Here is a 109,018-nt window from a genome sequence, read left to right as displayed (position 1 = left end):
TCAAGTACATATAAAAGATAAGATAATTTTATTTTGACTGTGCTATGGGTTCACCAGGATGCTGAAACCTGCAGAAACTTGTTTTATCTGAGTTTATATTAAATGTCTATAGTAACATGACGAAGCTCCAGCGCATCTTGGTCTTTATTCTTTTCAATTTGTCTGACTTCTAATAAGAATGGCAAAAGTTGTAGGTATGTTTTTGATTTATATTAAGTATCAAGGCCATTAAGTATTAAGGCCATCTCTTCATCTCCTACATGAATCATTCAGTCATAAGACTCCTTTTCTGATGACTGAAGTCAACCTGTTGTTTCCTTCCACAAATTCACCCAGAATTTCTAACAATCCTCTAACAGTTCAAACAGGTAAGTCAATCAGGTTTGTTATTTTATTCTGATTCCTAAAATCTGACCCTGACTACATTACAGCCTAAGTCAGCCACTGACCCTGAGTTAAATTGTCTTAGCCAGTGTTTGCAAACATGAATCTGGCTGTGATACAGCAAACAGAGTGGCTGTTACTAGTAAATATGGTCAGGAGACAAAACAACTCACAGTACACTGCACTTAGTACTGTTTTTACGCTTATTTGTAATTCTACTTTAGACAGTGATGTCCTCATCTACGACACAAACAAGAAAGAGCAGCTACTCACAGTAGACTATTAATGCAGATATTTTGAGCTTCACAAACTTGAGGTCACTCACATTACCACTAGTCCTTACTTAATTGCCCCTTAGGGATAAATAATTATTTTATTTTATTTTTTTCTGATTCTGATTCTGATTCTCCAAAGCAAATGTGAAGCTTGCAGACTCCCTCTTGGAGAAGGCAAAGCCATTTACAGGGACCCCTAACTGAGTCTCCGTGAGCTGATCATGTCTACTCATGTGTGCTTCTAATACTTCTTGTTAAAATGTCTTTTATCTATCAAATGTCACTGGTTTCCTTTTGTTCTTTTGTCATGGAAAAATTCAACAAGTGAGGGTTGTTGAGAAGTCAGTAATGATTCAGACTCAGTGATCACTTTTGTTATTTGTTGTTTGGTTTATTTGCAAATATTCTGCACAGAAGGAGACACACGCACAGAGTAAAACCCAGAGAGTATGTCACCCCGAATATTGGGTGACAACAAGTTTTATAGTCCACGCTCACGTTCATTCCACATGGATCTGGTGCAAGTGTACTTTCCATTTCTTGAGTCTTATTCAAGAAGACAACTAGACAGTCTGCACATCTACACATAGAAAATGTAACGCAATGCTATTATGAACTTTTCGGTGAACTTCGGTGAACTTCTGCTGAACTTATTTTCACTTGTTATGAACTCAGCAAATACAGACAGTATATATAAGAGAAGTAAATATAAAACCTTTCCATCATATGTTCTTGTTCTCTTTCTTGTCACTGAATAATAGGCAAAGTAAACAATGAATCAAACTTCAGTCTTACCAAACCTAAAGTGACAATAGTAGTTAATTAAAACTTTTAATTAATAATTAAAATTAATATTTCAGAGGAATTTTGATGTATTGTAACAATTGAAATCTCTGCTTCAGGCCTCAGTGTCGTGACAAAATTAAGGGAACCTTCAGGACCAAGACCACTTCCTTCTTGGTTCCTGCTACAACTCAACCTAAAGTGCCCTCATAATCTCATCTCATCTTCTACTACTGCTTATCCTCACTGGGGTCACGGGGAGTTGCTGGAGCTTATCTCTTTAAGGGGGCGAGAGGCGGGGTACACCCTGGACAAATTACCGGTATATCCCAGTCCAGCAAACAACCATTCACACTCAGTGTCAATTTAGGGTCACCAGTTAACCTAACGAGCGTGTCTTTGGAGGTACCCGGAGAAAACTCACGCAGACACAGGGAGAACATGTAAACTCCACCCAGAATGGCCAGAGACAGACTCGAACCCAGACATTCTCGCTTTGAGGCATCAGTGCTGAGCCTGTCCTTACATTTTTTTTTTTGTTAATTATTTACTTTGTTTTCTGTTGCAGTTATCTGTGCAGTCACCTTGTGAGTTTGGAAAAAAGAGGTCAAGCACACCTTTTGTTTGACTTTATGCGTGGAAATGATAGGTTCAAAGCAGAGAACTGGTCCATTGAACATAGTCCAGATATTTAATCCTATAATACTGTTGAAATGTGACAATGTGTTGAAGCGTGTAAAACGTATATTTGTTTTTCAAGTACTAAGTGTTAAACCAATATAACCTATGACTTTATATGTTTTCTACCAGGAACTGCTCCTCAGTCCGAGGGTGTGTTGGGAGAGTGGACAATTCAAAACTGAAAACCTAGTCAAATGAGATTCCTTCATGTTTTTTTTTCTGCTGGTGAAATGTATGTCAACTTCCTCATTTCCCTCAACACTGCATTTGCAAAAACCCAAATAAAACATACGGACACATCCCGTTTGCACAGTTTGTATATTGTTTTGATGCATTTTGAAGATGATACCTTGTCTGCAGGATTTCAAACATTTAATGCTTGTGAGGGCAGCCCAGCTGTCAGATGCAATCAAGTGAAGATCTTTAGTTTATCTTTATAATGCTTTTCTATATTCTTTTCAGGAGTGGTACCAGCAAACCCCTGTTCAGATGTTTCCATACAACCTCCCCTTAATTCTGCTCACGTTTTATTTATACCCCGGTAAGCATCGAAAATGGCGACGGGGAGGGGAGGGGGGGGGGGCATGTCACTCACGTGACTTACAGAGACCGATTTGAATCACAAGGCGTCCTCGGGTAGAACTAGTCCTCTCGTGCGAATACGGCTTTAGCGATATGTTGTCACTCGTCCGAGGTTGATCGTGTGACAGTGACACCGTGTTTGACTATTGTTTTTTTTTTTGTTTGTTTTGTTTTATTTTTGCTACCGGTCTTAGTTGTTGGTTGCTCCACGATGAGCCTGAACGTCCCAGGACTGGTGGTGATGGTGATCTTTTACCTGATGGTGCTGGGCACCGGGATGTGGGCGTCCATGAAGTCCAAGCGGCTGGCGGACAGCAGCCAGGCAGACCGGACAGAGGTCACTCTGCTGGGCAACAGAGGGATCAGCGTGGTGGTGGGAGTCTTCACCATGACAGGTCTGTGTGAAACCCTCAGGTAGCCTCGGTTGGATGCGAGTCCGTTTCACGGGTTGTTGCGTGGTGTGAAATTCTTGTTGCATGCTTTTAAAAAGCCGGGTTTAGGGTGCGACTCCTTGTTTTAATCAGCGTTATCAGCAAGTGTCGGCTTATGAAAATACAACTTCAGCCCACTTTGTTGCAGCATGTCCTAATGTCTTCTAATTGTGGCATAGCTTTGACTAGGTGCCAGTCTCCACATGTTGCTTAGCTGCGCCAGTTTGTTAAAATTTGGTTTTATTACTTGTTATATATATATATGTATATACACACACACACACACACACACACACACACACTGAGTGAGTCAACACTGGAGCGACTTGATTCATATTTTCATCTTTGCCGGGACGGCTCTTCCTCGATAAATGTATCCGGCTCGACCACTACACACCACTGTCTTATTATCTGTTCTGAATAAATGTCTTTTGGTGTATTTTTATAACAGCTCTTATCGTCTGCCTGGTTTTACTCGCTGCTCTAATTTTATTTTAGCCTAAAAAGCAAAAGTCACTGCATCCATTCCTCTTGTCCGGGAGTCACTTTAACCCAGCATCGCTATGAAAGTGGACCTACAGCAACATGCCAAACCACTGCCTCCTGGGCCCACCTCTAAAAGTACTGTGTATGTGCTGTGCTTCTTGCAGCTACGTTTGTTGGAGGGGGATTCATCGTTGGGTTGACTGAGGCTGTGTACACTCCAACCATGGGACTGGCCTGGGCAGTCATGCCACTAACAGCAGCCCTTTCCTTCATCATTGGTTAGACAGGTTTACAATCCTTATAATTAAAATATGTGTAACTATTTATTTGATGTGGGGAGTGCCTGCCCGGGCATGTTTCATACTTGCACTGCTATACATGCAGCGTTGCGTAACATTTGGAAGACAAAATGAAAGTCTACATATTGCTTTGCTCCAAACACTAAAAAACGTAATATTTCCCCCATTTGTGTGATTTTAATAAAAAGGTGGACTTTGCTTTGCCAAGACGATGAGAGACAGAAAGTACGTGACAATGATGGACCCATTCCAGATTAAGTATGGAAACTCAATAAGTGGAGTCTTATCTGTGGCGCTTCTAATATCTGACATAATCTGGGTGACAGGGACTCTTATTGGCTTAGGTAAGTGTCAGTCTTTTTTCTTTTTTTCTTTCTTTTTTTTATATAAATGTTTTCGTTATTTTTGATGTTTGTGCTACCTACCAGTTCTACCACTTCTATTATTATGCACCGCAGCCATTTCCTGGAGATAGCAAGCAGGAGAGATGTCATTCCTACTATTCAGTGCCATCACTTCATCAAAAAAAGTAAAACATTTTGCATGTTTTTGTATTTTATCTGAAGTAGGACTTATTAACTTAGAAGTAAACTATGTCGGTCCAGCTCAGGATATTAATAACTTAACGATTTTGACAAAATTCTTTGAATGTGACAGAGACAAAATGTCCACCCTGTTACGGGACATTCTCATCTCTGTTAATATATGTTTTGAATGCACACATAATAATTACATTTTCTGAGGACAATGGCCTTTAATTTACCTTTTGAAATGTCAATTTTAACAAATATTCACAAACAAGTGTATTCACAAAAAGTCTTGCTCTATTTTAAGGATTTAAATTAAAGGGAATTTCAGTGGAATTTTCTTTTATTTTGAAGTGAGTTCAATTTGGCAAATCATACACTGCAAGTAAGCACAATGAAATGCATAATATTTGTAATTTGTATTTAATTATTATCAAAAAACACACAAGTAACAGGGCGGACAGAAGAGTAACGGTGGACATGACGTAACAGGATGTACCTCATATCAGTGAAGAACATATTTCATTAATGAAAGTAAAGAGGGCGGATAAGGCATAGCAGCATGGACCTCATATCAGGGAAAAACACATTTCGTTGTTTAAAGTCATTTTTTTCAACATTAACATGAACATTAAAATAATAAACATTAATTCCAATAATAAAATAAAAAATAATCATTAATTACCATTTAACCCAGTCCCATCCAACCACCCACCCCCACACACAAGCAGTAACAGTTCTCATAAAGGGAATTCATTCAGCATTTGCCATTAAAAAAACTTCAATAACAAACATATATCTGTAGTATCAGCAGTAATGAAAAATGTAGAATTTATACAATTTCTGTTACTTATATTTGTAACTTTAGTTGAGAAAACCTGATTTGGGACATGGCAGTTTAGCCTGTTTACATAAAATTAGAGTAATTATTTTAAATTGAACTAACCCTGCATGCATTCTATGGTAGAGGGCAATCTTTTACAAATAAGTATTAGCCCATTTTACCCAAAATATGCCATACTATGTCATGGGACTCAAATGGCACCGAATAGTAGGAATAGTAGGAATGACCCACAGTCTATTATACTATACTGACTAAATAAATCTATCATCCGTGCAAAGGCTGAAACATTTTTAATACATGCAGTGACACACTGAACAAAAATATTAAAAACAGATATGGTAAGTGAGGGAAGATTTTACGATGGTAGTTTTCCATAAGTCAGTTCATCTTTATCCTAACTCTGAAGGGTTTGATTTTGCAGAAAATTATATGTTCAGGTCTTTTACATGTCAGTTATGGACATTGTATGTGCACTGTATCTGATTATAAATATGAATGCAATTGTATTATTTGTAGGAGCAACAATAAGTGTTATCCTGGATTTGTCCTACACTCTCTGCATTTGGATCTCTGCTGCAGTAGCAATTATATACACGTTAATGGGAGGCCTCTACTCTGTAGCCTACACAGACATCATACAGCTAACACTCATATTCTTCAGCCTGGTAAGTTATGCACTTAAAATTTTATCAAAGGCGTAACGTAAAGCATTAATGGAGAAAACTATTTATTGGTATCCTGCCAAGTTGTTCAAATGATATTTGTAATTGCAGCCTAACTGTGTGGATCAGCAATAAAATATAAATAATGTTGAATAATTACATCACTGATTTCTTGTCCTGCAGTGGCTCTGTGTCCCCTTCATCCTGATGAGTCCCCAATCGGCTGACATTACCAAGACTGCTTTCAACTTCACCTATCAGGCACCGTGGCTCGGTTCTGTGGATAAAGAGATGGCGTGGAAGTGGATTGATAACTTCTTATTGTTGGTAAGCACAAAAATCAGACAGTTTTTTGAATCACACGGTACTGTGTACAGTTGGAGCAGTGGGCTGCAACCTCAAGTAGACTGTGCCCTGCGAGTAAATTGAGGGTTAGGTGCCTGCTCAAGGCACCACAGCCATGATTATTGGGGGAGGAGAACCTGGAACCCTTCTGCCTCAAGCTGCACCTCTAACCTGTACTCCACAGCTAAAGTGCACATGTGATCATGGGAATAGCTGGCCTGGAATTGCCTTTTCTGTTATGTCAGTGTCTGGGTGCATGTTTACATGGTTCAGTTCACTGTTCCACATATGACTAGGGCGCTTAATGGAATAGGCTTCATACTGTGACAAGTCACAATGTCGTAAAGGTCTTTTGACACTGGTCAGCTGCTGTATTTATGAGATGTTACTATGAGGAAAGAATCCAAAAGGGCAACTGGACTTGTAGAATTTTTTTGAAGACGTTTCGTCTGTTTGTTACTCGACCTGTGCCTTACCACCACATATTTTCAGTTTAATGGAGGTTTCTACAGGCAGAAACACGAGTGCGATGGGGTCACCTGTGTCACCGATCATGGCCAATCTCTATGTGGAGGAAGTAGAGACCAGAGCCCTGACCACCTTTGCAGGTTCCAACCCCACCCACTGGTACAGATGTGTGGATGACACCTGGGTTAAAATCAAGACAGAAGAGGGGGAATCCTTTACACAACACATCAATGCAGTAGACAGCAATATCAAGTTCACCCAGAGGACATCATCGGGGATAGTTTGGCCTTTTTGAACTGTTTGGTGCATATTGAAGAAGATCGAAGCCTCAACATTGAAGCATATAGAAAACCCACCCACACTTAACCAGCATTTATTATTGGATTCCCACGACCCTCTGGAACACAAACTTGGAGTCATCAGAACCCTCCAGCACCGAGCACAGACTGTACCCACAAGACAGGATGGGAAGGAGAAGGAGGGGAAACACAATAAGAAGTTTCAACACCATTCACACCTTGAGCCTCCAGGCTCCCACTGACAATAGCTTCAGTAGAGCACCATTCCCCCCACGGCGAATTTCAAGAGGAGTTAGTCTAGTTTAGAAACAAGTTGGATGGCATTGTCTGTAATTTAGAAAATAACAAGAAAATGAGGAGGCCAGTAATGCATCCGCCACATTCCTCAGCCAGCTTCCGCCTGGGATGGGCTGCAGCATTGAATATTCAACTGGTCTGGCTGCTCCGCCATCTTGCCCACCACAAGTGCAATGTTTATCAAAAACCCGCTCACGCCTGAAGTGGTAGGCGGGGCCTTCTGCCATGTCATTTCGCCTAGTCGAAACTCTAATTCAAGATATCTGTAATTACATTCTGACTAGGCGGAATGAAAGTTACAGATATTTACACCGTCATTTCGTCTAGTCAAAACTTAATTTAAGATATCTGAAAAGGAACATGTAGATATCTTTAACTGAGGTGAATTAAAAATATCTTGAATTATGACTAGTCAGAATCAAATTGTGGATATCTCAAACTGCAATTACTACTAGTTGTAATTCAGTTACAGATATCCGCAATTCACATCGTGGATATTCACTCTTAACAATAGGTAAGTATGCACCCATTGAAAGTAGTGACATCTTGACGTCTTCAAGAAACATTCTACAAGTCCAGTTGCCCTTATTACTGTACTTGGTGTCATAACTTATTGAACAGAACACACTCAATGTTAAGACTACAGTTATATAATAAATGTTTTTTACTGTGTGATATGTTTTTTTTTTCCCACTGTTGTTTAACAAAGTCCGCGGAGTCTCGTGACGTTGTCATTAAACGTGTAGCCACACGTCGACTAATACTCACGACACCGGCCCAAGAGTTTAAGACATTGTGTCCCTAGATATGAGCAATGGCAAGTACGGGTAGAAAGAGTAGTTTCTTTTTGTTTAAGGCCCTTGGCAACCTGGGGTATCAGGACTTTCACCAGAGGACACTGTCAGCCGACTCGTCGACTACAGCCAGGATAACCTGCTTCATTGCAGCCCCGCTCATCTTCATACTTGGAATCCCATCTGTGTTAATTGGAGCAGTTGCCGCATCAACAGGTACAGTACCCGAGTGGAATAGATGTGTGAAAATATCCAAATGTATTTGACCGTCTCATGTTTTGGTATCAGACTGGAACATGACTTTATATGGCTCCCCGTCCCCATTTGAGCGCGGAGAGGCTGGTCAGGTTCTGCCGATAGCTCTGCAATACCTCACTCCAAACTACATCTCCATCATTGGCATTGGAGCCATAGCTGCTGCTGTGATGTCGTCAACAGACTCTGCTCTGTTGTCTGCTGCCTCCATCTTCACATCCAATATATATAAGAACATCCTGAGGACCAACGTAAGATGAAAAACTCAGTAAGAACAGATATGTATTGCCTTTCTGTTTCAGCTGCCAGATATATATTTTTTTTACCTTGCAGGCATCAGACAGGGAGCTCCAGTGGGTCATCCGTGTCACTGTGGTGTTGGTGGGCTTGGCTGGCACAGCTCTCACCTTCATGCACAACAGCATTATGGTTTTCTGGATCCTGGGCTCAGACATTACCTATACCATTATGTTCCCTCAACTAGTCTGCGTCCTTTTTTTCAACATATCTAATGGCTACGGTTCCATCACGGGCTTGCTAGTTGGGTTATTGTTGAGGTTACTGAGTGGCGAGCCATCTATAGGTTTGCCTGTTGTCCTCCATTTACCAGGTTGCACTCTTGAGAACGGTGTGTATGTCCAGCGCTCACCCGTCAGGACTATCTGCGTGTTATCCACCATGTTTACCACCTTGTCGTTTTCCTTCCTGACTTCACTGCTCTTTAACAAAGGACTGATTCCTGAGAGGTGGGACATATTCAAAGTGAAAATCATCAAATCACCACTGAAAGGAATATCAATGAACAGTATCACCTTAGAAACAAGCGACAAGGAGACCGCTAAGGTTCAGAATGAAACCGAGTTAATGTTAAAGACAGATCAGCTGGGCTGACTGATTATTTAAATGGGTGCGAAGTCTTTGGTGTGTAGCTGCTACATTATCATGATTATATATTTTTTTTACCACTTTGACCACAGGTTGGTGTAAGAAATCATCACATGCAACAAATATTATATTGGTGTGTTGATTTCAATTATATTTGGGGAATGATGAACTGATGTATTACATTTCTGGCGACCTTCTGCCACTTTTTCAGGTGCATTAAAAAATGTGTGGGGTTTAAAGTCTGTTTAAGTATGGGTTAGTAAACAATATTAATGTTAAATGGTGTCTGTGTGTATATATATATGTGTATATATATGTGTATATGTATATGTATATATGTGTATATAATATATACATATACATATGTGTATATGTATATACATATACACATGTGTGTATGTATATATATATTTGTATATGTATATATATATGTGTATATATATATGTGTGTATATGTATATATAGTGGTCTTCTACCTATTGGTATACAAAGAGTTTTACAGTCACAATGGCACATTTACCCTTTCATTCATGCACACACATATATCAGTGCTAGGCACTGCAAGCAACTCAGGGTTCAGTGTAAAACTTTAATATGTTTCAGGCAGTGCCTACCTTTTATTTCAGAAATCTCATGGGGAAATAATGTGCAATGTTTTTTTTTTTATTATTATAATTATTATTATTATGTTATGACATTCTTCTGATTTGGTGTGGGTTAAATGTTTTCCACCCAACCTGTTTAATTCACTTTAAGCACTAGGACTGAGTATTTTCCTTGGTCACTGCTTATTTTTTCTTTCACTAACACCATAGTATATTATGATTAAATAAATACAAAATATATCTTAATGTTTTTATGTGTCGTGGTAATTCCTGGTTCGGCCTTGTGGTGGCAGTAACGCTCCTTGCAGTTGGTAGTTTTTACTTCTTTATCAGACAACAAGGAAGCGCCCGTGGTGGAACTAAGATGTTTGTCAGATGTTAACAAGTAGCTGTCCATTGATTCGCTGTTCGCTGGAGTAAGGTGAGATGATGCACAGCACGGTATCTTGTCACATGTTGATATACCAAGTCGCTACAATGTGTCGATCTATTGAAATGAGCTGCATGAAAGTTATTTAGCGTGGAGGAGGAGAAGTTAAAACTGCTAGCTGGGTTAGCTGTAACACACCGTGAACGTGAAAGTATTTGGAATAAAAGCGACTTTGATTGACTTCTTGTTAACACTTGGCGGTATTAACATCCACACTACAGAAGGCTAATTCAGTCCTCTCATGTTTACGGAACTCACCTCTAAAACCACGATTAGATATTTCTTTAACATTTTTGATCGTATGGTTGTGATGTTACGTTTCATGCGTCGCTCTGTGACGTTGCAGCAGTTAGTTACTTAGCAACGTGGAAACACTCGTGGAAAAACTTGTTCCCACGAAGCCCAGGATGAGGCTCAGACAACCGCTCCCTGGCTTGGTTTACCCATTTTAGAGCAGTGAGTCGCAGAGCAGACCTCCTACACTTGTTTGCGAGGTATAAACTCTTACTATGCATAAATGAAGATGATCAAATCATTAGGCTTAATTGCTATGGATGATCTGATGATCTGCACCAATTTTATAATGATGTTGACTAAGATATGCACCACTCAGCCATTACATTATGACCTAATATTGCATAGGTCCCCCACCTCTGGATGTGCGGTGTGTGCGCTTGTTTGTCCAACACATCCCACAGATTATCAAATGGATTGAGTTCTGGGAAATCAAACCATTCCTAAACAGTTTTTGGTTTGTGTCAGGGATCATTATACTGCTGTTAGATAACAGTGGCATCGGAGAATACTGTTTTCATGAAAGGGTGTACAGAGCCTATAATGGGTATTTATCGGTGTCAAACTGAAGCCAACTTTCTTCCACAACAATCTTGTTGGTGGAGGAAGTGGGGCTGGCCTGCAGGCCACCATCTTCCACATCTCCCATCGACTTAATAAGTAGTATAGATCATATGCCTGGCTCTCTGTTGAGAATACCCAAGTTATGTGACTTCTTGACACACTAATGTACACATATTTTTAACATGTTAACAGCAAATTAGCAGGACTCCAGAAATGGAGGCTGCAGGGGCAAAGGACAGTCTGGAGGCACAGGGGGCGGCGGCGGCAGCAGGACCTAGCATTTCTGGACGACGACAGACCCCTGCAAAGCCAGTTTGGGCTTTGTTAGAGGAAGCAACCCAGATGAAAACAGAAGGGAATGCCTTCTACAGGGAGAAGAATATTCGCTCGGCCATCGGGCGTTATCACCGCGCTCTGCTGGTCCTTAGGAGCCTCGACTCTGAAGTGATGGCATCGGTGAAAGGGTTTGGACCGGAAGCACCAGCACTCACTTCTGAACAGGAGGCTTTGCTGAGAACCACACAAGTGGACTGCTACAACAATCTAGCAGGTACATAAAACCCTGTCAGTGTAAATAGTATTAGAAATATCTAATGAGTAGAAATACTGTAAATACATATCATGGTAGGTTAAAACTATTCAAATGGTAGCTCTAGACGGATTCAATAGTGCCATCATTTAAATATGAGGAACGTATTTTACATTTGAGGGACACTCATTTTGTTAATAACAAATCTCTTTCAGCCTGTTTGCTGCAGAGACAAAATGTCGATTACGCTCGTGTTCTCGAGTACAGTTTGCGGGTGCTACAATGGCAACCGGAAAATGTCAAAGCACTGTACAGGGCTGGAGTAGCCACTCTGGAGACCGGAGATGCACAGACAGCCAAGCAGTACCTCACTCAGGCATCCAGAGAGCAGCCTAATGGTAAGAACAGAGCGAGCACATCCACATCCACAGCCGCTTCAGCCAAACCTCTGACTGAGTAGTCATTTGTTAAATGTTGGAAGGAAGGAAGAAAAGAAGTGGAAGCACCACTTAGAGCCCATCATAAGTGCAGTATTGTTACGCATTACAGGGGCGTCATTCTTAATCTCTACACCTGACACACATGACCAAAGATTTCATCTGAGAAATATGTTGCGAGCTGTGATGTATTCACATATTCAGTAGTTTTTTAATAAGTATTTAGTCTCTAACCTTTATTCGTGAAATGTCATCTCCTTCCCAAAATATTATTACATGTTTCAACTATTTTGTTTCATGTTTAAGATCAACCTAATATTGTAAAATAGCATCACATTTAAATTTGGTATGATGCTAATCTATCACTTGTTAAACTAAAACCAGTTAGCTTTGCATAAAGGTTCTACATGGGGAAACTAATCCATCTTCATTCAAATGTAGCACAGCTACCCACAAGACCCTCAAAAAACAAATAGCGATTTGTGTCCCTATTTCATGGACCAATTCATCAGTTAAATCATTTTCGGTTCACTTTTACAAGGCTACGGTGTGGTTTGCAGCGTTTTCTTTTTTTTTTTTTTATCTTTGCAGATTTTACTCAAGGACATGACTGTCACAGAATTACATGCACTATATTCTAGCAGGAATTCTCAGGAGGAGAATAATTCTCTTCTAACCATCTCCTACACAGTTGACAGCCTGTGGAATAAAGAACAAAACTCTGTAACCTTTCTGTTTCAGATGCCAAAGTGAGGAAGCACCTGCAGAGGGCTGAGGAAAAGATAAATCGTGATTTACAGAAAGAGAAAGCCATGTATCGAGGCATGTTTTCCTCCGGCGTGAAGGACAGCTCCGGAGAAGGGATTAACCAAACCAATGGAGCTGGTGATGGAGTGTAGTCTGCCAATACATCCTGCCAAATACAGTCTAAAGCTGAGAGAGACTTTCCAACCTTAACTTACCAACTGTCTTGAATGTCTTGAATCACAAATGCTATGGTCTCTCCTTAATGTGTTTGAGGTGCACATTGGAAAGTAAGGATGACATGTTATACACAAGAAACCCGACTGTAGGAGGGAGAGTAAAGATATGCTGTTGAAAATAGAAAGATGATGACAGAAAAGTTAGTTTCCTAGCAACACAGAAACGAAAATAAAGTTCAGTATAGTTCACAGAAATACGGGAATTTCAAGGAAATTCACTACACAAATGCCTCAGTGATTACAGTCACCCGGTCTGTGATGTGAATGCGACTTTTCAAGTAAAATATTTTTTTAAATAATAATGCCCAGTTGTAAACATCTTCTTTTTTTTTTTTAAGCATGTGAGCAGGTATTTCCACCACAATACAAGTTTAGTCAGTTTCTTTTATTAGTTACACACCATGTGAAGCCACAAACTGATCTCAGATAATTCATCAACATTTTAATCATTCAATATTTATTTAAAGATCCTGAGCAAAATAGCAAGTTAAAGAGTATTTGCTTGGTGGTTTTGGTCATAATCTGGCCAATATGATTGTACTCCAGAGGCAGTATTGCCCATGATGAAAGAAGAATATCACATTCTCACAATAGCTACAATCACTGAACAAGTCACGGAGCAGCATGCAGAAAGGGAGTGTGCACATAGGCATTCATACTCATGTTTACAGGTGGGTAAGACCAATATGCAAAGAAGCTTCGTAAAGCAAATGGGGTCATATTCAGCATTTTTTTTAAAATCAGGATACTTTCCAGAAAAAGAAAGGACTAGTGTTCCTGCCGAGGTGTCAGGTCCTTTGAAACAACTTACGGTTATTTGCAGCTCATATTCACTCATAAATTAACTGGTTTCACTTACATTTATCTGTGAGCTTCGCCACATTCTACCGACCCCTAGTTTGCCAGTGTACAGTGCACCGTTAACCACACAAGGTTTTTCCAATAAAAAGTCTCTTGGGCTACTAAGCACTATTATTGTGCTGCAGAACATGCTGGAAGTAATTTGATAAGAAATTAGTATTTTGGGAGGTTATAAAAAAGTGTATGTCTTTTTAAAAATTTACAAAAATGTTACCAGAATGAATGACACGGGCCATAAACAAGGTTTTAAACACTTCATGTGCCTGAGAGGAATTTCCATCATGTTGGTGGTGAATGCAAGCACTGGCATAGTACATATCTTACGGCCAGTGTATTCAACTGATCATAAAACCTTGAAGAATGAACATCAAAAATGATGGCACTCTTTTTTTTTTTACAACAAATATAATACTAAGCATCACTGGTTTACTGGTGTATGTAACATGTGGAAGATGCATCTACTGAGAAGTTCTATTATTGTAGAAGTGTCACTTCTTGGATGGTTTCCGTTTGAGACTCAAGGACCTCATGGAGCCGAATACTTTCCTCCCCAAATCCCTCAGTGATCGGGAGCGCTGGAGGGGCATCCGCGGAGGAGGGGAAGGAGAGAACGAAGGAGAGGAGAGGGGGGAAAGGGAATGACAGCTGCCTTCTAGGCTCTGAGAACGAGAGAGGTTAAAGAGGCTGGCCGTGGAAGACAGCCGCTTGTCTTCCTCCTTTGCCCTTAGCAACCTAACTCCTTCATCTCTGCTGACCCCCATGCCACCTTGCCCCACGTCTAAGGAGGAGACCCAGTGTTGTCTCTTTTTAGGCTCCTCGCTGTAGTTACGAGGTACCAGCAAGCCCTGGGACTCACTCCTGAACAGAGCCCTCCTAGAAAGCCTGAGACTGGAACTGCGCCTCTCGCCGTCTTCCTTCCCCCTCTTCTTTGAGTAGACGGGAGAGTTGTCTACTTTTGGCCTCTTGTCACCGCTGCTGGACGAAGCCTTCATCCGTCTGTGCTCTCTCCTCCAGCTCCCGACGCTGTTCCTCCTCCAGCCGTAGCCATACTCGGCTCTGTCCATTTCCTCCCTTTCACTTTCAGACTCTTTTCCCCAGAGACGTCCTTCAAAGCCTTTCCAGAGTTTGTTGGCGGACTTCCGTGATGTCTGCGCCTCCTCCTCAACCCAAACCGAGCTGTAGTCATCTCTCTTGGAATAGCTGCTAACTGTGGCTGCCCTAATCAACTTATGCGAGGCATGCTTGCCTCTGTAGAGCCCTTCTCCCTCCCCTCTTTTCCACTTGCTCCCACCCCCACTTCCTCCCCCACTTTGTCGAAGTGATCCACCTCTTGGTTGGATGCCACCGTGCTCCAAAGGAGAGTTCCGGGTATTGGTTCGGGGGAGGGAGCACTGAAAGGGCGCATCCCGTCGGAAAACTGAGAGGGGAGTGGCACCGAGGGGGGATGGCTGGAGGGGGCGTGGAGGGGAGCGACCCCTTGGGGTGGGGCGAGAAGCCGGGGAGGAGGCAGTGGAGGAGGGAAGGTCAGACGGGGAAGGCATTTGTTGGTAGTGGCAGTGTGACGAGTAGAGGGAAGAGGGAATGTGGATGGACTGGTAAGGGTGTATGGGGCTGTTGGAGTGTGAAAGAGGAGGGGTGAGGCTGGACTGAGACTGTGGAGAATGGGTGACGCTGAGAGAGAGCTGGATTGGTCTCTGTGGGCTGAGGTCGGTCAGCCTACTATAGTCATGTGACTGATCTGGCTGGGCCGTCAGGTGAGTTTTACTGTGACCCCTCACCTCGCCTGCAGAATCAGTTTGGAAGCAGTCAATATCCAGCTCCACGCCTTGTTCCATCAGCCCTATAACAACAGCCCTAGACAGACCAGAGAGGCGGGAGATCTCCTCCACCATGGAGGAGTCTTCGCTTAGCTTGGGACTTGAACTGGACTCTTGGATCAAGCTGCTCCGCTGAGACCCAGGAGCTGATCCAGGGTTCGCACCATACACATAGTGTCCAGTCTCAGGTGGCGCACCACTGCTCCAGTCCAACGAGCGGCAGAAGCCTGATGACGCAAACCCAGAATTGGCCCCGGACCCTGAGGGTACTTCCAGCGAGCTGCGGTGGCTCAGGCTGCTCGGACAAGTTGAAATGCGAGGGCGGGATCTCATTGCTGGGGTGGGTACAGCAGAAGAAAGTGATGATGGAGGCGCTGTGGGTGTTGCGGTAAAGTCAGCCCTCAAAGCTCCACAAGTTCCATTTTTGGAATTGTCCGCTAGCCCGCGGCCAGAATTTAAACCAGGGTTCAGGTTCAAGTTGAGGTTGAGATGCAGGTTTATGCTCAAGTCCTCTCCAGTGGCCGAAGGAAGGTTACCCAGGTTGATTGAATTCCTGGTGCCTTTTTTTGCGGTTGTACTGAGACTGACTCTGGCCGAGTTCCCCAGCAGCGACTTACAGGGCGTGATGTTGCCACCTGGTAAGGTGGAGGGTGTACTGCGGTTCTCATAGGCAGAAAGCGATTGGGTGGAGCCATGACTTTTGCCTGGGGTACAAAGGCCTCTGTGTGTCATTCGACATGGGGTGGAAGCTGAAGTGAGATCGGAGGTGGAGGAGGTTACCCGGCTGTGATACTGGCGAGCGAGCCGAGAGATGTACTGCTCCAGCTGGGTGAAGGATGCCAGTGTGGGGCTCTGTTCAGGCTGGAGTGTCAGAGGTGCGTCAGCGTTTGACTCTTTTGGTTCATCAGGCTGTGGTCCTTCGGGGCTTGCAGAGGCTGATTGCTCCTGCGTCTGGGAGATGAAGAGGGGGCTCTGGAGGGCAACCGCATGCAGTGGGCTTGGGTAGGAGTACACCTCTTTGGTTCGACGAGACACCAGGTCTGTACAAAAGCGGGCGTCCAGCTGGGGTTTGAAATCGAAGGAAGAGGTGGAGGGGGAGAGCGAAGCAGTGTTGAGGAGCGGGAGGAGGGAAGACATTAGGGAGTCACCGAGTCCAGAGCAAAGGTCAGACAGAAAGCTCAGACCAGTAGCTTCAAGGTCACTTGGAACTGTAAGAGACAGAAGAATCTTAGACAAACCTTTATTTTTTAGGTGATCATTTACTAAATATTTATACATGTCTTTTTCTGGATGACTTTTACTGATCTTCATAGTCAAAACAATGCTTCGATCTATCTACACGGGTGAATTCACAAAACATTTATTGACCGTATCACCTCACCTGAGACTGGAGTCTCTTCTGTTGCTTCTTGGGTCCCGTCTGTTGCTTCCTGCATCTCTTCTGTTGGTTCTTGCGGCCCCTTTGTGGGTTCTTGCATCTCTTTTGTCAGTTTTTGGGTCTCTTCTGTCAGTTCTTGCGTCTCTTCTGTCAGTTCTTGCGACTCTTCTGTCAGTTCTCGCGACTCTTCTGTCAGTTCTCGCGACTCTTCTGTCAGTTCTTGCGTCTCTTCTGTCAGTTCTTGCGTCTCTTCTGTCAGTTCTTGTATACCTTTAGTTGGTTCTCGGGCCCCCTCTCTTGGTTCTTGGGTCCCCTCTGTTGGGTCACATTCTTCCTGGCTGCTCTGGAGTAAAGTCTGATGGAGTTGCCCTGCACCTTCGGGCCACAAGATGTCAGTGTTCTCTGCAGACAGAGGAACCTGCTCCCACAGCTGCAGGGGTCGGGCAGGTGGAACCAGTCCGCCGAGAGCAGCATCGCTTGAGACGGAGTAGGAAGAGTCGGACAGAGAGCTCCCACTCACCGAATAGAAACCTTGACGAAAAGAAAATAAATGATGCATGGTTTGGATGTGCAATGAGTGACTCCATAATTCTCAAGGTAATAATGCTATATACCAGGAAATAAAACTCTTCTGAATAAAGGATCGTACTCAACAGCTCCATAGCATCTCCCAATACCACTACATTATCCTTAAAAATAAGAATATTATTGGATGTTATCAACATATTTTTTCAAGCTCTCTGGAACAGCTGGTGTAAGACATTTAAAAGAAAAGCAAAGGAGCAAACATTACTTGTTTCTACAGCTCTATCCTAAGAATAGTTTGGAGGTCTCTATGGAGAAATAGGTGAGTAAGGTCAGTAAAACTAGCTAAACAAAGACAAGACATCACCTACAGAAACTCAAACTTCATTAAAATTCCAGGAGAAGGACGTCATGGTACTGGATCTACTGTTTGACAAGTAGGCAGTGCAAAACTACATCAGCCGTGAACACTCTGAGTGCTACAAAGAAATGACTATTCAGAGTTTTCAGAAAAGAAAGTAAATGGTAGTTTTGAAATAAAAAAACAAAAAACGAAATGTGAAATACAATGATTTCAGGGGAGCAGGGAGCAGAGTTGCAGAGATTGGATAAGAGTTTGACAAGCAAGTCTAAAGAGTTGACAGCGAGAACCTGAATGTGTCACTGCCAAGTCACGGAGAGTGCAAGTAAACACAGGTAAAAAGAGAACGGGGTTAATGTTTAATGGGAGACTGAGCCACAGCTTTATCAGGAGGTGACGAGCTGTTGGTCATCGTGCAGGTCAGTGTTGTAATCACAATTTCTGGCATTTAGGTGTGTGTTTACCTGAACTAGGTCTGGAGTCGCAGTCCGGGTGGACCATACTGCTGAGGTCTGGGGTCGGGGGAGAGAGAAGGTCCGAGGGGGCGTCCCAGGACAGGGTCGACCAGCGGGAGTTACTGCCCCTGCCAGAGGAGAGGTTGACTGTCCCGTCCCCTGAATTACTGCCACAGTCCTCCGGGCTGCTCTGACAAGGAAATACCATCGTATCTGAAGGAGAGGGAGCCTGAAATAAAAATAAACAAAACAACCAAATTATGTGATTAAATAGAGCTTAATAAAATACAAAAGACAGGCCAATAGGATTTAAATAATATACACAATCACGTATAAGAGTAATCAAAATAACCGAGGAGAAGTCAGCGGGCAGCTGGGAGAAAATAACATGACTGACCAGAGACAGCGTGTATCATTATGACTAAAATAAACTATGTTGGCCACATCATAACTAAACCATCTCCATGACAACAGAGGAACCCAGTCCTGTGAAGGTGGCCACAGGATGCGTCTGAAAGCTTCAGAAACGCCGTGTAAAATCTCTGTGCGTCGAGGAATTTTTCCATAAACTGTTGTTTATGTCGTTACAAATGAGTCTAGTCGCTGAGGTGGGTATCGTGTAGCAACAGTGTTCAGCGCCGCTTGTGTAAATGTCAACCACGAACAATGAGCCACGATAAAAACTCTCTGCATGCACTGCAAATTATCTGCTTCTTACCAAGACAAAAAACAACTTAGATTTAGAAGTGTAGGATAATTTGTCTTGTTTTAAATAATTTCTTATTTCAAGTGTTTAACTTGCTTATTTCTAGATTTAACAATCTTAATTTAAGAAATGAAATTATCTTGCTGCACGGACAGATGATTTCACTTGTTTCTAGTACCTCTACCCTCAGATTTAGTGTTTCAATCTTGTTTTTTTTTTTTTTTTTTGCAGTGTGTGTTTGCAGTGCACAGACATAATTAAACCCATGTGAAAAGACATGTAGGGTTGGACATCCATGATGTCATTCAGCAGACAACAGGCTCCGATGACGTCATGCCGCTCTTACCGGAAAAGTCAGGAGTGAGGCCCCACAACAACAAGAATAACAAACACCCCATCAAGTTAGCAAAGTGCCTCCATTTCCCAGATTAGTAAAGGCCTAACAGAGTAAACCCCCCCGTCTCCAATTATCCTCCAAATCCCCTACCCATCCCTCCAGGACAGCCGCCAAGAGCCCCTGCATTAGTCTGATCGAGGCCAGACAACAGGAACACTGTGAGTGGCGCTGATCAATCCTCTTGTTACTGGGGGAACAATACAGGTAGTGACTCACTGCTGGGGTGACAGGAGAGGAGGGGGCTTCAGAAGATAATGGGAGAAGACAGATGACGTAACAAAGAGCAGCCGGAGCGGCAGAAGGGAAGGGAAGGGGTGGGGGGGTGAACTGTGGAGGAAAGAGGGAAGGAAAAAGTGAGGTGCGGACTTTGACCACTCTCGTTTCCTGGGCTCCGGGAGATTCTGTCCCCTGGTTTCCCCCCTTACATTGAGTCGTGGCTGAGTGGGTGACTAAAGCCAGTAAGAGGGACAAAAAAAAAAGAGACAGAGAAATAAGAGTGTGAGTCACTGAGCGAGTGGAGGGAGAGGGAGGGTGAGGTGAGGAGGGGGTGAGCGGTTGCCGGGTGAGAGAGAAGGGCATCTTGAAGGACCCCCTCCTCCCCCACACTCCCCTTGACAAATAATCCCCCCCCTCCCCGTTTCTATAATATCCTCCGAGCCTGCCGCCCCCTACTCACCATAGCTACAGCTGCTCGCTCTCTAACTCTCGCTCGCTTCTCCTCCCACACAGACCCACAACAGCACAACAGGCCTGGCGAAATATTTAACTCATCCTCGGTCCAATCTTGACTTTGGCTCGCAGATTGTCATAATAGAAGCTTCACATTTTTGCATTTCTGGGGAGGTTTAACTGGAGTTTGCTAATATTTTCTTTTAAAGTCGCTTAAATGTGAAGATGTCTGCAATGAAAATAATTTTTTAAAAAAAATCCATCTCCATACTATCCCTAAGCAACATAATGCATTGCCCGTAATAGGATATAATGTTTCATAGTGCCCAGTGATTAATCAAATCATAGGAGGCTCCCAGACAAAGTGTGTGGGGGTCTGCTCAGAGCTCCTGTAACATGATATTCCTTCATATGAGGAGGAGTGCAGCCCCACTGGAACGTGTAGAAAATGTATGGGTCGATTGGATAACAGCGCTACGGCGATCGCAGCTGCACAAGCAGCACGCCTCCTCCTAATAGGTGCATTATGTCATCGGCAAGGCAAATTGCAGCCATGTTGAGGCAGAATAATTTGGTGGAGGACGGGGCGAGTGTTTGGCGAGAAGTGCTCGCTGTTACGCCACGCAGCATTTATTGTTTCATGCATTATTAATGCGGTATTGAAATCATAAGGCAGGCCTCACTGAGAATGTTCATCTTCACCAGCAAGCAGAGTGACGGGCACCGGCTTTTCCGAAACATTCACAGGGATCTTTTAAAAAAAAAAAAAGTATCAATGTTACAGACTTTTTCTGTGAGACCAGAAAGATCCTGAGGCTAAAAAAAAATAGGAGACAAAAGCTGTCTCACTCCACAAGTCAGGGTAATGGCTCTCCCCCTGTAAGGTGATGCTTTCACATACTAAACCCAATTTCCAGACAGGCTGCCTTCAGTCTCAGCACTGTGGACACTACTTATTAGGGCTGTGTGTGACAATTAACAAGATTACTGATCCATTGTCTCATTTCATTGATTAGTTGTTTGGGTCTATAAAACATTCAGTCATAAAACATGAAGTCAGTCAAAAATCAGTATCTGTTTTTCGTCAGGTGTTACCAGCTGCATAAAACTCAAACTGATTGTGACATTTTAGGAAGAAATTATGTCTAAATCGGTGGACTAAACTTTCTTTTGTAAATGCATATTAAGGGAAACCATGCACCACATTCTCTGCTTGTCCCTCCCCTTTTCCGGACATGTTCTCTCTTCAGGAGACTTGTATATGTATCCGAACACTGAATGGAATCAATAAGAATTACTCTGACTCGGCTTTGACCTCTATTTTTAAAGCAAGGAGAACTGCCTTCAAAGTTCTCTTCTACTTTGTGCAACATACGCAGAATAATTACAAAACTTATGTGAACGAATCGCTAAGTCAAAGCTGGTTCTATTTATGAAAACTGAATTATTTATAATAGTAATGCAAATTACGTGCGCTTTCCTCCCAAAAACAATATTGAAGAAGCATTGTTTCTGAAAATGAATCTCATGGTTCATTTTAAACTGCATGGTTTTCTTTTTTTTTCATCTCTCTCCAAAGATGAAACCATACGACCACAGTCCTGACCTAACAAAGTATAGATTTGTTTAGTGCCATCTTCTGCGCTCTCTCTGCTGTTCATTCACATTTAAAGAGTTTAATAATAATAAAGCAAAGCAGGGGATAAAGTAGAGTGCATTATAATATGAGTCACAAAATCCTCCGCTCACTGAATTACAGTGATGTTTTTAAAAGCTGAACAATGTTTTATGTTTTTCAAAGTGAAAGAACAGGTAAACTGAACATAATCGCCGTGAGCGTTGTAAATAAAACAGCAGGAGTCCCTACTACTCTCCCTCCCTCTCCATCTCTTTAAACTAGATACAGTTTCCATTCCTTTAAATGTCATGTCTTAGTGTGTGTGTGTGTGTGCGCTGGTGATGGTTGGCCTGGCAAAGGGCTGCGTGCCAGCTTGTTCTGCTACACCGGCAGCTCCCTTCAGAGGTGAGAATGAGCAATGCCGCTCGGCCTCTCCGCACGATCTCTCAGCGCAGCGGGGGGAACTACAGAGGAGATGTTGGTAGGTGGGCGGTGAGGAAGGCAGCACATTATGAGACACACTTCCATGCAGATGCCCTGCTCAGATGGGACTGCAATTTTCTGTCCCTGCGCTGATAAAAACGTTATCTATTTCAGCTCCGTGCCGCGGGCCTGTCCAGGGACGAGATTTCGAATCCCGCTCTCCAGTAAATACACCAGATGTGACCTCCCTCCGCCTGGTTTAGACTGAGCGAGTATTAAACAGCTGCAGGTTGCTGACTAACTCGGCTCACTGATATCGAGAACAAATATGCACGGTGTAACCACGCACTGTGAAAAGAGTATGTGATTGGGAATTTGTTACTTTCTCAGAGTAACAGTGTCAGGGATGGCTTCTTCCATATCTGGATCAAAACTGCCAGCAGACCTTGGACGCAACGTGAACATTTAACGTTTCTGGTTTGTGACATGTGGAAATGATCTTTCCAGCCCTTCTGTAAATGTGGTTTCAGGGAAGCCCTGCAGCCTATTTCCTGGTCGTCCCACCCATATTCTCTCTGTGTTATTGTCTGCGGGGAGAATTTTATTCTTGAGCAGGATTACATTGACTTTATCTGCATTTTGGAGCCAAGAAGGGTCACCTTCATGGGTTTCTTCTTTTTTTTTTGTAGAAAATATGCAGAATAATTTGGAAGTTTGAAATATTCCATCAATAATGCGGTGGAGATGAGTATCAAAGAAAAACAACCTGCACACACTGTATAGTATTTATAGTAATGGCTTGGTTTTCTGCAATAAAAATCACTGCTGCAACTTTGTGTGCGATTGGGTCTTTTCATAAACTCGATGCTGACATCCCTAGAGACACAACCACTGATGCCAGGTATATTGAAAATAATAATAATAATAACAGAAACATCGTGGGTTACAGTTCTTAAAGATAAAACTAACAATAATTGTCTATTTGTTTCTATTATTAACTGGATTAAAATGTCCTTACTGAAGAAGTTGGAACGTAATATTTCAGCCCTGTCTTGTTGATCCTCTAAATCGACAGTTTTCTTCAGCTAGTCGTCAAAATTCAGTATTTTATTGCCAATATCCGTTTCAAACTTGAAAGTCCCGTGGGTGCACCCACAGATGCCCTTTTGCTCTCATATGCAGTAGAGTTTGCATGCTGATTAAGGGTTCAAATTTAGTTCATGTTCACAAATACTGGGCCAGACCAGCTGCAGCCTCCATGCCCAGGCCTCAGGAAGGGACCTGTTCACATCCTGTATTACATGTCAACCCATATTCTCAACACAATAAGGTCTGACTATCCGATTCGGGGCGAGTGTGGGGAATCTGACATTATGTATTCTTGCCTCATGCACCCTAGCCTTCAAGATTTTCACAATAAAAGATCAAAACTGCACTTTTTAAACTGACAGTGATGGAGCATGCCTCTACATTGTGACCGGAGTAATCTGAATGCACACTGGGTGCCAAAGTGACCTTTAGGACCTAAAGGCCCGTGCCAAAAATGCAGCAGTGTCTGGTTGCTGGCTTATTAATACTGCACCTGATTTTAGCGTCCATTTCCCACTACATCCTCCCTTATAACCTTGAGGCAGGGCACAGAGCCAGCCGGACAAGAGCTGGTCCTGGCTACCTGACCTCAATGACATTTGCTCCAAGTGACCGTCACAAACATAATGATCGGGCCGAATGCCTGGATGGTCCCTGGCACCATCTGAATCACTTTGGTATTCAGCTCTCGACGCAGCCGTGCGCCGCCAGGCAGAGATAAAAATCTGGCTACTGAGCCGCAGAGGGACATGCTTGTTGGCAGATCACCACAAACCCCGCATCCATATTTAATAATCTCGTCATGTAGAGATCCGGGCTACTGGCTGACAGACGCACTGACTGACCTGTTGCCTGGGGGATGTCGCAGAGCCATGCGCGCTATCTGAGGGGGTGCTCTCCGGGGTTCCGCTCCCTTCCTCCGGCGGTGGCTCCTCTCCGTCGGGGGCAGCCGAGGATCGGTCCTCCAGAGCGGCGTCCACCATCTCCAGGTGTTTGCACCTGAGCACCTCCAGCTCCAGCACCCCGGCCAGGGTGGCTTTGAGGCGCTCTCCGATGCGGACGCGCTCGGTGCCCGACCAGAGCGAGTTCACGCAGCTGCGGCGGGCGGCCATCCTCGTTTGGATGCCGGCAGGCGGACCGGGGGCGCACTGCTGACCACGGCTCAGTTACCGACGCGTGAGAGGAGTGAATTGTTAAGGTTCAGCACCAGACAGAGCGACGCGGACTCGACTGAGCGACAGTATCATAGCAGCAGCTCGATTTAACGCAACATTAAGGAGATTATCCCGTCCATCTGGAAGGTGCCATGCAGCCTGCAGCTTCACGCAGCCCCGCGGACTGGCACGAGACTAGCATTAATGAATCCAGCGGCAGACTGAAGAGACATCACCGACCCATGCCTCATATTAACCCCGGCTTCGTTTCCTGTTGACATCGTCCCTTTTTTTTCTTGTCACTTGTTTGCCGTCTCGGTGGAGTTACCACGGCGCCGCGCTCCGTGCGATGCGTCCCCGGTGAGACAATGCCTGAGACAGCCAGAGGGTGGGTGGTGATAACGTTACATGTGGGAGCAAGCGGCGGAGAGGAGGAGGAGCCACTGCACCGGAGCCGCGCGTGGATTGGACGGTCAAGTTTTTCGAATGGACGCAGAAAAATCCCCCGAGTGTCCAACTTCAGAGTACAGAGTGTCAAAGGACAAATACCTCTCCGCGCATCTCTGTAACGACAGACAGACACAGATATGATATATATGCATCTACGCACACAAGAGGGGAAAACAAAATACGTTTTACTCCACCCTCACAGAGGTGTTTGTAATTGCTTCTCACAATCACACCTGTCAGGTGTAAATGAGGTGGAGCTACAGTGGAAATTATGTCGCTATTTCATCTAACTCTCTGAACTAAAATAACACCAGGTTAAATGAGAGGAAACACCTGCATTCACATACAAATGAAGCGGAAAATGGACCATGCTTCAACATACTTAAAAAGTAAAACCAGTAAGAAATGCATCAGTGTTTCATGCAACCAGCTGTATGAGGATGAGACTAGACTTCATTGAAAACATTGCAATACACCTTTGTACATAAAGAGTTAGAAATATCAGAAAAAATTCACATGAATAAGTTGAGGAAAGTGGTAAAAAAAATCATTGCACGTCATGTTTACAGTCAATATCACAATTAAAATGTGTCTGCATCAATAAACACTGACGGATCAACTCTGAACTTTAACCACTTTTAATATAACTGAAAATACACTCAGACTTATGCAGGACTTTGTGAATTTTAGACAATATTATTTTAGCTTGGGGTGTTGATATTCTCCATAAGAAGCACCACTGTAAGGTAAAGTTACTACAGGGTGTTGTCGTGTTGCTGTGAAACCTCTGGGCAACTTTCTGAATGAGACCGAGTTACCAGCCAAACAAAAGCAGGCAACTGTTCTGCGCCCCCAGGCCCACAGGGGCCACACGAGTTTGACCTTGTGTGGGGAAAATTCCCAATAAACCTCCCAACTTTTGTTAAGGAAAAAAGGATATGTTTTTCCAAACTCCTTCCAGCTGCTTCACTTTTAGAGGCGGTCTCAGTGGCACGACTTACAGATCCACTAGCAGTGTAGTCAGAAATCTACAGTGACATTAAATGGTCTTAAAAACGCATTTATGTAGCAGCAAAATCTATAAACTCTGCATAACACATAGTAAATACTGAGCATGTGTTGCATTACTGGAAAAAAGGGCAACTTGAATTAGAAAATATTCTTTTACTGTAAACCTATGTATACAATTGTCAAACTAGAAAAAACAAACAAAAGGTAAATCGTTTTTATGTGTAATTCAGACTGCATTGCTCCACCGCGAGGATGGATAAAAAAAATGTCAGATTAATGGAGCAAATCATTTCTTGTTTCCATCTTTCTACCAGCAGAGGGTGATCTTCACCAACGGCAGAGCATCTGTCTCTGATTATTGTTTCCACAGGCTGATGGCTTGTGAAACTGCAACCTGACCACAGGGCCTCCTTAAAGAGAGGCACACTGTCACCCTCTGAGATCAAATCTGTATATAATCTTTACTGCCAGTGTATTTGCAATGGAGAGAACAAAGTATTAGAAACAGCATTTTATATGATTCGACAGCAGCGTGCAGGGCCTCCAAAGAGACCATAAAACTGCAGCAACATCTTTTTCTTTTAAATGGTTTAAAACGTTACAGCCTCCATTAAGATGAAATGTATTGCATTAAACTACGTTAGTCTAAACTTTACTTACGCTCCAACTACAACTACTAACACATACACTACGTCATATAACAAACTTTTTTAAGCACACAAGCTTAATGAGTCAGTCAAGCCCATGCTTTTATAACCCACTCCGGAGCTTCTGATCTGACCCCATGGTCCCGATCGGCAGATGGGACTTTGATCAGCGCCTATCTGATTTTAAGTGCTGGCATTGAGCTCATAAACCTGGAAACCTGAACGGGACAACATGACAACGCTATGACAACTCATGTGAAAATCACGTGGTACACTTGAAAGCTGCTAGAACAGCCACTAAATAGACCTTCAAAGTACACCAATAAGCCACAACATTAAAACCACTGACAGGAGAAGTGAAGAACATTGAACATCTCGTGACAATACAGTGTTGTGCTGGGAAACATTTAGGCCTGTCATTCATGTGGATGTTACTAAGACATGTACAACCCGACTCCATAGCAGTGACACTCCTTGATGGCAGCAGACCCCCAAACTGATCAAGTATCCGTGGGATGATCCACAGAGGCCTCTTCCCTCAACCGATAGGACACAAAGGCCCCCACTAACAACATCCTGTTACCAGACACCACAGGACACCCTCACAAGACCCACGTCCATTCTATGATGAGTCTCAACTGATTTGGAGGCACAAAGGAGACATACACGGTATTAGGAAGGTGGTCATAATGTTATGCCTGATCTGTGTAAGTTTACCAAAGCAGGAAAGGCTCAGCTGATACTAAATTCATTCATATTGTTCCTGTTGTGTTCAAGTGTCCGAGTAAATTGTCACTCGGCCTGTGATAATACCCAACACACAGCCTCATTTATTGTGCTTGGATATCCGTTTTTATTTCTGTTGCCTGTTAAATTGTTGAGAAAGGAAGAGGCCACAAAAATAAAAAAAATCTTCTTCTTCTTCTTTTTCTTTTTTTTAACAGCAACAATGAAAAACAGCATGCATCATTTGGAGACACATTTGATCCTGATCCCTGTCAGTCATTGCCAAAGGAGGAATGTAGCACGGGGAATATGTTGACCACTTGTCCAGTGCGGCTATCAGACTGTGAGGTCAATTGATGAAAGATCTGATCTAATAACCAGATGTGCGAGTGTGAGAGTCTGGGCTATTTGGCCTCCTTAGGAGCTTGTCATGTGTTGTTTGTGCTCCTGGCTGCCCTCATTACACTTTTCCATGCTCGTGCTGCTCTGTGTACGTGACAGCAGCTCCACTATCACAAGCAGATGTGAGAATGCTCGCTGAGATAACCAGTATGTGTGAATCTGGTCCGGACCAGCGGACATGCATCCCTGCATCCACCAGCCGCGCACCAGGATGAGGAGTGTGTCTTTGTTTGTTGGTGTCACATGACGACTCCTCCCAGCTGCTCCCTCCTATAAAACCCCGGCGGTCACGGCAGCTCACCGGGGTTTGCCTTACTTCCACCCGAGGGGACTTCACCGTCAGCCTGGGCGAGACCGGCCTCACCGCCTCCATCACCACTGGTCTCTGCAAACCGCCCCGAGCAACAAGCAAACATGGCTCCTTTTGAGAAATCCATGGAGATGATGCCCTTCAAGCAGAGGAAATGCCTCGGTAAGACCAGCTGGATTGAATGTCCGGCCTCACTGTGCGTGGATGGACGTGTAAATAAAACACTGTGCGCCATTTCTCTTTAGAAACAAGGAAAGATGAAGTGTGCAGTATTCGGTCTAAATTCCCCAACAAGTTGCCTGTGAGTTAGTTTAAAATGTTATTGCAACTTTAATGCATCTAATCCCATTTTTTATTGTGTGTTTCTCAAACTACTAGCTGATGTGTATTTGTGTTCAGGTGATTGTTGAACGTTACATCCGTGAAAAGACTCTCCCTCTGTTGGACAAAACAAAGTTTCTGGTTCCCTTCGAGCTCACCCTGGGTCAGTTCCTGTGTCTGCTCAGGTAAATGATCAGTGACTCAGAGCTCTTCTCTCTACAGTAAATGAACTTGTTTTTTGATTTCTCAAACCCTTGGAATTAGTCCAACCCCGTCTGTAGCTGTCATCATTCTCTCCTCTCTTCTTCCTTCCTCATAATCTTCTTCCTTTACCCATTTTCCACCCTCAGTCTGACACTCCCGCTCTCTTCCTTTCCAGGAACAAGATCGCCCTGGACACCACCCAGGCTCTGTTCCTCCTGGTAGCGGAGAGGAGCATGTCCAGCATGTCCTCCAGCATGGGTGAGGTGTATTCTCGCTACAGGGACGCCGACGGCTTCCTCTACATCACCTACGCCTCGCAGGACATGTTCGGAGCTCCTCGGCTTGCAGCCAGGCCTCCGCGCTGAGGCTCAAAACGAGATCACACGAACTGAGTCCCGACCAACAATGGTGACGCCACTGGAGGAAAAGGGACAAACTGAGCCAAACAGAGACAGTGTGTTCCAGTTTTACGTCCCCAAACTGCACATCTGCCTACCTCATCGAACCTTTCTGGACTCCTGTTTTTTTTCTTTCTTTTTTTTTAACTTTTGTTCTTAAGCGAGTCAAAAAGGGTGGACAAGGCTCACCCTGATGAAGACTTTAGTTTGACTGACTGATCATATGATTGACATATTCATTCATTTCTGAGAAAAAGTAATACACACACACACAGAAAAGTTGATTTCGAGAAGATGCAAGACTGCTGTGATCAACCTCTGATCCTTCTGCGGGCCCCAAAAAGAACACGTTTGAATCATAGCCTTTGTTTTTGACATGTTTTCCCTCCTCTTGAGCTTCACTGCACATAAACCTCCTTCTAGTGGAGCCGCCACCACCCCGACAGACGCAGGGTAAATATCACAGCCGATGATAATCAGGCCCCTTCTTAGCACTTATCCCCCTCCTCACCTCTTTATTTTAGATCGCCTCCTCATCCTCATCTTCCCACAAGAATGTGAAACCGATTCATCGTATCAGGAACTACCACGGATGTCATTTTATGTTGCTCTGATTCTTTATTCAGTACACCAGAAACTAAATAAACAATCATCATTATATTTCATTGAGTTTGTGTGATATTTTTCTTGTTTTTATGCAACAGGGTTTGTGCTGAAATGTTCAAGAAATTAAGCGTCTAGTAATATAACAGGTTAAGATTAAGATACCGAAAGCATCAAGTTTTGACTGCTTGCATTGATTATTAATCAGCTGCATTCAATGCGGACGCATGGCTGAGCTGACAGTTACACCAGAAGTTTGATTTGTGCTCACACATACAGGTGATTCATTCCTCACCTGCCTCTCAGAGGAGGCGCTCCCTCCTCACGAATGTGTTATATAAACCCCGGCCCAGTCAACTCTCTGCAGGGGTCAGTGTGTCAGAGGGGCGGCGGGAAGTATTTTTAGACACGGACGGGACGAGCGTGGCCCAAAACACCGAGCAGGGACGAGGCGCAAGGAACGGGGGCGGTCAGGGGAGTGACAGGAATGCAGACGTGAAAAAAACAAAGAAAGGCCCGAGCAGAGAAGTCCGCTCTCGGTAAACAGTGGAAGAAAGGGAAGGAAGAGGGGAAGAAGAGACGAGGGAGGAAGACGCTGACGTCCTCGCAGGGGAAGGAGGAAACAATGTAAAGGGGAGATATACAGTGGAGGAGGCAGACAGCTAACCAAACACACAGCGTTCAGAGACAGAGATGAAGAGCCTCTGACTTCACACCAGCGTGGGCATTCCAGCAGCTCTCTGTCAGCCCTGCAGCTACGGCGGCTGTGAATTATTAATTAAAGTTTTCAGTCTCATTAAAAGAGTAACTACTTCAAACCAACTCCCAATAATAAACATAGATAACGGCCTATGTTGACACAGTAAATGTCACATTCCTATAAGGCACAAACTGTCCGTCAGTGAATATTTATTGTCGTGTTGTCAGTTTAACTTCATCCGTCTAATCATATCTGTTTTAGGGCATCTTGATATTACATTATATAATGTTAGAATTAATTAGACGTCACCCACCCCAAACATTTTCTGTCTACACTATACTGTTCTCAGGCTGGAGGTACAGAAGTGATAAATGCAAGACTTCCAAACAAACTCTTCCTTCAGGCTCCCAAACAGCTGACAAGAGTTTATTGCCTTGGGTGTGTATTTTTATTTATTTTATACTTTGACTTCATATTGTTTGACATTCATTATGAGCAGCAAAAGAACAGGGAAACACGTTTCTTTACTGCTCACATGACAATAAACACTTTGAACCTGGACTTTCTTAATGTTAACTATTTCTTACATACTTTACATCCCACTGTGGGGGGAAATCCTCTGCTTTTAACTCATGCATTCCTGTTTGGAAAAGTCAAGGGGCTGGACTTACTCAGAGGCACAGCAGCCACGGATGCACAAAAGGGACAAATCAAAGATTTATCTTATCTTAAAGTCCCAAGGCTGCCTCTCTAACCACTAACCCACAAGCAACACCCTGTTTGTTTCTTATCTGCTTGGTTTAAATGGCATCAATAAAATTTCTCCAGAAAAAAAAAATTAACTGTGTTCTCAGAAAATCTATGTAAGCCACAAAAAACAAACAAACAAAAATCTTAGCACTGATAGAAGTTATGGGGCAGCTTAAATCCGTATTACTAGGTGTGACGCTAAATGTGACACCCCTGTAATAACTTACCCGGACACAAGAGAGCGCCTGCGGACTTGATCACGGACGGAGCGTCAGCGTGATAATCTGGTGAGTCACTGCGCAGTATCTCAGTGAGTCTTTTGTGCACAGTCCAGCTGAGACAGAAGTGCATGACCGTGAGTGACAACTGAAAATGAAACACAGAGCTGTGTTCCGAGGACGTGAACTTGATTAAGACGGTTTCCGCGGCGAGCCAGATAGACACGGCAGAGCGTAAATATGTAAACAAACTTGAGCCGACATGACGTGAAAGACACTGTATATGCGGATCTGTTTGCAGCAATTATTGGCCTTGCATCCATCACCTGACTTCTTTTCCCATAACAAACACGGTTCACACGGGAAAACACCTGATAAATACCGAGGGCGATTTACATATCGGTTCCTTAAATCTGCATCCTAATTTGAATGAGGCAGACTGTCTTCAGATTCAGACCTCTTCAGGTTAGATAAGAAGACAGTTTTATAAGGTGGACATGAAGTTATATACACTCAGACTCGTTTATTAGAGAGCTTCCTGTCTTTCTGTTTAGAATTTACGCTCGTCTTCCTGAGCCTGGGCTGAATCTTCGTAAATTGTCTCCATGTGTCCTCAGGGAACTCCAGAGAATGTCACAAGTGTCTGCCTTCACTGTTTTCAATTTGCCCTCAAAGATATGTAGTCATAAGCGAGTCGTTTCATGGGCGGATTGCCTTATAAGTCCTCCCGAGGATTCTGGTGTGACTCGTTAAACCTTTGACCAGCCTACAGGGGGCAGTGGACATCGCTGAAACTATTGAATGAATGAGTGCATTTTGAAGAAAATGTCTCCGGTGACCTCTGGGTAACACAGTCCTTGATATGATCTTCAATAACGAAACGAAAATAAAAGCACAAAAGTATGAACTGTTTAGTGACGCTATGACTCACCTCACAAATGTGGTGTGTCACACATTTAAAAATACACGCGACCACATTTTGGATGTTAGAGTATTCCTTTTTATTTATTCTCTGGTAAAATAATAAAAAGGGGAAGCATTTGGAAAGAGTCAAAGTTAACAGTCAGGAAATACAAAAATATAGATAAAGTAATTCTAACAGCTGTTTTGATTTCCTTTTTCTCTGTCCAAATGGAAAAAAAAACTATATTTCTTTGGATCAACATAAAATAATATTGACTGTGAACTTTAAGACATCTTTTACACGGATGCAGAAATCCAGGTACTCATCAGTTCATGATGCAGTAATGTCCTTTCACGGCCCTCCTCCCCAATTTATTTCACATAGATGCCCTAATGCACTAAGATGGACCCCCCCTCCCTCCCTCCCTCCCTCCCTCCCAACGAAACCCTCCAGTCTCTCTCTGGTGGAAAAGATCACAGCAATATGTCCCCCTGGTGTGTTGAGAAGTCTGGAGACTCACAGCTTGATGGAGGATGATGCAGAGCGATGACGTTACTCGTTGCCAGGCTGCCCCCGGTCTTTTCTGGACATCTAAGCCTCCACCATTCCGCGCTTGGACGGGGGCACCAGGTGCTCGGGCAGCGTGGGCGGCAGCTCGTGGCCCTCCAGCTTCACCTTGATCAAGTGGTTGGCCAGGGCGAACTCCTCGTCGTCGAGGAGGCCGTCTTTATCCACGTCGGCCAGTTTCCAGATCTTTCCCAGGACCGTGTTGGGCAGCTTGGACTTCAGCATCTCCTTCTTGGCCGCGGCGCCCGACACTTTGCCGTTGATGGGAGAGAGGGTGTAGAAGATCTCGTCGTACGTGGGCTTGTCGCGGCCCACCACCCACTCCAGCTCGTCGATGCCCTCGCTGGCGCCCTCGCCGTACCCGTGGCCGAAGGGACCGGTCATGGTGCCCTCGAAGGCTCCGCCCTTGACGACCTGGCTGGGCATGGCGGCCTCCTCCTGACGTACCATGGCCATGAGACGGGCGATGTCGTTGGCGAGCATGTCCTCCACTGCCTCCAGCAGTTTGGGCTTCAGCGCGACAAACTTTGTGAAGTCCTGGCCATTCAGCAGCTCCTGGAGGGATGAGGAGGGGGGTGAGAGAAAACAGGAATTGGTGATAGAAATAGATCAGTCTTCAATGACTACCAATGGGAGTAGCATACAAGAAGCAGGATTTCCTGACAAACCAGGAAAAATAAATCTCATCCCCGTCCTGGCCCATCCTGGAGGGCAAGAGCAGGAAAGAGGGGCAAAGACGTGTAAAAGTGTAAAGGTGGGAACTAAGAGAGGTCATTGTACTCTGAACAAGTTAAACACAACATCAACTCTTTTTTGTAGTCTCACCTGCATCTTGGCAAGGTTGGGGAAGTCTCCAGGAGAGATCTGGTGCTCCTTCTCTATTTTGGTGTAGATCTCTCCCAAGTTGGCAATCAGCTCCTTCTTCTTGGAGTCCTTTCCAAAGACACTGGGCATCTCCTTTTTCAGAGAGCTGATAATGTAAGCTTGCACCTGGAAGTCGTTAAAGAAACACGATCAACTCTCGCAGTGATTATTTAAAAAAAGTAAAATGGGTCAACTGAATAGAGTCTGTTTTTCATTTGGAAAGAAGGCGAAACAACAATTTTGAAAACTAGTTCATCAAATGAATCATGAAAAACCCACAATTTCTGTGTCTGAAAACTGGCCTGGAAGGGGTTTCTGAAGTTAGGAAATAGCAAATAATCCCTCTACTATTCTTGGCATTACGCTGCAAAATTACTGGTTTCAAAAGTGCTATCATTTTCAGATATACTGTGGTGCTTCACTGACAAAAGTTGCGTAAACCAGGGTGTTTTTGTGTAACCTTGTAATGATGGATGGAGCGGAAAGGGTAGTGGTAAGAGGTTACAGAAAGACAAGAGTGAAAATTAGATAATTAGGCAAAAAATAAATTGTTTTTCTTTAAAAAAAAAGAAGAAGAAAATGAATTAAGCAAGTGTGGCTCTAGGAGTCGCAACATGGATCTGTCCCATACTTTGGTTTTGATGGAAATGAAGCAATTCTTAGATGGCTTTTCATCATATTCTGGTACAGACAGCCATGTTTCACTGAGAATGAATCCAATAGACGTTCATGATCTCTTATCTTCTAGATCAACCACGAAGCAAATATTTGTGGCTCTGAGTGAGATGTGTTGACATATATCAAATTGATTGCCATGAAATGTGGTTCACATATCGATGTTCCCTTGATTAATGTGTTCCTTACTTTGTTTTTGACAACACACCTCAAATATTACATTTATAATGTCATCACAACATGCACGCTGATGCATTTAACTCAACCTGCTCTGGTGACGGGGGACGTAAACCTCTCAGGTCTTGTTAATACTGACCTTGGCGAGGCGCGCTCGTTTGATGAGGTCGTTGAGTTTGCGTAGAGCTGCGTTACGTGGCAGTGACTGGATGTCCACGAACAGGTCCTGCTCCTCTGCTTCAAACAACTTCCTGTTGTCTGGCACCAAGAGGGGCTGTGCCCAGAATGAGCCGATGTACACGCGCACCACCTGGAATACAGTTCTTAGAAGTTAATCTCTATTCATTCATCTCCATTTCCATCAGGTTGCTCTTTATTGCCCACATCCACACGAGAGGAAATTCTTTCACAGGTCACATACACACTCCAACCTGGCTGTTGAATAAACAAGAACCTTTATACACTCAAAAGACAAAAGGGATGTTTGACAATGGAATATGTCACATTCAGACGTAGTCAAGGAAGCAGAAATAACCTTTTAGAATGCACCTTTTGTGCTTTATGTCCTGTTTAAAGGCCTCACAATACAATTTAGTGTGAAAGTCAATGAGTAATTATCTGGAGCATCCAAAGGTCTCTCTGGGATCAGTTTATGAATATGGCTCTGGATCAAATATTAACTAAGAGGTCAGGGAAAATCATGCGACAAACTGTGTCATGTGATACTGGGTAGGACATGGGATTTGAAATAGACAGAAATGTAACTATGTTTCAGTTTCATTACAATCACACATTAAAGAGTCGTTCTCTTCCAACTTCTCATACAATGACAAGCTGGGAACTCTGATCTTTTTAGAAAGGTCATCTGGTCTCTACCCAGACCTGCCTAAAGGCCCGAAGGCCCCAGGTTTGTCAAAGAGTGTAAATAAAAGCTAAAAAGACAAGTTCTTGTTTGTTCAGCACAAATAAAAGAAGGCTTGAGTTTAGGTTTGTTTCAGATGTTTGCCCTAATGGGATTAGTTTAAACATATTGTGTTATGCACAAAAGCACCAACGTTTTTACCTCGGGTGTGTTGATGATTTTCCCCAAAGACCACATCAGCGCTCCGTAGACCCTCATCAGCTGCTGAGTGCTGATCTGGTCGGCCTTGTTCAGAACCACGCGCATTTTGTCCTCGTGGTTCTTGAGAGCGCGGATCACCTCGGAGAACTCGTCAGAGATGTCCAGCTTGTGGGCGTCGAACAGGAGGATGATGCGGTCCACGCGTTCAGCAAACCACTCGAGCACAGCAGCGAAGTCGTACCCTGGAGAAAGAGAAGACGTTTAAACACCAGCAAAGCCACCATTACCACATTATCGGTTTTGATTACTGTTTATAGTCCGGATCTTGTATTTATTTAGGGTGGAAACAAACTGTCTGACAGCAGTTCTACGAAAAAAGAACATATAATCATTTCAGGGTTAACTTGCTTTAGCTTATTAAAACCCAGTCGATATCAGATCGACAAGAAGAATTTTATTTTCATTGTTAGCACATGAGGGCCGATCTGCTATGATCTGATGAAAACCACCAACACAAATCCAGGACAAGATAATGGACTGTTAGCATGAAACCATATCTCATACTTAAGACAATAGATCACTAATACTTTTGCGGTGAAATATGAGGATTTTATCTGACAAAGAACTCAATGACTCAACGTAGAGTGTGTTGGATGACGTTGAACTGCTAGTTCTATGTCTATATTCTAAGGCCTGTTGATCGAGTAATGTTTAGGTAAGTGTTATTTCAAGAGGAAGAGTTTTGCCCCTGGTTATTGATTAACTTGGTTTACTGAGATAGCAGAAAAAGGTGTATAAAGGTAAAGACAGTTCCAACCCTCTGGACAATCAGATTTGTCGATACGCACTGCTACAGTGAACTCCGCTGGAGACAGGTCTGTGGAACGTGCCACAGAAAAACCAATGTTACTAGTAATGAAATAGAAAAAAGGAAGCAAGAAGGCTGACGCATAAGGTGTTAGGCTAAAAAGGGTATGTACTGTCAGCGACAAAACCTCAACAAGTGACTCGTCTAACCAGGTCTTAATTTATTATTCACTTCCTTTCCAACAAAGAAATTACTCAACTTACATAACAGAGGCCTTTTTTTGTATTTTTATTTGGCGGATGACTTGCAGAGAGAGAGGGAGGCGGGAAGAGGGAGAGTTTTGGTTTTGATTAGTGTCTGTGTGTCATCTGATCAGAAAAGAATGCAGCTGCTGTAAAAGCTCATCTCGGCCGCTGCACAATCAACGCCAGATCTGCTGCATATGCATTCCAACATGGCCGCCTTTTGTCTCCGTCCCGACGCATGTATACAAAAGAAAGTCCGAGAGATACAGTCGACGGAGAGAACTGCACTGTGACGTGGACAGATGAAGATAAAGAGGGAGACTGGGGAGGTGGAGGGAGAAAGACGGGGTGAGTGAAAGTGAAAGTGAGAGAAAAGCCTCTCTGTTAATGAGAGATGGAAACACCCTCGGCCCAAAGGAGTTTGTGGCTCTTTTCGCAGATGACGTAACAGCGGAGGGGGGATGAAGGGGGAATATTTTAAGTCCGAGAGCCCGGTGGGAACCAGCTGAGGATATTTGTTCAATCCCCCTCGAGTCCGCTTTTAACACACGTGTTGGAGAATGAGAGGAGAGACAGCTGCTCTAGCCCAGACTTACTTATAGCGCATAGCATCGACAACTGCTATCTATGAACCATGTGCGCAAGAATGCAAGGATAGAGACGCGCCGCCAGGACCAAACTGGAAGGGCCTCATAAGCATGTGCTAATCACAGATGGAGAGAAGAGTGAGAAAACCAGTAATCATATTTTCATGCATGGTAAAAAAAATTTAAAATGTTGGCACCCTAGGTGAGTGCAAGTTGCAGGTGTGAGGATCACTTGACTGGTTTGTGTTTACTCATTTATAATGAATAATCAAAGAAATAGTTATATCAGGAAGAAAACGTATTTACTGTTCTTGCTAAGGCTAGCAGCACTGAGCTTACTTAGGTTATCTTAGATTAGCATAAAGCATAGAAATATGTGTAACAGCTGGTAACAAAGTCCTCCTACCAGTGTGACTTAACATCACTAACGTACACTTTACATCTTGTTTGTGTAATTTTTACATTAAAAAAGGTCTTATATTTTCATCCAATCGTCTGTTCTGAAAAAGGTAAGAAAAGAACGGCGAGAAATTTAATCATTTTACAATAATGCAATGAGTAGCAAGTTTGCAGCTTGAGCGTCAGTCTGATCTAATTATCTGTGAGGAGACATATTCCTCAAAGAAATGCTGCAGTGTTACATTTTGAGGCCACAAGTTCAAAAACTCTCAGCTCTGATTCTGAGAACTCTCTTTCTTCAATCCGCTCAATGTACTCAGCGGAATTGACATTCACTGTCAAGTCATCAGCAGGGACTCCAGAAAAAGACGCCCAGCTGCACATTTCTGTGCACATTTCTATGCTGACATATGCAAAAATGAACACGTGGTCTAAGTGTTGTGTTGCAATGACAAAGCTTAATCTTCATGAATGGACTTCACAGCCTCGTCGTCCAATTTGAACGTTTCTAAAAGCTTTCAAATCGTACCATGCTGCTCTAAATGAAATATATGGAAATGCTTGACTACATCTGATGCGTCACACGCCCTTCAGCTGATCAGAATTGAGAGGAAGTCTAAAATAATACCACAGTTTCCCGTAGGCTGGTATAAACCTAATATGTGCCGGCATTCTGCCAGTATTCAGAGAACAGACACACGCATGCCCGTCACACTTGAGATGAACTGGAATTGTTTGTATATGACACAGTCTGTAGTACGTCCAGAGTACAGTACTGGGCTGTTTATGCAGAAACAGAGAAGAAGATAACGTGTGTAACACAGTGTACATATGTGCTTAAGAAAGGGAGAATGAATAAGTATGTATCTATAGAAACAAAACTGTCTGAGGCGTCAGACTTAAGCCTGCTCCTCTCTTTAGACGGGGTCATCTCATCATTCATACGTATCGACACGACGCTTATTTGACCTTTACGTTTTCTGTCAGAAAATTCCATGCAAAATTCTCTGACATCCAAAATAATGATAAAATGCTAATGTAAAATAATTTGCTTTGTGTGTCCAAACATATTCAATGTACAGTGAAATGAAACACAACCAGGAAAACGCCCATGAGAAAAAGTCACTGTACAATTGACTAATTTGTCGCTTCTGCTACCAAAACCAATTAATCAAATTAGCTGCGGATTCATTTTCTGCCTCGCAATATTTTTCCCCTTTTTCCTTTTCGCTTTGTCACACGGGACTTGATAATAAAGAGCAGATTGTCTCGAAGCTTTCGGTCCAAGTCAGGCAGCGGCGGCGGAGGTTGTGGGTGGGGGCAGTCTTGGGAAACTCTCCACTATGTTTGCCATTTTACTCCACTTCCTTTCCCTAGAGTACACAAAAACTCATAAGAGTGCTTCCTCTTAAACAGGCTCACATCAGGTAGAAAAAGCAGAAGCTACGCTCAGCTGCGCTGTTATCGCATGCCTGTGTTCTGAAAGATCATCAAAAGTGAGATGAAATCTGCATATGCGGCAATTCTCAAATGACCCTGGAGGTCGCAGTATTGTTGGAGCGAGTGGATAAATATATGAATTGATTTATTTCCACAGAGTACAGGGAAACGACTCTGAACAGTGAAGGTACACAGGATAAAAAAAAATAGCAATGTACAGGGCACATTTTCTATTTCAGTCTTTTTTCAGAAGAAAAAAAGGTGGGGGTGTGAAAGATGTTGCCGTCATCGCTTAAAAAAGATACAGGCAATGAATTTGTCAGTCAATTGCCAGGTAAAAGTGCCCTCCAGATATATGTGACCTGTTTGTTTAGGTGTTCCCCTGAGGCTGTTAAACACAGGTTTGACAGCGCTGCGAGCAAAGTTGCTACAACTGACTTTACGGGACACTTGCCTAACAGAAATACCAGAGAGAAAAGAACTCAACTATGTACCACTTCATTGCTGAACCTGTCACTTCCTGTAAATGCTTTTTGTCTGTGCGCACTGCTTTCTGATTACAGCACTGCACAGTTGTGGAGCGGAGGGTGCGGTGTGGTGTTAAACATGATTAGCACACACTGTACATGAAGGACGAGGTGGGTGAAGTGTGGTGTTCGTGTGTGTGAAGCGGACCTCTGCTTATTCTCTGCTTCTCCCCCGACAGGATTCCGGGAGTATCGATGATGCTGATGCTCTCCAGGACGGGATTCGGCATCTGGGCGCACATGAACCTGAGGGGGAAACACAGAGTTGAGAGATGCAGAAGCACAGAGCGGAGAAAACGAAAGTAAGAGATAGCGAGATAGAGAGAGAAGTCGCAGAGGATGAGGGGATAGGGGTGAAAGGGGGAAGGAGAAAAACCAGAAAACCAGTTGGTGAGAGTGTTTACACATAAGCTTGGCATTAAACACACATAATTCACCTCCTCGATGTCATGCACAACATTAATGGAATACTGTTGCAAGAGGAAATATGCGGCCTGTAAAAGTAGCAGTGGTGAAGCTACTATCCTGTTTTCATACTTAAATTAAAGTTACATTCACATTTAATTAGTTTAACACAAAAAAAAATCCAAACGGAGCTTTTCTACAGTGGAAATCTACACTAGGGCGGTAACTAACAAGTATTTCCATTCTACATTAATTGTTTACTGAATGAGTAATTGTCTCCACTCTCTTTAAATCTAGTTAAGATGATGACCAAGTCACATTTTTCAAACATTACAGCCGCCTCCCTCGTAGGAGGTGGCCGCCGATGTGAGGTCATTTAAGAAGGGAAGCACTGGAACAATACATTTTAAAGTGCGAGTCTTACTCACACCCAGCAAAACTTACTAATTCACCAAACAACGGTCTCCTTGAGGCAGGGACGCTGGGGTTTAAACTTTAAATGAGAGGATCCCTCTCCAACAGAAACCAAGGCAAGACATATGCACTATAAAGCGTGAGAGAAGATGACCGGTTTTGCATAAACCCACACCGTCCCCCCTCAGGACAAAGAAAGGGATTGTTAAGGCACCCCACAGCTCAGAGTACTACTTCTCACTCCGCTGCCCGTTCAGCCAAACTAAACCGATACTCACAACATGAGCTCAGAGGCACCGGGTCATAAGACTGGGAAAAACCGTGCTTTCACATTCCTGCTGCAGCTTCGCTCGCACCGCAAACCCCTAACAGAGATCCTAAACCACACGCAGGGGGTAAAAGGAAAAATCCACAAAGGCTGAGTGAAAATAATAAGAGGAAGGCGTGTGTTGCGTGGAGATCTTACGTTACAATAATAGACAGCCAAAGATAACACCCAGTTTTTCCCGTCCCTCTCATATCTGATGGCGTGTGACACGCAGCTGGAATTTCAACTCAGGTTTTCCACTTAACTATCCATCCCGACATTTTTCCACACGCAGGCCTGTAGGAAAAAATGCTCTGATGAATTTCAGCTGGAATTCTTAGAAACAGAAGAGACACGGGGGCCTCTCTGAGGGTCCTTCACTATTTGTTTGTGTCTTCAGAGAGTGGGAAACGCTTCCTCTCTACAATGAATGCGAGGGTTAATATTCCATGTCAGACCTGTCCTGCGATTGGAAATCTGGCTCCGACTCCTGACAGACGGTCTTCCTCTGCTGCTCCACCTCTTGACCTATGGCCTACCTCTGCACGGTGACCTCAGCTTCCCACAGATAAGTGGAAAAGGGGCCAGCACGCACGGCAGATGTGAGGTTAGAGCTGGATCATTTTTCCACATTTACTTCCTGTAAAATCTTGCCTTGTGCGGGTGAACAAATGATCTACTACGTGAACGTCCGCATGTGTCTTCATGTATAGTTGTTATGTAAGACCGTCAGGCCCTATCTCAGCAAAATGCCGCATCAGCGCCCTGGAGCAACAGGCCTTCGACAGGACAGGACGGATCTGGTCAGTGTGGGCCAGGGTGGGCCACTGCGGAACTTAAACTTTGCTGACTCCAGTTCTACTGACTAATGGCTTACAGGCAGCACAGAAATATACTGGAGCCTTCTGGCTGAAATACACTTTAAAATAAAAAGGAACAAGCGCCAGCTGAATGTAGAAAACAAGTATTCAGTTACTTGTATGGAAAATTCCGTCGCAAAATCAGTGCAAAATTAACGAGAGACAATCAGAAATGAGCACGGTGAAAATTTTTAAAACTGAAAAAGTTAGCAGACTAAGTGGGTACACCATCTCGTGTGAGCACAAGTTGTAGGTGTGAGGATCACTTGACTGATTCGTGTTTACTCTATTCATAAATAAGTGGCTACACTGAGGGCATTTCCCACAGAGCCTGGTAGTTAAAGGCTAATCTGCAGGCTCCATGACTATGGTTAAGACGCCTCAAATGAGTCAAATAATAATCTGACCCCTTGTATCAGCCGTCTACATTTAGAATTCAAATCAGAATTAGAATTTATGAGTAAAAAAAACACAGTAAAACATGCAACAGTTGAAGGTCAGTCCAAATAGTTGTATCCCCCTGACAGGAAAATGGAAATTGAGTCCAGTCCAAACTTGGATGTCTCTCTGGGTCTAGTTTTACGAACTGTAAACCTGTTCTTGGTTGTGAGCCCTTTGAGCCGTTCATACAGGTCATACACCTGTTGTTGTCATATTCACATATCCTGTTAGGCATGATCATGTGACTTCTAAGCTAACATATCACCACTCAACCACGCATTTGCCTCTGAGACAAAGATGCGGACTGAATTCAAAGAGAACCACAAATCCCATGATACCTCAGGTCTGTTTCCAGTGTCCAGCAGTTTGACAAATTAAGCTTCAGGGTACAATAGCCTTTGTTTATGCACAATCTTATCTGGCTTCCCCCCCCAAGTCTGTAATAAACCCCAAGTAGTGAATGTGTCTGTGAAGTCAAACAGCCATCTAATCTTTTGAAGCATTACTTCAGTCTTTTGAGTCTGAGTGATTTCACTTGGCAGAAGTTTGCACTCGTTCCAGATAAGACAAACGCTTCTTTATAATTGAAGGAAGGGATGTCAATAGATAATGGAAAATAGGCTGAACTTGGGAAGTGTCAACTTGGGAGTGTTTGGATTACAATAGCATATGGCACAACGACGTGCATGAGATTTGGATCACGACTGCCGCCAAGCTAATCATTTGTGCATCCGTTTGGCAGGTTATTCAGGTATTCTTCGGAAGAGAGGGGCATATATGCACACCCTCTGCAGGCAGTAACACCATCAACAATCTGATGTCACCATACATCTCCCTAAAGGACCCCAGATTCAGATCTTTTAACTTTCCTAAAGCCTGCCAGCTCTGATTCATGGCACCTTGCACTGTGAGCTGCACAGGGAGGAGCTACTTTAATGTAATAAAAGACTGGGAGACTTTCCACAAGTGTCCCTGGCATTCCCTTTCTTTAAACACAAGCCACATTCTTTGCCTTCTTTGTCTAAATTGTTTGTTTTACTTTCACTTCTGCTTTTTGTTTGCCGTTTTCTATAATTTCCACATGTTTACCATTGTTGTTACATTAACTTGCGAAAGCCCCACCTGTGCCAACTGAGGTTTTGCCACGTGACGTCAGGCGAGTGTAATTAATTTAAAGTTTAGGAAGGTCCCTGGTAGTTTCCTGCTAATCCGTGCGCGATCTGGATGATCTGTCAATTGGCTCGAACTCCAGTGAGCTAAAACGCCTCAACATCTATAGTGACACAACTGCTGACTCAACGACAAGTGCCACAAACACGTTCCAATAATGCTATTAGGCAGATACCAAAAACCTTTAACCCTTTGCGATAAGCCTTTCTCAGGCCTAGTCACAGGTAGAGAATAAGGGGGGGTTGACTCACAGCCTGATCACGGATGTGGCAACTCTTATATGGCCAGAGGATATGAAGGTTATAGCATGGGAGGACAGGACAAGGTCAAGGTGTTGCCTGGCAACACTCCTGTGTTTTAAGGGGCCACGCTGTGACACCGGGAAAAGTATGTTTCAAGAGTGACTGTGCCAGCTGCTCTTAGTTACCTGAGAAACTGGTTTAAAGTGAAAGGGAAACCACTTTGTGTTTGGTTGTATAAGGTGTTGGAAAGTACCATTATACGCTTTGGTTTTCTATAAAGCAGGATGTATCCTCCACCTGTCTACCAACACTAAACTCCCGCATTCTCTCAAGATGACGAGAAGCAGAAAACTCAACGCGCACTTGGCTCAGCTGGAAAGATTGTGCAACAGCGCACTGAGAAGTACCGTGAATACGTGTGATACAAGTTGGGACTTGTGAGAAGGCAATAGCAACAAAAAAAACGGCAGTTATTATGACTCGTTGAGTGCACAACTGCACCAACTAATGACAGCTGGTGTGCATGACACTGACGTGACACGTATTACTTTCATTCACAAATTTGAGAATAACTCTAGGGCTTTTTGTGTCCTACCGTGTTCACATTTCGCACTGTAAGCTCTTTAACGAGGTCTAGGGCTTGGCACTGACTTTACCTGTTCAGAAACGCGTTGCCAAAAGCGTTGAGTTTGCGGAAGGGCTTCTTGGGGTCGACAACCAGCGCGTTACCCGGTATCACCCCGTCCTGTTCCCCGTGCATCACCGCGATGAAAGAGTCTGTGGTCGGCTCGGGGCCAATCCGCATACCGGGGAAGTCCTGCTCCATTAGGTGCCGGATGAAGGTGGTCTTCCCGGTGGAGTACTGACCCACCAGGAGGACCATGGGCTTGTTGTCGAAATCGGCATCTTCGAGGGCCGGGGAGTGGAAGTCGTGGAATCGATACGTGTCCTCCAGAGGGAACAGCTTGGTCCGGTAAAGCCGCCGCAGACCCTCGGACACGTTCTGAAACAGCTCCGGGTCCTTCTTCAAGTTTTTCCTGAACATGGCTGCTACTTAATTATTTATTTATCTATCTTAACGGCAGTTGACACACGTGTGCCAGTCTCCCCGTGAGTAATTATCTGGTTTTAGTGGCGCGGGTCTCTCACACCGCCGAGAGAGTAGCTGCCTGCTGGAATGAAGGAGCGACTGGGCGAGGTCTTCCAAGTTTGTGTCTGTCCCTCCTCCTCCTCTCCTCCTCCTCCTCCTCCTCGTCGTCGTCTTTTCGCTAGCTAGTAGCACTGCGAGCCGCTCATTCAGGGAGGACTCCCTCTTCCGCGTATGTTAGCTAGTGTGACACAGGCAGTGCTGCTCCGCAGTAAACACCGAGCTTCGGTCGGATATAAATCCTCCGATGTTACGCGAAAGTGAGAGTACGACAGTTACAACCTCGTAGCTATTGGCTACGCGCTTAGCAACCGGCTGTCAGTTAGCCGTGTATCCCCCACAGGAAGGCTGACTCACACACCGGAAATGTCACACACACGCATACAGGCCTCGGTGATGACAAATAACAACAGTGTCTCGTTTGGGGTAGACGTGTGTGTTCCCAACTTCCAGTTCATTAATGTTTTATTTATTCATCCATGCCGCAATGCTAATATTAATTGCCAATTAATCGATCAATTGCCAAAATATTAGGTATATTAGGAAAATTAATGAATGTCACTATAAGAGACTTGTACTAAATAATGGATGCTACGATTTTCCGTTTATGTTGGGTCAGAGAGGTGGTCATTCAAATGTATGATTATTTTGGAGGGTGTAGTCTGGGGAGTTGTTAAACCCACAAAATAACAGAAACATATATAAGCAACATAATACAACTCAGTAGTTCTACAAACCACAACTTCTGAAAACACAGTTGTATTAACAGCTGTTTTTCAGTTATTTCAAACAAATGCTGAATACCACAACCTTCATGGAGCTAAGATTTAGAGCAGGCTTGTTTAAGTGTGCTGTGTGTATAAGAATGCATTAGTTTTCACCTGTGTCCCTAATGAACTGATAAGAAAGTGCACGAATTAGCTTTTTTAGTCTGAATCCAAATATCCTTTCAATAATGCTATTATTATGACATCATTAAAATCTGGTATGCTTGATTTGTTCATTCATTCATTCATTTATTCATTTGTTCGTTCATTTATTCATGTGTCATTGGTTGGAAAGTCCAGTGACATTTCACTTGTGTGTGGTTTTACTTTAGATTTCAAATGGTCATATCGACTTACACATGAAAAGGTCACAGTGACTTTTATTTTCAGTTTTGCTTTTACTTCAGATTATTAATAGTATGTATTTCTCCAACTGGGTGTGCTCAGTATTTCCTATAAACAAATATGATCTGGGAATATCTGGAGCTATGTGTTTATTCATTTATTAATGTTAAGGGAAACTCCCAGTCACTTCTTACAAGTTACTAGAAATGATGCTTAATTTTCTCCCATAACTTTGTTTTTTAATTTTAAAAGTGGCATTTAAAAACCATCCAATTTATCACACATACAAAATGATGACCAAAATGCTCTTAAATGTAATGTCTTTGTGTTTTTATTTTTGATTGTACAGTATAATAAAGAAACAGACAGGCAAATAAACTGGATTCACAAAGTTAGTTTTATTTTATTGCAAAGAACAAATAGAAAGTGTACACAAGCTCAAGACAAGACTCAGCATTGTTTCGATGACAAGAGGTGTCCCTCCACAGATAACAGCAGCTCCACTGGAAGCAGAGATTTTCCATATGGAGATGCTGTTACAGCTGGTGAGACCCACAGCAACAACACAGCTGGTAACATCTAGCAAGACTGTTCTTTAAAAAAAAAAAAGAAAAAAAAAGAATAAGACCTTGATTTGAAGGCCTGCTCTCACAGTGTGTTCTTGGACTACCTGCTAAGCATTTTATAGTATTAGATTGCATCATGGCTGCAGTGTGAAATAATGCTGCCCTCTTTTGGTCAGCCGTTGATCAGCTCCCGACACGAGTCCAGATAATTTTTAGTGCATTTTTATATTTCAGCCCTCGTGACACACAACCACCCACACCTAATAAAGGGTTAGTAAAGTGTCATTCACTATCATGTCTCCTAATCTCGTGTTTTATTGCTGCAAAGATTACATGTCGCCCTTACAACACCAATAAAAATCAGGGTCATTCACTCAGTGAATGTGTCAAGAGTGAGAGCTCTCTGAGCAAATGAATTTTAGCCTCTAGACAGTTAAAATTAATCTTTTACACTTTGATATTGCTTTGAACATGAGCATGCATCATTTCCTTGTGCACACCTCATCTCCACAGTTTCCCAGAATCTCGTCCGACCTATCCTGACTGAACTTTGACCCTTAACCCTGTCCTTTTGTAAAAACAGAGTCATAAAGCAATATAAGGCTTGACTAAAGAGACCTTCACCCGTATTGTGTCCTACAACTTTGCCCACACAACTATTTATTTATTTGTTTTTACACTGTACATTTCCACTGCGAAGAGTTATTGGTGTTTTCAGATACTCACACATTGATATGAAGTCTATATGTAGAGGATGATCTGGTCAGGAAGATCAATACCAGAATACATCTTCAGTTTTACCCTGTTGACAGAAACTGAGTTGACATAAGAGTCAGAATATACAGAAATGTACAAAATTTCTTAAGCTTTTTGTGGCAGATGTAACAAGAATCTGTTCCTGAAAGAAAAAGCTGTTTTTTTTTCATCCCTTTAACAGTGGTGCAAATTAAAGGCAAGCCATCAACCACCTGTTAATGAAATTATGTTTGTTGCTTAGCAACTGATAATTAATTCGGGAAACATTTGACTCTTAATCCACTATCCACTCACCTTCTAAATTTCATCAATAAATGTTTCTCTTTAAATGGCAGAAAAAGATGAGCTTTGATTGACTTTATTATTAATTAATTGAAGAATGCAAATGCGCTTCCATTGACTAGTTGCTCAAGATTGAGTGCAGTGTTGATATTTAATCAATGCAATTTACATTACAGGATGATGTTGTGTAAATGCAAACATGATCTGTCTTCTTATCTAGAAATGCAAAACTGGTGAAATAAACACAATTACTAATCTGTTCAACGACCTTATTGAAATGTGTAGGAAAAGTCAATACTCACCGAGTAAATAGGGTTCATTTCAGTCACTAATTCTACAAGAGAAAGTCAGAAAATACCAAATGAAAGTGTGAAGAAATGAAAGTCAAACAGATAAATGGTATGAAGGCGAGAAAAGCTACTCAGTGGGAACGCTTATAAAAGATAGGAGACAGAAGTGAGCAGAAAGAGGCAGAGGTTTGTTCCTGAGTAATGGCAGACTTGTGAATGAGGGCTACTTAAGACTGTGTGGGGGAGAGAAAAATTAATCATTACACTTACTGTAAATATGTAACAGACCCAACCCGCGCATAAAAGTCAGCATATTACATTCTGTTTGAACACCCACAGACACATGAGGATGGGATAAAACCATCCAATAAGAGACACCATCCAGACTAAAAGCCCTTCAGATCAACCTCCTCACATTTAACCCTCATCATTCAGCATGTCAGTTCTTCCTGTGCTGCCGCGTTTTACAAAAAACTGTACAGACACAGGAAACATGGGGCTGAATCAATTCAAATGAACTGGTTAATAAATGAAACTGAGAAAAAACATCAGAGGGGCTATTTCAGAGCGACGCTTATGGGTTATGAAAGCTCCAAATCAGCTTGTGCTGGTCTCAATATCCAGAACATACACATTTTAGAATAAGAAGTAGAAAATAGAATAATGATAAAAAATGTAACCAAGCATCTTGAGCTTCTTCTGCATTGCTTACAGCACAGGTGTCAAACATACGGCTTGTGGGCCAAAAGCAGGAAATTCGTCCAATTTACTTGTTTTCTTTGCACTAAAACAAATAGAAAGTTTGGAGTTGTTGTTACTTATAGTAACAACAACTTATTATACTTATTATAATAACTTCAACATACTGGCTACCTTTGTCTTTATGCAGTTGTACAACACGTAGTATAGATACAGATAGCAAACTCAGTATTTTGTCATACATTCATTATACACAGTCATACATCTGGAGCCAAGTACGTACTTATGTGATTGTGTATGGTGTCAGTCTTACATCATGATGTCTTTAAAAAACACAAGACAAAGACCAAAGACAGCTACTGCGTGTTTTTAAGAAGTCAGTCAGAAGAAAGACAAAACAGCAGATAGAGACAGGCAAATATACTTTATCAGTCCTGTGAAGGAAACCAAAAGAGTGTCCCAGTCTGTTCCAAAGGTTTACTGCTCTTCTAATTTAGTACTGACTCACTCAAACTCACATTAAAGCCATGACTGATTTACCAACTGCGTATTTGATTAGTTATTACAACAAATTTACTTGATTTCAAAGATTAATATGTGATCTCTACAAATTTCCTTCTTAATTCCTACGAATTTCCAACTGCTGACCGTAGTGGTGAGTCGGTGACGCTGCAGACTGTGTCTTACATCCTCGTATGATAACAGTAATTCATGTCTGTGGTTATATCTATGCAGAATTGGAAGTATGTGAATATGAAAGTGATGACACAGAGCCGGTAGTGAGATTAGGTTCTGCATTTGTTATTGCTGAATAGGTTTTGGGTAATGTGAAAATAAAACAAATAAATTAATTAAAATCGCCTTTTTCCGCCGTTCAGTTCGACCCATGTGGGCTCCCGTACTGTTGAAGCGGCGTTGACTGATGTGTGAGTAGCTAGCTAGCTATAGCTATTTCCATGATTAGACTTGTGTTTATTACCTCTGTTACATAGGAAATGATACATTTGTGTGGCTTTACATGTACCACTCAAACAACCATTAATAGTTACGGTAAAAGGGAGTGTATTAGAGCGACAGTTTGTTTGTAATTGTGCCAGCCAGCGAGGCTCACCAGCTAGCTTTCGCAGTTTGAACGTTAGCCATATTAATGCTAATTTTAGATGCCAGCTCAGTAATAGTTGGGTTATTAAGTAACTAGCGGAATACAGGAATAAACAACTACGGTGTCAAGCCACTAGTAAAGGAAATAACAAGGTCTAGCGTTATATTCTGACTATGATGTTGATGGATTAGACAGGATTAAGTTAAACTGAAGACAATTCATTAAATGTTGTGTTTAGTTTTAGAGTTTTTTATTGTGACTTATCTTGTATCAGCAGCGAATGAATTTAACAGCATGTCTAAATAAAAGTTGGTGGATGGCTCGGTAACATTGCTGTATTGTTTCAGGTCAAAATGGCAGAGCTAACAACACTAGAGAGCCTTTTGGAGATGGGCTTCGAAAGAAACAGAGCGTGAGTGACACAAAAATCACAACCTCATACCGGTTAATATACTTTACAGATTTTAGCCTGGCTTTAAATAAATAACGGCAACGTTGAATTTGAGCCAGTGTGTCTTTATAATGCTATGTTTTCCAGGGAGAGGGCAGTGGCCAACACAGGAAACCAGGGAATAGAGCAAGCAATGGACTGGTGAGTCTGGCACAAATTACTGTTGAGCTGAGTGTGTTATTGAGATGGCTACTTGTCAATAGTCAGTTTATTACTTAACAGCAGGCAGTGCTTGACACGACCGCAGTTTGGAGAAGCAGAGAACTGAAGGCAAGCGTTGAGCTGTTGTGGATGGACACAGTATAAAAGCATATTTAAGCCACCTAAGACGAGGCTAATATTAAAAAATGTGTATGTGTTTAGGTGTGGGATAAATTAAAGGATTGTCTATCCGTCTATCTTGAAGTCAGAACCCCTTCTCTGATGGGAAACTAAAGCAGTTCTTTAAAAAGAAAATGTAATTTTACATTTGTGAATGTATTAAACCTCCAAAAGTCACATAATGACACTAACAAATTAAACCAGTAATCCCCATCTTTTCAGAAAAGAGACTGTTCTGGAGAGCGATATAAGGACTTTAGTGCGGAAAAGGTTGTGTGTTGACAGGATAAAATGGTGATAATATTTATGTTCATGTAAACTTGATAGAAAAAAACATACAGTTAAACATGAAGTTAAAATACTGTTTTAGCTTACACAACTTCATTTGTTGGTATCTGTGCCTAAACTCCTTTTTGATTGTCCGAACTGGAGAAACCAGGGATGAAGACTATGCATAAGTACCATACACAACCCCACTGCAACGATAGTCCTTTAACCAGTGCCACAGTCCTGCTTCTCATCCCCTTTTCTCAATTGTAAAGCCATTTTATTCTTCTCAATTCTCACTCTCACTGTCAAACATGTCTATGATCTACTAATCGCCCCTCATCTTCCCTCTGTGATGGGCTTTCTTCAGGTTAATGGAACATGAGAATGACCCAGACATCGACGAGCCCTACGTGCCGCCGGTGGGGAACGTCCTGGGAGGGGTAGATGAACAGCAGTCCAGCACAGAACAGCCGACGCTCGCAGACACCGGTGAAGGTCAGGGTGTGTTGTTATTTGCTAACAGGAGGCGTCATAATTGTGTGACGGCAAAACGCTGCTGTAAAAGTCACTCAGCCTAGGATGTCCAGTGTAGTGATGTACAACATGAAGAACTATGCATTTGTGTGCGGTAAAATATTTTGCTATTTTTTAGTTTTCGTATGTTTGCTCTTTCTCTTCTCATTGTCATGATCTCCACCGTCTTTTTCTTTGCTTGTCAGTTTGCCGGTTGTGTTTAGAGGTGGACATTTACTGTGACCATACCGACGTTTTATGGTTTGTTTTGTTGTGGTGCAATGGTGTGTATGTTAGATGAGGCGCTTGTATAAGCATTTGTTGTTCACTTCTTTTTGTGTATTTAACTGGATAGCAGGTGGAGACAACTACATCGAGGATGAGCAGGGCGTAAGGCGGCCAATGACAGAGGAGGAGAAACAGGAGCAAGTGAAAAGGTCGGAGTGCACATGGTTTTCACTGATAGCATAGAATACTAAATAAAATAAAAGCAATTCATCACCGTCTTGCGTCGGCTTTCCAGGCTAGAGGAACTGATGCGGGTGAAGCAAGCGGAGAGAAGAGAGCGAGAGCGGGCAGAAGAGGTGGAGAGGGAGAAGCAGAGGAGGAGGCAGGGCCAAGAGCTGCAGCAGATCCGCCAGAAACTGCAGGATGATGACATGAAAAAACTCGCCGATCAGCGCAGGAAAGAGAAGATGGAGGACAAACTGGCGAGGTAAGGTCTTCATAGCACACATCCCAGAGCTACGACACAAACACCATCATACGATCCTTGTGCGGTTATGACAGAGAACTGTAAAACATGTATTCTGTGTGTAGCTAGGCAGGTCCAAGGATAGTAAATCACAAAGAGTCTCAGTTTGAAATGGACCTGAGCAGAATTTAAAGTTGAAATAATATTCCAGTGCATAATGTCAAACACTCATTTCACCCAGTGAGTTCATTGGGTTCATCAGTGAAAACGAACGTGTTATAATACGATAATGTAATATATAACCTGCACTAAACCTTATTTTCATGAATAGTATTCAGCATTTTTTTAATAACTGAGCTTTCTATTCAAGTGTGTTTACATTTTGGAGGCTGCATTCGTACCATCGAACTGTATTTATTCACTGAAACATTTTTCTATTATTTTGACAGCCCTATTTTAGTCAGCGGGCTAAATAACAGAAACACTTTAGTGTTAAATTCAATATAGTTTAATAACATCATAAACCACATCCTCCAAAATGATCATACAGTTGAATTACTACTGCTCACGAACGAAACATTATAACAATCCTGAAGGTGGATTCACCAAACGATTGTGATATTAGAAGCACTTGTTTTGATTAGTGTACCTAATATCTCGGTAAGTAAGTACAGATTAATCAGTTAAAATTCAAGTTGTAATCTCATTAACTGCTGCTGGTTTCAGATCGCTGAACATTTTTATGCCACTGTTGCTCTCTAGATACATTCTTGTAATGATGATACGTAGCAGAAACTTTCACACCACGAGGAGCAGAATTTACACATTAATAAGATACTTAACTTACACTAAAGTTCTTTGCCAGTGATGTGAGCATAATTGTTTAGTTTTTTTGCTGTCACCTCAGTTTGACATGATGCCTCACTTTGTTGCTGATTTTTATTCCTGGCAGGCAAAGGGTTAAAGAGAAGATAGCACGAGACAGAGAGGAGAGAGCACAAAAGGTATCCCAGTCAGTTCTCTCCTTTTCTTGTTCACAAACCGTTTGTTTGAACCAGTCATGGGTTTGAATGATTGTTTTGTTTTTTTCTTTGTTTAGTTTGGAGGTGGTGCCCCCTCCAGTACGGCTGCATCGTCCCAGCCTACCCTGCCCAGCCCCTCATCACCCACCGGTCAGGGCCCTCCACCCACCAAAAAGGAGTACGATGAGTCCAGGATACAGGTGCAGGCCTCAGCCGTTTGTGTCTTATAATTTCTGTTTAGCCTGTAGCCAGTGAGTAGACCTGCAAGTGATGTTTTAAGTTTATACTTTTCTCTTACCGGTCTTTACTCTCTCCCACCACCCACATTTTGTCTTTACCCGCTGCTCCCTGACTCTTCCACTCGTCACAGGTCCGTCTGCTGGACGGCTCAACCATCACAGCAGTCTTCAAGGCCCAGGAGCCGCTGGCGGCAGTGCGCGTCTACGTGCAGGTGAACGGCAACACACCCGAGGGTCAGGACTTCACACTGCTGTCCCCCTACCCCCGTCACGTCTACACTGAACTGGACATGGAGAAGCCCCTCAAAGAGCTGGGTGAGCAGGATTTAAATAGAGAGCACATGCTGCAGTTTGGTTTAGAACTAGATTAAACATAAAACATTAAAACGACAGAATTAAAAATCAAGAGAGAACACACAGAATATGTTACAAACAGATGTTGTAAATTAGAGACAGATCACATATAAACACACGGTGTAAAAGGAGCTGATCTGGGAAATAGACGACACTGAATCCATCCTTTTTCTTCTCTGTGGTTGCAGGTTTGGTGCCTTCAGCTGTGCTGGTTGTTGCCAAAAAGTAAGAACAGGAAGATCTACTCAGTGAGCCTACCTCACCACTTCCACTACACCAGAGACAGAGCTGCCATCTATCAGTATCACTCAGTAAGCCAGCTCAGTGAACCAAAGCAGAGCTGTAGCGGGAGGCTGCATTCAGACAATATCTAGGATCTCTTAAAATGGAGATGTGAGGAAAATAATTCTTGAAGACTGACTGAGTGCAGCCTGTGGCCATCTCTGAGGGCTGGTGGTTGCAGTGAGTGTGACGTTGACCTTTACCGTTCAAATGGAAAAAAGTTGGCTTCTGACTGATACTGAGTTAAGGAGCAACCGTCGTCAGTCGAACAACACATTAATAAAAACATGAAAAAAAAAAAAATCATTCACTTTTAACCTGATACATAGCAAAGTACTACACAAGTGGTTCTGAAAGGGCCTTAAATTTAATTCCCACGATCTTCCTGATTTTGTGCAGTTCTACTTTGCCAGTTTTCTTTTTTATAAGTTAAGATATATTGTTATGTCTACATAGTCACAAAAAAAATCTACTTACAATAAAGCTGACTTGGAGAAGAGATGACATGGTCACCTGTGACATTCATTCATTTATTCAAAATATTCTGTACTATTTTTATTAAAAGATTTCATTAAAACAACTCACTGAACAACAAAAACAACTAACCAACAACTGACTAATCCTGCAAATGTGTATTTCTGTTTAATTTACGCTTGGTACGGCTCTAACACCATCAGATCTGAGGCCTGTATCACGTAGGGAGCTCAATTTAACCGGCTTTACTCCAACTTATCCAGCTGAACTTATCCAGAACAGTGACGATATGGTGATATAAGCGGTGTCACGATGCTGGTTATCAAGTCGTTAACTCAATCCAGGTTTGTCTTGTTGTGAATCGGTGAACGCGCACGGTATAAGGGCGGGATCCAAGGCAGCAGAACACTCACAATCATGAGCGCTGATCCGCCAGCAAATGGGACAGCACACGTCTCCTACGAGGAGCAAAGACTGATTCTACTCAAATATGAAGAAGAAAAAGTAAATCTCACTGGATAATCTCAAAAAGTCAAACACTGCGGCTGCATCGAAGAGACGCCTTAAGGCGTGGTAAAGGATTGCAGATTGCATAAATGCACAAATTACACAAATGGCTCAATTAGTTTACATTTAACGAAGTCACGAATCCCAATGACTGCGCTGCATTGATGAACCGCGAGTATGACAATTAGTCAGATTCCCCCAGATGTAAAACCTCTGGAGTAAAAAGAACGTGGGAGCAGATAAAAACCAAGCACATATTATTTCATCTGGGGAGTTGGATTTCTTAATTCTATAATGTTACATGGGCTACAATAAAGATGGAAGCTGATTCCCCAGTTACATCATATCAATATATCAAGTTGTTGGCCTGAATTAAATTATCCTGACTTTAAACTGTGTTTGAGCTGAGCGGGGACGAATGGCTAAAATATCCTCTTCTTTGTGTGGTTATGTCCTGGAAGATGCGTTCACGCTGTAACGCTCTTCTGTTGATTTGGGCTCTAATCTCAATCAGGTCATCCAATGAAGGGGCTCGTGATTCTTTGGCTTTGGGTGGAGCCTTCCAGATAAATCCTGAAAGTTACCCTGACCCGAAGCAGGTTAGCCGTTCCGTGGTAGTTACCGTAACCAAAGTTACTGTGGTAACGCAGCTCGATAAGAATGAATCCAGCTTCGTGATACCGTAAACCCAGGGTTAACCCTGAAGTTAACTCGCTTAACCCGTAATCCTGCTTTGTGATACAGGCCTCTGATCCGACATACGCTATCAGTCAGAAATAAACGAATCCGAGGTTGAAAATAGTCCCCAGGCACAATTTAGGCCTGTTTGATTGATGTTTACAACACTCACTCGCCAATTCATTAGGTACACTAATATTGAGTCATTCAAATCTAACGTTCCTGCACCAACTCTTGGCTTCATGACTGTTATAATGTTGTGTGTGCTAAAACCTCACAAGAAAGGTGGTGATACAACTGAATGATCATTTTCCAGGACGTAGTTTATTACTAGCGTACCTAATGAACTGTCTTGTGACTTGTGTTTGTGATGGCTTCTCACTAACATGTTTGTTTTGGTCTTTTCATGCAAACTGTCGCAATAAAACTGCAGAATCTGAACAGCATCATCCTTTAAATTAACACATGTAATCACACACAAATACAGATGATTAAAATACACACATTTCAAAGTCGTGATGTTTTGCAGCACGGCAGCTCCTTGTGGTGCGACAGTAGAAAGGCCATTTCAATGCTTTCCATTATCTCAGTGTGGGACAGGAGTGAGTCAGAGGGGGAAAAAAAAGAAGGATTAATGAAAACTGACAATAAAACTTTTATCATACTTGACTTCTCCCGTTTTTATGCAGCACAGTTAATTCCAGGCCTTTTATTGAACCATGTAAAACTGGGGAAGATAAAAGACCAACACGGATGCACTGTACACTTAGATCAGTTTATAACTGGGAGTTATTGTTCATGTAATTAGCAACATTTCCCTTTCTGTCACAATTCAAAATGTCTTTAGTAAAAGCAAACGACAGCTCCCAAAACCTGCTGACTGAATAATTCATCGTGAAACCGAAAGAAATGAGCAAACGCTGTTTATTGCTTTACGACTACAGTAAATCTCTTGGAGGTCCTTGTGAGGCGCCACCAGCCGGGAGCAAAAGTCCAACAAGTTTGTCTAAGCAGTGCAAGCACTCCCAAGATGTCTTGGCATAGAGGGCTGACGAAGGCATGACACAGCTTTGTGAGACTCTTTGTGTTGGACTAAATACTACGCTAACTGACGATACTAATGGGCTGACGTCAAGCAGATATAATAAATACCATGTTCATGTTCACCATCTCAGCAAAGCTTGTACCTAATCTGTTAAACACAAAGTACAACTGAACCTGTAGAGAATTGCATTAGTTTCGCAGGTAATCAATCAAAGTACGAGATGGCTTCGAATTTGGACCTGATGATTGTGCAAGACAAAAAAAAAAAAAGAAAAAAAAAAGAGGATCACCATGGGAGTGAGATGAATCAGAACCACAAGGTGGCGCTGCCGTAACAGACACCGGTTTGAAGTAGGCTCCATTGTGATATATCAACCCTGGAGCCGTGCTGCTAGCTTAAAAAGAAAAGATGATGTGAGTGCTTGCCCTACTTGAACGTGCCCTTTTCTGTTCTTCCTGACATGTAAAAACAAACGGTAAACGATCCTGTTTCCTCGGAAACAGTTTTTAGTTTCACAGTGAGCGACTGTCACGGCCGATCTTTCACCCTCAACGTGAAGCACAAGCACACAAACACACGACACACAAGAGCTCTGTAACACACTATAAAACACCTTTATATACATTAGAAAAAAACAACATAGCCTACTCAGTGGAATGGTATAAAATGTCAATTATACATCACCTGTAAAGCTGGACAAACTGGATGACATCAAAACATGAGCGAAAAGGGGGTCGGCTTGCCAACAAATACAAAAATAGTTCTGATTAAAATGTCAACGCTTCATCGTCTTTCCCCCTGCCCCTCAGAATCAACACTGAAACGCCAGGACGTGTTTGATGAGCCCAACGCCTCATTTACACTGATCCAGGACAGTGAGGTAACTCAAGAGGGAGGACGGAGAGGAAAAGGGGGATGCTGGGATATATTTGAGCAGGTGGACCTGCAGGGGGCAGTTTCTTGTTCGGCCGCTTCTCGCGGCCTTTTGGTGCCACTCTCGCTCTCTTTAGCTGGGTGGATAGTAGCCCTGGTTGTAGTTCCAGGTGTTCTGGTAGCCGTAGCTGCCGTATTGCGGTTGCTGGAAGGAAAGTACAGCAAACAGGAAGTAAGATAAACAGAACATCTTTTACTGCAATGTGTCAGATTAAACCCCGCTGAGTGAAAACAACCACCATATGTATTTAAAGTGTTCAATCTGATGGCCCACCTGGTACCAGCTGCTGTACGCTCCATAGCCGGCCTGTGTGCTCATGTCGGCGCCCATCATGGGGGGCGGCGGCGTGGTGATGGGGACGTGCGGCATCGTGGGGGGGACTTGCGCGGACGCAGCGACAGCCGAGCCGTCTTCACTTTTGCTCAGCTTCTCTGAATCCTCATCCCTTTCAAGATCAAAACGTAAAGTAAAGCAAATCTTCAGGAAGAGAATTTTCATGCAGACTTCAAATCTAATTTGACTTCAAAACCGTTCTCAACAACGGAAAGAGGGGATGTGCGTTTGGAAATGGTAGTAATTTCAGTTTGGATGTGAATGACTTTAAAGTTAGAGATGAAGTTCTGCACTTTAGGTCCATATTTATTATAAAACTGTTACTACAGTATGTTTTAGTAAATGGCTAAAATAATATAATAACTCTGTCAATCAGACACATATAATATATAACTGTGAATTCTTTATTTCAAAAGAACAGCATGGAGCCATGACATTTAAATGACTAAAAACAAAAAAGTGTATTGATATTTGTTTAAAATAATTATGTTTAGGGAAATGACTCATTCACCAAACTGTGTCATATTTTCACTTTAGCGTCATTTAAGTTTAGTTACTCCTTCCTCACCCGTTCTCTGCTCCCCTCTTTGTTCCTCCCAGCTCCTTCAGCAGCTTCTGGTGTCCCTCATAGACAGACAGCACACTGCAGAGAATAACAATCACATTAACACAATACACGGGTTCATATACCTGAGTTGATTAGTAAATATTTGCCGTTTGACGCTGACCTCTGGATGGAGTCGCTGTAGTCCTCTGTGAACTGCAGGCCTCGCTGTGAGAGGAGGATCTTGGTGTGAGGGGCGAGCGGCGCTGCCAGGGCTCGCGTCACACACTCCTGCACCGCCTCAGCCGAGGCCCAGGGGTCCCCCGACACCTCCAGCTCCAAAAGGTTCAAGTGCAGTTTGTCGTTATCCTGCGAGACCACATCGATGAGGGTTCATCAAAAACGTGACAGTAAGGCTGGTTTCTTTGTTGGGTTTATCGTGGACTTATTATCTCACCGGACTGATCTCCAGGGCCTCCTGTAAAACACTGCGGGCCCTGCTGGGGTTCCTGCTCAGTTTCAGGAGCAGGCGCGCCAGCTTGATGGAGTAGAAAGCGTGTAACGTGGGTTTCTCTTTGGACTCGGCCACCGCCTCCCTCAGCAGGGCCTCCGACTGCTCCAGCTGGCCCGCTCGCCTCTCCAGAGCGGCCCTGCGGAGACGCACGACCACCAAACCCGGCACGATCTTCTCCAGGGCCTCCAGCACTCGCCGAGCCTCCGTTAGGTCACCTGAGGGAGGAGGAGGCGTATAGAGCCTTGTTTTCATTTCTATTGTTTGCACCCACAGTTGTATGGTGTGTGTGCGCCTGTGTGGTGTTTCGTCGTACCGTGCCTTTCCTCGAACGTGGCCCACTGCATGTGGATGTTGGGTTTGTAAGCCAGGTGAATCTCGCAGGCTCGTCTGTAAACGGCTCGGGCCTCGTCCACGCTCTGCGGCTCCAAGTACTGAACGTACTGAGCAACGCAAACACAAGGGCTCGTCACACAAGATACGACTCTCACAAATGCTTCCTCTAAAGGTTTCTTTTCTTACCCTGATCCAGAACTCCTCATACAGCGCACAGGCGATCAAGCAGCGCTCAAAGAGGATGCGAACTCTGTGGTCGTCACGGGCAACGGCAGCAGCGTCCTCCGACTCCACGCGGGGCTGGGACGTGACCTCTGACTCTTCTGTGGTCGCCTGGTTCGGTTCTAGCAGGAAAACGGCAGCGTTAAAAGCTATGAAAGCTTCAGCGCGTAACGCACGTGACAGCTGACGGCGTCGTCACCTTGCGCGTATTCACTTTGGGTGGCGTCCGCGGCGTTGCTGTGGAGCTGAGCGACCTCCCAGTCCAGGTACGAGTGCCAGGCGCGGAGCTGGATGCGGTCGAGGGGCTTGACGTGGAAGTACGGCCGCTTGATCTGAAGGGAAAGGAAAGCGGAGCTGTAGAGTGCAACTTCATTATGGACAAATATGCAACGGAAAAAGGAGTTGAGGAATTCTGCCGCTCAACTCAAATTGGATATCTGATACCTCTTGAAGGTTGAATTAAATATTTTCTTTTCTTTATGTTTTGGTCTCTTAAATCCCAATTCTAATCCTGTTTTTAGCCCCGTTCAGACAGGACTTTATAGTTATCTGGAATCTTAATCCCATGCCTATTGGCAGTGATTTCTTAAGTAAAAACTGTGAATTACCTCATAAATTTTCTTTAAATGCTGATTTCAGTATCAGTCCCATGTACATCAGTGTCTCTGTGGTTTGTGCCAGGGTTTACGTTTTTATAAGGAGTTTTATTTCTATTTCCTTTATCATGGAGAGCCATTCACAGCATAAACAGGTCCTAAAACTACCAGAAGAGCAGCGTCTTTTAGGATGCTGAGAGGGGTGCCATGCAGGGCGAAACATTTTAGGTGCTGGATTTTATTTATAGAGGCATTGATCATGCATCACTTTAAGTCGGGAGCTGATTCTGTTGCTGCCAGGATCAATACGGTCTCATCACATCAAGGTTTCATTTTTTATAAAATATACTTCATTATTAACCTGAATCTGTCAAAGCTGTCAAATGAGTATAGTGGTGTAAAAAGTACAATGTTTACCTCTGACTTGTAGTGAAGTGTAAGACGGAATGTAATGGCGCATCAGTGAATTCAAGTAAAACACACTTGCCGCTCATCCACCGGGCCAGTTTGGAGTTATGAATGTGAATAGGGCCGTTTCACCATTTTTTGACAAAGCTCTTGTGCATGTGGCTGTTTTTAAATAGCATTTAATTGTTTGGTTTTTTTACAGTAAAACCGTTGACACTCTTCAGATTAAAGTATCACATCTCGTGCTGGTGGTAGAGCAGGAACCGAGTTAGTTTAACGTTCTGAAAACTGATTTGTTTTCCATCATCATCTCCCTGATCCCAGGACCACAGCCACCAAGGTGTAGGTGGTTTTTGGTTTGAGACAAGCAAAGCGTGTGTGTCGCTTACGAACTATTTCTCTTGATTAAAGAGCCGGAGAAATAAGAAAACAGCAGAAACTTACAGCGTCTTCGAAGTTCCATCTCTTCCGGACTTCTCCCTCGTTGTCCTGGTAAACTTTGTCCCTTCGAGCCAACACTTGCTCCCTAATCTTCTGCATCAGCTCCTCCTAAACACACGGGGGAGAATCTATTTTGCCTTCGATGTATACCTCACTAGTAACTACATTATGTGTTTGAGCTCATTTGTGTGAGGCAGGTAGATGCTACTCACTGAGTCTGTGCCCTCCGGTGTGGCGGGCTCTTCCTCGCCCGGCGGCCTCTCCTCGTCCTTCTCCTGCGCCTGTTCAGCGCGCTCTGCCTTCTGGCTCTGACGGCACAACGTCCTCAGCTCCTCATACTCCTCCGGGGACAGCACCTCCTTAGGCTCATGGTTGTTCAGGTGTTCTTTGAACCTGATGGAGGGCAGGAGGACGGGAGGAGAAAGACACAGAGTGAGATTAAAGCGAAGTGTTTGTCTAAAACCACTGCTACCGACTGAAGGTTTGAATGAACCAGCAACTGAAAATATTAAGTCAATGACTGGAAGACTGGGTGGAGGTCTTACTTGTCGTAGTGGGTGTTGTAGAGCTGGGTGGGGACTGTGAGGGCTCTGTCCAGGACGGCTGTTGCGTTCTTCATGTTCCCCTGCTCCTTCTCCCACTCAACATACAGATCCCATAGCCGGTCTGAGTGGAAGTCCAGCCCTGCTGCCGCAATCGCATTCTCAAACACGCTGAGGGTGGAGGTCGGAAAGTGAATAAAAACAGAAAAACTACTTCCTGGTCTTCTGTGTCAGATTTCATTGGAACTACTTTAGGTTTAAGACATGTTCAACTAATAACTACATTCACTGAGTGACAAAGTGTTAATAAAAATAACATAAAGACCCCTTCACAGTTTGTAAACAATGTGATGTTTTTCGAGGGGCGTGGCTTAACTGGATGCAAAACATCTCAAGCACGATAGCTTGTAAACGGCAGTTAGCATATTTCAAGACACTGTTTTGGCACCAATGAACGAGGAAAACGCGTATTTTAGAGAATATATGAATACATTCACTCCCAGAGACCTTAAAAACCCCTAAAAAGTTGACTCTGAGTGATGGAGAATATATTCACCGACTCCTACACTCTCATTCATTGGATGGAGGATTTGACCAAAGGAGGACACAGAGGGGACGAAGTCTGGTCCAAAGTTGTCTATGACTGGCAGTGGCTGGTATGTGATTTTTGGGTTTTGGCACCAAAAAATACATCAAGTCGACATTTTCATGGTTGAAAGTGACAATGTTCACCTCAAGCTTCCCTCTGTTCTGCCTCCACCTAACATTGTGACATCACAGTGGCGTAGGCCATGAAGGGGGTCTAGAGGAGTGGACACTTCAGCTTAGCTAACATCATCTTCATTGTGATTCGAGCATTACAGCTTGTCAAATTAATTTACTCTGCTGCCAATCTTTACATGATAGAATATGATGCTCTGTCTCCAGAGTGTATGTGAAGATGTCTACTCACCTGCGAATCTTCTGCGGTGACTCAGGCAGGTTCATGTTCAGTGTCCCCAGCAGCAGATTGATGTAGTGGATCCACAGATCTACACTCAGAGGGATAGCCTGAAGACCCTGGATACAAACCTGACAACACACCACAAGCAAAAATGTTAATAGTTCAAAAAGCGGTGAAAGGAAATTGAAATAAATACAAACATTCTTCTGTTTTACCTCCTCTGCTTTGTCGTTAAAACCCGCACGACGCTCCAGGTCCGCAAACTTCTTCCAGTAGCCGTAGCAGAGCGGGTAGCGAACGAGGAAGGCCTCTAACGATCTGCGTGAAGCTGTGACGTGACTCTGGACAGATGAGAGAAAAATTGTAACTGTGGCTACAAGTGACATGATAATGTGTCCGGACTGCGCCGGCTCTTCTCATCAACACCCGCACACACACCTCTTGTTCGCAGTATTGCAGCAGATCTGTCCAGCTGGTGAAATCTTGGGGATTATCATGAGCGACCTTCCACAGACGCTCAAAGTCCGCGGGCATCTCCCCCTCCTCATCCTCTGCAGCCGGGGGCATGGGGAAGGACGTAGGGTCAGGGTCTACGGGAGCGTCGGGGGCCGTGGCTGTACCGCCGTTCTCTTCTGACACCTCGGCCATCTCCATCGGAGGCGGCGCAGGGACCTCAGAAGCTTCCATGTCTAAAGAGAAGAAGGGCAATACCATAAATGTAAGTGAAGGTCACTAGCTGCTTTTATGTTAAACACGTTTAGGTAAGCTGTGATCTCTATGTGAAGACAATGTGAAAATGAGTCAGTGTGACAGTCTCTACCAACCATGAGATCCATGACACTGAAATGCATCATACGTTACCGGGATAAAATAATCAACAGCGACTGATTCACATTAGTAATCACTTGATTTCTACTGATAAATGTCTTTATTCATTCAACTGGTGCAATGAAAAACAATAAACATTCACATTCAGGGCTCATCTTATACTTTATACACATTTTTAACCTCCACCCCCCCCCAAAAAAAACAGCACTGTATTTGGTAAAGTGTGCATCAGTTGTAAACGCATCATTTATCCATGTAGTTAATCACAGAGCCCCTAACAGACTCACATTTTCCAAGTGTCTTTGAGTCACAAACATGCTATTAGTGTAAAAGGTGATTTCCACTCCAGCAGTATTATTCTATTATTATTATTATTCTACTAAGGATGTTTTTTCATTGACTGTGTATGAGAGTTAATTGCCTTTACGAGTTGCCAGTGTGATGTTTACAACTGGCTCAACCTGAACTTTTAGATTTAGATTTATTTCTAAAAAGGGAAGAGACTGATCACATCACAGAGAACTCTGTAATGTTTCCTTAATATCATCACTCATCCTGAAACCTTTTATCATTTCATCAGTTGACAGTGGTTATAAACCAGTGAATCACAGCATCTCTCACAAAACACAAAACATTAAATGACTCAGCTCGTCTGTATTTCTGTCTGTTATGAATGCTTTTGCTTTTCTTGTGAAGGAGAATTCAGAGCCTTTTTGTCATGTAATTCATCAACTTTCTAGTTCTTCTTAGCCAGTGCCATGGTAACAGAAACCACGCTGAACCCATTTCTAATTCATCAACCAATATGGTCTTAAGCTGGTTAATAAACGCGACTAGAAGATCCCACAAGCAATTAAACACGAGCAGATGTGCTTTAATTTTCACAGAAACCCTCCTGTCACAGGTATGTTTGATTCATTTAAAAATAACAGTCAAGAGTTTAGACGCTGTTTGTGGGACCACTGGGTTCTAGTGGGTATAAATCAAATAACTTGTAACAAAAGCGAAGCTGCAGATGCCAGCCACCTCGAGGAAGCCTGGGAAGTAAATTAGTTAAAGTTAGTTAGAAGGAGACTGTCTCTTTTCGTGCTGTGTGGAGCTGAGAGCAGCTTAGCTTAGCTTAGCTTGTCATGCTTGACCTGAAAATGCGTCCGATCGGAAGTTTTATTTAAAACGCCTGCAGATGAAACCAAAGCTCTGCAGTGTCCGTAAAACGACGGCGAGCTGTGACTACTACATTCATTAAAGGTCAATCAGACTACCTGGAGACTCTCCGAGCTCCCCGTTGCCGCTCATCTCCTCACAGCCCTCGGCCGCCATGATGGAAAAACCCTCTTGGTGACGTCATTCACGCGCGACAAGACACCGGAGGTAAATTTAACTGAACTTTACATAAAATACTAATTAATTTAAACTGTCCTGCTTTATATTATTCAGAAACAAACTATTTTTGAAAAAAAATCGTAATGCAGACATTTATTTTTAAAACATCTTCACACATTTAAAATTTATATGAGCTTTTGATAACATGATTTTTACTTTTTATTATACATAACCATCTTAATACAATGAAAACAAGTCTGTTTTTTGTTTTTTTTTAACATTTGGTCAACTTTATTTTCACTTGGTCTCATCTTTTTGAGTACATCTGACAACTTTGATTGACAGCTGAAGTCCAGTCCTTCACTTCCATTTCCACCAGTTCAAGCCATCACCAACAAAATGCAGCAACATGTACACTTATGATCATAAAATCAATCAAGGAGACAAACTCACAAAACAAAACCCTTTAAAAAAAAAAGGTCAAATGACTTGACTAGACAGGACATGAACCAGTCTCCAGAATATCATTCGGTGTCTTTGAGTGCTCAGTGGAAACCTCACCTTAAGATCCAAACAACACAGTGGAAATCCTGGACTGTCCCAATACCTAGGAACACATGATAATCTATACAATTTTTGACTCTTCCTCAAGTGCATTAAAAATAATCTAGTAAACAATGTTGGGAAAATAACTTGATAAAACAAAGAAAGCACATCAACAGGATGATCCACAAACCACCATTGGTTCAGCCCCCTGAAATGTTTCTCATCGCCAACTTTGTTCAAAACAACAGCTGAAAATCCCCCTCCTTGTACAGCAGGCGAACGACCTGATCCCTTCCAGTTTGATGATTATGATTCATCTCCATGCACACAAATTCAAGGACAGGACAGATAAGAATGAAATTGTCATGAGAAGAAGATTTGTGGCATTGGGGGAAAAAAAAAAAAAAATGTATCAAGAAACAATGGACGATTTATGGCGAGATCACCCCAGATATGAAATGTGGCACGAGTAAAGGAGGTCGAGCTCTTAGCTGATTTAAGTGCTTGGCTTAAGAGATGGATGGAATGAATTATTGAAGAGTCGTAAACAGACAGAGGGGATCAACAGCTGGTGGATCATATGCTTTGAATGTGAACCTTCATTTTAAATGGCAAACAATTACTATTAATTGTGATCTTTCTTCACGGGCAGACTGGATGGACCTCCGAGTGCACAATTAAAGAAAAAAAAAAGTCATAACAATGGCATGATTTAATCCGCTCAGTTGTTATCTGTAAAATGCAACAAAAATAATTCCTATCTAGCAGTAACCCTGAACTCTTTTTGTTAGGTATTACAGTGTGACTGAACACATGAGGGAAATGGCAGAGAAGTTAAATGGCTCAGGTCGACTAACAGGTATTCATGGGGTTGTGTGTGTGTGTGTGTGTGTGTGTGTGTGTGTGTTTGAAAACTGGGTAGTTGATGTGTTTTTTGTCTTTTATTCTCCATGATGGCCCTCCTGTCGTCATGCTTTAGTTAGTTTTGGGTATTAGTGCCTTGTGTCTGCTCCTTCCTCCCCCTCTCTCTCCCCCTGTTCGGCCCAGTTCAGTAATTTTCTACCCCTGCTCCACCTCCCCCTCCTCCTCCTCCTCCTCCTCCTCCTCCACAGTCTCCATGGTTACTGAAGCATCACGTTCCAGTCTGCCCCTGCGTTCATGCCGGGCTTGCGCAGCGTCAAAACAGACATAGAGGCGTCAAAATCGAACTCTATCTGGCTCACTTGTCCATCTGTGAAACAGAAAGAGAACTTTAATTTAACACCTTTTTTTTTGTTTTTAATACAATCATAACTTGCTTCTCAAAAGCTGAAGATCTTTTTCATGACTCCATAAAGCTTTATAAAGGAATTTATAAAATCTAAGAGAAACACCAAGCACTCACCAGCAGTCTTAAGGGTAACCTTGCTGGGTTTACTGGCTCCCAGTATGATGATGCGTTCGATCCAGGAGCTTGTAGTAAACTGGGCGTCGGGGGCGAGGTTCCTGTAGAGCAGGCAGAGGCAACGATACAGAAAACGTTAGAAAATAAGTCATACATTTGTATGCAAAGTGATGTTGGCAACTGTGATAATAATTTGTCACTTACACAGAAGAGAGCACATTGTTGGCAAAGGACAGCCTCCTGTGGATGAACTCCTTCTTTTCATAGTTGAAGGTGTGGCCGTCGTCTATGTAAAGCTTCCCCTCTGCGGTTCTCTGTCAGACAAAAGTCCAAACTGTGACATTCCCACTTGGCACGCAACAGATAACAAATAGCGGCGGATCAGAGTTGCGTCTTGCAGCTGTGACAAGAGAACGTGCATTTCAGTTACCTGGGGATTCAGAGCCACATAAAGAGTGTAGGGGTCGTGCTCCATGCAGGAGGAGGACCTACGAACTCTGAGCTTCCTGGGAATGATGGAGCCACCGCGTTGGAAAACAGGGATCTGATGCAAAACACAAATCAAAATCAGAGAAATGGTGACAACAAACACAGAGGGTGTTCAACCGGTGTGTGTTTTAATACTTTCAGATGGCACCGTCAACATTTTTTATCTTACAGAGCTCATGGTGACAGGGATGTAAAGGTTCTGGGCCCCGTTGTGCTTCTGGAAGTTGTGGACATCAAACCAGACCTGAGGACAAAAAGACAGGTTAAGACAACACAAAGACGCCAGAGATGACTGTAAGACGTGTTAAAGACTTCCTGTTACCTCATCTTTACCGGGCAGGTAGGCCGTCACTCCCCGAGCTCCCTCCTCAGTAACGGGATGAACCAGCAGATCTCGCCCTGAAGCAAAGTTAAGTAAGGTCAGGGGAACCAACAGAAGAACATCTGAATTCAGGTTTTGATTTCAGTTTTAATCTCCTATACATCAGGTGATGCCAAACAGACCAGGGCCACACCCAATACATACACAATGCTCACTGCTCGCAATACAAACTGTTTGGACAAGCGTTTACTGGTAAATATGAATAGATTTTTTTCTAACCAGCAACCACTATGTTTGGCCACTAGGTGGCAGCAGAAACAACTAAAAAGATTATAGATTACAGGTCAGTCACTGTAATATTGTTTTCTACATCATTATTTGATGCATTATAGTCTCTTTCAGAACACTGCACAACTAAAAACTTCAATCAGTTCACACCAGGTGAAGTAAATCATTAAACTTTTGATGTTTGTGACTCACCGATCAAGAACTCATCATCCAGGGCGAAAGTAGCTGGATCCTGAGGATACTCCACCCACAGAGGTCTGTAAAAAAAAGGCACATTTCACAATATTTCTGTCAGCAACATTCTTGCTTCAGATTACTGATTAAAGATTTTTTTCATCCTATTATTTGTGCGAAAGACACAAACGCCGCCTCTGTCCTTGTCCTCACCTCATGATGGGCTGTCCAGTGCTGTGTGCCTCATAGAAGAGTTGGTACCAGTAAGGCAGCAGCGTGTAGCGCTGGCGCACAACTTCACGGATCAGCGCCGTGTTTTCTGGGCCGAACAGCCAGGGTTCACGGCGGGGCGTGTCCAGGTGGGCGTGGGCCCTGAAGAACGGCTGGTAAGCCCCCGTCTGGTACCAACGCACCAGCAGCTCAGAGCTGGGAGACTTGAAGAAGCCACCGACATCAGCTACGAGACAGAGGGTGTAAACAAGAGTCAAGTCGGGGCTCTACATCACCTGTAGCCTCACACTCACTCACTCACTTCCATTTTAATTCCAGCTTTAATTAAAAGTTTAGTTAAATTGAAATGATACTAAATCAGCGTTGCTCACAAACATGAATGTGCTGCTCTGAACAGTACGTGAGGCAACGTGACTGTTAAATATAGCTGCAGCTCGTTCACACAGGGACCTGAGCCGTCACCATGGTAACCCCACATGCACATTTCCATCACAACATTAGCCTGACACTCCTGGGAGACACTGCAGCCAACTCAAATTATTTTCAGAATGATAGTGATTTTAACACAGTCCTGCTTCACAGATATGTGTAACTCAACATGTTAATATATATTGTACTGTAACGACACTCCCGGTTGATTAGGTACAACAGTGAATAATAGAACAGTCCTGCAATAAATCTGATCTTCATGAAGGTTATGGTATTAGGTAGTATATGGTATTTGTGTAAAATAACTGAGACGTTGATTCAACTGTTTCCTTTTCGTAATTCTATTGAATTGTGTTGTGCTGACACATTTTCTATTACCGACAACCCAATTACGGTCTAGTAGGGCTAGTCTTTTGTTTACACTGGCAGGTGAATGTATGTCACTATCAAATATAAAACTGTAAAGGGAATGATGATGTATTTATACATTTTTAAATAATGGGTGATACTTTAACATTTCAAAAGTAAAGGTCACACTTCTGAAAATGTGAAGCACAATGCGGAACATGCCCACGACAGAAACTATTATATGTTAATGTATAAAACAACGGGTCCTTCACTTTTAACCCATGTGGTTCATGAGATTCAAAGCTACATTAGGTTACATTCCACACGAAGTAAATAGTATCAAAATCACTAAACATTTTAAGCAGTTCTCTGAAAGCAGGTCAGAACCAACAAATTAAAATGGTCGTACTCACCACCACAGAAGGAGATTCCAACCAGACCCAGACTCAGACACATGGGGATAGAGATCTTCAGATGGTCCCACTCGGCCGCGTTATCACCGGTCCACACGGCACCTGGTGAAACGGAAACACGCTTTTATAGCCAGGATAATGCACTTAAAGCGTTCACCGAGCACCATCTTTGTGCCGAGATAAATAAAAAACAATAATTTGACCAGCTCATCACACGTGTCGAGTCAAGCCAGTTGTTTTGTGCGTGATAACAAGCGTGTAGTCTGGGAAGAAAAGGCAGCGAGGAGCTCACCGTAGCGCTGAGACCCAGCGAAGAAGGCTCTAGTCAGGACAAATGGTCGCTCAACTCCTCCTGACCTCTGGACCAGACCGTCCGCTGTGGCCATTTGCTGAAGATGATTTTAAAGCAGACGGTGAATGAGCTACAACACTACAGTGTAACACGTTCTGCTTGACAAGTTTCATATTCAGTTTTTCTGCTCTAAGCACATTACTAAGATCAATACATTTAATACTACAAACATTATCACGCTCCCTACCCTCTAATTGAAAAAGGCAACTTCCAGCAAATTTAATTTCATGAATTAGTTCAGTGCTCAAATAGATCTTTTTATCTTTCCAGTTTAAAAGAAAGGTTCATTCAAACGGTGTCTCACCACGTAGAAGCCATAGAGGTTGTGCACGTCCCGGTGCTCCCACTCTCCGTGCACTGCGTCCTTGTGCATGGTGACCTCAGGCCCATTGAAGACAGACGGTTCGTTCATATCGTTCCACGTATACAGGTTCTCCATGGCGCCCTACAGACATGACAGATCACATGAGACCAAACGTTAACCACATACTATGTCTATAAAAAGATTTGATGAAACCCAAATGAAAGATCTTTTCAGATGACGAAGCACTAAATGAGAAATTCAGTGTTATCAGACCATTGGTTCTTCAATTATTTTCGTTTCATGTGAAAAGCTGCACAGCCGACATGCTTCAATATCTCATGTAGCTACAGACAGGAGGCTCACCTCATACTGGTCATAGGCGAACATGCTGGCCCACCAGGCCCTCATGTCTGCACGGGTGAAGTCAGGGTAGCCGGCACTGCCTGCGTTCATCAAGACGTGAGGGAAACAACAGAAAGGAAAGTGAGAGAAATATTAATTTTGCAGGAATTCTCCCGTGAGATTTAATATTCATGCTCTAGAGACTCGTGTGTGGCCGTCAGTCTCGTACCGGGCCAGCACCAGCCCTCGTAATCTCCACCATCTTTATTCTTGATATAAAAACCCCGAGAGCGGATTTCGTTATGGATCTTGTAGTTGCTGTCAACTTTGATGTGAGGGTCCACGATGGCCACCATCTGCAAAGCAGTGGAAAAGAAATAAAAGACTGTTAGACAAGAGAACCGGGGATTTTAATACCATGTGCTGGTACAGTGATGGTGGATTATTACCTTGCGCTTCTTGTTCAAAAGTCCCTGCAGCATCTCCTTTGGCGTCGCAAACTTATGCGGATCCCAGGTGAAGTAGCGCTTCCCGTCCGTGTGCTCGATGTCGAGCCAGATGTAGTCATAGGGGATGTCGTGCTCGTCGAAGCCGGCATCCACCGACTGGACGTCTTCCTGGTCGTTGTAGTTCCAGCGGCACTGGTGGTAGCCGATGGACGCCAACGGAGGGAAGGACTGGGTGCCTGATGGACACATTTTTTCAAAATTCAATATGAATAAATATGTTCAGGCTTGCAGCACTGCTCTTTAACTCTTGAGAAAATGTGGGACAAGAAGGACGAGTGGTCCATTTTCTTACCTGTGAGGGAGGCGTACTGGGAGAAGACGTCTTTGGGAGTCGGTCCAAGCATGATGAAGACGTCGATGATGCCGCTTTCAGAGATCCAACGCACATCTGTCTGTGGTGTCTCACTGGAGCCCTGAACATAATCCAGCATTTTACCAAACACAGTCTGGAGAGAGACAGAATAGAAAGTGTGATTTAGAGCAGCAGACGGCCGTTTTTAAATAGCTATTGGCCAGAAAATAAAAATTGGAATTAAGTTTTTGCAGTCTTGCTGCTTTGGAGAAAAAAAAAAAAACAGAAAACGTACCTTTCCAGCTGTGTTGGAGCTGATATCCACCCAGGTCTCTGCAGCATTGAGCCAGAAGATGCCTGTAGTCCGCTGAGCATTGTGGGCTAACATGACAGGGACGGCCCCGTACAAGGCCATAGGGTTATACAGCTCGTACTGGAACACGTCCAGGTTATAGAGCCGATACGGATCTCCGTTACTGGAAAACAAACACACACACACACATAAGTTCATTTAACAAACAGATGTGGAAGAAATCCAGTTAGTACGTTAAATGTTGTTGACACTCACTCTGTTGTTTTAAGTCTGAGGGTATCTGCGTGCTCTGGGATACCGTAGACATGCTCAACCCCCGGCAGTGAAAAATCTAAACTAATAGCAGATGGACCTGAGGGGTGAAAAGAATCCAAAAATCAGAAGAGGCAGGGGAAGGGTGTAAAAAAATATAGATTTTTTTTATTCAGATAATGATTAGCTCTGAAAATGTAAGTAGAGTTTACCGTTAGGTTTGCTGTCAGTGTGCGATTTAAAAGTTTCTTCCCACATCCCGTCTTCCACTTTCTCTTCCTCTTCTTTTGTTGCCTGGCGGACAAACAGAGAAGAGACGTGTAACGTACACCGAAAGATCTCAGCTAAGCTTACAAATGATAGAGACAGAGAGAGGAAGTAGCGTTTCATTTTGTGGTACCTCGGCCTGGTTTGAGGGATCAGCCTCCTCTTTCTTCTCAGCCTCTGGATCTGCCTGACTGCTAGAGGTACAAAGAGTGGAAGGAGCAGGAAAAGGAGAAATGTCATTTTGGCAGAGTTGTTCCAACTTTTGATGAGCAATATGGAAGGATAATTCAACTATGATTAAAGGAAAAGGACATACAAACGGGGAGGTTGGCGATTGCCCCATGACTCCACAGTGACTGTGACTTAACTTTAATGACAAAGGGGACTGAGCAACTCCCTGCCTTGTGGCTATTTCAAGCCAGGCATTATGGGACAGGAGCTCTAGATGTTACAGCACGTAACACCCACGAGGCTCCTTACAGAACCAACTTGTACCGAGTGGATCCGGCATATACCAAGGTGTAATCCAGGCCAAAAAAAAACCCTTCACACAAGCCTTGAACTGCAACTGATATTTTGCTGTGTATGACCTGCAGCGGTGCACATGCAGGAAACAGTTCTCAAGCTTTAAAAGCTTGTTAATGCTCAAAGGAAGCGCTGTAAAATCTTGAGTGGATGTTTCTGCATTGAAGCAATTCTTACACAGAGAAAAATGCAAAAACTAAAACCTGAAGTGTAACCACAAAGAGAGATGTTGCTGTTCGGTTTTTAGGACAGGGGCGTCGATGCTTGGAAACTACACCGGTGAGACTACACGTGTCTAAAGACAGGAGTGCATTGCTCACATTCTCTACCTAAATCACTTCAAGCTTCGGCACTAGAATTATTTGTCGACTACTTCTATTAGCGCTCCCTATGATCTAAGCACTTGGGATCAATTTCATTCAACGGAGCTGGTCAAGAAAGTCAGTCATGCAGTTACAATGTTAGGTACGTTCATCAGACGAGCTGCTGGAGTGACAATACATGATTTAGTCAATCAGACTTCAGCGTAAAGTGAAAATCAGTGCGAGGATTAGCAGGCCCTGCAGTGTAAACACCCTGTGTTTTCTAATGATCGGGACGGTATTTTTCTTTGTTTGATGAATATAAAAGCTGACACAGTTCCAATCGGGGAAGCTGGCCTGAAACATCAATGTTGTATCGAATCAAACGCTGCCACACACGCACACACGCATCCACACCCTCTCACTCACACTCATTTATTTCGGGGTAAATACAGTACTTGTTGTGTTGGGGGGCCCTACATTTTGTGTCACTATTGGCAGCATTAGCACAAGGAACAGGATACACACTAACAAATCTTAAGTGTCTTTACCTAGAGAATACACTCTTGATATTATCCCACACGCTAGCCACTGTGCTAGTTACTTTATAGGAGAAACTAGGATGATAGGAAGAAAGGGACAGAACAACCAGTCAGAGACAATACTCAAAAAACAAACCATATCATGGGAACAAAAACAGAAATCATCCACTGACTGAGGGCGTGGATTTAAAGAGAGGTCTGGACATTTGTTAAAAAAAAAAATGTGTGTATGCATGCGCGGTTTCTCACGTGTCCTTGCGCATCCTCAGGTGCTCGAAGGCCAGCAGGCCGCGAGAGTTCAGCGACATCAGCACGTCACGTCCCTCCATGATGTCCAGGCGGAAGGGCCGCGCGCTAACGATGACCCTCTGAGACTCGGGCCCCAGGGACAGCACCACCCCGTTCTCGTCCTGAGACAAGAGAGACAGGCTGAGGCAGAGAGAGAGAGAGAGAAAAGACAGACAGAAAAGGGTTAAAAGGGAGGATTACGACAAGAGCAGAAGAACTGAATTCAAATCTTATTCATCATTATTTTTCACGATCAACTACAGACTTCTAAATGCTGTGCTATTGTAGACTTGGAATGAGGTTCTCTGAAATATACAAAAAGTAATTATTTGAGAAATTTTTGTATTGCCTCATTAGTTCATGTTTTCATCTATACTTTCTCCACCATCAATGGCCAAAAAACTATTGAGATTTGTTAAGTGCTACATAAGATGTGAATCAAATAGTTTGAGATCCTTTTCTTTTCTTTTTTTTTCTTTTTTTTTTTTTACAGCAACAGACACCCCGCCTGGCAGTAGCAATTAAGTGTTCCTTATACCATTCACTCATCCATCACCAACTAACGAAAACATCCATCTGAAGGGGTCTTCTTCCACAAGTGATTCTCTGATGTTCCTCTGAGTTTCCCCCTTGTTGCCTTTGCCTCAGTTTGCCTCAATAATATCGAAACCTATCGACGGCGCGCAGTCAGAAAGCCTCACGGGACACTCACGGCTCAGTAGGCGGCTCCCTGACGAGGACGTCTGGGACCTCATAACGAGGCTTCAGCGGCTTCAGCTCGTTAATCTTCACCCTAGTTATGTTCCCCTGGAGGCGGTAGAGCTCGAGGAGCAGACGCACCTGAGAACCAAAAGAAAACAGAGTGAAGGGACTGGAAGGGAGGGAGGAGACACACAAGGTGAGCAAAAGAGGGCAGTAAATTCAGTCATATTATGGCTGGCAATGGCAATGAAGAAGGGAGAACTGGCGCTCTGATGTCAGTGTGACACTTTTAAATAAGCGGAGAGGCCGGTTTAAGAATGTTTTATAAGAATTTATGAACACATTAGTCATTTCATTAGATGGTTCAAACATAATAAACGGAGGCAGTGGAAACCTTTCAGACTGATTCTTTATGGGCGATCTACCTTGTTGTTGTCATTGATGAGCTGCAGGGTGAGTCTGGTGTTGGTCAGCTCCATGGTCTCCAGCAGGGCTCGATAAGGAGACTCACCGGGCTTCAATGCTCGCTGGCGCCTGTTGGGAAATTTTAACACCACGGTATAAATCTATCCGTTTCCGTTTAGAAAACACCGACTTGAAGTGGGTCTGATTTGCACTCACTTGCAAAAGGCACTCTGGTCACAGGTCTTGAAGTTTCCCCGGTCCACGGCCCAGGTACCGCTCAGGCACACAGCCAGCCAGAGCACCAAGACAGGCGCCATCCTGCAAAGACATAATGAAGGAGAAAACATTAACTCCATGTTCAGGCTGCCACCAGGCAACTCAAGCACATTGGGTTGAGCAATGCACAAGCAAACAGGGCAAAAGGGTAAATGGGTCCTAACTAAGCTACAGTATATATCCAGGAGGTAAGAACACCAGGACTTTGATCTTTCTGCGTGGGGAAAAAAAAAGTGACAGACAGCTAAATCATTTCCTGGCGCAGCTACACATACAGATCTTAATATTCATATTTAAAATGATAACCAGAAGACATTTAGATGACGCAGGCCCCTGAGTCTACCTGTAAATACTTATTTCCATGTGCCATTCTCCTGTCAAACCCGCTTAACGTGAAGTGATCGGACACTGATTAGCCAACACCAGCTAGCTAGCGGGTACTAGCTTACATCCGCTCGGAATTATGGGAGGCAATACAACAGAAAATGGGCATGAATTATTAATTTGAGGTCAATAAAGTGTCGGACTCTTAGAAGCCGACTACTACCCAATGGTTTTGAGAGCAGTGTCGTCATTAATAACCTCTTTGGATTAAGACAGGATGCTAACCTTGCTAGCCGCGGCACAAGCCGTTAATTCAATTCAGGGGTATCTCGACTTTTCCACTATGATTTTCTCTTGCGGCCGTTAAACTAATGAAACGGGAAATGTGCTTTCAGGTTTGACAACCGTGCACCCAAAACGATATTAACCGCCCTCTTCAGCAGAAATGATACGTGAAAAAAAAGGATAAATTGGGGATGAAACAACGGAACAGCTTTGTCTTACCTTTCAGTGAAGGCGGCCATCTTGATTCTGCTTCCGCTAGACTCCGCCTCTTTCACCCCGCAACAAAGATCGTTACAAAGTAAGATTCTCAACAACTGGCCTAAATATTCATGTTTGTTGTTTTGTTATAAAAACACGCTGCGTATTAGATTATGCAAATTGCACCACGAATTGCATAGGTTTTAAATCAGTGTTTATGGTATTATCTGATTGGTGATGCAGGGTGGACGTGTGTGTGTGCGTGAACGTGGTATGAATATTTATCCGCTCAGGCACCGACACGTCATCTCCAGGCTCCAGTCATTGCGGTGCACACACTACTCCCGGATTTGTTGCACTGGAGTCATGTTCAGCCAATGCACTGACACACACACGTGTAATGTCAATACAAACCTGTCCTACAATATGCAATATAATAAAACGACACACACAGTTTCACCCCAACATTTCAGGCTCATGGGTCATTATTAAGAATTTATATATTTTGCAGTGATTTCAGACACTGTTTTGCATTTTTATTGTCTTGGCACAAATTGCTAACTGACTTGTTTTGCATTATTAAAATGTTCTACTTCCCGCCACTGGGGAAAAAAAATGAATGTTACACTAGCTGTGTGTTTTTATATGGACACTATAAAACATTAAAAGTCTCTTGATTAAATAATGCAGTTTCATAAAATTAATTATCCTTCACACTTATTTCTTGTGGTTGTGTCATCTCCTTTGTGGTTCTTCTGAGAGGAAAAAAAAAAAATGATTCACCCTACCAAAGCCATAAACTGAAAGCCGAGAGCCTTGTTTATTCAACTCGTCTCACTTTCAAAACCGAGGTTTGTGGTGTCAGTGTATACTGACTAGCCTTCTCTAAGGGCTAATTTACCGAATTGTCAAGCAAATTAAGTAGTTTAGAAATATAGATAAGTCCCACCTGCTATGGCCAATGAAAAAAAAAGTCTCCAAAAGGGGAATCCTGAATGGATTCACAGCGTTTGAAAACTCTGTGGTAAATAATTAGTCTACTTCTAACAGTGTTTCAATTACCACAAAGCAACTTTGACCTTTCAATTAGCTTCATACATTCCTTTAAAACTCTCTAAATTGTCTTTTTATTTTTGGTTTATCTTGTTCAAAAGTTGTTATGCTGCCATCATGTCCAGGTTTCCCTTCACCTACATTAAATGAAATAAAAAAATTAAAAAAAAAACACTTTGTACTTGGGTGTCTCAGACATAAAATGTTGAAAACCATTGTTTGAGTCTCTTTCATGAACTACATGAATATTTATTGTGTGAAATGGTTGAGACAACGGTTTCCGTGTTTTTAATAAGAGATGTAAGGCTTGTTTGTGGACACAGTTTTAGAAGATGAACAATCTGGAACTTATACAAAACAGTGTATAAACGCTTCAGCAGAGTTAAATTGTATTTGTAACCAAAATGACACAGTAAGACTCTATGTTGTGGAGAGAGTTCTATATTAACATTTTATACAGGTGTGCCCTTTTTGTTTGCCACAGAACCAAGTTAGAAACATCTCAGAAAAAAACAGTACAAAAAGTACACACACTAGTATGAAACTGAACTACAGCGACAGCAACTTTGCAGTCCACTTTTGGAGCAATCTATTTCGCCGTTCCCTCTTTTTTTTTTTTAAAAGTTTATTTATTCCTCGTCACCTGCTCCCCACCGATTCTCAGAGCTGGAACCTCCAGCACAGGTGTCCCAGCCGGTCAATGTTTTTATGAAGGACGCTATGAATCGGGGCCACGTATCTCGCCACGTCACCGTCCCGTGAGAAGTCTCTGCAGAACATGCCCTTCTCCGAGCTGAAGAAAAACTTCTGGGGCATGGGGCCGTTGCCCCTCACGTACTCCCACACGGCCAGGAGAAGCAGCCTCACCTCAAAGGGGGTCAGGTGGGGGAAGGCTTCGTGGACGTTCGCCAGCACGGGGGGCAGCAGTTGGCCCTCTCCCATGCAGGACACCAGATGGCAGGAGGCCTGGAGGTGCCACGGGGAGTCAGTGGATGACCCCTCGCGAGAAGCCTCCCAGTGTGCCAACAGAGTGGCCAGGAGGCCTCTGAGCACAGCTGAGCAGTAGCAGAGGGCCGGACGTCCGGCCGCCACCACCTGAAGCAGAGGGAAGAGCACTGGGTGGGCCTCAAAGCAGCGTCGAATGTGGATGTCTCTCTCCACCGTGGTGCGGGCGTGCTCCTCTGGGGGCCAGGACAACTCCCCATTGGCCACATCTGGACAGACGCTTTCCACGAGTGTGACTGCGACAACCTTGGCTGCCTCCGCGTTGATGGGCGGAGGCTCGTCTGGGTCAGAGGGTAACTGGGAGCCGTTGAGCCCAGAGGAGCTGCAACACTGGACAATAACAGCCAGCAGAGTCTGGACGTTCTACAGAGAGAAAGAAAACGTTTTCAGTCTTTTTTTGCTGCAGCACAGCAAACACAAGCAACACCTTTTTGCACAATTTCTAATCTTTGCTCGAGTTTCTCAACTCACCTGGATGACCCCAGATGGGTCAGGTACCTGTGTGGCAGTGCGAACCTTCAGCCCCTTTCCAATCACTCCAGCGTGAAACACAGACCAGACACTACCAGAGAAATTAACGGTGGTCCCAAACCGACAGTTGATATCTATCAAAGAGGCTCCCAGGTCAGGGGACACGGATGGGGAAGGCAGAGGGGCGCCAGACATGTCTGCTATCTGCCCTCCAAACAAGTCGGCGTTGCCTTTATGTAGCGATCCTTCGACCAGCTGCTGAAGCACCGCCTTCAGAGTCAGGGGGGAGTACGCTGCAAAGCGAGACAGAAGCAGCACCGAGCAGTTCACAGCCTCGCCTGCCTGCCCTCCGTCTCTACCCACGTTCCCCACCTCTCCCCTCCTCCGCAGCGTCAGAAAGAAATGTGTGACGGCGGCACGGGAGAGAAGGAGCAGGTGTGACGGGGAGGAGGTACGGGGGAGCGGGCTGCAGGACAGGAGGCGCACCGCAGCGTGAGACACGGCCGGGTCGCCGTGGAGAAGGAGCGGGCCAAAGTCATGGAGGTGTCCCGAGACGGCCGATCCCAGCTGAATGGCCATGGAGGACTGAGCGCCTGCTGCTCCTCGTCTCTCCTCATCCTGACTCTGGATGGCAGCAGCAAGGTTGAGCAGCAGCTGCCTGAGCTGCCGGGGCCCCAGCGTGTGCGTGTGGATCTGGGCCACGCAGCGAGCTACAGAGGCGGGAATGAGTCCTGCCATGCAGGATGAGAGCGTGGTGTGGAGCTGCCAGGCCAGAGCCAGTTCCTCCGGGTTGCGGGCCTGGGTGAGTAGCTGGCAGAGGGTCTCTGTGGCCACGCTGGGACCCCCGTACACTGACAGGAGACACAGCAGCTGGTGCAGCCAGAGGTGTCGCTTCCTCTCCAGCCGCAGCGTCTCGGCGCACAGCTGACCTACGTGAGACTGCAGCTCCTCCAAGAAGGGGATGACCCGCTGCGGCTGAGAGGAAGATGAGTGATGGGGGTTGACCTCGACCCCATCTGAGCGATTGAAGACGAGCTTGTGGAGATGCAGGAGCAGCATCTGGAGGAGGCGGTCGCAGCCTTCTCTGACTCCTTCGTGAGGCGAGGGTGTCGGGCCAGAGATGATGACCGAAGCTGGAGTTGCTGTGTCCGCCAGAAATTTGAGGACCCGGGCCCCTCCTGATGGGCTCTGGCTAATGAGGTGTACAGCCAGCCCCAGCATGTTATCCAGTTCCTCTCTGGGCAGGCCCTGCAGCACAGCTTGCAACTGAAGCAGGACAGGAGGACGAAACAGCTCTACCAGCTCTGCGGACACGGCGCCGAAGAGGTTTGGGGACATCGCAGCCAGCTGCAGTAGAAATGGCACCGCAGCTCGACGAAGTTGAGGGGAACTTTCCCAAGATGTTGAAGATGACGTTGGAGACAGAGGGCTCGACGGACTCAGGCTCTCCTGAAACATCCTGAGCAGTTCTTTCCGGATGCTGTCTGAGTGATGTGCTGCTAGGTGTCCAAGGATTCCCACCACTGAGCCAATCTTGGGGACTCTGTTGCCTTTATCTACCCCCATCACCAGGAGTCCTTGGTCCTTAGCACCATGAGAGCAGAAGTCCTTCAGTCCACATGCCAAGACTCGGCTGATGATGGTGCCCGGGAACGCAGACCCAATGTGAGCCACAACCCAGTCAAAATGCGGGGAATGCTGAACTGAGGTGTCCAACAGCGCATCCACACAGGCGTCAGGGCACCAGGCCAGCATTGCAGCCAAACACTGGGAGTAGGCCTCCATGAGGGACCGGGTAGCGGCACAAGACATCCAGAGCTGGAGCAGCTCGTTGAGGCTGGAGGAGTGGGGGGCCACCCGGCGCCCGGCATGCTTGCTGCTCAGCTGACCCAGTAAGTCCACAGCCCAGGTGGACACTAGTGGGGCCCAGGCTCTAGGGTTGAGGCGGATGAACTCTGACAGCACGCCATGAACCTCCTGCAGACAAGAGAAGAAGAAACTATATTTCCTAATATATTTTCATGAAATGAGTTGACTGAACAATGCAAGTATCTACGAGGTTTTAATAATGCAGGGTTTGTAATAGCCTTTATTCACCTTTTAATTATTTTCATCATAATATATTGGATTGATATGAGTTCATACCTGTATGATGTCCTCCAGGTTGCAGCTCACCCCGGAACCAGCATTACCCTCCGTCTCCAGGGTGTGCAGAAACGTGGACACATGCTCATCGTACACGCCCCTGAGATGCTCCAGTACGGCCCCTCGACAGGCCGGGACAGAGCGCAGCAGCCTCACAGCACAGCGGGCGTGTTCCCGGACACTGAGCTTCCGGCCTTGAACAGCGTCAACACCACTGATGAAGGACTTGATCTCCTGGGACAGTTCCTGAGCACTAGAGAAAGAGAGTGGACGGGACGAAATAGGGAGCATTAGCATTCCCAACCTGATGATGTGTGTGAGGATACAAGAGTCTGTCAGACTACCTGTGAAGATCACATCGGTATCAACATTAACAGGATAAAATAAATGGCTAAAATATCAAAAATATATTCAGATAATTGTTTCTCTTCTGATATATACTGTATGGAAAACTTGTCGGCTTGCATTAAGTTATAATAAAACATATTAGTGCTAAAGCAACTACTAGATTTATATGAAAAATGACAATTCATGTGTTTTACCAGTTAGACAAATCTAAAAATTGCTGCATTTCTGTATTTTATTTTTTAAATACATATATATGTATTGGTCAGACAAAGCATCAGCTTGAAGGGTGTCATTTGATAAAGTGTAATTATTACTATTTATTGAGATCTTAAAGATTGAAAGGCATGGATTAACATAAGAACAGTACAATTATTACAATTATGTTTCATTATTTATTAATTTGCCTCTTTAAATTTAAATTTTTATTTAATCACTTAAAACACTTTAAAATACCAATAGTAGTTTTCCAAGAGGATGTTTGAATGTTTTGACTGCAACTGGATTTCAGACACAATCAAAGTGATTAAGTAACAAATAAATTGTAAGTTCTTGTCTGGCTTGATTGATTAATTGAACAAATGTCCTTATTAGGTGTTAAAAACGTACTCTCTCATAAAAGCGTCAGAATAATTCCATTCCAAACAAATGACCCATTAGTTTCAGAGTTTAATAGTTTACAAAGAGTAAAATATCCAACTTTTTCTGGCTGCTTCTTTGCAGATATTTGCCTTGCTCCAACAGATGTCATTTAACGTGTTTTGGGGAGTCACTGGTCGAAACAACCGCAGTTAAATGATAAATTTTACGAGCCAACTACCTGTCATATATCTCATCAATATGTAAACCTACCGACTACGATTAAAAGACCAGCTTCCAAGAAGGGATTATAACATAAACGCCTCTGAGACTTGTCCAGCTGCCTTAAATACACAGAGAGAGATCTAATAAATCCAATAAATTACTTTCTACTTGCTGTGTCAGCCCAGCCGCTTGCTCCCCGTGAACCACTCACCTCAGGCCAGTCTGCGGTGGGAGACAGTGTGAGCTCTGCATCGCTTTCAGCGGACTCCCGTCAAAAACCACAGACATCGCTTGGTCGTTTAACATTAACCCGTCACATCAAATGCTCCTCTCGGCTAAGGGGCTTCGATGTGAGCGATTTGGGTCCTTTTTTAATTATGTTCTTAGTTGTTCTCAGACAGAACACAACGAAAGGGCGCTCCGAAGGCGGAAGTCGGCATTTCTTCGACGTTACAAAAAAAGGAAACACGTCGCTGTTGACGTCCCTGGCGGCGCCTAGTGGTTCCAAGGCGACATAGTTCATTCATGTGTTGCTTCACTTTTTAATTTGGCTTGTGTCTATTATAAGTTTAAAGATTTAGAGTCACATGATTAATTACTTTTTAGAAAAGTTTAATCAATCAACAAATTAAGGCTGATTAATGCTTTCATTTAAATTATGTATTAATAGATGAACTCAAAGTAAAACAATCAAAATTGATTAAAGTATTATATGATGTCACAGAGCAGCTCACTGTGGTTAGCACTGATGCCTCTGTGTTAGCCTGCGATAGAGTGGCGACCTGTCTCACCTGATGAGAGCTTGGACAGGCTCTGGCGACCCCCGCGACCCTGAGGAGGATAAGTGGTAGTAGAAGATGAAATGAGATAATGTCACAAAAATTTAGTTTGTAATATTGGCTTAATCTTTTTCCTTTGTAATAAAGCTCTCATTTTGAATCTTTTCTATTGCACTTATTTCTGTGTCACAGTTCATGATGTTCTCTGACTGTACTTTCTCCACTTTTCATTTCACAATCACTTTGTGTGTAACCCATGAAGGAGCAATGGGATCTCTGACTGGCCCGGGGGTTGAAGTCCTGTGTGGGGTAGTTTACACACACCATTTCACAGTCCTAAGTGTGTTGAGGGCTCAGCATTTCTTTTGGCCCAAAACAAACAAACAAACAAACAAAAAAAAAAAAAAAAAAAAAAAAGGGGAAAAAAAACATTTGTTCCCAGTTAAAAGCGCTCTAATGGGAGCAAAACCATGTGAGCAGGATCAGTACTACTATGTCTCTAGTTTAGAGATCTAAAATTTATTTGCCTGATTTGTCAGTATGCATGAACAGTTGGATGACTTGCAGGGAAATAAAGATCATGCTGCAGGCTCTGGTGTAACTGCTGATACATTTCATCACACTGTAATGCAGTGAGATTTAAAACAATAAAAAGAGGACCCAAAAAGATCACTATGCCGCTGTTATCATAAAACATTCATAATGTATTAATGCTGTAATGTTATTCCTTGCACTTTGTAACATGACAGTACACTGTCCTGTCTAATTTCATTTGACTACACTCCAGACAAATCTTTACATATCTGCTACACTGAATCTTAAGTCCATTAAGGTCTCTACAAGTTTTTCCCAATATAACCTGCATGTACATCTTTTATATATCCTACAAAGGAGACAGTTATGATATGAAGTTCTGTTTTAGACTTTACAATTAAGAAATAATTAGTCAATCCTGTTTTGCTTATGATGCATTAAAGCAGAAACTAAATAATAAAGAAAAATGAATCTGCTTAGAGTTTGTATTTTCCCCATACCATTCTAGACGATCAAAACTGAAACAAACCAAAATGAAAGTACTGAACAAGTACCTTTATACCAGTTTTCACTTTTAAGACATGGTGTCGTAATCCTTCTATTACACTCTGTCATTGTTTGTTTTTGTTGTGGGCTGAAGTTTCCATTACTCTTTAGTAAAAATATTTGGAAAGGGAAAGTCCAGAAGCTGTTTTCATAATTTTCAGTGATCTGAGACTTGAAGATTTCCAATACATTTCCTTGTCTACACGACTAAAATATAAATTCACATTATTCCCTTGTTTTCTGTGATATTTCACACAAAGGTGACAATCTCTCTGCACTAACCACACCATATGGTCCCCATGTTTGCATCTTCACCTGCTCCATACCCTACTTACTGTACACAATCACTATGTATTGTACCGTATACCTCATTTTAATGTCTTTGTGTTATCCTGTCTAGGTTGTGTGTAGGTTTATAAAGCTCCGTGGTCCTCGCGAAATGTTATTTCATTTTGATCTTGACCACCTATGGAGTTATATGTATATGCCTATGCAGGATTTTGTGCTGGGTTTTGTTTTAGTCTTTTATGTTTTGACTGTAACTGGATTTCAGCAACAGTTTGCAAATTGTTGTATGTCTTTGTGTTAGTCCTACAATAGACAATACTGACAACAATGACATTTTATGATCTAACTTCGTGTCTTATGTCTTACTAATATATAAACAAACTATATACACTACATATAGACTTCTGAACCTCTAGAAGATCCTATATTAGCCCTGGCAGCTCCCAACCTGAAGCCAGCCAGGCAAGTCAGTTGGGGCAGACACAAGAGTCTGAAACAGTAAATTTCTAGCCAAGTTCAGATACTGAAAAGTGAATAAATAAGCCAAATTCTGAATGCTGATTCAGCCTGTAGCAACAAATGGTTTTGTGTTTTGGTGTTATTTTATTGCTGTTCTATTTACTTAGACTGTATGTATAGCTTTTACGATTCCATTTCATTAATAGATAGAGATTTATGTATTTACTTCACTCATCGGTCTCCTGCTTGAGCTTTACTTTCTAAAAATATTTTCATATCTTTATATAAACCAGGGGTGGCCCACCCTCTGGCCACCCCTGTTTAAAAGTCTTGCTCCGCCCCTGTTCACTACATTATCTGGTAGAGCCAGTAGAGCAGACTGACTCAGCAGCAGTCTTGACTACAACCCTGCGCTAAATAATATTTTAAGTTTCATTTTTATTTTGCAAGGCGTGGTTGGAGTTGCTCCTGAGTTGTGTGCCATTATAGCCTGAGATGCGTTTCCGTTTTACCTTTCAGGATTATCATATGTGACGGCAAACGCACACGCTACCGCTTGGTGGAATGTACCTTTATTGTGAAGTAGCCGCAGGTTCCGGATGAAAGCGGCGACCATCAGCTGATCTCACAGCTGAGCTTTGGTGTGTGATTCTTTAGGGTCGGCTTCCAGACCACGACAAGGACACCGTCGGTAAAGGTAAGAAATGAGACCCACCAAGCCACACGCGTAAACAGAGCATAAACCGGAGACGGGGTGTCGATTCCGTGATGCTTCAGAGCTTCGTCGTTGATGCTAAGAAACCGTCTCCAGGCGGTGAAGTCTTGAGTCCGACGTAAACACAGTGAAAGCTATAGCCAGCTAGCATGCCTCGGCTACTTTAAAACGAGACCATATGTTGACACTGTTAAATCTGTTTAGTACTGAAGCGAGAACACAAAAAGACGCAGAACTTTTTAATCATTTCATCAGTTGAATTTATTTCCCAGGTTCCAATTCACCTTTCATATATATTTAGACTTGCATGGTGCATAAATAGTTAATTACATCCAGATAATCACATCAGTCTTATGATAAATCCACATCTTGTTGGCTGTGGCCCAGTTTGCGTTGCTGCTTAACTGAAAGGCGTTTCTATTATTTTGTCCACCCCATTTGTTTCTGTCAATGATTAAAACGATATCATAAAAATATTTGAATTGAATCCAAATACGCGCCACAAAACTTGACCTACAGTATGACCATTAAGTTAAACGTAAACCCATCTATGAGTGGTGTACCTTTAAAGAAGAGGAGGAATTAATTCTTTTTAATTTCTCTGTATATCTGTGTATTGTTTGTTCTTGCAGGAGCTGAAAGTCGTCAGGAAGTCAGACTATTCCAAGGTTTACGGACGGTACCGACATGGCCCCGACACTGGTCAGAAAACAAACACTTTTTTTTATTATTGTGTTATCGATACGTATTTCTTCTATGTATCTCATTTAATTTAATTTGCTTTGGTCTTATTGCTGTTTACCCTAGATTATGTCAGATGTGCTGCAAATGTTGCCAAACACAGTCTGTTGCAAAGTCAAACATTTTTTTCTCTCTCCTAATCCAAGTATGATGAGAAGCCAGAGCCTGGGGACTTGATTGAGATTTTCCGGGGGACCTATCAGCACTGGGCGGTGTATGTTGGCGAGGGCTTTGTTGTTCACCTGGCACCACCCTGTGAGTCATATATCCCAACCTGTTTGAGTGTGCATCTTATTTGACAGCTCTCATTCACTGTGATGTGTCATTTTTTTTTACATCTGACATCATACAGATATCATTATGCGACTCCTTTACATGCAATCAAAGTTTTTCTGTCTTTTTCTTTTTATAATAACTGCCTTTAGCGGAGGTTGCGGGTGCAGGCTCCAGCAGCATGATGTCGGTACTGTCTGAGAAGGCCATAGTGAAGAAAGAGGAGCTCTGGGATGTGGTCGGGCTAGACCAGTGGAAAATCAGCAACAGCCTGGATGACAAGTACACACCTCGTCCGGTTCACATCATTGTAAGAGAGGCCTGTTCCCTGGTGGGCAGGGAGCTGCCGTACTGCGTCTTCAGGGGGAACTGTGAGCACTTTGTTAATGAGCTGCGCTATGGCAAGTCCGAGTCCCGGCAGGTAGGTTGAGAAACATCGTCGGGGTACAGATGAGGTACAGATTACACCAGCTCAAGTAAAGGAATGGGGTCAATGGTTACACTTAGATTCAAGTACAAAAGTGTATCTACTGACTTGTGTCACTACCAATACAATTTGTATCTCTAAATGTAAATTTCAACTTATTTTAACCTTCCATGTGATACTCCTACTCCAGGGCTGTATATATCATTATTAGTAACAAAGACATTCTTCTACATGTAAGTGTTACTTAGTCACAGTACAGCATTGTCATTAACTTATGTAAATGGAGATTTTTATCCGACAAAGCTGTAGTTTTGATATCATACAGCCTGGAAGTGACTGCTGGTTTTTATGGGTCACATTTGTTGGGATTATCTATTTTGTCTGCTGTTTGACAGCTTCACCAAGGAGTACTGCTTTACTCTAAATGTGGCTATATGAAAGTGAAGTATTTGTGTGTGACAGAAGAAAACATACCAGGGCAAATGCAAATATGATGCAAGTCAAATGGAGCATTCACAACCAGGCCATAGTGAAGAAAACAAGCCTCAGTTTTATGTTCGTTACATTTCCATCGTCTCAGATGGCATCTATTTACTCCGTTCCAGGGATGTCAACCTGGTTTTAGTTCAGGGTCCACATACAGTTCAGTTTGATCTCAAATAACCATTAACACAGTCGCATAATAACCTACAAATGGCAACAACCTGCTTTCAGTGCAAAGAAGAACAAGTACTTAATGAAAATGATTACATTTAACAAACTATCCTTCTTAAAAACATATTTTCGGATGAGGTTTGGGTTTGACTTGGCCTCTTTGGGAAAAGAAATTGTCTTTAAACCAGTTTTCCTAGATTTCATTTTATTCTTTGGGCTGCAGTTTTCCTGGAAAATAAATCTTCTCTCGAGTCATTGTTCTCCCTCAGACTGGTTCAGGTTCTCTTTCTGGGTTTCTTGTATTTTACTGCGTTCATGTTCCTCTACCTTTACAAGCTGTCCTGGTCCCGCTGACGAGAAGCATCGTTGCAGCCAGATGCTGCCACTACCATGCTTCACAGTGGAGATGGTGTATTTGTGGTGATGTGCACTAGTCTTAAAGTCTGGTCTCTTGCCCTTAAAGGTCTCATCAGACAAAATAACCTTGTTCCAGTTAACTACCAGTACCTACAGGCTAGACTTCAAAAACTTATGCAACCGCTTCATGATGTGTTTTAAATTAATTGACGCTACTTTATAGAAATCTGTTTTCCTTTTGACGGTAAAAGTTTATTTTTTAAAAGAAAATAAAGATTATATTGACCATGGTTCAGTTCATACTTTTTATAGACACAATAGACTATATACAGTACATGTGAACTTGTGTGCTGTACGTCTCAGAACTGATTCTCTGAAAGGCGTTTTGAATGACATTACGTTGAAAGATGTTTGTTTTCCCCCTGCAGGTGCGTAAGGCGGGAGAAACCGTCATGTGGACAGGCATCGCTGCAGCCGTCAGTCTGGGTGTCGTGGCTATGGCGGGAGCTCTGTTTGGAGGCAACAAAAAACAAAAGGAGGACACACAGTGATTGGGGTCCGTGGTCGCCTGCTCAGGGGGCTTGATTAACGATTCACCAGCGAAGCCTAACTGATACTCAACGTGGTCAGTCACAGATGACACTGCCTAATCTACATGCAAACATCTGGGACTTTGAAGGAAATGTGTCCCTCATGCTTTCTTAGGCTTTTTAAATTTTCTACAGACAGCACAAGTTCATCAAACACGAGCTACTAATGAAAGTGCCAAGAGGAAATATATTTAAATGATTTGATATGAAATTAAGAAGGTGGCTGTGTAATGAATGTGGAGATGGCAATATTTTCTAATTATAAAAAGATAAAAAATGCTTTACTTATGAATCAATTATCTTCCACTATATGAATCAACTGTAAATGCGTTTAGTCAAAATGGGACTTCAGCCATTAGCCAATACCTAATAAGCTAATTAATATGTTTAGGATCTAAATTATTTAAACAGTCTAAATGTCTAATGTGTGACCTTTAATAAGTTCATGTGATGGAAGTGTTCCTACATCTCACACAAATAACATGATATACTTATTGTCTTCCTCTGATATTAAACTGTTTGTACATGTTTGTAATAAAGAGTAATTTGTGTGAAACTCGACAGAAGCACTCATTTACCTTGAAGAGTTCTGCTTGCAACCAAATGAACACATCTCCCTTCGTAAGTGTGTCCAAAAACATAATGTATGATATCCTTTATTAAAAAACAAAAAAAAAAAATTTTTTTGAGACTGATTTATTTTATTTTTTTCTGTTCTGGGATACTGTAGAAAGATTACAGACTCTGTGTGGAGACGGCGGGCGGCGATTGGTCCGCCCCGGCACCTTTGGACGATGATGATTGGCCGACGCAAAGATGGAGATAGATGGTACCATTAGATAACAGCCCTCCGGCTATCGTGTCAAGGTGACGTGTCCACTTCCCCTTAATCTCATTGCCCCATCAGTAAACTTAATTTGCGGCATTAGACCAACACGAAGAAGAGGAGAACATTAAGGTTAGTGACACTGGGTGGACAATTTGTATTGGAAACTTGTAAGTGCAGCGCTTTTACAACCACAGAGTGAACTATGAGAGCGTTTGCCCCTGACATCCTCGCCTTCAGGCTTTTACGTTTTGTCTCGTGAGAATTTGTACTGTTATTGATGCTAAAACTGAACTGAAATGAATCCGACAGCTGCCGACAGCGACAGACATGAGAAATGAGGTATATAAAGCGTGCTAATATCTGGCTGATTAATTCAATTATTTATTCCTGCAGACGGTGCCATGGGGAATCTGATTAGCCAAAACAATGAGACGCTCAGGAAACTGGTTCGAGTATAATTTTATTCATTTACATTGTTGTTGGCAAAATTGAGATCCTGTTCTATACCACTTAGTCCATGGGCCAGAGCCCAAAATTTCACTATTCGGTATCAGTCAAAGGGACGAAGGCTACCTATATTTTTTGGATAGATATATGTCTGTAGATAATTTTTTTGTATGATAGCCTTTCCAGGTGAGTAGCTAAATATTGGATCAGCTCATGAAGTTAACCACCCCCTAAGGAAAACTGTGTGTTAGACGCATGTGCATGATCTGTTTTACCCTCATGATTAGGACTTTTCTCAATGTTAAATAATATTGTGTTTGGTAACATTTTAAAGGGGACCTTCTAAGCTTCCATTTAAACCCAGTTGTGAACCTGTCTGATAAATATGGAGGTCACTGCAGCTCATCAAACCATCAAAAGCATACATTTTTTCACATTTTACGCCTAAACTATGTTCTTTCTTTTATTCCTGTAGGACATAGGAACATCAGAAACACAAAACACAAGTACCACAACATTCACCTGACTATAAGGTTTCAGAAAATATATAACATGCCCATATAATTTCATTGTGAGAATTCAAGATGGCGTCGGAGTCCATCTTTACCTATTTTTTAACTTTTGATCGTGACAACGCAGATGGTCATGTAATACCTCTTTTTGTATGTTTACAAGGGCGGGAAGTTCATTTCCAGGGTTATTTTTGAGATACAAGGTCAAATTCAAGGTCACTTGAAGGTCAAAGGTCAAATTTGGAATTATACTGTGCTCCGGTTAGAAGTAACCCCAGTCCACCACAACAGAAAGAAGCAGAGCCCAGGTAAATATCACTCCACCACTGCTGTTCTATCAATGATCACAATCAAAAACAAACAAAGCAAGGTTTGTTTTACTTCTATGATTATTCTATCAACACATACATTCACTTCAATTACCGTATTTTCCGCACTATAAGGCGCACCTAAAAACCTCCAATTTTCTCAAAAGCTGACAGTGCGCCTTATAATCCGGTGCGCCTTATATATGGACCAATATTGAGCCACAACAGGTCTCGCAACTACAGTAAGCAGCCGCCGACTTCATTTTTTCCCCATAGAAGAAGAAGCGCGCGGTGCATGCTGGGATATATGACTGCGTGAGGCGTGCCGTTTCATTTCCATTTGTGTGTTTATGTAAAGACCCCAAAATGGCTCCTATTAAGAGACACGCTTACGACGCAGAGTTTAAACTCTGGGGCGATCAGTCACGCAGTAGAACACGGGAATAGAGCAGCAGTGAGAGAATTTAACATTAACGAATTAATGGTGTGGAAGTGGAGGAAGTAACAAGATGACCTGCGCCAAGTAAAGAAGACTAAACAGAGTTTCCGAAGGAACAAAGCGAGATGGCCACAGTCATTCATCTCTTCAATGCGATGATGCCAAAGAGCTTTTTCTCCTGCGATAAATAACACCGCTCCGCTGCCCTTCCTCTCGTAACCGATAAACTACTGTATTTTCCGCACTATAAGGCGCACCTAAAAACCTCCAATTTTCTCAAAATCTGACAGTGCGCCTTATAATGCAGTGCGCCTTATATATGAACAAAGTTTTAAAATAGGCCATTCATTGAAGGTGCGCCTTATAATCCAGTGCGCCTTATAGTGCGGAAAATACGGTATATATAATTTGCTTCAGATGTAGTACTGTGGAGTGTGTAAGACTGTTTTAGTGGCTATCTAGCAAGAACTGAAAACTTACACTAACGTTAGCCTTGCTAGCATAATTTTAGCTAGAAAATTATGATGTTTGATGCAGCAAAATTTTGCATTCAGGAATCAGAGTATATCCTAAATATATTTGTAATGTACACCAGCGGTCCCCAACCTTTTTTGCACCATGGACCGGTTTAATGTCTGTCAATATTTTCACGGACCAGCTTTTAAGGTGTGGTGGATAGATTCAGGGCTTTCCACAAGCGCAGCTGACGGCCATATAGCCCACTGCAAAATTAAGTCCAGCCGGTTACTTTAATGACTATTATTTTTATAGCCTCCAAGCTCTAAATAATAATGTTCGATTTTAATAAATTAACGTTCTGACAATAATGTAAAACGGAACCGCATTCATTTACGTTGTGATTCGTGCTGCTTGTAACGATAATCACAAATTACTCTGATCACCGCCAACTTCATTGAACAAGAGAGAGAAACTCATCCGTGTGTGTGTGTGCGCACTCGCACGCTCAGCGGCGTCAGTAGTGTGTCGGCGTCGTTGGTGGGGACAGAGATAATGCTTATTTTTTACCACTTTCACCACCCCGGGCGGCTCGCCTTTGGTGTGCGCCCCTCCCCCTGCACGGAAGAGTGCAGCCAATTGCAGCTAACAACTGTAGCATATGAAGCTACTTGTCACTTTCACACACATCATGTCACTTTCGCATAAATTCTCTTTTGTCTTACAACCAAAAGACATGCATTCATGTGTTGACTGTCCTGGCATATAACCACCGAATGCCTGGCCACCTGAGGTCAAACCAGAAACAGTGTCCGACCATTCCAGCATCTCTCGCTGTGTTCCTGTGCTATCTACTCACAGGCTCTAATCATCCTGTTCATGCAGCCCAGAGAGTTAAGCGACTTCTGCAATCATTTGGCCAAGACGTAGTATATGCAGTTACATGTGGAAAAATCAAGCCTTCTAAGCACATTGTTCTGCCATTCAGTGTCACGTCATTAACAGGCAGTGTGGAGTTGATAAACATCCTCAACCGACTTGGGCACAGTGTATCCTATTCCCAGATGGCAGAGATTTACACTGCCTTGTGTTTTCAGAAGCTCTCGTCATCAGGGAGAGATATGGCCTTACCAGGTAACATCCATCCAAGAATATTTACAACTTTAGCCTGGGACAATATTGATTGTCTGGAAGAAACCATCAGTGGTGAGGGAACATCTCATAGAGTCAATGGGATTGCTGTGCAAGCAAAGCGAGTTAACCAAGTTCCTGTCCAACCCATGGCCAGTGTTGCCAAAACAAAGAAATGAAGAATTGATGCACCCCTGCCAATGCTGCCAACTTACAATGCCGGACAATGAGTGGGGCCACCACAAAGCAAAAGTACACATGTTGATACTGCTGCCAATACTCATCTTGCCAGAAACAAGAACACCAGTCAGTCAGCAGTTGGACTGGCTTCAACATCCTGACTCGAGGCGACATAATTGTCATCCCTGACAATGTAGGCTACCTGCCTACCATCAATGTTCCAGCAACACAAATGTCTACGGTCAATGAAGTGCTCAACCAGTCACTGAGCATCATGCAAGATTTAAGCCTAAAAGAGATTGTCTGTGTATGTGACCAAGCCCTGTATGTGAAGGCTGCTGAGATCACATGGAAACATCACAACAAGTTTCAGAACATCAAGGCTTGGGGTATTCCACACCATCTGCATACTGATGGCAATATTGGAAAATGTTTCCAAGATGCTGGACTCCGAGACCTCAGCATTGAGTCTGGTGTGGTTGCAGAAGGCTCAGTTTCCGGTGTTATGGATACACAAGCTCCTGTATGAGGCTCTCATGCGACTGACATGGAATGGGTTCCTGTCTTGGTTGGAGGCAACTGACATGAATGACCTGGTTCACCTGGAATAGACGCTGAAAACAACTGACTGTCTTGGGAACAACGTCTCCCAAGACACTTTGAAGGAGGTTCTCCACAGCAGCTCTTGCACACGCATCATGGAACTGTTTGAAGTGTACCGCAAGTTCCTCAGAGATGGAAACGGCAGCCTCTCATCCTTCTGGATGTCCTATTTGGACATCGTTGAAATCTTGTTGGGGCTCATCCGAGCGTCTAGAGAGGGAGACTGGATGCTTCACCTGGGAAGTATTCGTGCAATGATCCCCTGGTGTTTTGCATATGATAGAATGAATTATGCACGGTACCTTCCATATTACTACACCCAGATGTGTCAGCTTCCCACCACACACCCAGATGTATAAATGGGGGCTTCTCAGTTCAACTGACCTCCACAAATCCTTTTGGTCGAATCCCTGTTGACCAAGCCATAGAAGAAATGGTGAACAAAGACACCCAGACCGCTGGAGGGACAAAGGGGTTCAGCTTGAAGCCAGGAACTCCGAGTAAATATTATTTAACAGCTGAGTACAGAAGCATGTACCTCAGACAGCTGAGAGACCTGACAGGCCAAAGCATGTCCAAACTATCCCATCCAGATCTACAAGGTCCAAGGATTCAAAAAGATGAGGCAGATGTCCAGTCTCTCATTGATGTTATGGAGAACAACTGGCTCAATCCTTTGTCCCCTGATGAGTCTGATCTGGTTAGCCTGTCCACTGGCTTCTTGGCTCCACCTGATGTAACCAGGGATCTCTTGAGAGCTCATGAGATCGGGGAGGAGGCCTACCAGGTTTTTAAGCAAACCAGGTAAGATAAGACCTCCTCTTCAAAATTCTATGACAGGATGACCAAGCAAAGTCTGAAAACATTCTCCAAGGTCAGCAAAAAGACATCTCATGTTATGAAAGGAAAAGATGTGGTTCTTGAGGCAGATAGAAACCTTTTCAGCCACATGATCCTGGTGGCTGAACACAGGAAGGTGAACATGAAAGATGCCCTTGCCCACCCACTGGGTCCTCTGCCATGGCCACTGGCAAATGCTGATGGATCTCTGCGAAAAAAAAACAAGGCTGCACTTGCCAGAGAGCCGGAAAAGAATGCGTCTCCTGCTGAACAGATCCCAACACCATCTACAGCTATCATTGATGGGATGAGCCTGGTCCAAAAACTCAATGGCAACAACAAGACCTTTGCACAGATTGCAAAGTCAACCTTCACCTATGTTCTTCATGAGGGAGCAGAGAGTGAAAGGATTGATGTGTTTTTTGATGTCTACCGCCAGATTTCGATCAAAAACACTGAACGACTAAACCGGGATAGAGATATCACTCTCCAGTACAAGAACCTCACAAGTGGACATCACATACAGCAGTGGAGAACATTCCTTTGCAGTCCCTCAAACAAGGCCAGTCTCATCAAGTTTCTGGTAGAAGAGTGGAGACGCCCATGATATAGAGAAATGCTGCATGACAAGGTGTTGTACATGACCTGTGAGGAAACCTGCTACATGATGAGTGTGAGGAAGTATCAGAGCTGTACTCAACACAAGAAGAGGCTGACACTCGCCTACTACATCATGCACTGGATGCAGCAAACACAGGCTCAAAAGCAGTGATACTGTCAGTGCATTTGCTGGTCGAGGGAAGCTGAATGCCCTGAAGATGGCAACAAAGGACACTATCTGCCAAGAGACTTTAGGTCGACTGGGGCAATCATGGGACATTAATGATGATCTGTTTGAAAAAATCGAATTGGTCACCTGCCACATGTATGCTGCTACAAGCAACACTGGTGAGGTCAACCAACTGCGCTATCAACTTTTCACCACCAAAAGGGGAAAAGTTGAGTCCCACCAGTTGCCACCCTGTAGAGACTGCCTCTATATACATGCTTAACGAGCAAACTACCAAGCAGCTGTCTGCAGGCTGACCCAGTGGTGCCGAGCCCCACTGGACATGGATGGACTGATGATGATGGCAAGCTGGTCATAGATTGAATGCACTCCCCGCCTGCACCAGATGTGGTCTTGGAACTATTGACATTCAAGTGTGTTCATTCATGCCCAATGCCGAGCTGCACATGCCTGTCAAATGGTCTGACATGCACAAACATATGCAGGTTACAGACCTGTAGTAACCAAAAACTGCACGAAGATCCAGAGCCTCATTTTGAAGTAGGGGGGTCAGATGACGAGAGTGACACAGTGTGGTGATGGACTTGGTTTGGGATAGTTATGTTATAGTTATGCTGATGTTAATATTGTTCAAATTATTAAAATATTTTATTTTTTGAATCATATTCTTGTTTCCTATTTTATTGTGATATTACTTATTTATTAGCGTAGATGTTCATTGTGTATTTTAACAAATGTAACCTATAGAGACCACTGTGTGACCCACTGTGTGTATTTTGTAAAAAGAGACTTTGAAAAACTTCAGGCTCACAGTCACTTCTCACAATTTTATAATATGGATATATTATACATTTTCCAAAGTTAATTGGCTGATAGTTAATGATGTGCCATTAATCATATCAAATTTGACCTTCAAGTGACCTTGAATTTGACCTTGTATCTCAAAAATAACCCTGGAAATGAACTTCCCGCCCTTGTAAACATACAAAAAGAGGTATTACATGACCATCTGCGTTGTCACGATCAAAAGTTAAAAAATGGGTAAAGATGGACTCCGACGCCATCTTGAATTCTCACAATGAAATTATATGGGCATGTTATATATTTTCTGAAACCTTATAGTCAGGTGAATGTTGTGGTACTTGTGTTTTGTGTTTCTGATGTTCCTATGTCCTACAGGAATAAAAGAAAGAACATAGTTTAGGCGTAAAATGTGAAAAAATGTATGCTTTTGATGGTTTGATGAGCTGCAGTGACCTCCATATTTATCAGACAGGTTCACAACTGGGTTTAAATGGAAGCTTAGAAGGTATCCAAAAAATATATGTAGCCTTCGTCCCTTTGACTGATACCAAAATCCGGTCTGGCCCATGGACTAACTGTAACTGCTAGTGTAACTTATTTTTTTCTGTCTTCTAATTAAGCGTGAGAATCCGAAACCTGGGGACTTGATTGAATTTTCCCGCGGCTTCTATAAGCACTGGGGCCTGTACATCGGTGACGGCTTTGTTGTTCACGTAACACTTAACTGTAAGTCAAAATCTATATGGGGTTTTAAGATCAGAATATCGTAATGTGGTTAATATACATTTGTTCAGACAAAACTGAGTTTATTTGTTACGACAGCCCCCAGTCGTAACATCCCAGCTAAGGCCGTGGTGAAGAAAGAGCACCTGTGGGACGTGAGTGGAAGCGGCCAGTGGAAAATCAACAACATCCTGGACAAGAAGTATTATCCACACTCAGCTCAAGACATTGGGAGAGCGGCCTGTCAGAAGGTGGGCGAGGAGTGGCCTTATCATCTCTTAACTGTTGTATGGTGTTCATATTGTTGCTACTCAGCCAGTGTTTGTGGGTCTGGTCGACCCGTCCCATTTTATGGTTTTTAATGCCTCACAATCAAACACTTACGTTGAAATACTCAACAGATACAGTTACTTCATCCCAATTACAAGCAGTATAAACAGTATATATTGTTAATATTTGCCCTTTACCTTTGTTAGATCACATTTATAACTGTTTTTACAAAATCTATTAAAATCAAGATGTGAGTGGAAACAAATATACAAGTGAAGCAATGTTTTTCAAAACTACTGACTTTTATTTCTTTGCACAACACAAGCTGAACACATGAACACATAGAGTAAACATATCAGTCAAGACAACACATCAGCCCCATTGAACACATGGCCTTTGGTCACTAGCCTATACAACACATGAGGGCCAGAGTTTTACTGTGTGTGTGTGTTGCAGATACACTTTTTGCACTTGTGTTTTCTGTCCAATGTTGCACGGAAATTTTCTCCCCCAGTTTCTGCATCCCACATGGATTCTGCGTGTTCCCCTTTGGACCTGAAAACCCCACCAGATAAGATAAGAACCCTGAAGCAGGCATGTAAATGGGTTTGGTCCATTTCCTTCCACCTCTCTACAAAAACACGTCTTCCTTCTAAATTAGTGCAGTCAAGAATAATTTTCTGGATGGAATCTGGGATGAAAAGCTCAAAAGAAGACTTGATGTCCTGTGTGTGAGTAACTGCCATCTGTGTTGGCCCTGGTTGCATCCTTATCACATTGGCAGCCTTGCGGGGTGGCTATTTTCTTGGGCAAGAATACCATTCAATTTCAGAATTTTTTGACATCCATATTTCCTCGCTTGCTCCCTGCTGACTGTTTTGTTCTGGTCCTGTGGCTGGCTGCTGACGGCCTAGTCCTGTGGCTCGTCTTCGTTTTGGAACTGGCTGATGCTCAATCTCATCAACTTCTTCAGAGTCACTGTCAGACTCTGAATTTTAAGAAATGTGATCCTCAAATTCTGAAACCTCTTCTTCTGAATCCTCTCGCTCTACATCATCATCAAAAACTTCTCTCCCTTCCATCTTGGCCATCTTGATCCGTTGTGATAAGAAAACACAAAGCTATATTTCTAGTGTCCCGCCTCCAATTTGTAGCAGATAGAGTGTGAGAAAATAAAGATTCCCGCAAGATAGAGGGTCAAATATGCGGGAAAACGAGAGCAGACGCTTGCATTTTACAAAAATGTTGCAACCTTGTGCGGGAACCGCAGGTGCAGAAACACAAAACTCACATTTACAGTCACTCTCTCTCTCTTTCTCTCTCTCACTCTCTCTCTCACACACACACACACGGACATCTTATATGTAATAGAAATGTGTGGGGGGGTGTACAGTGTGTGGTCATTAAAAATGTATTCTGATATATGTTCTTCACAGAAAATGAGCCAAGGTTAGTGAGTCTGAGTTTGAAAAATTAATTAATTGTATCATTTTTCTTTTAATAAAAAATGAAAACGGGTCCCACAGACCCGCACACCACATAAGGGTTAAAAAGAAACTGCGAACACTTCGTCACTGAGCTGCGCTACGGCCACGCTGAGTCCCAGCAGGTAGGTTCAAGCCCTGTAATAAGGCAACAATAGGGCAACAATAACATTAATAATGAGTATAACTACCACTACTACTAATAATAATAATAATAGTACATGTATCACGAAAATGTGAAATAAATATATTTAAGATAGCACAAATCACACTTCACCACTTTAAAAACTAGTGGGACAGAACACGTGCTGGGTTATTCTAACTGGGTTGCTCGTTAGATCTAATCCAGTGAGTAAAAGTAACCATATTCAGGGATTAAAAATAACCCATACACTGGGTTATCTCATTGCATAACCTTCTTATATATTACATATTATATTCGTATTAATGATTTGCAAGCCTCCTCCTACTTGTCCGTCTTCTTCAGTTGTTTTTAACAAGCAATCACCATAGATTTTTTATTTTTATTTTTATTTTGGTTTTCTTGACTTTTCACTTATATTTTATATTTTAACCTCCTGGCTTTGGCTTTCACCATGGGCTTTATTTCATTCTTTTGCGTGTCCTGTAGATATAGCCATATACCAGAATAGACAATTTTGAAATTTGAAATTTAATTGAATAAAGCATGAGGTTCTGAATACATTTTCCTTTCCACGCAGATATTTTAAAATGGAGACATCCAGTCCATGTTTACAAGATTTGTTTTGCAAAGGGATGGAGTATGTCAGCATGTCTGTATGTCAAGACAGTATGGCACTGCCAATGTGAAAATGCTACTACTACTTGCAGAGTTGTATGATTTAAAAGTTTTTAATAATAATAATAATGTATTGGTTTTATATTGAGCTTTTCTATTTTTAGATGCCCAAAGCGCTTACAATTGTATGTATTATTCATTCACACAGTCACAAGTGGTGGTAAACTACCTCATTAGTCACAGCTGCCCTGGGGCAGGCTGACAGAAACATGGCTGCCTCTGCAGATGCTTAAGGCAGGAAAAGTAGCCCTGGTCATTGCTGCAGCTGCTTTCTGCCTCCTGTAAGAGCTCAGATTGGAGCTTTAAGGTAGATTTCTACATTCACACGCAATCCCAGGAGCATACAAGGTGGCAAGGTGGATTAAGTGTCTTGGTCAAGGATAGGGATAGGAACTAGGGATAGGACATTATGACATCATGACATTATGTTCCTTCAAGGGCTAAAAGATGTTCTCTTTCCCTCTGCAGGTGCGTAAGGCAGGAAAAGGAGCCCTGGTCATTGGCATTGCTGCAGCTGTGGGTCTGGGTTTTCTACCTCCTGTAAGAACTCGGCTTGGAGCTTTCTTAAGGTAGATTTCTACATTTCTACTGGTTTAAATGTGACTGTATTTATGAATACATTAAAGAATTAACATTACATTTTTATATTTTTTAATTACATTTCATAGCTAACCAACAAAATTGATTATTTTTACAATATTGGGTTTGTGTTTGAACTTATATAACAGGAAAACACAACATAGCTACTGTATACACAATATTTTCAGAATTATAAAAATAAGTGAATTGCCATAAACGAATACAAAAAGGCCCATCACATCTAACATCATATTGTAATCAAACTAACGACACTATGGTCACGCTGATCATTGTAATTCAATTATATTATTATAATCAAACATGATCAAACTAAAGGAATTACTATTCGATATATCATGATAATCAATACAACCTTATAATCAAACATGACGTCAAAGTCATTCAGCTTGCATCTTATTAGGGGCTATGGGGCAAGCTTGCTGCTGTAGACTGGATAACAGTTATTGTAACCTAATGTTATCCCGCACGTTTCTTCTTCTTCTTATTATTTTTCCACTTCCTTCCTTAGGGCGAGTTATATATCAAAACGTGCGGCTCGATCGGGATCGGTGTGCTATTACTTTTCTTTCCGAAATAAGAATTACGTCGTGTAAAACTGCGATAAATTTCCCACTGGAAATGAATGGGATGGCCGGAAAAAAAAACACGTAAAAAAGACTGTTTTTCAAAGGTCTACTGCTCATGCATACTTTTACCTACAGACTTCATTTGAACTTTAAAATGTAGACACAAGCCTTGTGTATTGGTGTATTATTTCCTCGTTTTGATAGGTCTTATCATTGTTGATCAATCACTGTTCAATGACCATGATCTTTTTTGAAAAATCTAATTTTAGAGTGCGGAATGTTGGTACTTATAGTGGGAGAACGTGTGTGAAATCGCCCGAAATTTTTCTCTTTCCACGCTCGTCTCGGCCACAATTTACACACTAGACACATGATTTTTTCCACAGTTGTAGACAAACTTGTTGTGTCTCTCACAATGTGCTCAGCAAAGCAGTGAGACGTACAGAATTTAAACTGTGAGCCTCGGTTCGCAGTAAAGTACCTGTCTCCTCTCCATTCACTCCAATGCAAAGATTTTCTGAGAAAAGGAGAAGGGACCTTTGTATTTAATTCGTGAGTGTGTCCAAAATATTTACTCCAGGAGGACAAAAAACATATCAAAGTCTTCAGGAAGGTCTTACGACGCCCACGGTCTGCTTGTTTTTCTGATAGGAGCTACCTTTTTGTCACAGTGAGCCCAAATGTGAGACCAGCGAAAAGGGGGGAAATCTAGCTCTTCTCTGTGTCCCGGCTCCGCGCGCTTCCGTCGTCATTGACGACCACTGTGAGTTGCCACGGCAACCCCTGAGCCGCAGCTCAGACCAGTTCATTCATCAGGGACTCCTCTTGATGTCTCTGCTGTTAATACAGCTGATCCCTGTGTCCCATACATTAATGTCACAACAACACACACCAACACACACACACAGGTAACTTTATGTTATTACAGTTACAAATACACACAGGAAGAGTAGTAGGATACGGAAGAGGCGCGCGAAAGCGCGCATTAATCTCTCACACACAGGCTAACTGTGCTAAATATAGGCTAACTCACAAGCACTCACTCCTCACCCTCACCCACCCACCCACACACACATACACACAGGTAACTTTATGTTATTACAGTTACAGATACACTCAGGAAGAGTAGTAGGATGTACAAACATGCACGCTTTTAATGTCCGTGGATAAGGTTCATACCTTGTACCCATAGGACCACTTTACAGCAAAGTCTCTGATGATGCTCAGACCATATTACCCACTAATAACAGGGATCCCCATTGGGTAGGAAGTGCAAATATGAATACTGCCACTTGTGAGGTTCAAGCGCAATCATTAGTTTACAATGTCACACACATTAAATGCTAATTTACTGAATAGTACGAGTGCCAGTGGAAAGGAGAAAAAGGGGCTGTCATCGTCCAGGTGGATTCTTCAGTCGGCTGAACTGCTCCGCCGTCGGAAGACTCAGGCCAGGCCGGGGCTGCAGGCTCTTTCTACTAGCGTGTGTCATGCTGCCAGTTTTCTCAGGATGGTTCAGCCATAGCTTTCTTAGTGAAAGGGGAGCAAAAGGGGTTAGCACCTCATCTCTCCCTACCTAGTCATTTTCTCCCTGTGGGTGTAGGTAAAGTTGCCCTCTTAACTTAAGACTTACAAATTGTCCATGTCAATCACGTACTGTTGGTCATACTCTGCAGACTTATGTTCTATACCTCTCTTACCATACTTTTGCAGAAACATATGGGTGCTAAATAGCAAATCTGTTCCATGATGGATTGATATCATATTCAATGTATATTTAGTATAAAGGGGCACAATGAACAGATCGTCTTGTGGCCAATACATGAGTTTTAGATTGACGTATTGGTATTGGTCCAAAAGGAAAATCATTTAATATGTCTTGCAAATCTTTCTGCTATTCATGTGCTGTCTGTGATTCAGGTTTTCCTCTTTTTGGTTTACGTTTTGGCATTTTATCTAGTTAGTAAACACTTCTGTGCATTGACTTCCTGTACACCTAACCCAACTCAGTCTACCAGACATTGCTTGTGAACTGCATATGGGTTTTCTTTTCTCACATTGAGTCAGGGTTTGCTTGCACTGGGCTGATCTTACACACGTAAGTGTGGTTGTTTCTGCATTTGATATCTATCCCTCTGCCACAGCTAGTGTACTTCTAGGCTAGGGCACATTCTGTCAGCTCTTCCTCCTCTATTTCTATCTTTGTTTTTTGACTGTGTCGGATGACAAACAGCAGTCCTACTCCCAACAAAAATAGGATTATCCTCCTCTCACTACTCCTGCGACTACTGGGGTGCCATCCCCTCTCAGGAATCCTCTCTGTTTCCAGATGACACCGTGTATGTGACAGACTGCATATGCATACTGTGAATCGGTATAGACATTCAGTGTCTTATCTGCAGCCAGGTTACACGCTGCGGTCAATGCCTTGATATCTGCCAATTGAGCTGAACAAGGCTGTGTTAACTTCATGGTCTATACCTCAGTGAAGGTGTCATCTGGATGAAGTTGTATAATGGTGTAACCAGCATGGTTTCCTGTAGCATCCCTGAAACAAGAACCATCTACAAAAAAGCTTAATTCTGCTGTTATTGGCTGGTTATACAAATCGAGACATGGCTTCAGGAACACTTCTCTTGACTAGATACAGTCATGTGGCATGCCTTCTACAGGCAACACCATACGTGTGGCATGTTCACAGTGGCACATTGCTGGATGGTTAATTCTGGGGCTGAGAGGAATACCTCATAGCCTGTTTTCCTAGCCTGTGTCAATACGAACCTAGGACTAGTGATCAATGCATGTAGTTGATGGGATGTGTATAACGTAGCTGGATGGCCCATAGTAATGCTTGATGCTTTTGGGTATGCAAAGGCAGCTGCTGCCAGACCCTGGTAACAGGGTGGAAGGCCTGTTTCTATGTTATCTAGTTTCGTACTGTAATATGCTAATAGTTGCTTACCCGTGGGTGTGTCTTGCATTAATACTGCACATGCATAGCCCACTCTTTCTGCAACATATAGATCAAACATGTTAGCATAGATGGGGTTTCCTAGTGCAGGTGCTTTCTGCATGTCCTGCTTTAAGGCCTGGAAGGCACCCTCAGCCTCTGCAGTCCACTGTAGTTCAGTTGAACCATTGGTTTGTCCTGCATCATGAATCAGGCCACGTAATGGGGCTGTTTTAATAGCATAATCACAGATCCACAGTCGACTGAATCCATCCCCAGAACATATGCGCCACCGTTTGCGGTTTGGGAGCTTTTGCAATAGCCTCTATCTGTGATGAAGCTATTGCTCGCTTGCTGCCACATCAGCTGTCTGCCGAGGTAGTCAACCTGTGTTTGAAAGAACTGTAGTTTTTCTTTACTCATCTTATGTCCCCCTTTTTCCAGTGCCATCAGGACTGTGTGCGAGTCTTGCATGCACAACTCACTAGTAGGACTGCATATTAGTAAGTCATCTACATATTGTAATACTGTGCTTGCCACCTCTAAGTGCTGTAGGTCATTTGCCAACACCCTATTGAATATTGATGGACTCTCCACATAGCCTTGTGCGAGACGTGTGTAGGTGTATTGTTGTCCTTCATATGTGAATGCAAATAAATGTGAATCTTAGTGTAATGGTACACTAAACAATGCGGCATCTATACCTGCTATTTGGTGTGGTTTGAGTGGATATTGTTTCTTGTATGGTAACATATGTACTGGTTTATCTTAATGTAAACTGGCTGTGCTGACCTGACTAACCCTACATCCGTTTTATGCTGAGACCATAATCTATGTGGTATTTGAGCTAACAGCATTACATGCTCTTCTGACAGCGGCATTTGAGCAGGACATCTCCGACTTAACAGCACGTGAACTCCTGTTCCTTCATCATACGTTCTCAGAGAGATTTTTAGAAATTGTCCATCAGTAGATGCTTGCACATAAATATTCTGAGTTGGTTTCCAGTCTTTCACTTGTTGAGCTGTCTTTATCATGGGACCTAGGTCACGTGACTCCCTTCCCTATCATCATCAAGGTGACGGCGGGACTCCACCCCACCCAGTCAGGCACCTGGAACCATGGAGTTTTCCACTGCACAAATCTTTCTAGCATTCTTGATAGTCTGTACGTTGCTGAGTTTCATCATACGTCATTGTGCAGTGAAATGGAAGTTGAGGTTTGTGTGCAGTGGGCAGTTCTTTCAATACCCACTCTTTCCACAGTTTCCAGTGATGCATCAACTCTGAATTAGGAGGCCACTGGATCCAATATACTGCAGGCTGCACAAGGGTGGCTGGTTTTTCATTGTCTTTTAAGTCTTGAACTGTCATCATGCCAAAAGCATGCTCCCTTTTGAGGTCCAGTGTAAGGCCTTTGTGTGTGCAGATGATTGTCACTTTTAGTGGGCACAGGATGTCTCATCTATGTGGTCGTCTGGGTGGTCAGCCAGTTCATCCAGAGACAGCGGGAATTCATCCAGTCCACTTCTCTCTGTTCGCATGGTTCCCGTTAGCTCTAGACTCACTATTTGTGGGAGTTGTGACTGTCCTTCCATTATACGGCGCTGGGTCCTTTCACAAGCTTGTGTTAACTCTTTTTACAGGTGTTTTGTTCATATAAGGCATGAAATGCCTCCAGTTCTGGTTGCATTCTGTCCGTGCATTCCTTCCTTTTTTCTTCAACAGAGGTAAGACTGGCATTGCTGCCTGCTGGACTGCTGGTTGCACATTCTCGATGTGGATTGCATTCCATCTTCAGGCCACAGTTACTTCCTTCCCACAAGTTCAGTGTGTGTGTGTGTGCAAATCTGTTTTCTTTTCCTGCTGGGGGTTCAGTGACTCTGGTTGCAGGGAATATCGTGAACGCTGGTGGTACATTTCTTCATCCACTAGGCGGCTTCGAAGTATTCCTGCCTCACAGTGTTGAGTGTTCCAGTGTATTGCAAACTTTCCTGTCAGTTCTCCTTCTTTAGTTCAGGGGCCACTGCTTCACTTGTGCTGGCTCCGCAAGAGCCGAGTAAGGAGGGGGTCTGCTCATCTCTATTGGTGCAGTAGGCGTAGTCTGTTGCTCAGCTCCTCCTTTGTCTCCTCCTCCTGGGGCAGGCATCTGTCTAGATTCGATTCAGTCTCCTTACAGCATGCAGTGTCAAAGGTCCTCCTCTCAGATTAACCGCAGAACACCTGATGTTCTCTTGTGCCATTTATTCACGCATCGTCTAATCTTTTTAACATGATCTGGATATCTATCTTATCAGCTAGTCCACTGGGGTCATCAGCCCCTCTCCTTTTACCATTCTAGTCCCCATAACTCCTTGTTTAACACTTTCACTTGCCTCCTAATTTCTGGCTGTCCCTCTTGTCTTGTTCTTATTAAAACTAGTATTTTACGTACAGTGGTGGTCTGTTTAAGTCTAAGTGTCCTAGTAGGGTTGTACTTCAAGTCCTCACCTCCGCCCTCGACTGGAGTTTTAGTAAGGTGTCCAAATTTAACTATTTCCCATTCTATTTTTCTGGGAACGGTCTGTATCTGCAACCATGGATCTACGTCCCCCCTTTGTCTCCCAGCTATGGTTAGGTTCTCAGGAATCCCCCGATAGGGTCGCAGATGCAGTATTATTATGCTGGATTGCAACCTCCCACGGTAGTGCTAGAAGCTCCTCTTTAGTCTGAGTTAAGTTTACAATTTTTCGTAATAAGCTACAATTTTTGATTAATCTCTTGTTCAGTCTGCCAATGCTGTATGCCATCCTCATCTCTATATGTCCGTTCCAGCCGAAAGTGTGCTCTGATGCCTTTCGTCTCACAATGTCCTCCTTGCTCAAAGTGATCAGAGGTTAATATTTCGTCCTCACTCTCACTCCCTTATCTATGTGTTTATTATTCTACTAACGCTATCTGCAAAATTCTAAAAAAAATGTTTTTTTTTCCTCTTTTCTACTCTTCATCAATATGCCCTCGCTTCTTAACCTGGCAAAACTTCTACCACCAGCTCATTCAACCCAGCAAAACCCTTAACACCCACTCAACACTTTACTCAGGCAATTAGTCGTGGTGGTATCAACAGATTGATCACACCGCAACACTCTGGCGGTGTAAATGCTACCAAATCGTATCGCACACCTCTGGTGATATTTATCCTGCCTCACTCTGGACAGGATCCTGCCTCAAACCGGACAGGGCGCACTTTATCTCTTAACCCCCACTGGGGCAATGTCTGCAGACACCCTCTTCTCTAAGACAAGACATACAACTGTGCATGTTTTAAGCTGGTACCAGATTATTATGCAACAACCCCTATAAAATGTGAGTGTTAAACGCATTTGACCTCCTGGGACCATTTCCCAACTTCAAACGGTTATCAGGATATGCTCTGTCCTTCTCAGCTACACCTGATTTATTACTAGTCTAGTCAACCCTCCAGCAAACACCAGCACTGCCATCAGCCAGCGTGCAATGCATACATTGAGCAATAAGTTATCACACTCATTCACGGGCTTGCTGAGGCATTTGTAACACACACAGACAGTAAGACAGACAAACATATAACACGGGTTTACACTCTGCTTCTCTGAGTGCCTCCCACGTCTTTAGTAATTTTGAAAGGGTTAGGTTCAGAAAGAGCAGATAATTTTTTGACGAGATTTGATCTCACTTGGGCGGACCACTTTCTCTCCACAAACACCACTTATTCAAATTTGCAGATTTTTTAAAAAGGCTCTGCTTACCTTTTTATTTTTTTATTTATTTTATTTATTTATTTTTTTTTTGGCGCCAGTGGTGTCTGTGAAGTCCTCCTGGTGGCGATCCTTCTCATCTGATCTTTGCCCTCCTGGCTGATGGCTTGCCAATAAATGTGGCAAATTATTCCGAAATAGGAGACCCTTGTAAAACTTAGTCCTTGAAAGATGTTCAATTCAGCCTGAAGATAACTTCTCTTCGGAGTCTCAGAAAAATCATCAGGTCTAGGTCCAGAGCATCAGAGTGATCTTTATTGCCGGCAAAAAAGGAGAGCAGCATCACAGGACAAAAACTGGTCACCATGACCCCACTCTGAGGTGCGAGGGCTACTGTCCTCATCTTTTATACCTTTGGGACGTCACAAGTCACATCCTTGTCCATCCCCTACATGGGGCACACCCTCACCAGCCCCTTATTTTAACCAATCATACCCTTTGAAATTGTCTTCATCACTGTTGATGAGCCACATGGATGCCAGATGTGCCACATGGCTCTGGAGCATCGTGATCTACTCCAAATATCTTTCCTATTTTTTCCTCAGGTTCAAACATCTGCATTTATCAGTAGTTTTGGAATCTCCCTAGGCTCCCAGTTTCACAAGGTTACTCCCGTTCATTTTACACCTTTGTCTTCCAGTCCACTCTTTAGCTCAATTTCTTTAAAATAATCAAATTTATTGCAAACAAGCAAAATTTTACCAAGTGTAATAAGTGCAACTATCTTCTACATACACACGTGCTCTTGTGAGGAATACAGTAGATATACTTTTGGTTCCAGGGCTCTCCCTTTGTGTTCTAGTAGCATATACCTGGTGAAGGCCCACCACATCAAACATCATATTGTAATCAAATTAATGACACTATGGTCATGCTGATCATTGTAATTCAATTATATTATTATAATCAAACATGCAATCGAAGTCATTCAGCTTGCATCTTATTCATTTACCTTCTTTTTAGCACATCACAGACTTTAAAATTATACTACAACATCACCAATTAAACAAAGTTTTCACGCCATCCACATAATTTGGAGCCATAGTTTGCACCCATAGCGGGCATATAATCTGTTTTGGACATTGGGCAGGGAAGGGTCCTCAGGGCATTGTACATCACTGGTGTTGCAGTGTGTGATGCATTTAATGCCTTTCCACATGCTGTGGATCCTGGGAGGAGAAGTGACCCTAGATCTTGGGGGCATATGTGGCTTTGGCTCTCTTTACTCCTGTGGTCAGCTCACTCCTTGCCCTCCTTAGTGAATGTGAGTCACCAACCCTGAAAGCAGCATCCTTGATTTTCAGCAGAGAATGGAATTCTGCGTTCAGCCAGGGCAATAATTCTGTTATGTTGAACACATCAAGTAGTAGTTTGTCTGCTGCAGCTGCATGTTTCGTTTATTCACAGTACATCTGTCCAGACGCACTGAGAAAATATTTGCAGAGGTCCCTGTAAGCTCCTGCAGAGAGGTGCTTCATTATTATCCTGATCCACTGCAGTTTGCATAAAGGAGAAGGGTGGATGCCATCCTTTATCGGTTCCAATTGGACACTGCTGTGGGGATCATGTTTATTGACTTTTCCAGAACATTCAACACCTTCCAGACCCTGTTACTGACACGCTGGGACTGGAGGTCAGGAATTATCCCACAGGGGACTGTGTTCTCCCCTGTGTTATTAACCTGTACACCTTGGACTTAGAGCGTAGAGTAGACTCATGTCACATGCAGAAGTTCTCAGGTGACACTGCAATTGTGAGGTATATCATGATGGACAGGAGGAGAGACAGAGAAGAAAGGAACCACCACCTTCATTTACAATCGTGTGTGCATCCATGACTTTTAAAACAAGTCTTTGTACAGTTACAAAATCAAACATCCATGAATGCAATTAATGGTTTTTTAATTTAGTCAGAAGTTTTCATTTCCATCTCTTTACTAAAGACCACAACATTATTTCAAAACGACACAATGATCTCTATTAATTGTGTCATTTTGAAAGAATGACAGAGTTAAAGAAAAAAACAGCTAAATGTTGATATTAAATAATTTTAACTCTAACAGGCCATGAACTAACATAAAACAAACTGTTTGAGAATTAAAACTTGTTGATGTTTGATGAGATGTCTTACAGTGTCTTCTCTTGTTTTAGAACTCTGCATATCAAGGGCCGATGAAGTACCCGGAGAGAACCCCAGAGAACATGCAAACTCCACCCAGAAAAATAAATAAATAAATGTATACACTTCATGATTGAGTGGATTTTGTTTTTGTGTACATAAGAAGAAATTTAATGTATCAATCTAGGACAATGAGAACCAACTGACATAGGTTTATTAATATTTATATTTGTGGAGATTTACTGTTACTGATTCAATTCATAGCAATGGTGACAGGCCTACTATCAGAAGGTCACACTAAAGCAATAAACAAACAACAGTTATAAAAATGAAAACAGTCATCTAAGACATTTCAGGTATCTCCTCATTGCCACTCTTATGTTTCACCCTGGCTTCCCCATTGAAAAATTTCCAGCTCCGCCACTGAGGATATAACGTACGGAGTTGAGCAGGAGGAGCAGAAATTAGCCGATATGGAAGAGTGACGCACCGATGCTCAAAAGTTACTTATACATTGCTAGAGAGCTTATTGCTAGGAGAAAAGAGAAACCTTCTTTGGTAAACAGGTGTTTTTTGAATAAGATTACCCAAACGAAATAATCACAAGGAATTTGGATTTGGTCACGTTGCTCAGAAAAATAAAAACAACACTTAAATAAGCATAAAAATGAAGAACAGAAAAACTGTACAACATAAATAAGAATTTCAGAATAGAATAGTATATACATCTAAACATGTATATAGTATATACAATGAACCTGAACAGCAATATGTACATGTAGTGAGAGTTATTTGGGAATGGTCACATGCTCTGTACCGTGCAGTAACTCTCTGTAACGCCGGCCTGAGGGGAGGAATCTGAACAGACAGTGTCCGGGGTGTGAAGGGTCAGT

General features: G+C 43.1%; 11 protein-coding genes and 1 long non-coding RNA gene across 19 annotated transcripts; 7 read left to right on the top strand and 5 right to left on the bottom strand.

The window, feature by feature from the left end:
- Window positions 1–2,742: 2,742 nt before the first annotated feature.
- LOC125008029 (high-affinity choline transporter 1-like) lies at window positions 2,743–10,152 on the top strand. The gene is made up of 8 exons (XM_047585022.1): window positions 2,743–3,100; window positions 3,787–3,900; window positions 4,110–4,265; window positions 5,809–5,957; window positions 6,138–6,281; window positions 8,220–8,373; window positions 8,446–8,663; window positions 8,746–10,152. The coding sequence occupies exons 1-8, from the start codon at window positions 2,917–2,919 to the stop codon at window positions 9,301–9,303; spliced, it is 1,677 nt and encodes a 558-aa protein (XP_047440978.1). The 5' UTR covers window positions 2,743–2,916; the 3' UTR covers window positions 9,304–10,152.
- Window positions 10,153–10,177: 25 nt separating this feature from the next.
- ttc9c (tetratricopeptide repeat domain 9C) lies at window positions 10,178–13,441 on the top strand. Its single transcript, XM_047585023.1, has 4 exons — window positions 10,178–10,323; window positions 11,383–11,740; window positions 11,935–12,117; window positions 12,898–13,441. Exons 2-4 carry the CDS (start codon window positions 11,404–11,406, stop codon window positions 13,053–13,055), a joined length of 678 nt encoding a protein of 225 aa, XP_047440979.1. The 5' UTR covers window positions 10,178–10,323; window positions 11,383–11,403; the 3' UTR covers window positions 13,056–13,441.
- A 68-nt stretch (window positions 13,442–13,509) lies between these two features.
- Window positions 13,510–25,664, bottom strand: si:ch211-168f7.5 (mucin-17). Its single transcript, XM_047585021.1, has 4 exons — window positions 24,284–25,664; window positions 18,546–18,765; window positions 17,199–17,726; window positions 13,510–17,025 (listed from the first exon to the last, which is right to left on the bottom strand). Exons 1-4 carry the CDS (start codon window positions 24,548–24,550, stop codon window positions 14,489–14,491), a joined length of 3,552 nt encoding a protein of 1,183 aa, XP_047440977.1. The 5' UTR covers window positions 24,551–25,664; the 3' UTR covers window positions 13,510–14,488.
- Window positions 25,665–28,117: 2,453 nt separating this feature from the next.
- map1lc3cl (microtubule-associated protein 1 light chain 3 gamma, like) lies at window positions 28,118–29,726 on the top strand. The gene is made up of 4 exons (XM_047585304.1): window positions 28,118–28,300; window positions 28,384–28,439; window positions 28,538–28,644; window positions 28,839–29,726. The coding sequence occupies exons 1-4, from the start codon at window positions 28,243–28,245 to the stop codon at window positions 29,026–29,028; spliced, it is 411 nt and encodes a 136-aa protein (XP_047441260.1). The 5' UTR covers window positions 28,118–28,242; the 3' UTR covers window positions 29,029–29,726.
- A 2,583-nt stretch (window positions 29,727–32,309) lies between these two features.
- On the bottom strand, window positions 32,310–44,927 carry ehd1a (EH-domain containing 1a). The gene is made up of 6 exons (XM_047584907.1): window positions 44,084–44,927; window positions 39,737–39,834; window positions 35,583–35,824; window positions 34,659–34,829; window positions 33,629–33,793; window positions 32,310–33,358 (listed from the first exon to the last, which is right to left on the bottom strand). The coding sequence occupies exons 1-6, from the start codon at window positions 44,470–44,472 to the stop codon at window positions 32,828–32,830; spliced, it is 1,596 nt and encodes a 531-aa protein (XP_047440863.1). The 5' UTR covers window positions 44,473–44,927; the 3' UTR covers window positions 32,310–32,827.
- On the top strand, window positions 39,782–43,013 carry LOC125007952. Its single transcript, XR_007112822.1, has 2 exons — window positions 39,782–39,890; window positions 41,115–43,013. It is a non-coding gene; the product is annotated as an uncharacterized LOC125007952 (long non-coding RNA).
- A 4,198-nt stretch (window positions 44,928–49,125) lies between the features above and the next one.
- On the top strand, window positions 49,126–55,627 carry ubxn1 (UBX domain protein 1). 3 transcript variants are annotated; one of them, XM_047584922.1, is made up of 10 exons: window positions 49,126–49,205; window positions 49,729–49,793; window positions 49,920–49,973; window positions 50,791–50,918; window positions 51,295–51,373; window positions 51,460–51,651; window positions 52,583–52,634; window positions 52,730–52,852; window positions 53,023–53,206; window positions 53,434–55,627. In XM_047584922.1, the coding sequence occupies exons 2-10, from the start codon at window positions 49,735–49,737 to the stop codon at window positions 53,472–53,474; spliced, it is 912 nt and encodes a 303-aa protein (XP_047440878.1). In that variant the 5' UTR covers window positions 49,126–49,205; window positions 49,729–49,734; the 3' UTR covers window positions 53,475–55,627. The 3 variants fall into 3 exon arrangements, with proteins under 3 accessions (XP_047440878.1, XP_047440876.1, XP_047440877.1); XM_047584920.1 differs by having other exon boundaries at window positions 49,128–49,205; window positions 51,292–51,373; window positions 53,434–54,028; XM_047584921.1 differs by lacking the exon at window positions 49,126–49,205 and adding an exon at window positions 49,255–49,533 and having other exon boundaries at window positions 51,292–51,373; window positions 53,434–54,028.
- A 1,195-nt stretch (window positions 55,628–56,822) lies between these two features.
- Window positions 56,823–64,221, bottom strand: si:ch211-114c17.1 (pre-mRNA-processing factor 39). The gene is made up of 15 exons (XM_047584919.1): window positions 64,132–64,221; window positions 62,480–62,730; window positions 62,257–62,382; window positions 62,051–62,169; window positions 61,102–61,269; window positions 60,769–60,949; window positions 60,560–60,664; window positions 59,311–59,443; window positions 59,076–59,233; window positions 58,870–58,996; window positions 58,500–58,771; window positions 58,227–58,411; window positions 58,067–58,141; window positions 57,439–57,610; window positions 56,823–57,309 (listed from the first exon to the last, which is right to left on the bottom strand). The coding sequence occupies exons 1-15, from the start codon at window positions 64,187–64,189 to the stop codon at window positions 57,238–57,240; spliced, it is 2,202 nt and encodes a 733-aa protein (XP_047440875.1). The 5' UTR covers window positions 64,190–64,221; the 3' UTR covers window positions 56,823–57,237.
- A 231-nt stretch (window positions 64,222–64,452) lies between these two features.
- On the bottom strand, window positions 64,453–75,370 carry ganabb (glucosidase II alpha subunit b). Of its 5 annotated transcripts, none has more exons than XM_047585013.1 (25): window positions 75,316–75,370; window positions 74,428–74,529; window positions 74,232–74,340; window positions 73,817–73,944; window positions 73,066–73,245; window positions 72,826–72,891; window positions 71,581–71,641; window positions 71,393–71,474; window positions 71,184–71,280; window positions 70,911–71,091; window positions 70,616–70,769; window positions 70,264–70,499; window positions 70,044–70,170; window positions 69,836–69,915; window positions 69,473–69,613; window positions 69,109–69,205; window positions 68,817–68,918; window positions 67,609–67,852; window positions 67,414–67,478; window positions 66,934–67,010; window positions 66,781–66,855; window positions 66,553–66,666; window positions 66,327–66,436; window positions 66,123–66,223; window positions 64,453–65,969 (listed from the first exon to the last, which is right to left on the bottom strand). In XM_047585013.1, exons 1-25 carry the CDS (start codon window positions 75,333–75,335, stop codon window positions 65,860–65,862), a joined length of 2,859 nt encoding a protein of 952 aa, XP_047440969.1. In that variant the 5' UTR covers window positions 75,336–75,370; the 3' UTR covers window positions 64,453–65,859. The 5 variants fall into 5 exon arrangements, with proteins under 5 accessions (XP_047440969.1, XP_047440971.1, XP_047440970.1 ...); XM_047585015.1 differs by having other exon boundaries at window positions 70,616–70,736; XM_047585014.1 differs by having other exon boundaries at window positions 71,581–71,638.
- A 1,195-nt stretch (window positions 75,371–76,565) lies between these two features.
- Window positions 76,566–81,574, bottom strand: ints5 (integrator complex subunit 5). Its single transcript, XM_047585920.1, has 4 exons — window positions 81,329–81,574; window positions 79,969–80,221; window positions 77,824–79,800; window positions 76,566–77,715 (listed from the first exon to the last, which is right to left on the bottom strand). The coding sequence occupies exons 1-4, from the start codon at window positions 81,421–81,423 to the stop codon at window positions 77,008–77,010; spliced, it is 3,033 nt and encodes a 1,010-aa protein (XP_047441876.1). The 5' UTR covers window positions 81,424–81,574; the 3' UTR covers window positions 76,566–77,007.
- A 2,521-nt stretch (window positions 81,575–84,095) lies between these two features.
- Window positions 84,096–88,036, top strand: LOC125008631 (phospholipase A and acyltransferase 3-like). 2 transcript variants are annotated; one of them, XM_047585940.1, is made up of 5 exons: window positions 84,096–84,420; window positions 85,071–85,140; window positions 85,326–85,434; window positions 85,605–85,873; window positions 87,319–88,036. In XM_047585940.1, the coding sequence occupies exons 2-5, from the start codon at window positions 85,126–85,128 to the stop codon at window positions 87,439–87,441; spliced, it is 516 nt and encodes a 171-aa protein (XP_047441896.1). In that variant the 5' UTR covers window positions 84,096–84,420; window positions 85,071–85,125; the 3' UTR covers window positions 87,442–88,036. The 2 variants fall into 2 exon arrangements, with proteins under 2 accessions (XP_047441896.1, XP_047441897.1); XM_047585941.1 differs by lacking the exon at window positions 84,096–84,420 and adding an exon at window positions 84,480–84,545.
- Window positions 88,037–88,705: 669 nt separating this feature from the next.
- LOC125008549 (phospholipase A and acyltransferase 3-like) lies at window positions 88,706–108,255 on the top strand. The gene is made up of 7 exons (XM_047585835.1): window positions 88,706–88,755; window positions 95,440–95,545; window positions 95,642–95,793; window positions 97,249–97,261; window positions 97,357–97,421; window positions 98,585–98,685; window positions 108,158–108,255. Exons 1-7 carry the CDS (start codon window positions 88,711–88,713, stop codon window positions 108,180–108,182), a joined length of 507 nt encoding a protein of 168 aa, XP_047441791.1. The 5' UTR covers window positions 88,706–88,710; the 3' UTR covers window positions 108,183–108,255.
- The last annotated feature ends 763 nt before the right edge of the window (window positions 108,256–109,018 follow it).

The sequence above is a fragment of the Mugil cephalus genome, chromosome 5 (assembly GCF_022458985.1).
Source record: "Mugil cephalus isolate CIBA_MC_2020 chromosome 5, CIBA_Mcephalus_1.1, whole genome shotgun sequence".
NCBI classification, from domain to species: Eukaryota; Metazoa; Chordata; class Actinopteri; order Mugiliformes; family Mugilidae; genus Mugil; species Mugil cephalus.
This window is presented reverse-complemented; position numbering and strand designations above follow the sequence as displayed.

Coding starts and splice junctions, on each gene's coding strand:
- LOC125008029 (XM_047585022.1), top strand. CDS start 2,917: ATGAGCCTGAACGTCCCAGGACTGGTGGTGATGGTGATCTTTTACCTG. Junction 3,901..4,109: donor AGCCCTTTCCTTCATCATTG/GTTAGACAGGTT, acceptor TTTAATAAAAAG/GTGGACTTTGCTTTGCCAAG. Junction 8,374..8,445: donor AGCAGTTGCCGCATCAACAG/GTACAGTACCCG, acceptor TTTTGGTATCAG/ACTGGAACATGACTTTATAT.
- ttc9c (XM_047585023.1), top strand. CDS start 11,404: ATGGAGGCTGCAGGGGCAAAGGACAGTCTGGAGGCACAGGGGGCGGCG. Junction 11,741..11,934: donor CTGCTACAACAATCTAGCAG/GTACATAAAACC, acceptor AATCTCTTTCAG/CCTGTTTGCTGCAGAGACAA. Junction 12,118..12,897: donor ATCCAGAGAGCAGCCTAATG/GTAAGAACAGAG, acceptor TTTCTGTTTCAG/ATGCCAAAGTGAGGAAGCAC.
- si:ch211-168f7.5 (XM_047585021.1), bottom strand. CDS start 24,550: ATGGCCGCCCGCCGCAGCTGCGTGAACTCGCTCTGGTCGGGCACCGAG. Junction 18,766..24,283: donor CGACATCCCCCAGGCAACAG/GTCAGTCAGTGC, acceptor TTTTTATTTCAG/GCTCCCTCTCCTTCAGATAC. Junction 17,727..18,545: donor CGACTCCAGACCTAGTTCAG/GTAAACACACAC, acceptor CTTTTCGTCAAG/GTTTCTATTCGGTGAGTGGG.
- map1lc3cl (XM_047585304.1), top strand. CDS start 28,243: ATGGCTCCTTTTGAGAAATCCATGGAGATGATGCCCTTCAAGCAGAGG. Junction 28,301..28,383: donor CAAGCAGAGGAAATGCCTCG/GTAAGACCAGCT, acceptor ATTTCTCTTTAG/AAACAAGGAAAGATGAAGTG. Junction 28,440..28,537: donor AATTCCCCAACAAGTTGCCT/GTGAGTTAGTTT, acceptor ATTTGTGTTCAG/GTGATTGTTGAACGTTACAT.
- ehd1a (XM_047584907.1), bottom strand. CDS start 44,472: ATGTTCAGGAAAAACTTGAAGAAGGACCCGGAGCTGTTTCAGAACGTG. Junction 39,835..44,083: donor GGCAACGCGTTTCTGAACAG/GTAAAGTCAGTG, acceptor TTTCCCCCTCAG/GTTCATGTGCGCCCAGATGC. Junction 34,830..35,582: donor AAATCATCAACACACCCGAG/GTAAAAACGTTG, acceptor ACTGTATTCCAG/GTGGTGCGCGTGTACATCGG.
- ubxn1 (XM_047584920.1), top strand. CDS start 49,735: ATGGCAGAGCTAACAACACTAGAGAGCCTTTTGGAGATGGGCTTCGAA. Junction 51,374..51,459: donor AAACAGGAGCAAGTGAAAAG/GTCGGAGTGCAC, acceptor TCGGCTTTCCAG/GCTAGAGGAACTGATGCGGG. Junction 53,207..53,433: donor GAAGCCCCTCAAAGAGCTGG/GTGAGCAGGATT, acceptor CTGTGGTTGCAG/GTTTGGTGCCTTCAGCTGTG.
- si:ch211-114c17.1 (XM_047584919.1), bottom strand. CDS start 64,189: ATGGCGGCCGAGGGCTGTGAGGAGATGAGCGGCAACGGGGAGCTCGGA. Junction 59,444..60,559: donor GATGGAACTTCGAAGACGCT/GTAAGTTTCTGC, acceptor CTTTCCCTTCAG/ATCAAGCGGCCGTACTTCCA. Junction 59,234..59,310: donor CCAAAGTGAATACGCGCAAG/GTGACGACGCCG, acceptor TTTTCCTGCTAG/AACCGAACCAGGCGACCACA.
- ganabb (XM_047585013.1), bottom strand. CDS start 75,335: ATGGCCGCCTTCACTGAAAG. Junction 73,945..74,231: donor TCATCAATGACAACAACAAG/GTAGATCGCCCA, acceptor TTTGGTTCTCAG/GTGCGTCTGCTCCTCGAGCT. Junction 67,011..67,413: donor GGATGATGAGTTCTTGATCG/GTGAGTCACAAA, acceptor ACTTTGCTTCAG/GGCGAGATCTGCTGGTTCAT.
- ints5 (XM_047585920.1), bottom strand. CDS start 81,423: ATGTTAAACGACCAAGCGATGTCTGTGGTTTTTGACGGGAGTCCGCTG. Junction 80,222..81,328: donor CCACCGCAGACTGGCCTGAG/GTGAGTGGTTCA, acceptor CTCTTTCTCTAG/TGCTCAGGAACTGTCCCAGG. Junction 77,716..77,823: donor ACCCATCTGGGGTCATCCAG/GTGAGTTGAGAA, acceptor TTCTCTCTGTAG/AACGTCCAGACTCTGCTGGC.
- LOC125008631 (XM_047585940.1), top strand. Junction 85,435..85,604: donor TGTTCACCTGGCACCACCCT/GTGAGTCATATA, acceptor AACTGCCTTTAG/CGGAGGTTGCGGGTGCAGGC. Junction 85,874..87,318: donor GCAAGTCCGAGTCCCGGCAG/GTAGGTTGAGAA, acceptor TTCCCCCTGCAG/GTGCGTAAGGCGGGAGAAAC.
- LOC125008549 (XM_047585835.1), top strand. CDS start 88,711: ATGGGGAATCTGATTAGCCAAAACAATGAGACGCTCAGGAAACTG. Junction 88,756..95,439: donor ATGAGACGCTCAGGAAACTG/GTTCGAGTATAA, acceptor CTTCTAATTAAG/CGTGAGAATCCGAAACCTGG. Junction 97,422..98,584: donor GCCACGCTGAGTCCCAGCAG/GTAGGTTCAAGC, acceptor TTCCCTCTGCAG/GTGCGTAAGGCAGGAAAAGG.